At 41.8% G+C, this 144,179-nt stretch overlaps 3 protein-coding genes across 5 annotated transcripts; all 3 read left to right on the top strand.

Moving 5' to 3' along the window:
* Nucleotides 1–8,204: 8,204 nt before the first annotated feature.
* Nucleotides 8,205–37,234, top strand: akirin1 (akirin 1). Of its 2 annotated transcripts, none has more exons than XR_011883644.1 (5): nucleotides 8,205–8,749; nucleotides 22,371–22,514; nucleotides 23,829–23,960; nucleotides 26,042–26,419; nucleotides 31,950–32,021. XR_011883644.1 is itself a non-coding variant. In XM_072247294.1 (5 exons), exons 1-5 carry the CDS (start codon nucleotides 8,560–8,562, stop codon nucleotides 33,865–33,867), a joined length of 549 nt encoding a protein of 182 aa, XP_072103395.1. In that variant the 5' UTR covers nucleotides 8,206–8,559; the 3' UTR covers nucleotides 33,868–37,234. The 2 variants fall into 2 exon arrangements, 1 of the variants encoding a protein (XP_072103395.1); XM_072247294.1 differs by lacking the exon at nucleotides 26,042–26,419 and adding an exon at nucleotides 33,857–37,234 and having other exon boundaries at nucleotides 8,206–8,749.
* A 13,621-nt stretch (nucleotides 37,235–50,855) lies between these two features.
* rhbdl2 (rhomboid, veinlet-like 2 (Drosophila)) lies at nucleotides 50,856–109,432 on the top strand. Of its 2 annotated transcripts, none has more exons than XM_072247245.1 (8): nucleotides 50,856–51,102; nucleotides 74,044–74,282; nucleotides 76,395–76,543; nucleotides 77,336–77,448; nucleotides 85,337–85,437; nucleotides 94,352–94,412; nucleotides 100,368–100,429; nucleotides 105,141–109,432. In XM_072247245.1, exons 2-8 carry the CDS (start codon nucleotides 74,082–74,084, stop codon nucleotides 105,324–105,326), a joined length of 873 nt encoding a protein of 290 aa, XP_072103346.1. In that variant the 5' UTR covers nucleotides 50,856–51,102; nucleotides 74,044–74,081; the 3' UTR covers nucleotides 105,327–109,432. The 2 variants fall into 2 exon arrangements, with proteins under 2 accessions (XP_072103346.1, XP_072103347.1); XM_072247246.1 differs by having other exon boundaries at nucleotides 74,047–74,282.
* Nucleotides 109,433–127,901: 18,469 nt separating this feature from the next.
* Nucleotides 127,902–129,437, top strand: gja9a (gap junction protein alpha 9a). Its single transcript, XM_072247403.1, has one exon. The coding sequence runs from the start codon at nucleotides 127,902–127,904 to the stop codon at nucleotides 129,435–129,437; it is 1,536 nt and encodes a 511-aa protein (XP_072103504.1).
* Nucleotides 129,438–144,179: the final 14,742 nt, after the last annotated feature.

Consider the following 144,179-nt stretch of genomic DNA (forward strand, 5'->3'; position numbering starts at 1 on the left):
GTCTACCTGCTGAACCATGTCTACGCCCACCTGGACAAGCCAGCGAGCACTGTGAGGGTCATGTTTTTTGACTTCAGTGCATTCAACACCATCTGCCCTGCTTTGCTGGGGGAGAAGCTGACAGCGATGCAGGTGGATGCCTCCCTGGTATCATGGATTCTTGATTACCTGACTGGCGGACCACAGTACGTGTGCTTGCAACACTGTGTGTCCGACAGAGTGATCAGCAGCACTGGGGCTCCACAGGGAACTATCTTGTCTCCCTTTCTCTTCACCATTTACACCTCGGACTTCAACTACTGCACAGAGTCTTGTCATCTTCAGAAGTTTTGGGATGACTCTGCCATAGTTGGATGCATCAGAAAGGGAGATGAGGCTGAGTACAGGTCTATGGTAGGAAACTTTGTCACATGGTGCGAGCAGAATTATCTGCAGCTTAATGTGAAAAAGACTAAGGAACTGGTGGTAGACCTGAGGAGAGCTAAGGTACTGGTGACCCCTGCTTCCATCCAGGGGGTCAGTGTGGACATGGTGGAGGATTACAAATACCTGGTGATACGAATTGACAATAAACTGGACTGGTCAAAGAACACTGAGGCTGTCTACAAGAAGGGTCAGAGTCGTCTCTATTTCCTGAGGAGACTGAGGTCCTTTAACATCTGTCGGACGATGCTGAGGATGTTCTACAAGTCTGTGGTGGCCAGTGCTATCATGTTTGCTGTTGTGTGCTGGGGAAGCAGGCTGAGGGTAGCAGACACCAACAGGATCAACAAACTCATTCGTAAGGCCAGTGATGTTGTCGGGATGGAACTGGACTTTCTCACGGTGGTGTCTGAAAAGATGATGCTGTCTAAGTTGCATGCCATCTTGGACAATGTCTCCCATCCACCACATAATGTACTGGGTGGGTACAGAAGTACATTCAGCCAGAGACTCATTCCACCGAGATGCAGCACAGTGCGTCATAGGAAGTCATTCCTGCCTGTGGCCATCAAACTTTACAACTCCTCTGTTGGAGGGTCAGACACCCTGAGCCAATAGGCTGGTCCTGGGCTTATTTCATAATTTACTGGCATAATTTACATATTACTATTTAATTATTTATAGTTCTATTACTAGTTATTATTTATGGTGCAACTGTAACAAAAACCAATTTCCCCTGGGATCAATAAAGTATGACTATGACCATGACTATGTGAATAAATACAAAAACAAGTATTAATTTCTCTTTAGTTAGCTGAGTGTTGATTTTTTTTCTGCTTATGCTCTTGCAAAGTGCCTTATGATTACTTACTGTTTTAGAAGTGAGATGTATGCAGGGTTTTCTTGTTTGGATTGATCCTTGCAAGAGAGAGGTGAAGTCAGCATAGAAATTGCATATGTAGATTAGAAATGAAAAATGAGGACAAATATTTGTAATCTATTCATTTCATAGAAAAAAATCAATAGCTTGCATAACTGTTGAAAACAATTAAATATTATACTGTAAATTCACTGACAGTAGTTTAAAGATAATTGGAAGTTAATTTGTCTTTAGATGTACCTGTAAAATTATCAATAAAATTAGTGGTAATATATAGCAGATGTCTAATCCATTTATACATCCATAAAACTTAACTCATGGGCCACATTGCTGATCTGTGATAATATAATTTGTCCGGTTATAACGCACCAACAAAATTATGATTTTTCACAGACATAACTATCACTAGTGAAAAAAAAGAGAAAATCTCTTCAAGATTCCACTCCTTCATTAACTAAACGTAGTTCTATCCAAGCCACACAGACCATCAGCACAGGTGCGTGACAAGGCTGCATGCTCAGCTCCCTGCTCTAAGCAAAACTCCAACACCATATGGAAATTTGCTGATGACACCACTGTTGCTGAACAAATCATGGGTGGTGGTGAGTCACTGAACAGCAGTGAGATGGGACACATGGTTGAATGTGCAACAACACAACGTTTTGCTCAAAATCAGTAAAATTAAAGAACCGATTGTTGACTCTGGGGAAGGGAAGGTGGGTGAACATGTACCGGCCTACAATAGTGGACTGGTGGTGGAGTGGGTTAGCAGCTTTAAATTCCTGGGTGTTCATTTATCAGATTACCTATCCTAGATCTGGACAGGCTTTAAATTCCTGGGTGTTAAATTATCAGATTACCTGCCCTTGATCTTAGCAGGTTAAGAAGGTTCAACTAGTCACTGAATACTGTAACAAACTTCCACAGATGTATTGTTGAAAATACCCTGACTGGTTGCATCATGGTCAGATATAGCAATTCTAATGCATAGGAACATAAGCTACAAAGAATAGCAGACAGAGTGCAATACATCACAGGTCCACCCCTCACCACAATTGGTAGTACCTACAAAGTTCAAAGTAAATTTGTAATCAACCCTGAGATTCATTTTCCTGTGGGCATACACAGTAAATCCAAGAAACACAATAGAATCAATGAAAGATCGCACCAAACAGAACAACCCACCAATGTGCAAAAGACAACAAATAATGCAAATACAACAGGAAAAAAAATAAACAATAAATATCAAGAACATGTGATGAAGAGTCCTTGAAAGTGAGCCCATTGGTTGTGGTGGGACAAGTGAAGTTGAGTGAAGTTATCCCCTCTGGTTCAAGAGCCTGATGGTTGAGGGTTAATAGATATTCCTGAACTTGGTGGTGTGGGTGCTAAGGCTCCTAATGGTAGCGGTGAGAGGAGAGCATAGCCTGCATGGTGGGGGTCTTGGATGATAAATGCTGCTTTCCTGTGACAGTGCTCTGTGTAGAGGTGCTGAATGGTGGGGAGGGCTTTCCCCGTGATGGACTGGGCTGTATCCACTACTTCTTGTAGGATTTTCTGTTCAAAGGCATTGGTATTTCCATACTAGGCCATGATACAACCAGTCAATATGCTTTCCACCACACACCTATAAAAATAGATGGGCTGGTTGAGCGATGTCACTGATTAAGTTTAAGGGAATGGGGGATTCTCAGATTCCTGTAAACAATGGATTCAGTACTATGTCTGTGACTGCAGCGTGTTTGAATAATGTCTCACAGCTGCCTTCTTTGGAGCAAGATGATTAAAGTCCGCCCAGATCCACATAAGATGTCTCTGGACTTTTCACACCTTTTTATTTTGACAAAAAGCAGTACCTGATGGAAATTAGACAGAACATTACTTTCCTAATTAAAACATAAATTTGACGGATGTTCTTATCTTTGTAATTAAGTTGTGGTTCCAGCAAACCAGGTAGGACATTCCTTTCTTTAATTAAGGTGGCTGGAGTGTCTAACAAATTGATTGTACTTTTGTATCAATAGTCCATTGACTTGGCTGGAATAATTATCAAACTGATCATTCTTTGTATCAATAGTCCATTGACTTGGCCGGAATGGTTATCAAATTGATTGTTCTTTTGTATTGGTGGCCTTATAACTTCTGACAATTCTGACATCAGGCAGTGAACTTGTAGAACCGCTGGGGAGATGAGAAAGGTTCTCTCCCTGATGTCCGGTCCAAGTTCACTCGCCGGCCGAGCTCGAAGAAATAAAAGGGTGAAAAGATAAGTAACTATCTTTTTGTGCTGTCGTTATTTGATCCAGCAAAGTTATGTTTACATCACAGCAACAAATTTGCACTCAACATCAGTTAGACCAAAGAATTGATTGTGGAATTCAGGAAGGGTAAGTCAAGGGAACACACATCAGTCTTCATCGAGGAATCAGAAGTGGAAAGGATGAGTTGTTTCAAGTTCCTGGGAGTCAACTTTTCTGAGAATCTATCCTGGGCCGACGTATTGCTGCAATTACACATAAAGCATGACAGTGGCTACATTGCATTAGGAGTTTGAGGAGAATTGGTATGTAACCAAAGGCATTCACAAATTTCTACCGATGTGTAAAACAGTAATTGGTTTGTTGTCATGGGGGATTTCAACTTCCCTAATATAAACTGGGACCTTCTTAATGCAAGAGGTTTAGATGGGGTAGAATTTGTTAAGTGTACAAAGGAAGGTTTCTTGAATCAGTATGTGAATGGTCCAATGAGAGGAGGGGCCGTACTACTTACAGCAAAGGTACTGTATGTTCCTGTAAGGTGGAAGGACAGGGATGGAAAGGTAAGCGACCCTGGGATGTCCAGAGAGGTGATGAATTTAGTCAAGAAGAAAAAGGCAAAGTATGTAAAGCTTGGCAAGTTAGGATCAAATGAAGCACATGAGGAGTATAAAGAGCCGGTAAAGAACAAAAGAAGGTAATTAGGAAAGCCGGGAGGGTTCATGCAAAGTCCTTGGCAAGTAGGATTAAATTGAATCCCAAGAGCAAGGATGGTAACTAGGGAGAGGGTGGGACCACTCAAAGATAAAGAGGGGAATGTGGAGAATGTAGGTACTTAATGAGTACTTTGCTTCAGCGTTTTCTTAAGAAGATGATATGGAGGAACAGAAGATCAGTGCTGACTGTACAAATATGTTAGGGCATTTAGAGGTCAAGGAGGAGGAAGTGTTTGGCCTCCTAATGAGTGTTAGGGTGGATAAGTCCCCAGGGCCCGATGGGGTTTACCTCAGGTTATTGAAGGAGGCAAGAGACGAGATTGCCGGGGTCTTGATCAACATCTTTGTGTCCTCTCTAGCTACAGGCGAGCTCCCAGAGGACTGGAGAGTGGCTAATGTTTTGCCTCTATTGAAGAAGGAAACAAGGGAAGATCCTGGGAACTATAGACCAGTGAATGTAACGTCAGTTGTAGGGAAATTGTCGGAGAAAATTCTTAGGGGTAGGATATATGAGCATTCAGAAACCCATGGCCTAAATAGGGAGAGCCAGCATGACTTTATTAGGGCAGGTCATGTCTTACCAACTTGACTGAGTTGTTTTGACAGGGTAATGAGAAAGATTGGTGAGGGTAGGGCAGTGGGTGTTGTCTACTTGGATTTTACTAAGGCATTTGACAAAGTCCCTCATGTGATGCTAATCCAGCAGTTTAAGATTTGGAGGCAAATTGGCTGTTTGGATTCAGAACTGGCTTGCCCATAGAAGACAGAGGGTGGTGGTTGAGGAATTTATTGGAGCTGGAGGACTGTAACTAATGGAGTTACACAGGGATCTGTGCTGGGACCTCTGCTGTATGTGATGTACATAAATGGCCTGGATGAAAATGTAAATGGGTACATTATTAAATTTGCAGATGATACCAAGACTGGAGGAGTTGTGGATAGCATAGAAGACTGGGGAAGAATACAGCATGATCTGGACCAGTTGCAGATATGTGCTGAGAAATGGCAGATGGAGTTTAATCCTGATGTGATGTGTTGCACCTCAGCAGGGCAAATGCAAGAGCAAGTTCCTTAACAGTGTTGCTCTGCAGAGAGGTCTTGGAATCCAACTTCTTAGCTTATTGAAAGTGGCTACACAGGTCGATAAGGTGGTTAAGAAAGCTTATGGAATGCTTGCTTTTATTGGTTGAGGCATTGAGTTCAAAAGTCAAGAGGTTATGTCGCAACTTTATAAAACTCTGGTTAGGTCACATCTGGAGTATCGCATACAGTGGGTTGCCCCACTATAGAAACATAGAAAAACATAGAAAATAGGTGCAGGAGTAGGCCATTCGGCCCTTCGAGCCTGCACCGCCATTCAGTATGATCATAGCTGATCATCCAACTCAGAACCCTGTACCAGCCTTCCCTCCATACCCCCTGATCCCTTTAGCCAGAAGGGCCACATCTAACTCCCTCTTAAATATAGCCAATGAACTGGCCTCAACTGTTTCCTGTGGCAGAGAATTCCACAGATTCACCACCCTCTGTGTGAAGAAGTTTTTCCTAATCTCGGTCCTAAAAGGCTTCCCCTTTATCCTCAAACTGTGACCCCTCGTTCTGGACTTCCCTAACATCGGGAACAATCTTCCTGCATCTAGCCTGTCCAATCCCTTTATGATTTTATACGTTTCAATAAGATCCCCCCTCAATCTTCTAAATTCCAACTATAGGAAGGATGTTGAGGCTTTGGAGTGGGTGCAGAAGAGGTTTACCAGGATGCTGCCTGTTTTAGAGAGCATGTACTATCACAAGAGGCTAGATAAACTTGGGTTGTTTCTCTGGAGCACCAGAGACTGAGGGGAGATCTGATAGACGTTTACAAGTTTGTGAGAGGCATCGATAGAGTGGATAGAGTGTATCTGTTTCTTGGAGGTGAAATTTCTGATACCAGAGAGCATGCACTGAAGACGAGAGGAGGTAGGTTCAAAGGGTAGGGAGGGGGGGAGGAAAGAGTATGTGAGGAGTAAGTTTTTTACCTAGAGAGTGGTGCATGCCTGGAATAGTGACAGAGGCAAATACATTAGAGGCTTTTAAAAGATGTTTGGATAGGCACATGGATGTAAGGAAGATGGAGGGATATGGATATTGTGTAGGTAGGAGGGATGAGTTTTTGGGAAGATTGTTTGATTTACTTTTTAGCTGGTTCGGCTCAACATTGTGGGCCAAAGGGTCTGTTTCTGTGCTGTACTGTTTTATATTCTATGTCCTAACCTCTTTGAATATTGAATAGTGGTGTCTGTTCCAAAACACACTCACAATATGCTCATTTTGTTACAGTATTGAAGGATAGGTCCATGAATATACAGCCAACCAAAAGGTTAAATGACAAAGCAGATCTGTCTTGCACTGAACCTTAAGTGACAGGGATATGCCCTTAACAATGTGCAAATACCAGGAACCTTTGCATAGTACTGTAGTAATTTTATGTATTGCACTGTACTGCTGCTGCTGCTGCTGCAAAAAAAAAAACAAATTTTGTAACATATGTGAGCGATGATAAACCTGATTCTGATGTGGGTCTCTATTGTAGACTGAGAATAGGAAAGGAGGCAGGGAGAGGGGAATCATGGTTGGGAAAGGGGGAAGAGGAGAGAGAGCGGGAAACACCAGAGTGACATTCTGTAATGATCAATTAGCCAATTGCTTGGAATCATATGACCTTACCAGGTGTCTCAGGGCTGAGTGTGTCGGCACCCGTGCCACCCCCCACCCCTGGCACTCCTTCTCTGCCACCTGTCCCACACCCCTCCTGAAGAGCTCTACTCTTACCATTCCCACCATCTTTTGCTCCTAGCCACATTGATAGTACAGTACTGTGCAAAAGTTTTAGGGTCCCCAGCTATATGTATATATAGTGTGTGTACTTTAGACTTTTGCATATTACTGTACCATCATATTTGAAAATAAGTAACTACAATTCCTATTGTTGGTTATCATTAAGAGACCTTGGCTGGCAATGTGGCAAGGTTAGTTGTGGTCAAGGGTAAATGCTCTCAGTCTTTTTCCTTCAGTTGTGGGTACAAGAACCAGAGGGTACAGGTTTAAAGTGAGAAGTGAAAACTTTAATAGGACTTTGAAGGGCGATGAGCTCATGACGGCAGTGTGTATGTGGAAGCAGCTGCCAGAGGAAGTGGTTGAAACAGGTGCAATAATTTTTGAAGGCAGTTGGAAAGGTACATGGATGGGAAAGACTTAGGAGGTTATGGCCCATCTTTCTCATTCATGTAACTTATGGGCTAAACGCTGGTCAGCATGGGCTAGTTGGGCCGAAAGGCCTGCCCCTGCCGTACCACTCTAGGACAGTCGTGATGGATAACATCATAAAGATGGATTTGAACAGCACCGTTTGGTAGAGTGTTGGAGTCTGCGGTTATATGGTTGCTTGCGTGACTGTTTTGGGAGAACAAGAACATTTAAAGAACATCTCGCCGTTGTTTTAGTAAAAGAAACCCATTCCATTAAAAGGCGATGTGTGCTTTGAAAACTCCTGCAAACTTACTTTGGCTGGGACGCTTTCACACGTTTACTACAAACTAATAGATTATTAGTTTTGGACTGATTGACGGAGCTGACAACTCTCACACCGAGCCCGGGCAGCGCAGGCCTTCCCCACAGCCTGTCTCTTTAATACGTCTCTGGAAATGATTGGGGGGGGGGCATCTGCATAAGTGCCTTCCGCGTAGCACTCATACCTTCATCGGAGCGAAACGAATATTGAAGAGGAAGATAAGGGGATGGGAAATAAATAGTAAGGTTTGTAAGGAATAACGGAGCAAGCGCTGTATTTTGACGGGTTCCCCTCACGACCGCACCCCCCCACCCGTACCCAGAGACAGGGCGGAGGGTGGCACAGTCCAGATTGTGACGTAGCACCGCCGCTGAAAGCGAGGCTGTTGCGGATAGTCAGGCCGGGCCGGAGACGCCATTGCTGCCTGAGGAGCCGAGCTGAGCTGAGCCGGGGCTGCCAGCGGCTGGGGCGAGGGGACGACGCGCCACACCGACAGGGCGACCCCTCTCTCTCCCCGCTACCCACTAACCACTAACCTTCCGTTTTCCAAAGAAACTCTTTTCGCCAAACAGCGCCCTGGGAGTAGATTTATATTTTGCCCCCTCTCTCTGTTGTTTGATATCGGGCGGGCCCCCGGAGCGGTCGGACCTTACAACCACCTCCCTCCGCCTTGTCTGGTCCGAGTCAGTCGCGGAGCTCCGGGCGTTCAAGGCGAGTTGGTGTCGGCGGATCATGGCGTGCGGGGCCACACTCAAGCGCAGCGTCGAGTTTGACGCGCTGCTCAGCCCTCAGTCGCCCAAGAGGAGGCGGTGCATGCCTTTGACGGGGCCGGGCGCCGGGACACCTTCACCGCAGAAGTACCTGAAAACAGAAGCGGCGGCCTTCGGCGGAGAGAGCTCCTCGGCGCACAAACTCACCCCAGGTAAGGGCGGCGGGGGACGGGGAGTCGGCGTAGCGGAGCTAGACAATGGTAGCACGGGGCCGGCGTTCGGGTTGATAGACGGCTTGGTGATGGAGGGGTGGGGGTGGTTGTGCAGCTCCTGGGCAAGACATCCAGCCTTGCTTTTTCAACTCCGCTTCTTGCTGTAGCCGGATTTCTAAATCGCCCATTTAAATAAAAAAAAAATAAATTGTGAGTGTGAATATAATCGATGCGGCTGATCGTTTCATTTTCACTGCCACCCACTCGGAAATGGCTGCCATTTTTTTGTTTAGTAAGGGGAGCCGTCTTTGATCGCTTCTGCATACACCTCACAGGCTTTTTACGAGAATAAACTCAGTATTCTAATATGCAACTTGCTAGTAATGTGAGAGCTTTGGGGCAGCTGCTGTTTGTATCGCCCGTTCTGGGTGTCGTCATGTTGTGCACAAAAACAGTTGCAGCTTTTTAAAATTATTGCAACGTACTGGCATAATATTTGTAAGGCAGGAAGAGCTCGCATGGAATTGTCTTGCAATGTTTATAATATGTGCTTTGAATTTTAAATTGAGCTTTTAGTTTTTTAACCTGGGGAGCAACCTGTCTTTCCGCGTAGTTAATCTGAAACGTGGATTTCAATCATCGAAAAAATTGTTTTTGTTTTGAGATGAGCTATTTGCTGATTACACAAAGCTAGATGGCAGTATGGACTCTGAAGAGGCTGCAGTAGGGCTTCTGGGGGAATACGATTAGTGTCTGAATGGGCAGGACCATACCAGACGGCATGTGTGGAAAATTGAGATGACCTACTTGTAGTTTAAAAATTAGAAATGCAGTTAAAGCAGAGATACTGAAAGGTATTGGGTGTTCACAGGGACCTGAGTTCATTGAATGGAAATCACTGAAATGGAACATGCAGATTTAGCAAGTAGTTAAGGCGTAAGTGATTATTTCAAAACTACTGGTGCAGTAGAAATGTCTTGCTTTCGATTTGTAGGACCTTGGTGAGACTTTATTTGCAGTGTTATGAATAGGTCTAATCTCCCGAACTGGATAATAGTACTTGCTAAAAGTCTACCAAAGGATTATTTTGATTACTGGATGTTTTGGGTTTTCTGTCAGGGGAATGGTTTAATCAGACTAGTTCTAAATTTCTGGTGTTTATAAGATGAATTCATTGACCCTTTCAGGTTTTCAGCAGAGATTGGGAGAGTGGAAAGTTGTTTCTTCAGGCATGCATGTCCAGACTGGGGGTCAGTCTCAAAATGGGTCAGTCATTCAGGGGGAAAAAAATTACATGGAGTGGTGAACCTCAGGCAATCTGTGCTCAAGGAATCTGAACATTCAGTTGCTGAGTATTGGAGACTGATTTTTAGGCATTAAAGGGAATCTAACTATATGGAGTTAGTGCAGAAATTGGTTCTGATGCAAATGACTAGCTATGTTATTGAAAGGCAGAATAGGTGTTAAAAAGTTTATCTACATTTATTTGCTGGTACATTGAGTGAAACCTGTTTCTTAAAGCATTATAGACGTTTCTGCAGATGCATGTGTTTGGTGAATTTGCATAGCAAGCATGCTTGGATCCAAATGGATATTGGCTTAATTGGTGTGCTTTGATTAACAAACACTTTAATAAATGCAATGCAACTTTTACATTTAAACTCAGCAGGGTTTCATGATTGATCTCTCCTTTTTTAATGCTATAGGGGTATTGGAAACAGATTTGAGGTGAATAACAGTAAACTTTGTGGGAATGGCCAAATGCTGTATGCTCACATGATTGGCATTGGCTGAGCAGTCAGTTTAGTCACCATACTTAAGAAATTAGAGGTATTACCAGCCTGAGAAGTAGTTGATGGGAGGTGCCTAAAACTAGCATTCCTTCTTGAGCATTCTTTTATTTTTAAATGACATTGGTTGGTCTACTGCCGTGGAAGCTTGGTTTATTGGTATTGTTCTGGGTGTTCTTTCCTGATTAATGTAATCTGAGTGCTTGTCATAATTTGACATTGGTTTATTATACATTTTAGCCCTGCAGTTTTGGTGTCCACTTTAGTTTGTTTCTTGTATTTTGTTCTGTAATGTCAGACTTCTGATCTATGTTTGCTTTGCTTTGAAGCTGATCTCTCACAACTCATTACAGCTAACAAAAGACAGTGCTTTCTGTTAATCTAGTTGTCTCAGAATTGACAGTTTAAGTGCTTATTCTTTTCATTATTAACATAAACTGTTTTGTGGTATGTTCTGTTTCTTATGTGCCCTGTGACTTGTTTCAACTTTGTAATTGATTGTGTTATGAATTTATGCTGGGCTTAAATGTTCCTGTATCTTAGATTAATTTTCCTGGATGGAATATTCTCTAAGCTATATTTTAGTGGTGTCCAGTAAATCACTTCAAGCATTTATAGCTTTAAATGCAAATTATTACCATTGCTTAAGATCTTAGTCTCAAACTCAGTAAGCTGTCTTACCAACTTGTAGGCTTTTGATAGGAGGAGGAAGGTGGGACTGAATGGTTTTGGTTTTTCTGTTTAGAGTAAAGTCTCATAATTATGTACTTATTCCATTGTGATGGCATGTCTCAAACATTGTTTTTTGGCCTGTCACTGAGTTCAGTTATGTAGCCTTGCTTCAAGATATCTACACTACTTCCTCAATGGACTAAGGAAATTTTGCATGTACACTTATATGCACCACAGAAGGCATCCTGTCTGGATGCATCATGGCTTGATATGGTGAATGCAGCTTAAACATCATGGAAACCAGCCTCCATTCTAGTCTATCTATACTGGTAAAGATAACAGTATAGTCAAAGTTCCCACCCACCTGATCATTTTTTTTTCTTCCCCTTCCCAAAAATGGGCAGAAGATGCAGAAGCCTGAAAGCACGTGCCACCAGGCTTAAGGGCAGCTTCTATCCTGCTGGTAAACTATTGAATGCTTCCTAGAATGAAAAGATGGACTCTTGACCTTACAATCTATTTTGATGCAACACTCATCAAAGTTGCTGGTGAACGCAGCAGGCCAGGCAGCATCTCTAGGAAGAGGTACAGTCGACGTTTCAGGCCGAGACTCTGTCCTGACGAAGGGTCTCGGCCTGAAACGTCGACTGTACCTCTTCCTAGAGATGCTGCCTGGCCTGCTGCGTTCACCAGCAACTTTGATGTGTGTTGCTTGAATTTTCAGCATCTGCAGAATTCCTGTTGTTTGCGAATCTATTTTGATATGACCTTCCACTGTATTGTATGCCTGCACTGTACTTTGGCTGTAATACTAGCCTGCACTCTTATTGTTTTCCTTTGTACCTCGATGCATTATGGTAATTGATATGTGTGGGTGGTATGCAAGACAGTTTTTTTCAATGTAACTTGGTACTTAATGACAATGATAAACCAATTTATATTCATAATTTCTGAATAATTCTGAACACTTGAAATGATCAAATAGTGGATTCTGGTTAATTGGGTCATCGATTAATCAGGGCAGCTACTTATTTGGTCCAACTTTTAAAGGACAAAAACTAATTGAGAGAAAAGCTAGATTTCCCTTCATTAATTGGGACACCATGCCATTTAATTTGGACAGGAGATTGTTGCTGAAAGGTTTCTAAATAGTGTTGTGTTAAGTAAACAGTTTTTTAAAATAGTTGTGTGTTCAAAAAGCAATGATTTTTGTTGCTGTTAGTTGGCAAGATATAGGACAGCTTAGTACTGTCTTTCTCAATGCGATTTCAAGCATTCAGGCTTGGAGATGCCAGAAGTGAAAGTGAAACTATTTTACTACAAGTTAAGAACTACAAAGAAGGTATTGACAATAGTCTTGAATATTACAAAGAAACTGAAGATTTGCAGGATGCAATTGTCAAAAGTTGTATGAAGGCACTATCTGCACTAGGTGTCTGCTGATTTTGTTCATTTTCAATCAACAGACCATGGCAGCATTCACTGGAGGAATTCCTTCGATAGCTATTAGGATCTAATAGTCTTATATTGCAGTAGTATTGGTGGTGTTCTAATTTGTTCTGTATTTCATTTAAATACTTAATTTGCTAGCAACACACAAAATGCTGGAGGAACTCAGCAAGCCAGGCAGCATCTATGAAAGGGTAAGCAGCTGAGACCCTTCATCAAACATGGGGAAACATGTACTGCTGCCGATGTGCCCCAATTAACCAGAATCCACTATATTTGCTAAAGCTGGATCTTCATTGCTTTAGAGATCTGAGTAAATGTAGGGTTTTCATCCATATGTTGCTTAATCGACACTAATATGCCAACTTTTAAGTTTAAAACATGTTCAGATTCTATCAGTATGTTAAACAGTTAATTTGTAATGAAAATGAAGAACTATCTTCAAGAAAAATGAAGGCAGTCTGGTCTTGTGTACTGAATTGATGTCTGAAGTTCTGGTAGATTTAAAACTAAAACCATCAACATAATGGCCTTGTAACAAACTAGAAACACTCCAGATTTCACCTTAATGAATACTTTTTTTTTCCCTGAAGATTCCAATGTATTTGAGAAATCGGTTGGAAAATACAAAGTTGCTTGTGGAAGTTCTTCATAATTGCTATACTTTGTATGAAATATTTTCTTGTACCACTACTTCTTTTGCATTCATTGAGTTTGAGTATTGTCTTAAAGAGAAACTACAGTGGCATCAAAAGTTTGGGCACCCCTGGTCAAAATTTCTATTACTGTGAATAGCGAAGCGAGTAAAAGATGACCTGATTTCCAAAAGGCATAAAATTAAAGATGACACATTTCTTTAATATTTTAAGCAAGATTACTTTTTTATTTCCATCTTTTACAGTTTCAAAATAACAAAAAGGGCAAAGGGCCTGAAGCAAATGTTTGGGCACCCTGCATGCACAGTAGGACAGTGCACCACCACTCCAAAGTCTGCTAAATCTTCCTGAAGATCCTTTGCAGTCAAGCAGGAGTTTTGATTTGCCTTTCTAGCAATCCTATGAGCAGTTTTCTCCGAAAGTTTTCTTGGTCTTCCAGACCTCAACTTGACCTCCACCATTCCTGTTAACTGCCATTTCTTAATTACATTACGAACTGAGGAAATGGCTACGTGAAAACGCTTTGCTATCTTATAGCCTTCTCCTGCTTTCTGGGCATCATTTATTTTAATTTTCAGAGTGCTCGGCAGCTGCTAAGAGGAGCCAATGGCTGCTGGTTGTTGGGACAAGGTTTGAGGGGTGAGGGTATTTATAAAGCTTTGAAATTTTGTATCACCTGGCCTTTCCTAACGATGATTGTGAACAAGCCATAGCCCTAACAAGCTAAGGTCTGAGAGCTTGGTGAAAGTTATCTGACAGCTCAAATCTCTTGGGGTGCCCAAACTTTTGCATGGTGCTCCTTTCCTTTTTTTTTCCACTCTAAAATTGTACAAAACAAAAATAATACACTAATCTTGCTTAAAATGTTGAAAAGAATGTGTCATCTTTAATTTTATGACTTTTGGAGATCAGTTCATCTTCTACTCAACTATTCACAGTAACAGAAATTTTGACGGAGGTGCCCGAATTTTTGCATGCCACTGTATGTAATCGGCCCTTTTTAAAAAGTATTAGGTAAGTCCTGCAGTGCTTTTTTAAAAAGTTTGTTACAAGACCATATGTTACCAGTTGTTTTGGTTATTTCAGTCAATTTTGTCTGCCTTTTCATGGAGCTCCTCCTTTTCTCATATCAGTAATTTATCAGTGCTGTTATGAAATGAGATTGTTTATATATCCAATTATCATGAAGTGTTGCAAGGAAAATTCACCGAGGTTTTTGGGTGTCTCCCTCAGAAAAGGATAAATTGGGAATAAAGAAGTAAGGGACCTAAATATCATGCCTGCTTTCAGTATTGAACATAGTACTGTAACTACGGTAGCTGCAGTATATACCATTCTGCAAAATGTAGACTTGCCCACATCCTGTAAATGAGAGAAGTGCATTCTTCATGCTGAATGTCAAAAATCAGAGCACAGTAGCAGGCCCTTTGGCCCATAATGTCTGTAACAACCAGTGAAACTCATCCCATCTGTCTGTATATACAGTAAATTCCAGTTAATTGGGAACAGTACATTTTGGCCCAATCAAGTGGCTACCCCAATTTGCTGAAATTTCATGGAAATAGAGTATTTTTAAAAAAAGACTGAGTAGTGAAGTATTTAAATGAAGTAGAGAACAAGTGCTATAAAACTGTAGCTCCTAATAGTTTTCAATGGAGGAATGCATATAGTGAATGCAATCAACTAAATCAGTGCAGACAATGGACTGCTTTAATACAATGCTATCGATGATTGCATCCTCCAAACCTTTTTCATTGTAACATTCAAGATTGTTGAAACCTTAATTCTTTGCTGTTCCCAACTTGTTGAAGTAGTGAAATTGTTTCATTTTCACTCCTGGCATTTCTAAGCCTCAGTGCTTGAAACCACATTGAGCAAAACAGTTTGGAATTGTCTTGCTTGCTGATTGAACACAACCAGCATAATTTTAAACTGTTCTCTCTAAGCGCCATTTAGTGTTTTAAATGCCACTCAAGTGCACATGACTGACACTAGTTATAACCTGTTCAGCAACAGTTGTCTGCCCCAATTAAATGGCATGGGGATTAGCAAAGGGGATTCTGACAATTTTCTTAGTTTTTTTTCTATAGGAATTGTTCCACTAAGCTGCTGCCTTGATCAACCAGTGGACCAATAAAACTAGAATCCACTCATCTATGTCCCTCCATTCTTTCATGTATTCCTCTTAAATGCCACTATCATATCTATAACAGTTAAGGATTGCAGGCACCTACCACTCCTGTGTAAAGATGAGACAAACTAGATTTACACTTAATGTTGAGTCTTTAGTTTCATCAAACCACAAGACCACCTTCCATATCTTTACAATATTTTCTAAATGACGCTTTGAAAAGTCTTTATGGGCAAAGATATGCTTTTACTGGTACATGTGGAAAAATCTAAAACTGCATCAGCCAGGTAATGGCATCCCTAGTATGGTGGAGGTAGCATCATGCTATGGGGATATTTTTCAGCAGTAGGGACTGCAAATCTGGTCAGGACCAGTGGGAGGATGAATGCTGCTAAATAGAGATCCTGGGTAAAAACCTGCTAGTCTTTGCTGGAAAGCTTAAACTGAGAATGATAGTCTTTCAGCAGGACAATTACCTAAAGCAAGCTGGAGCAACCATGGAGTGGCTTCCAATGGAGAAAATTGATGTCCTTGAGTGATGCAGTCATTCCTGACCTTAATCTGATCGACCATCTCTGGCAAAACCTCAAGATTACTATTCACTGCCTGTCCCCAACTAACCTGGTAAAGCTTGAGCAATTTAGCAAGGCTCTCCATCACATGCAACGCTAATAGAGGCTTGCCCAAAAAATTCTGGCTGAATAACTGGAACAGGTGGTTCAACTAAGTACCAAGCAAGGGGGGTTGAATACTTTTGAGCTGCTGACATTTTAGTATTAGATTAGATTATGAGGACACGCAGTCCTCATTTATTGTCACTTAGTAACGCATGCATTAAAAAATGATACAGTTTTTGAGGTTTTTCAATTTTCCTTGTTTTGGACTCTGCTGTGGGGGAGCAGCATGTGAGTCCCAAATTAAATTCTCAGTTAAATTGATCAGAATCCCTGGTTGTAACACATTTATATGAACAAAGGATTAGAGGCTGAATACATTTTCAAGGCACTGTTAGTATGACTATCAGTGATAATCTAATGCAAACGTTTTGTTTAATTAAACCAAATTCAGGAACATTTGCTGACAGCTAAAAATGCGGAAGCAAATTTGGTGGTGCAAAGCAGTTTAAGTTCTATTCAATCACATCAAACATGAAAAAAAAATGAGCTAAGAAGAAGAGATGCTTTCTAGATGTCTAGTAGGAAGATGTGACATGAGTTAATAAGTCCCTGCCTTTGCATGTAGTTGAGTATTGTTCTGATACCAACAAGAGTAAAACTGAGGATGGCCAAATTTCTATTAATGTTAAATTAGGACATTGGGTTTTAAATCTTTGTTTAAAAAGTGTATGTAAACACTCTACATAGAAATTAATGTAGTGTTTCCCCAGGAACCCGAAATGTTGATTGGGTTGCCTGAACAAGTTTGACCTGGTCTGTTTGCTGGTGTTGAGTTAGTGAGGAAACAACATAAGTTTTAATTACAAGCTGAAGCAGAGGCTGTTGAAAAGGGCAGAGCTGATAGAAATTGGGAATAAAAGTTCAAAATCAAGAACGGCATGCTTAGTAGCAGAGTGAAATATTTGTAAGTCCTTAATGGCAGGGACTAATGTTTGATAACTTGTGCAAAGTGTTAAAATTCATGATTGGGATGTTGAAGAATGGACAGGCCTCAATGAACAATATTTGGGAAATGCATGCCTTTCAAGAGTGCTTCCACGTAGTTGGTTAGAGTCTGAAGATTTAACTCCAAGTTAGTGGTATATGGATTGGGCTAGTGATGTACCTGTATATTTATTGCCTTTGTCCTTGATAGATGTCATGGATTTTGTGTGCTGGTCACATGGCAATCAATCTGATGATGGAGTGCCATTTCAGCAAACTCCTTGTCCTGGATATTAAGTGTTTTTTTTGTTAGAGCTATACTGACAAAATATCTATTTATGGAAAGGTTATTGATAGGTACTGACAATGGTCGGGTACAAGGCTGCCTGCCATTCATATTTTTCTGTGATGCTTAATGATTTCCAATACTTAGACCTGAGTAGTTGTGGAAAAACAGACGCATTAAACACAAACCACAGAACAGATTATTGGTATGCATTGCTCCACATAATGGAATTGGGGGGAAAGCAGCCCCATTAAATTTGTCTCTTTTGGTAACAAGATTATGGAATCTGGAGTACAAGTAATTAGTATTACAGCTGTAATGTGGGCAAGTGCCATGCCTTTAAATTTATCAGTGCTCTGAACTGTTTCAGTCCAGATGGAATCAAATTGGCTGAAGATAGGAGTTCTGTTATGGGGATTCCAAGAGTGGATTATCTTGTACATGTGGCTAAATGTGGTTGCTTCTGCATTTTTTCTGTATTTCTCTAGTCATTGTTGAGGATGGGATGTTCTTGGAGCTGCCTGCCATGGCAAGAAATGCTGAGTTGATGTGTTGGTATGGGCTTGTTTCACTTGTCATACCTGGTGTTACCCCGGCATGCCCTTTTGCACTCGTTGAACTGGGTTTGGCCTTCTCCCCCACACTCACCCCTTCAGAGTGATTAATTTCTCATAAATTGGCATATGCTACATGATACAGTTTGGGATTGTCACACTTCTGAAGGCCCATGGGATCTTGAGGATGCACAGTTTTGAGCTGCCCATCTTTCAGGTTTTAAAGCAACACTGAAGATGCTGGACAACTGAACTATTCTTTGAATTGGTTCTCCTGGTTTAGATAACAGCCTTCAAATGTTTGCAGGAACTTTTATCCATAGGGTGGACAGGTTATTCAGACTTGGTACCAAGGTCAATGCTGGTGATCCACCTGGTTTTATTTAGTTTTAACTTATTTGCTAGTGCAACTATTTCTGGTCAAGGTGGTGCCTGTGTGCAGCACTCCTTTGGTCGATATCTTCTGAATAGATCATCAACCATATTTCACTTAGATTTTGTTTTTTTTTGTCATGAATGTGATTCTGGAGTTGTTGGAACCTGTTATTTGCAGTTTGGAGATGGTTTGGGTGTTTCAGTACTCTGTAGTTTCCGGGTTGCAGAGGCAGCATGCAGGAATCTCGTGAGCAGGCTGTGTGCCGATGTTTGACTCCATTTCACCGATTAAAGCTTCCAATTTATGCTGATTCAAGTGACAAGGGAGATTGAAATACTGGCTGCTTGCCTTTTAATCACTGGGGGTTGCTCTGCTATTGAGAGGGGGGTACTGAGATTGCTCTGCTATGGAGGAGAATGTTGCCCAGGTTTTTTGCATTTTTGAATGTGGACTTGGACTGTAGACTTGTAAGTGTATTATGTTTCTCGCCCTATCTTTCTCGTTTTTAATGTGCGGTGGGGGGGGAGGAATTTGGGGGTTGATGATTGGGCTGCTGTTCTTTCTTGGTTTCATAACTATCTGGGGAAAAATTTCACAGTTGAATAGTTTGATAACGAACCTTTGAACTAAACCCTATTATTAAGGCCAGATATGGGAAGGGCATTGATGCATTTCCATGACAATCCAGTGTTCCATGACAACACTAAAGGCTTGGTGTCCCTATCCCAGACCCTTCCACACCTTCCGGACACTTTCTTTGCCGTCTGTAATGGTCCTACCCGTTATTTCATCCTCCGTCGGATTCACGCCTGCAATCACCGTTTTTTTGACTCTGTCATGTTAGGCAAAGATCGCAAGATCCTACATCTACGGACTCCAGAGCCTGCTGGCCCTGAAACTAGCAGGCATGAACTTCAGATTGCAGCCCCTGCCATTGATCTCGCCGGCTCCAACACCTCAGGGCATATTCAAAACCCGGACTCCAGCAACGACCATGGACACCTTCAAAGCGATTGCGCAACCACCAACTGCGACTCCAGCCTTGAACTCCAGGCCGGGTCTTTATGTGCTGCTGTTGTGACTCCCGTCTCCCCTTCCCCCTTCCCCCACCACCACTGCAGCTCCGTCTCCCTCAGATCCCACCGTCAGCTCCTGGGTACTCAGAGGCTCCATCTTCCTCTCACTGCAACCCTCCCCTCTCCACTGACACCCCCAGCCTCCCTCCTCTTTCCCCCCCCCCCGATCCCAGCTCTCATCCGTGCCGGGTCTTTACCATTCCCTCCGACCTTCAACTGTCGGAGGCAGAACGCTCTGTTCTCAGTAAGGGCCTCACGTTTGTCCCCCTTCGCCCACACCTCAGCGAGTTCCGTGTTCGCCATGATGCGGAACTTTTCTTCCGCCGTCTCCGAGCCTACTTCTTCGGCAAGAACTCTTCCACCCCCACCGATGACCCCTTCTCCTGTCTTCAACCCTCTTCTTCTTCATGGACACACGGCTCTGGTCTTCTGCCTGCTCTGGATCTCTTTATCGCTAATTGCCGACGGGACATCAACCGTCTTGACTTCACCGCACCTTGTCCCCATTCCAACCTCACTCCTTCGGAACGCTCTGCTCTCCACTCCCTCCGCACTAATCCTAACCTTATTATTAAACCCGCCGATAAGGGGGGTGCTGTTGTAGTCTGGCGTACTGACCTCTACCTTGCCGAGGCATAGCGACAACTCGCGGATACCTCCTCTTATTTACCCCTCGATCGTGACCCCACTAAGGAGCACCAGTCCATTGTCTCCCATACCATCACCGACTTTATCTGCTCTGGGGATCTCCCATCCACTGCTACCAACCTTATAGTTTCCACACCCCACACTTCCCGTTTCTACCTCCTACCCAAGATCCACAAACCTGCCTGTCCTGGCCGACCTATTGTCTCAGCTTGCTCCTGCCCCACCGAACTCGTTTCTGCATACCTCGACACGGTTTTATCACCCTTTGTTCAATCCCTTCTGACCTATGTTCGTGACACTTCTCACGTTCTTAAACTTTTCGATGATTTTAAGTTCCTGGCCCCCACCGCTTTATTTTCACCATGGATGTCCAGTCCCTATATACTTCCATCCCCCATCAGGAATGTCTCAAAGCTCTACGCTTCTTTTTGGATTCCAGACCTAATCAGTTCCCCTCTACCACCACTCTGCTCCGTCTAGCGGAATTAGTCCTTACTCTTAATAATTTCTCCTTTGGCTCCTCCCACTTCCTCCAAACTAAAGGTGTAGCTATGGGCACCCGTATGGGTCCTAGCTATGTCTGCCTTTTTGTTGGGTTTGTGGAACAATCTATGTTCCGTGCCTATTCTGGTATCTGTCCCCCACTTTTCCTTCGCTACATCGACGACTGCATTGGCGCTGCTTCCTGCACGCATGCAGAACTCGTTGACTTTATTAACTTTGCCTCCAACTTTCACCCTGCCCTCAAGTTTACCTGGTCCATTTCCGACACCTCCCTCCCCTTTCTAGATCTTTCTGTCTCTGTCTCTGGAGACAGCTTATCCACTGATGTCTACTATAAGCCTACTGACTCTCACAGCTATCTGGACTATTCCTCTTCTCACCCTGTCTCTTGCAAAAACACCATCCCCTTCTCGCAATTCCTCCGTCTCCACCGCATCTGCTCTCAGGATGAGGCTTTTCATTCTAGGACGAGGGAGATGTCTTCCTTTTTTAAAGAAAGGGGCTTCCCTTCCTCCACTATCAACTCTGCTCTTAAACGCATCTCCCCCATTTCACGTACATCTGCTCTCACTCCATCCTTCTGCCACCCCACTAGGAATAGGGTTCCCCTGGTCCTCACCTACCACCCCACCAGCCTCCGGGTCCAACATATTATTCTCCGTAACTTCTGCCACCTCTAACGGGATCCCACCACTAAGCACATCTTTCCCTCCCTCCCCCCCCCCCCCCGCATTCCGCAGGGATCGCTCCCTACGCAACTCCCTTGTCCATTCGTCCCCTCCATCCCTCCCCACTGATCTCCCTCCTGGCACTTATCCGTGTAAGCGGAACAAGTGCTACACATGCCCTTACACTTCCTCCCTTACCACCATTCAGGGCCCCAAACAGTCCTTCCAGGTGAGGCAACACTTCACCTGTGAGTCGACTGGGGTGATATACTGCGTCCGGTGCCTCTTATATATTGGCGAGACCCGACGCAGACTGGGAGACCGCTTTGCTGAACATCTACGCTCTGTCCGCCAGAGAAAGCAGGATCTCCCAGTGGCCACGCATTTTAATTCCACATCCCATTCCCATTCTGACATGTCCATCCACGGCCTCCTCCACTGTATAGATGAAGCCACACTCAGGTTGGAGGAACAACACCTTATATTCCCTCTGGGTAGCCTCCAACCTGATGGCATGAACATCAACTTCTCTAACTTCCACTAAGGCCCCACCTCCCCCTCGTACCCCACCTGTTACTTATTTTTATGCACACATTCTTTCTCCCACTCTCCTTTTTCTCCCTCTGAATATACCTCTTGTCCATCCTCTGGGTCCCCCCCCCCCTTGTCTTTCTTCTTGGACCTCCTGTCCCATGATCCTCTCGTATCCCCTTTTGCCAATCACCTGTCCAGCTCTTGGCTCCATCCCTCCCCCTCCTGTCTTCTCCTTTCATTTTGGATCTCCCCCTCCCCCTCCAACTTTCAAATCCCTTACTCACTCTTCCTTCAGTTAGTCCTGACGAAGGGTCTCGGCCTGAAACGTCGACTGCCCCTCTTCCTACAGATGCTGCCTGGCCTGCTGCGTTCACCAGCAACTTTGATGTGTGTTACTAAAGGCTTATTTATATTTTTAAAAAAAATCTCAACTGCTGTGAGTCAATTTGAGCCCTCATTTCACAATTCAAACTGAATGTCTAGGACACTTGTTTAGGGTTTGTCATTGTTATGTTTTAATATACTACTGAAAGGACGTGGTTGTTTACCTTTTGAAATGCACAGTCTACATTCCGTAAAGATGTGGCGTTTATTATTAGATTTTTAAAAAACTTGACCTTGTGACATGTTATATTGCTAATTTTTACTTATTTTCACTTTCCTATTAAAATTACAGAACAAATATTTCAGAACATCAAACAAGAATATAGCCGTTTCCAATGGAGGCGACAGTTGGAAGGAAGTTTTAATCAAAGTGAGACGAGCTGTTCTGCTGAGGGATCATCTAACAGTTTATTACTAAATGCCCCGACTTCACCGGGTAAGTGAGATTTCCAAAATATTTTAATCTTCAGTATATTTTTAGTCCACTTTAGTCAAAGAATCACTTGATCTGCTTCCCACTAAGCCTCTGGTTTATGACAAAATAGAACAGTGCAGAATTATATGGGCTGACCTATTATAAACCTTTTCCACAGTCAATCTAACTCTTTACTCCTACATAGCCCATAATCTTCCATTTTACTTGCATCCATAAGTGTTTCTTAAATGCCCCCTATTGTTTTAGCCTCTCCCACCACCCTCAGTGTGTTCCAGGCACATACCATGCTCTGTGATGGGTTGGGGGGAGGGGGAAGAGAAAATAACCTGACTGCCTTCACTTCCCTGTACTCTTGAAATGGAAGACTTCCAGTATTGGCCATTGTCACTATGGGGGAAAAGTTGCTGGCTGTCCACTCATTTCCCCTCAATCATACCTCTTATCAAGTCACCTCCTTAGACAGCATCTTTGCAGCAAATCCAGACACCATGTTGTTAAATCTCTTCTGCACCCCTTAAAGCTTCCAAAACTGAACATGATACTTTTCAAGTGTGCTACGGCCAGAGTTGTGTAGAGCTACAGCACAACCACATGGCATTTGAACTCAATCCCCTAACTAAAGCACACCAAGCACCCTGTAAACTTGTGTGGCAACCTTGAGGAATCTATGGACTTGGGCCCTGATATCCCTCTGTTCCTCCACACTGTTAAGAATCCTACAATTAACCTTGTATGTCACCCTCAAGTTCCATTCTTCCAAACTTGCACTTCCTTACACTCTATTATTGAACTTCATCCACCATTTCTCTGCTTGAGTCTGTATCCCATTGTAACCTGTGACAACCTTCCATACTATTCTGAACATGTTATCTATAAACTTAGTAACACACCTTTTCACTCCCTGAAAGTCATTTATACAAATCACAAAGAGCAAAGGGGTCCCAGCACAGGTCCCTGCAGAACACCACCTGCAGGCAGAGTATGCTCCATCTTCTACGACTACTACTACTGCTGTCTTCTGTGGCAAGCCAATTCCGATTCTGTGCAGCTAGTTTCCATGGATACCGTGCCTTAGTTTGTGAATGAGGCTACCTATCTTGTGTTTTGATAAGATTCCCCATGGAAATAAGTAAGCGGTTCCTGGTGTTTCAGATTAATGAGTACGTGTTCAGTGAATGATAGACCTAAAGCTGTTAAGCTACTGGGTGGATGTACCAAGTGGAGTCGTGTGATAGGTTTTGTGTTTAATAGAGTCGTGGCTATTAAATGACTTTTGGCTCCATACCTATTGTCTGACCATTGTTTCTTTCATAGGTACATTATCAAAGAAAGATCAGCCTTTATTCACATTACGGCAGGTTGGGATAATCTGTGAGCGTCTCCTTAAAGACCATGAAAGCAAGATCCGGGAAGAATATGAACAAGTTCTAAATACAAAACTTGCAGGCAAGAGCATCACAAAAATAATTAATTACCTGGAGAACTTAAAGTTGTATCCAAAAGAGAAAGGGAAATGTAACCATGAAAATAGACTTGAGTTGCAGTGACCATGTTTATTGGTAACCTGTATTTACAACCTAAGTTGTCTGTCAATGGGGGGAGGGGGAAGGAGGAGAAAAATTTTGTAAAACATGCTACAATATTTTTGACTGACCCTTCTAATTCCTATTATCAGTCATCAGATTATACACTTACCTATAATTCTGGAAATCTTTTACAATTAAATATTATAGGAAACTGCTTCATTTCCTCCCTCTTTCCTGCCAATTGTGCTTGCTATTCTTCACATTCATCTTAAGAATTTTTAAAACCAGATATTTTGACTAGGTATTTGAATGTTTATGGTTAAGAATTTTTATACTACCAAGGTAAATTGTTTGTAGAAATCAAAGTACATAAGCTTTTTGTAAGAAATTATTCTTGCTTTCTTAATCTTGATTTAATCGTATTAATTTTAATGAGAAACTCTTAGTTCTGTTAAAAGACTTATTCACTTAATTCCACTCCCTTGTCATTTTAGTTCTTCAAATTTAATATAAAGTCAATTGAGAGAAGTAAAGATTTCCTTTCAGTTAAATTTATTCAGGGCCTTTTCTCTAACTTTCGCACCTCTTGGTGTTAATGTACCTCTGTTGGGATGCTCCTCTGCCTCGAGGCTTCAGGGAAAGTGGCTAGTATTCTCTAATCCAGGCAAAGCCAAGTGAATCACTTGAGCAACCTCTCCAAACCTTCCACATCTTTCCTGTAATGATCAGAACTGCACAATTCTCCAAATGAGACCAATTCAAAATTTTATGCAGACGCAACATGACTTCCCTGTTTTTTTTTACTCAATGCCACAACCAGTCAAAGGCAGGCATGTCTTGTGTGTTCTTTACTATCCTGTTTACTTGTATGGCCACTATTAAGGGAGCAGTGAATTTGCATCCCTAGACCCTCTGTCATTAGTACTCCCCAGGGTCCTTGTGCCATTTGCAGTATAAATTCCTCATGCTTTTTGCAGCAATTTGTCTGTTTTAAACTCAAGAATCTGCTTCTAAGCTCTAGTTTCTACTGCTCTGTATCCTGTTGAATCCTTAGAAACATAGAAAACCTACAGTGCAATACAGGCCCTTTGGCCCACAAAGCTGTGCCAAACTTGTCCTTACCTTAGAATTACCGAGGCTTTCCGATAGCCCTCTATTTTTCATTCAGGAGTCTCTTAAAAGACCCTATCATTTCTGCCTTCACTGCTGCCGGCAGCTCATTCCACGCACTCACCACTCTCTGCATAGTTAACATTCCTCGCTATCCACAACTCCCAATTTTTGGCTCATCTGCAAATTTGCTAATCAGCCACCCACCTTTTCATTCAAATCATTTGTATAAATCACAAACAAAAAATCCCTGGGATTCAATCTAAGAAGTCTTCATGATTCTTGTGTGCTTCTGTATTTGTTTTTCGCAAGGGATCTTATTGAAAGCTTCCCTAAAGTCAATGTATAAAGCATCCCTTGCCCTTCTCAAAAAAAGTCTTGGGTTTAAGATACTCAATTCTCTTCTTTCAACCCCCCCCCCCCCCACCAATCCATGAATTGATCTTCATTGATGGAGGACTTACCAGCCTATATTTTTCTGATTTGTCTCTATTGTACTTTCAAGCTGGAACATAATTGGTTATTCTGCCATTCTCGAGGACTTTGCTTGTGGCTAAAGAGGATAGAGATTTTTGCAAGCCCCGATCAATCTCTGGCTTTCCTATAAACTATAGATCCTACCAGAACCTCGGGGCTTGGTCCATAATACCAAAAGATATAGGAGCCATTTGGCCCATTGGGTTTGCTCCATTTCATCATGGCTAATCCAATTTTCCCCTCAGCCCCATCTCCTACCTTTTTCCTCCTCTTTCTTCCCCCCCCTCTTCTCCCCCCCCCCCCCCCCCCGGCCACCAAAATGCCCTGATCCAGTGGTCCCCAACCACTGGGCCACAAGGAAATGATATGATTTGACGATATGAGTCAGCTGCACCTTTCTTCATTCCCTGTCAGGCCCACTGTTGAACTTGAATGCACGCGAGGTCATTACGCACGCGTTATCCATGTCAGCGTGGGAAGAAGATCAACTCCTCTAGCTTGCAAATGATGGGCTGAAAAGTATGTTTGACATAACATCTCTGCTGACATTCTGGATCAAAGTCAAGGCTAAATATCCTGAGATAGCCACGAAAGCACTGAAAACGTTGCTTCCATTTCCAACATCTCTCTGCGAAGCGGGGTTTTCTGCAATGAATGCAACGAAAACTAAATTGCAGAATAGACTGGACATAAGGACACCCCTTCGAGTATTGCTGTCTCCCATCACCCCTCGATGGGACCGTCTTGTTGCAGGGAAACAAGCCCAGAGCTCCCACTGATTCAGCAATATTGGTGTGTTGCAATGATTTCATATGTTCATACGAGGAAAATATGCGCTGTTTAATATCCAAATGTTACTTAAAATATTATGATGCTATTGACTTAAAAGTGACTTATAATTGACTTATCCCTATATTCATGCGAGGAAAATATGCGGTGTGTTTAATATTAAATTCGTTAGATAAATCCTTTTAGAAATGAAATTGTGTATTAGCCACTTATAATTGACTTATCACCTATATTCCGGTCGTGATCTCCACCCCGCCCCCCCCCAAGGTTGCCAACCATCCCATATTAGCCGGGACATCCAGTATATTGGGCTAAATTGGTTTGTCCCATACGGGACCGCCCTTGTTCTGTATTTCCTCCACTAAGGTAGAGCGTTCCTATGAAACCTTCCATGCCGAAATGGCATAAAGCGAAGAAGCAATTACCATTAATTTATATGGGAAAAATTTTTGAGCGTTCCCAGACCTTAAAAGAAAAACTACCAAATCATACCAAATAACACACAAAACCTAAAATAACACTAACATATAGTAAAAGCAGGAATGATATGATAAATACAGTCTATATAAAGTAGAAATAATGTATGTACAGTGTAGTTTCACTGAACAGAATCACCAAAAACAATTTGTAGAAAAAAATCGGCACATACACACATGCACAAGTCATGCGTGTGCACACAGGTGCCCGCGCAAGGCTTCATGGTCATGGTAGTCTTTCTTGGGGTAAACACAAGTGTCCCGTATTTGACTGCTACTCTTGTCCCTTGGGAGTGAGAAAGTTGGCAACCCTATTCTACCCCCCCCCCCCCCCACCCCAGTCGGCCAGTCGGCAAGGTTGGGGACCCCTGCCCTGACCAGTCAAGAAACTATCAACCTCTGCCTTAAATATGCACAAAAAAAGAAAACTTGGCCCCCACAGATTCACCATTCTCTGGCTAAAGAGATTGGTGCTCTTTCTGTTCTAAAAGGACGCCGCCCTCTATTCTGAGGCTGTGTCCTCTAGTCTTAGACTCTCCTACCATAGAAAACATCACATCCACTCTATCAAGGCCTTTCACCATTCAATAGGTTTCAATGAGGTCACCCCTTATTCACTGGAATTCAGAAGAATATAGGGCCAGAGTCATCAGATGCTCTTTATATGATAAGCCATTCAATCCTGGAATCATTTTCGTGAACCTCCTTTGAACCCTCTCCAGTTTCAGCACATCCCTTCTAAGATGTGGGGCCCAAACCTGCTCACAGTACTCCAAGTGAGGCCTCACCAGAGCTTTTAAGTGTTAATATTACATCCTTATTGTTGTCCTCTTGAAATGAACGCTAACTTTGCATTTGCCTTCCTCACCACAAACTCAACCTGGAAATTAACGTTTAGGGGATACTGCACAATGACTCCCGAATCTCTGCGCCTCAGTTTCTTGTATTTTCTCTCCATTTAAAAAATGGTCAACCCTTCATTTCTTTGCCCGTTCTCCTAATCTAAGTCCTTCTGTAGCCTGTCTACTTCCTCAAAGCTATGTGCCCCTCCACTTATCAATTCCATCATCTAAAGTATTAAGCTACAACCTAAAAAGAATCTGTCCCAACACAGACCGCTGTGGAACACTGCTAGTCACCGGCAGCCAGTCAGAAAAGGCTCCCTTTATTCCCACTCTTTACCTGTTGCCTATCAGCCACGGCTTTACCTATGCTAGAATCTTTCCTGTATTACCATGGGCTGATAGCTTGTTAAGTAGCCTTGTCTGGCACCTTGTCAAAGACATTCTGAAGATCCAAGTATACAACATCAACCCATTCTCCTTTGTCTAGCTTGCTTGATACTACTTCAAATAATTCGAACAGATTTGTCAGGCAAGATTTTCCCTTGAAGAAACCATGCTGACTACAGCCTGTTTTATCATGTGCCTCCAAGTACCCTGAGACCTCATCCTTAATAATCGACTTCAACTTCTTCCAAACCAGAGGTCAGAGTAATTGGCCTATAATTTCCTTTCTTCCTTTCTACCTTGAAAAATGGAGTGACGTTTGCAATTTTCCAGTCTTCCTGAACCATTTTAGAATCTGGTGATTCTTGAAAGATCATTACTAATGCCACGTCTTTCAGAACTCCGGGGTGCTTACCATCTGGTCCAGGTGACTTATCTACCTTCAGACCTTGCAGTTTCCTAAAAACCTTCTCTAGTTACGGTAATTACGCACACTTCGTGCCCCTGATTCCTGGAACTCCTATGCTGCTGGTGTCTTCCACAGTGAAGACTGAAGCAAAATATTAGTTCTTCTGCTATTTCATTTTCCCCCATTTCTACCTCTCCAGTATCCTTTTTTCCAGTGGTCTGGTATCCACTCTCTCCTCTCTTTTGCACTTTATGTATCTGAAGAGATTTCTGGTATCCTCTTTAATGTTATTGGCTACTTACTTTTGTATTCCATCTTTACCTTAATGACTTTAGTTTGCCTTCTGTTAGTTCGTAAAAGCTTCTTAATGCCCTAACTTCCCGCTAATCTTTGCTCTATTATATGCCCTCTCTTTAGCTTTTATGTTGGCTTTGACTTGGTTGTGTCATCTTTCCTTTAGAATACTTCCTCTTTGGGATGTATATATCCTGTGCCTTCTGAATTGCTTCCAGCAATTCCAGCCATTGCTGCTCTGCTGTCATCCCTACCAGTGTTCATTTTGAATCAATTTTGGACAATTCTTCTCTCATGCCTCTAATTCCCTTTACTCCACTGTAATACTGATGCATCTGACTTTAGCTTCCCAAGTTTCAGTGTGAATTTGATCATATTATCATCACTTGCCCCTAAAGGTTCTTTTACCTTAAGCTCTCTAATCAATTCTGGTTCATTGCACAATATTCAATCCAGAATAGCTAATCCCCTAGTGGGCTCAACCATGAGTTGCTCTAAAAAGCCATCTCGTAGTCATTCTAGAAATTCCCTCTCCTGAAATCCAGCATCAACCTGATTTCTCCCCCCCCCCCCAGTCTACCTGTGTATTGAAATCCTCTCTGACTATTGTAATATTGCCCTTATGCCATGCATTTTCTACCTCCTGTTTGTAGGCTGCATTTTTGCTAATGTTTGGGCGTCTGTATCCAACACCCGATCAGGGTCCTTTTACCCTTGCAGTTCCTTGGCTCTAATCACAATGATTCAACACCTTCCGGCCCTATGTCACCACCTTGTAATGATTTGATTTCATTTTTGTTTTACCAACAGAGCAACGCTGCCCTCTCTGCCTTCCTGCCTATCCTTGGGCATTCAACTCCCAGTTATAATCTTTAAGCCATGATTTCATGATGCCTACAATATCACACCTGCCAATCTGCAACTGTGTTGCAGGTTCATCTACCTTATTCCATATACTGCACTCATTCAGATTCAACACCTTCAGTCCTGTATTCACCCTTTTAATTTTTGTCTGTTTTGTATCACAACTCAACTCTAGTTTAAACTCCACCATGAAGCATTAACAAGCCTTCTTGCTAGGATATTAGTCCCCCTCCAGTTCATGTGCAACCAGTTCCTTCTCTATGGGTCCCACCTTCCCTGGAGGAGAGCCCAATGATCCAAAAATCTTTTGCCCTCCCTCCCACCAACTCTTTGGCCACAAATTAAACTGGCCTCCCTAGGATGTGTCAAAAATAGGAACCCTGGAGTTTCAGCCCTTTAACTTGCACCTAACTCCCTAAACACTATGCAGAACCTTGTCACTTGTCCTACCCGTGTCATTGGTACCTACGTGGATCATGACTTCTGGCTGTTCATCCTCCCACTTAAGAATGCTGAGGACTCAATCCAAGATTTTCTGGACCCTGGCACCCAGGAGGTGACATACCATCTGGGAATCTCGTTCTCGCCTACAGAACATGTCCGTTCTCCTAACTAATTAATCCCCAATCACCACTGTGTGCCACTTCTTCCCCCTTTCCCTTCTGAGTCACAGAGGCAGACTCAGTGCCAGAGACCTAACCACTGACTTTCCTCTGTTAGGTCATCTCCCCCCGACCCCCCGACCCCCAACAGTATCCTAAGTGGTATACCTGTTGTTGCGGGGATGGCCACAGGGGTACGCTGTACTGGTTCTTTAACCCTTTCCCCTTCTTGACTGTTACTCAATTTCCTATTTCCTGCACCTTGGATGTAACTACCTCTCTATATGTCCTATCTATCACCCTTCAGCCTCTCAAATGATCTGGAGTTCATCTGGTTCCAGCTCCGAACTCCTTAATGTGGTTGTAGTCATCAGGGGCATTGGAGTTCTCCCTCCCCCGCCACATCCTGGGAGAGGAGCATTTCACTATCCTGCCTGTCATCCCTACTGTCCTAGCTAAGCAGGTATAAAGAAAAGAAGGAAAAAACTTGAGCTTTCCTTTGCTTTGCTTTCTGGGCGAAGCCTCTCTTCGCTAAAGCCTAAGATCACCACTCTGTCTCTGTCCACTCTGCTTTTCCCTGCCTGCCTTAAATTTGCTCTTGCTAATCAATCCCAAACGCCGATTAGGCGCTGGTCTAAGGTCTATTATGCTGCCGTGATACACTCCTGCCTTCTATCCTTGGACAGTGGACCTGATTGACGGCCCCTCTCCAAACCTGCAATGTCCAGATGGCCACTGGTCAAAGCTCTATCCACCTTCATGTTCTTTGAGAGCCCCATTACCACCACCCCCTTCAAATGAACATTCCCTGGAATATCAGTATTCCCCTCTGTAATTTGCTATCCTCCATGTCCTACTCCTTGGTAACTTGTAAGCTACTCATTCAGCGCCTTACTTGCTCCAGGCATAAGTGGTCCTACCATGTACATGGTTAACCTCTTGTTTGTAAAGTATATATTAAATGCATTGAATTATTTAATCCTTCTCACCTTGGGCATTTCATGGCCCCTTTTAGCTTCTATTTCATTGTATTTCAAATGGCATTTGTTTCTTTCTTATTCTTTGATCAAATTTGCAATATCCAAAGTCATTCAAGATTTGTGAACCTTTGTTACCTACCGCAACACATTCACCCTGAATTCTGACTTGCTGACCTTTGCCCAATTCCAGTCGCAGTTGTGGACTTGCCCAATAACAGCTATTCCCGTCTACATTCTCTTGCTCCTATTTAATACTGTTGTAATGAGTCTTCTCAATTTGATATTTTCCCTTGAGGTCCAGTGTTCTCCTGGCGATATCCTTTCCCAACATGGTCATTCTTTATCCATTACCATTTTTGAGAGGGAGTGAAATGACTGAATATTGATTGATGTGTAAAATAAAGTGAAATAATGAATGTTAAAATTTTTTAGTGAAAGATTTAAATTACTTTTTGTAGTGAAAAACGTGTAATGAAAAGTTCTTGTAACAAAAGAATCCAAGCAATTTTAAAACAAATATATTCTTTAAGGCGCAAACAACTCGGCCTGAAACGTCGACTGTACCTTTTCCTAGAGATGCTGCCTGGCTTGCTGTGTTCACCAGCAACTTTGATGTGTGTTGCTTGATATTCTTTAAGATTTCAGAATTGAGTTGATTATTTTTTCTTATTTGTTTTAGAACAATATGATGCTTTCGTGAAATTCACACATGACCAGATTATGAGACGATATGGAGAACGACCTGCCAGCTGTAAGTGGAGACTTCTAGACTTTGGAATTCTGTTTAATTGATTTTTGTTTTGGAATGAAATGGAAGTAGAGTAATTCCATTTGATCATACTCCTAGGCATAGTTAAAATCACATTATTTGACTCATTTTTTTGGTGTTCAATATTTCCTAAATAAAGTGTCAAGGCAATGTTAAACCTTTTGTTTTGAACAGCAGTATTCCAGCTAGGTGTAAACAATTTTGCACCACAGATGTGCTATTTTATGCAGTTTTGCAAAAGTTAATTTGGACTTTATTGAGATGTGGAGGTACTGTACTAGGAGGCAATGAACTTTCAACTCTAGTTAAACATCACCTAAAGTAAGGTTTCTGTTAATAGTCTATCATTGTTTGGGATGTGGGTATTTGATAATGTTGTAATTTATTGAATTGCTTCTTGGACACTCAGCCCTTGCGATCAACATGCTATCCAATGGTTACATGCTGATAATAAAGAACTGAACTAGGCTATTTAAAGCCACACTCAGGTTGGAGGAACAACACCTTATATTCCCTCTGGGTAGCCTCCAACCTGATGGCATGAACATTGACTTCTCTAACTTCCACTAATGCCCCACCTCCCCCTCGTACCCCATCCGTTATTTATATACACACATTCTTTCTCTCTCTCCCCTTTTTCTCCCTCTGTCCCTCTGACTATACCCGTTGCCCATCCTCTGGGCTTTCTACCCCCCCCCCCCTTTTCCTTCTCCTTGGGCCTCCTGTCCCATGATCCTCTCATACCCCTTTTGCCAATCACTTGTCCAGCTCTTGGCTTTATCCCTCCCCCTCCTGTCTTCTATCATTTTGGATCTCCCCCTTCTCCTCCCACTTTTAAATCTCTTACTAGCTGTTTCTTCAGTTAGTCCTGACAAAGGGTCTCGGCCTAAAATGTTGACTGTACCTCTTCCTAGAGATGCTGCCTGGCCTGCTGCGTTCACCAGCAACTTTGATGTGTGTTGCTATTTGGCCCTTTGACCCCCTGCTGTACTTTCATCAGGATTGGTTGATTTCCATCTCCATTCCATTTTCCTGTAGTATCGCCATGACCCTTGATCATCCTTGGCAAACAAAATTCTGTCGGTCTTCGTTTTGAGTGAATACCATGAGAGAACAGTCCTCTGCCTTGGGTAGAAAATTCCAAAGATTCATCGCCCTCTCCATTAACTTTTTCTGTCATGAATGGCCAACTTATTCTGTCTGTTACCATTGCTGGTTTTCTTTTCTCCATAAGATGGTGTGTTTCTTGGTAATTGAGTTATTCACCTGCACATAGTCACGACATTTGTTGGGAGCTGCTGAGAACATGCTATCAATGCATGTATTTATTAGAGATGGGTGTTCAAGCTGGATGGTGAATTGATGGTCAATGAACTTTTCCTGGATGACAAAAGTTAAGGTTTCTTGCTGCTTTACTAAAAGTGGAGGGAATTCCTTTATACTTATTAGCATATACTTCATAAGCCACCTTGGCTTCTTGTGTTTTCCCAATGTGCTATGGCATTCAGATGGTTACTGGAGTTGAGTTTCTGCATGATGATCACCTGAATGTTGATGCTAAAGGCAGTTAACTGATTTATTTTTGATCATCAATTGGCACGTTATTGAATGAGTGAAGTACAACATTGCAATTGTTAGCAAACCATTGCAATTGAGCTTTTATCTATAGAATTAGTAACTGTAATAGTTCATCCTTGGATGCAACTGTTCTCCATTTACTGGAGTAATGATTAAGTATATTGAACTTTGATCATAGAAACATTTCTAAATATAGGAATTGTTTTCCTTTATAATGGTATTTTTTTCTTCTCTTGCAGATGTGTCCTGAAGCATTTTGTGCTTGAACGGGTGTTGGCTTTCACCTCAAGTCAGCTGCTGTACTTAATGAGAACTAATTTTGGTGCCATGTTTTACCCACGTTCAACTTGAGGGATTTTAACTTTACATCGCTGGCCCACCCTACCTCTTGTAAAAATGAAACAAAAAAAAAACAAAAATCTGACTTTACTGGTCAATGTGCTGTCAGTACAGAGATTTGTCTACTTTCCACTCCTAATTCTGCTACTGTGAGAATAACCTGCCATTTATTTCCAGTTCAAGAAGCTGGATACCAAGCAACAGTTGTTAAATCTGCCTTTTTAAGAAGTGGCACTGAAAATGAGAATGTTACCTTCAAATCTTTTTGAAAGGATAAAGTTCTGTCATAAGTGATTAGTCCGAATTTTGAATGTCATTAAAGTAGAAATTTGTTTCTGATTTGAAAAAATAGTGCACTACAATATTACTGCAGATATCTCCCTTGTAGAATAGACTTTATTTTTTTATTAAGTGGTGTATTGTGTTGTCAGCTGCGAACATTTATAATGTCATTACCTGGTGGCAAGTGGTATGTGTGTATCCAGTCCATTTGGGTTCAGAGTTTGAGATGGGATACTGCAGTGGGACTTGAATTTTAGACAGATGTAGGCTGGGTCTGAAATATTGCCCTTTCGTGATTAATTGGTTATCATACAATTGTACGCATGGTTATTGCCAAACAGACTGGTTTCAAATTGGGTATGGGTTGGTATTGATTTCATGGAACCAACTTTAGCTTGTGTAAATGAAGAAAAAAAATTGTAAATTGGTTGTAAAGCTGTTTTTCATTGTATTTTGGTCAAAATTGTCTAAATGGCCTTAAATACTCTCATGCTCTTCCTTTAAAGCCAACTTAGTAGACATGGTCTGCACCAGTGGTTTTAAATTTGCTTTGAAACTTGTGCCAACATTTAAACATTGGATAGGTCGGTAGCATATGAGCTGCTTTTTTTTTAAAGTTTAAGACACTTTTGATTCCTGCTGTTGGCAATTGTTTTGGGCTTTAGCTTGGCTTGTGCTTTTTTTTTCTTATGCTGTATTTCAAATACATTTGTATTTGAGATCACAATGTGTTGGAGAACTAGGCTAAAATTCAGCAACTGGCCTGCTTGGTGTGGTTATGGAGTCCTTATTGAATGCTTAATCTGGGAGAAATCCAAATGCAGCAATTGGTCATTCATATCCATACCATGGAACTAAAGGATTGACAGTATCCTGTTAACAGATTACAAGGATGAATAGTGGTGTTGCAGTTACAGTTGTCTCCACAATATTTTGAAATAAGGAGGTTAGTTCAGTTGGAATGAATTCCAATTTTTTTTTAAAAGGCATACCTTAACCAAAAATCGCAACTTTTACCTTGTGTACATTTTTTGCCCTGTATAGTACTAACAGGCTTAGTTTAAAATAATTTGACATCAAACATCTCCTTTAACCTATTTTGATGTAAACATTTAGTATAAATTGGGGATGTGAAAATGTTTCAAAATTGGTTTGCAACTTGTAATGGTGTTGAATGTGCTTGTTTGCCTGAGTTTTTAATCTACGTATGGTTTAGCTGACTTCTGTTAATAAATCTAGAGTGGCCTTATGAAAACAGCCAGATGGTAAATCTGTTTGTGGCCTCAGTTGTCAGGACATAAATCCATTATCAGTTGTAGTGTTTTTGGAAAAGAACATTGGTTGCTTTGTAGAATGAGGGTTCTTATAAGCAGTTACATACCTCCTTTGCATGACTACCCACATTCACATTTGCAGTGTTTATTATACAAGGAAGCACACTGTTAGGTTTGGAGCTTGCACTTTCCTGAAACCTTGCAATGTAGTTGCATATATGATAGGAAGTTTAAGGTAACTTTGTGTTCCTTTGTTCTATTTTTCCTTTGGTATTTTTAATGGAAATTGATTTACATGATTTGACTACTTGACAGTTGAAATTGAATAGATAAGGTTAAAAATTAAAACTTCCAGTGGTTTACTATTGTAAATGCTTAGTTACATCTGACTGCTAAGACCACTATTATAGTTTTCAGTTGGGTAACTTGATAAATCTGGAAGCAGTAACAGTACTTTGACTTTAGTGGTATTGGTTGGTGAGTACAGTGACCACACTCTGGGGCTACTTTAATGTGGTGAGGGTAAGTAGGTAGGGAGGGACATTGATCAGGTTGGTTAGTGTATCCACATTTGTTTATAAATACTTGTCCTGCCTGTATCCTTTGGTATCCGATTCAATTTCCCTTCTGTTGGTTGGTACCCAGGACATTGTATGGGATTAATGCTAGTCACTTTTCATCTGAATAGTTATTTTATTTCAAGGCTGTGGTTAGGTTCTCTTAATCCTTTCCCATTGATCTTGAGCCCTGTTTTCGGATATTTTTTTTTAAAAAATCACTGCTGGAGTTTTCTTAAATGATGGTTTGGAACACTGGATTCCATTTAATTATTTTACTCTTTATTTTAAACTTTCATGGAAGGTTTGAAGTTCTGTGAGCTACATGGGTCAAGAAGAGCCAAGATCAGTTAGTTTGTGGCGAGGCACACATCTCCCCTCATCTTCGTTCCTTTTAAGCTAGTTTGCCATGGAAGTTAATGAGAATGTTGGAGGTATACTAAGATTTGTTGCAAAAATTACTGATACAATGAGCTTTTTCTTGCCAAAAGTGATTCTGATCTTATTGGGGGAGATAACAAAGAGAAAATAACATTGGTTTGGCTAATAGTAAAGCACGTGTCTATTTAAAACCTTTTCCTGTGCTTTTGTACTTTGTCCCTTCTGATTCTTCTATATTTCTGCCTTTTGCTTCCCCCTGGGGTATTCCACAATGCGGTCACAAGATTTTAAAAAAATGGTGGTATAAAAAGGGCTGATTCCTGTTGCATTAGGATATCTAGCAAATAAACTTCCGGATATAAATGATAGAATAAAGGTCAAGATTGAGATTATATGTAGTTTCATTTTTATTTTTGGAGGTTTAAAAATTGTCAGTGCTTAGAACTGGTTTTTCCTTGAGTATGTTTGGAATACAAATTGGAAACTGAAATCTAGGTTTTTAATGTAGCAGATGGGGCACAAACTTGTTCTAATCACTCAAACACTTTCATGGAATGTCATATGATTTTAGAATGTGTGCTTACCTAACATAGAGAACAGACAGTGGCAGGGCTGTTGCCTCTTTATAAAGCAAATAATAGCCTTTCTGTTGAGGTAATATTTGCTACTTGTGTCCCATGTAATAGATGTATTGTTTGTGGAGACCATGCCTTTGTCTAGAAAGTTACTTTTTCATTCAGTGCCATTTGTTTCATTGAAACTCATTAAACAAATACAATACCAACTGTGATTCTCAATTTTGTATATTTGAAAGGGTTTGAAAACTTTCTGCATTAAGCTTTGCTTTTAGGTTTATCTAGTGACTAGTTTTTAAAAAAAACCTCAATTAAAAGGAAATTGGAAGAACAGCTTGGTGGAATTGAAGTCTTTTTTTAGCTTATTGAAATTAATGACACTCAAATATTCGGCATTTATGATGACCATTTAGGGTGGATTTAATTTGTTTCTGTTGTGATCAAGGGCAATGGTGGCCATATTTATCTTTGCAAACATTAGAATTCTATTTGGTAAACCGTACACCTATATTTGAGCATTATCTATAGCCATGCTTAATGGCTATATTAAGCATAGAACAGTACAGCACAGGAACAGGCCATTTTACCCATGATATTGTGTCGAACCAGCTAAAAAGCAAATCAAAAACACCAAAGACTAATCCCTCCTACCTCCACAGTGTCCATATCCCTCCATCTTTCTTACAGCCATGTGCTTATCCAAACTTCCCTTAAAAGCCTCTAATGTATTTGCTTCCACCACCATACCAGACGGTGCATTCCAGGCATCTACCATTCTGAGTTTTTTAAAAAAAACACATGTCCCTTGAATCTGTCCTCTGGTATTAGATGTTTCAACACTGGGAAACTGATAGACTCTGTCCACTCTATGCCTCTAATCTTGTAAACCTCTATCAGATCTCCCCTCTGCCTCTGCTGCTCCAGAAAAAAGTAATCCAAGTTTATCCAGCTTCTCGTGACAGCACATGCCCTCTAAACCAGGCAGCCATCTTCTGCACCTTCTCCAAAACCTCAACATCCTTCCTGTAGTGGGGCAGCCAGAACTGTAATTGTTTAGGCCACATTTGCAGTATTGCCTACATGTCATCTGGAATACTGAAGATCTAGTTATTGCCCTATTAGCCTGCTTGGGTTCCAGTAAGTGACAGTTTACAAAAGTTTTGAAGCAGCACAATTGCAATTTTGCTGGCTGGAGAAATCTCCATGATCTTAATAGAAAATGTGCAAATTGGGCTAGTGTCCTCTTAAGTTTGCTTAGCAGATTGTAGTGATAGTACTGTTTAAATTATCTCAAATCCTCTTCTGCAGTAATGTCAAGATGCTTTTTTTTGGATCTTGGACATCTCACCTGTGGCTCCTGCCAATTGATGTCTTTTGTAACCAACCTTCTAACAGGGCAGTTGCTGATAATGGGGGTGTAATGGCAACGAGGGTGAGGGAACAGGGGAGGTTGAAAGTCTTCGCAGGAAGAACCTGGCTCAAGAAAATCAGTTGTTAATAATCTTAACATTTTTAAATGTGCATTTCTAAAAGGTCATGATTATTGTGCTAATTGTCAGGAGAACAGTGAAATTAGAGATCAAATTTTAATGGACAAGAGGTGAAACATTGTGGAAGAAGGTAGCAATTTTATATCAGTGGTACTGTTCTAAGCATGTGAAGAAACAAGGGAGTGGGATTGTAGGCAGTGGAGCATGCCAGTTGTATTTGCACACCACTGAGGGTTATCTCCCTGTATTATACTTGTGGTCCAAGCATTGGAAACTGCAAATCATGTTAAGGTCTTTGGTATTAACAAAATGGAGTTTATGATGATGAGAATGTGTTGAGATGCGGAATCAAATACAAGGCAGGAAAAGATCCAGAATGTTGATATCTGAACTAGAAAAGGTTGAAATGATCCACTAGAGGATTTTGAATATTTTACAAAAGTTTCACTGGGGGGAGGGTGTAGATCTGTGAAGTATCTGGAGTCTTGCAATACATCACATTCCCAATAAAGATTGAAAATATGGAATAAAAGATGGTGCTGACAATTTTATCTGAGACTTTGGGAATGCCCAGTGGGGACTGTTTCCACTTGCTCAAATGAAGTCTGACATTGCAATCTAGTTTATTAAATGGTCTATGTGCCACCTTGTAGGTGATATTAAACTGAAGCAGCAGCTGAAAGTTTTTCTGGAGCAATCTTCAGAAAGCGATTTCTCCCATATCTTAGTCAGTATTCTGTCAACTTCAACATGGTTATGACCATAGCTTTTGTTTAAAAGCTTGCTGTGAACAAAGTATCTAGCATGGTTGTGTAAACTTACTGCAATTGGAGGCAATTTGTCATTTGACTGCAAGGTATTTTGAGACATTCTGTAGTGTTGAGCCTCAGTGCAAATCACTTTTTAACTTAAAGATTAGCAATAAGATTAACCAGGAAAAACTTCGAGCCCAAAATTGACTATCAAATTGGTACGAAGTCTTCCTCCATTATGAGGGTATAGGTTGGGGAGGAAAATACAGTAGTGGGCTGCTGCTATTTAATCAGTACTGTCATTTTAAACTTTTACATAAATTATTGAATGCTCTCTTCAAATGGACTTGTGATGTTTTGAGATTGATGTTTAACAGTTTGTTTCAGTTTAAGAGGTTGTAAATAGAATTTACATTGAAGTAAGAACTTCAACTTGAATAATACAAATGAAGCAAATATATGGTTTCTAATGGGGAGGGTATGAAAACAGGAAATGAAGTTAAAAGTTGCAGATGTTTTAAAAACTAAGTGTGCATAATAGTGACATTTTTAAAATAGTTAATTTGAACCTTGCCAACTTAAATCAAGTTTGTTCTGGGAAATATTTCCTTGTAGAGGCGTGCTACTAATTTGAAATGAGACCTGAAATGTTATTTTTTCTGGGTCTATTTGTGCGTGTGTGTGTGTAAAATTGCAGCAGTTAGATGTTTTTTTCCACTTTCTAACACACTGTGGCAGTCTTGAGCTTGGCCTGGTAGAATACTTCGACTGCAGGGTGAAAATCTGAGAGAAGTGCCAGCTGAAAGTGCTGACTTTGCACAAATGAGATTGAGCTATTCTTTTCTCCCGACTACAATAGTTCTACAAAGATTCCGGGAGCTTCTTGAGGGTGGGCAGGTTATCCCAAATATTGTACGGTCACTGCAGTATTTCATCTCTTGATCAGAAGATGCTAGTCTTCATGTCTGTCCCTGAAATGCTACCAATCAATGTAAAACTTTGGGGACTTTGTTCCATGAGATCACTATCATCTACAATTAAGGATTGTAGTTATGCCAGGTGGTCTTTAGTTACATATGCCAGACAAACTATTTAATTTTATAATTTACTTTTCTAGTTATGGTGGTCATTGACCTGAAACTATTGATCACCCCAGCTGACTGAGTTCTTCCATTTATTTTTGTTTTGGACTTGATAAGTACCCGTAGTTCCTCTTCTCCTCCCGCCTCTTCTCTCCCCCCCCCTTAGTCGTTAAATATGATCGCCTTGCAAGTTTTTTCAATGGATAAAGAGCTAATTTGGTCTCTTAAATAATTCATACCCCCCCCCCCAGTCACCCCAGTAGCTCACCAATTGTCTACACTGCACACATGCCTTTTATGGTGAGGCCCAATCACAGCCCCCATTTTTCTGGAATGTGATACACTGATTATCGGTGAGATTAATTCACTAGTTTTGGCTGATGCAGTTTCAGTATATACCCGCGTCTGGTTAATTTTATCCAGACCCATAGATTGTTATTACGACAGCCTCACTTTACTCTTACTGTGAAACATGAACGTGTTTGTTTTACCAGCAAAACTGTCTGACGAACGCCGCATACGTATCAGTTGGGCGATAGTTTAGGTCTCCCATGTAAACCGATGAGAGTTGGATTGCTGTATGTGTACAGAACTTCCTGTTATGTTGTTTACTCCACCCAATGGGGGAAGGAAGTAAACGGCATGAAGGCTAGCAATGAATCATCTGCACTTTCCTAATGTTTGCGTGAACATGACCAGTGACTTTATTTAATGTAATCTATTTAATGCTTTGGAGTCTTCAAATTTATTTTTAACTGAGGCACCCTTCAGCACTCCCAAGGTTCGTGACGTTTCCAGTGCCAGTATGGCATCACTAACCCCAACCCCATACATTTTAGGAATGTGTGAGAACGCTGGAGTATCTGGAGGAAAGCCAGTCTGCCAAGAGGAGAACGAACAAGCTCCTTACCATCAATTCCCGATAGAAGATCTGGCCCTGCGTAGCTACTCCAACTCTACTTGTTGCTGTTACTGCCTTTGAGGTGTGGGTAATGAATAGACTTTCTGAGACTGACATAATGCGGATAATTGAAAATGGGGTTTTATGTTTTATAACAACCTCACCTGAAATGACCTTATTTAATTCGTCTTCAATTTGCTAGAACCATGTGTTATTACAACTAATCCTCTGCTTGAGCTTTACAAGACGCCACAAACAAGGGTGCGGGAAGCAATGAGGGAAAATGTAAAACTTGGCGGAAGTCCGGTGTAGTTGAACTACTTGTGCACCATCACGAGATGAAAACAAAAATATCGAAAGAGCACGTGGAAGGAATAAATTGTATTTAGACTTAACAGTGGAGAAATTCGTATCTACCAGCACTAGCCGTAAACTTAAATAATTTTAACGTGAGTTGAGTAGTGGAGCCCATAGCTATTAGTCCAGCAACTGGATGCTTCAGGACCATACAATTAGCTATGACAAACAAGAGAAAAGCTGTAGATGCTGGAAATCCATAGCAGTCCGGGGCCCATCTGTGTAAAAGAGCTCCACCTGTACGTTTTTTGAATGCATGTTTCCAAAAGGTCATAATTGTTGTCCAAACTGTTAAGGGAACAGTGTCACAATTAAATATTAAATTTTAATAGTCGAGGTGAAGCATTGTGGAAGCAAGTAGCAATTTTGTGTCAGTGATATTATTCTAAGTGTGCGCAGGAAGAAGGGAGGCAGTTCCATGAGGGGGACTGATGGCGGGAAGGGAGCCGGCCATGTGCGCTCGCGGGAGTGCGGGGCAGCGCGCGAGCAGTTCAGTTGAAGGCGCGAGGAGGAGACAGACGTTTGAAACAAATGGCGGTTGGAGGCGTTGGGCGACGCGAGGTGTCGACGATGGAGGTCGAGCGGGAGAAATGGGGCCGGGGCCGGAGCTGGAGAATCCGGACGAAGAGGAGCCGAGAGAAGGGCTGCGGGGTCCGCCGAAGGAAGAGGTACTTCACCAGCCGGCGGGACAAAGAGCAACAGCGCCAGGGCGGCCTGTCCAGGGGGAAGAAGATGGAGGCCGCCGAGGAGCCGGCGGGAGAGCTGCAGCCCGAGGATGAGAAGGAGAGGGCGGGGACGGACGAGCAAGGAGAGGGGGAACGTAGGGAGCCCGAACCGCAGAGCCTAGAGAGTCAGGGTGGGCCGAAGCAGAGAGAACCGGGGGCCGGCGACCTGCCGGGGCCAGAGGGCGAGGGGCTCCGGGCAGCGACCCCGGAGAAAGAAAAGCGAGAGGAGGCCGAGCAGAAAGAAGGGGAGGGGGAGCAGCCGAGAGGAAGCGAAGGAGCGGCCGAGCAGCAGGAGGACGAGGCGGTGGCCAGGCCAGACGGGCAGGAGGAAGACCGGGTCGCGGCCGAGCTCAGCGGCGCGAAGGCCGGGCAAACCGCGTCAGCAAAGTCGGGGAGTCCGTTGGATGGACAAGGCGAGCGGGGAAACGAACTGGGCGTACCGGAGGGCCAGCAGGAGCAGCGAAGGGCAGAAGGGCTGGGGCCGCTGGAGGAAGTGAAACCAGGAGAAGCGGTACAGAGTTTGAAGAAGGAAGAAGTCGAGGAGGAAAGAGCTGGAGGAGGATTTTCAGAATGCCAGGAAGGTGCCGGAGACATTGATGAGAGAACAACGGGAGATCCCAGAGAAATAGAAATGCGCCAAAGTGGATCTGGAAAGTTTAACAGCAAGATTCTGATGAACCACGACGGAGGAATTGTTCAGGAACAAGTGATTCCAGATATAAAAGGGGCCGGGGTAGATTAAATTAATATCTTATTTCTTCCAAATATCAGTCGTTCTTGAAGGGGTTTCTTACAACATCTAGCACACGTTCTAAAAGTACTTGTTATTATTCATCCCCTTCTGTAAGCAATCGCTTAGAGTATTTAGTGTGAGTTATTCGATGTGTTAATAAAATTCATTGAAATGTTTTACATGGTTTGCAGTGGATTCTAGAGCAACCTTGGTTATGGTGGAAGGCGAATGTTGGGCATTTGACAGTTACCAACAATCCATGTATGTCACCTGGAATTCTATCTGACTGCTAACAGCAATTTTCAAACATCATAATCTTCACAACATCAGGATTTTCTAAAGAAGATGATCTAAACCAGGGAACCATCCTTGCTTAATGGTATTGGTTCATGGCATAAAAAAGATTGGGAACTCCTTATCTAAATGGAGGAAACAAGCTCAGTGTTTAGAATAAATGCACAGTGTATTTGAGGAATTGGATATTATGCCTGTTTTTAATTGTCTTTTAAATTCATTGGCAGGACATCCCTTCTCATTTATGCCCAGAATGCTGATGATGCCCACAAAGGGTCAACAGTGACATAAATACTTAGTAGAAAATTAAAACCTTCTGGACCTGAGTGACTACAGAGAAGTGGAGACACAAAGAAAATGCCAGATTGTGTAATCTGGCAAAGAAAAAACAAACTGCTGGAAGATCTCAGCTATTCATGCGGAAGCAAAGGGATGTTTGATGTTTTGAGTCAAGACCCTGACATTTTTTGACCAGAGAACAATGGGTAGATTGCACTGAGGTAACAATAATCAGGGCAGCAATTTAAAGTGTAAGAAGGTCCTTCAAGGTTGTTCCACCATTCAAGAATATTTTACATTGTCTGAAGTTACACCCCTGAAGAGAGAACAGTGAGATAGAACAAGTGACAGCTATCCACCAAGGAGAAGGGTAATCATAAATCTGCACTATTCCATTTTGGATTTTAGAGGAATTAAGAATTTACATTATTGCAGGGAAATTGCACTAAGTAAAAGATCATAATTGTATTGAGTGCAAAATGGGTACATGCAGCCAAAGGACAAGATTGCCACTGTGCCATCTGTTACTTTCAGTCTTTACCTCCCCATACAATCTGTTAAAGCCAGATATTCTATCTTTTCCACCTAGAATAGTTTCAGTGCATGTAAGTGTACTTAATTTCATCCTATCTATTTTCTCTACTATTGTGACATTGGCAGAACCCTTTACTGTAGAAACTGCAAAATGGTTCAATTTAAAATCAGAGAATGAATATACAACCTGAAATTTTTGCTCTTCGCTCTCTTAATTATTTTATGGCTCCCTATCTGTGTTTTAACATTTATGTTTCCGTAGTTTTGTTTTGCCTTCATGTTACTTATTGATGAATTCTGTTAAACTCTGTCATCCCTAACTTTATAGGCTTGAAAACACTGCACTATAGTTATTTAACCCCAAAACTATACGCCAAACATTGGTGGTGGGGAATCTAAAACATTGCTCCTGTACAAAATAATTGGCTGTACCTGTTTTTGCTCACCCACTCTTTGGAGTACATCCAGTCTGGTCTTTGAAGCTTTTACTTTGCTCAACTTTAATCACAATTTGTGGATTTTTAAATAATCTTTACAGAACAAGCTATGATTTACTACTTACAAATCACATTTCTTCCTATGTCTTCAAATGAGAGAACATCACTGGTATCAAAAATTCCCAAGGTCTAATTTGAGCTCTAATTTGTAGAAGCAAAAAAAATGGTTCTTCTTCTTGCATAAATCACCAAGCCAAGGGCATTCATTTCTGTCCACAATACCAAAAAAGTGCAAGTTTGAGTGACTATTAACTTGGTATGTACACATGATGTTAGCTGGACTGCAAGCAAATTCTCATTTTCAAAAAAATCGTAATATCCTTGCCAACTGCTGTAAATCAATGGTGATGGAGAAGCAATGTCCAAGTAAGCACAGGGCACCTTGGCTCAATGACAGAAATATACAAGAGGCCTTGTACAAAGAGTGGAAAAATGCACATCAATCTAAAATACAGCTTTCAAAAATGCCCCAAACACTCTACCGCCCTTCCCTGTCCAAGCAGCACCTGTTATTAACCATAATCCCCTTGCAGGATTCCTCAGATATCTCAGAAACTAAAGAAGTGGACTAAAAGCAAGACATCTTCATTTTAAGGGAATGATTAAGAAGGCACCCATTGTAATAAACGAAACTACATTTCCCCATCTCGTTTTTCATTTGAATGTTGTACTTTATTTTAAAATAATTATTTTGCATGCATCAGAATGAGCTTAAATATTTAAAAATATTAATCACAAAAAATTAAGTTTTAAAATGACATTGGGGTGGATCAGATTGCCCAGCACCATCATGAAGCAGAGAACAAAGGATAGAGAAAATCAATCACAGCTAAATTTAGGCAGGGAAAACATCAACATAAAGTTGTCAGTAGCAGGAAGTGGGTTGACAATATCAGAATTAAATGGAGATTAGTTAGGCATTAGGGAAAAGTGCTTGAACATGGAGTTTAAGTAATAGGACAAAACCACCTTGAAGACAGAGAATTAAAGAATTATCATGTCTTCTGAAAGTGAAGGCTAAAGCGAAAGAAACCAGAATGAAAGGAAGAAAGTCTTGACTTTGACTGGAAAGGTGAGAAAAGATGGGACAGCAACAAGAAAAGCCTGAAATCACCTCGAGCATATTTTCAGTGATGCTAGTACAAGAACAACTTTGACTGAGGTTACTTGTTTCATATTCAGCAGACAGAAATAATTAGACAAAATTGATAACGATTCAAAGAAACATCCGAAAATGTGGTCAAAGAGATGGATTTTAAAGCGTCATGGTTAGAATAGCTTAAGCAGGCATTTTTATACAGCCCATGTACTTCATGCTACAGTAGTGAATGGATAATGAAAAGAGGGAAGTAATTACTCCATTGGCCAGCGAAACTGCGTGTATGGAGTCGAGTAAATCCAATGATCTATAGCTTCTCGTGTGTTTTACACTGATAACCAGAGGTGGGCTTTCCAAATAACTTTGGAAATGACAATACAGTATAGAGAAAGTTGAATCAGAGCATTACAACCAATCCCTCCTACACTAAAGAGTTCAGCATAGTTTCAAAGGCATATCGGGATTAGCCTTGTTTTACATTCTGCATTTATTTACTCAAACATGGAGGAATTTTGAGAAATAAAAACACACTGATGTAAACAAAAATAACTTATTATAAACATGAGAAACTTTGCAGATGCTGGAAATCCAAGGAATCACACACTCAGGTCAAGAAATGAATAAACAGTCAACATTTTGGGCCAAGGCTTCTTCAGGACTGAAGACTGAATAATTCAGGACTAAATTATCATCAGTTGCTGCTTATGGTACAGCATAAGCACTTAACGGTTTTAAAATAGAAAACAAAAAAAAAATCAGTGCCACACAAATCTCAAGATTGGGGACAATGTGACTTGGCAAACTTGAAACCGACATTCTTTGTCACATTTTATTTATGTTGAATTTGATGCTTAGGATATGACTGTAATGGAATACTGTAAGCAGAAGTGATTAATGAATGCTTAAAGGTAAAACCTTGCAAAGAATTGTGCAATTGAGCTAGTATCAGTACCTGAACTTCCATTGGTTACTTACATTATTGAAATTCAAAAGCTTCATAACTCATCCTGAGAATAGCAGCATTTTAAATTAAGTAAAAACTGCTATGGAAATGCAGAGGGAACAAAATTCAATAATTTAATTCCATATAATGTACTGAATTAAATGTGGAATGAAATATCAGGCAGTTCTAAGAGTAAAACTGTCACCATATTTGACATCCTGCATTGTGTTTTGTATTGACATGTTTCAGAAATGACTTTCACCATGGGTGAATGAGACTTTAAAAAAAATCTATTTTTTAACTGTTGGAACACTTTGTTTGCACTCCTGTGGAGAAACGGAGGGTTACAAGTGACTTAGTCCAGCATGTCTGTTAAAACTTTCCAATAACCTTTGTTGGAAGTGCATATTTGTAGATGAAATTGAAGAGTATACTATTGATAAATGTCCAAATTATATCCAGAAATGGTTGTAAAATGAAGCACCCAAGGAGCACCAGCAGGTATGAAATTTTAGATAAAAAAAGAGAAAAAAAATTTGAAACTACAAAAAATGTAAAATTCTTAATGAGTTTTCTTATCAGTGGAACATAAAACTCAATATGAATAAAAGTGTAACTTGCATTTACTTAACATCATCCTTTTGATTATGTAAAAGGTAATGAATGCCTTCACATCTATTTTGGGTACCTCTTTGATAATTTAATGATAATATTCGGTGCTCCTCGAAGATATTACCTTTGATTTCTGATTCTGCCCTTGAACAAGTCAGCAGAAAAGCGGTCCACTTCTGTCTGGGAACCCAGACCAACCTTATTAACATCCATCTCTATTTTTCTCCAGTTAGATATCTGGAGTCAGTCACAAAACCATTATCATTATTCTGTTCCCTTTCCATTCCCCGGCCACTGAGTACACAACTCACACAAGTAACTGAATATTGTCATACTTAACCTAAAGGTGAGCTTTGAACTTACATACCTGGAGTGTTCATTTCCATTGCTGTATCATTGCCCTGCTTTACCTTCGTTTAGCTTATCTAAAGCCATAAACCTCCTCTATATCTTGTTAATTTAAAACTGAAAATTCCAACATATTCCTGGTGAATTCTCCTCATCATCTTCCATAGACCTGTAGCATTTGAAACCAACTGAACTTGTTCTAAACACAAGTAGCCCTTTACAGGCATCGTCTGAGGCGAGCAGCTAAACAATGCCTCAATTTTTAAACTTACCTGGTTGATTTAAAAATTTTCCAATGTCTCAGCCCTTACCCTCTTTCCATATTTCCCAGCAATGTAAATACATTTTGTTGGAAGCTTCTTCCTCCAAGTAGCACGAAGGACAATGTTCGGATCATTAAGTCTATGGCAGTTCACAGAGTGATTCTATTCCCTACTAATTTTTCCTGAATTATTATATACTCCCACCGTTAATTGATCCTCCCTCAGATTCTACCACTCACCTACACGCTTGAGACAATTTACAGCGATCATTTAACTTACCAACCTGCAGGTCTTTGGGACGTGGGTGGAAAATGGATCTCCAAGAGAAATTCTCTGAGATATCTGTATTCTGCAGTTCTGGGCCTCTTTTTCGTTCCAGAATTCTGCTATCAACGACGATTATGTCTTCCATCACTAAGGCCATGAACGCCAACATTCCCTCCTTTAAAGTCTCTACCTTTCTTTCCTCCTACTAGTTCTTTGACTACGCTTTCACTCATTTGCCCTAAAACAGCTCACTGCCAATTCTGCTTGATAACTATTCTGTGAAGGGTATCAGGATTTTTAGCTAGGTCGTAGGCACTATATAAATGCGGATTGTTATTGTCATTCATATGGAGTTTAAAGAAAAGTTCTGGACGTCCCAAAGCTCTATACAACCAATGGAGTACTTTGAATGTTACTGTTGTAAGAAATTATTCTTATTTTCAATAAAACACATTTTAAAAGATAACCTTTTAAATAGTATTAAAATAATCAATGTGATATTTTAAAATGTGATTCTAGAAGTCCATCACCATAAGTTGCTTCTCGATGCCTAAACTTTACCACTTCTCCAGGCAACTATTTCCTTTAACGCGTTACTATCCATCCAACCTGCCTGGCAATTGCTGTGAAACTGGTTTTAAATTACACAACTGAATAGTGACAGCATCAACGCGGTATAGCTATAAAACGATTTTGCCTATTTTTCTTTTGTGTTTCTTTTCTTTAAATTCAATTTTTTAAATAAATTATTATTTTGCAAAGCAGCACAGCATATCACAGAGAAGATAGAGTGCAGCATATTTACACAGCCATCCCATGACAGGAAAACAAATAAAACTTGCAGACAGAAAGAAGTTCTAATTTAAGTTTAAATTAACGTACAACCAAAATTGATCCCACGTGTCTTGCACTTTTCTCTCACTGTTAATTCTTCCCAACATGTGTTCATATGATGAAATCTTAATAATTTCCTCAGTCCATTCCTTCACAGTGGGACATCTGGGTTTTTTCCAGTTTTGCAATATAATTCTTGCAACTGTGATGAGACCCACCTTTAAAATTGTAAATTTGTCATTGTTTACATGAGGTATCATTGTCCTATCACCCAAGAGATAAAGCCATGGGCACGAGGGCAGTGTGGGACCCGACCAACTCCGCAACAGATCAAGAACTTTACAACAAAATGGGCGAACCATGGAACACTCCCAAATCAAATGAAAATATGTGCCCACCTCATTTTTACATTTCCAGCATAAATTATTATCAACAATCCCCATTTTGTACAGCCTAGTTGGTGTTCAATAATAACTGTGTACTATCTTATACTGAATAAATTTCCCTCTCGCTTCCCTAATATGTCTACCCACATTTGATAAAATATTTGACCACTCATTATCTTCAATATCACTTCCAAGATCCTTCTGCCATACTGCTTTGAGATTGTCCCACGATTCACCCACGGAGTGCTTGAACATTTTATAAAACACTGATGCTTTATAAACTTCCTGTGGTAATGTAAAGTATTCAGTTAAAGAGTTACTTTGTGGGTCAGCATTCTTAAATATGCTGCTAATGCAATGACTTATTTGTAAATACTTCCAAAAATTCTCTTTATCTACAAAGTTATATTTCCTCTGCAAATCCACATATGACATAAAAATCCCATTCTCATAGAGATCACCTACTGTATTTACACCTTTAATCTTCCATTCTTTCCAGTACACCATTCTTTTCCCAATGCATATCTCAGGGTTATTCTAGAGCGAGGAGTATAACTGGTTTAAATGTGACATTCTACAGGCTTTATGAATTGTACTCCACACACTCCTTGAGTGAGATAGTATAGGATTTAGATTAGTCTTGTTTGCCACATGTTGTGAGAGGATGTTAAGGGGAGAATGTGGTGCAGCCAGGCTCCGTTCTATAATTACCCAATCTAAATCAACATCAGCCCTGTCCCAATGTTTAGCTAATTTGGTCATTTCAAAGGATAATTTATATGCCCGGACGTCTGGTAGACTGAGCCCACCCATGTCCCTGGACATACACAACTTACTTATTTTAATTCTGGGCTTCTTCTTATCCCATAGAAAATCCCTGATAATTTTGTTGTATTGCTTGTAGATCAAATCTGATATATTTAAAGGAAGCATCATAGAAAGATAGTTAAACTGAGGTGCTATGACCATTTTAACTACATTGACTTTACCCCAGAGTGACAGTCTCAGTGCCCCCCACTTATCCAGATTATTTCTTACCCTACTCAATAATTATTGTAAGAAATTATTCTTATTTTCAATAAAATACATTTTAAAAGACAACCTTTTAAATAGCATTAAAATAATCAATGTGATACTTTAAACTGTGATTCTAGAACTCCATCACCATAAGTTGCTTCTCGATGCCTAAACTTTACCACTTCTCCAGGCAACTACTTGCTTTAATGCGTTACAATCTGCCTGGCAATTACTGTGAAACTGGTTTTAAATTACACAATTGAATGGTGACAGCATCACGTGGTATAGCTATAAAACGATTTTGGCTATTTGTCGTTTGTGTTTCTTACATTTTTAAGAAAGCTTCTCCCTCCCAGCAGCACAATGGGTATTGTTGGGACACTCAGGATAATTGACAGCTTGTTCAGCCTCTGCAGATTCTTCCGGCTTTCTGTACACCAATCAGCACATTCCCGGGATTCGGGAAAATTGATGAAAACTTTTACGGGCAAAAGCGAGGTTTGGAAACATTGCGGAGAACCTGCAAAACGAACGGACGTGGGCTTCGGATTGAAATAACCACCTCGTTTGCAAACATCTGAAGTCTAGCGAGCTGACAGACGTAGTACGAAGAAGAGCTGCTCCAGGTTAACACATTCTTCTTCGTGCCCCGGGGCTATTTATGGTGAGTACCCAGCGAGAATATTTTGAGTCGTGATATCCTTGTGTTCAATTGAAATATTTGCTTTCTAAACTGTAGATCGGGAGTCAACAGTGAAACGACTTGGTCGTTCTTGCTCTTACAATTAGTCCGGCAGTTTCCCGCAAATTCTCATCAATATGAGGCTGTTCTTCGATGTTGATGGCAGGAAACTGGCAGTTAATGTGTCCACCCGGGATATGCCTTTGGAGGGAGGGATAATCCGTTACCACATTAGACTAAACAAGGTTGCTTTCTTCTTTCAGAGGCGCCTGGGATAGATTGGAATGCACAGTCGCTTGTTTACAAATTAAAAGCTGCAGTTCTCTACCTAAAATATAAGTGATTATATTTTATTCAAAAAGCCAATTTAAGGGAAGCATTGATAGCGTGAACGTGGAACAGGTCATGAGATATTTACACCATTGAAAGTTGGGATTATCAGAAAAAGAGTTGACATTTTTAAAAAATTCCTCTCTGGTCAATGTCGCCCCCCCCCCCCCAGTTCTCTCTGAGAGCTGCTGACCACTCCATCGCCTTTATTCAGTTTAGTTTGATAGCTGGCGGGAGAGTGAACTATTTAACATCAGGTTTCCAGGAACTCCATAAAACAGCTGAAGGCAGCATCTCTAATGGAGAATATGGAAGATACACAGAGAGCCTGGGTCAGAGAGACACTGTTTGAGAAGATAAGCCGGCTCAGACACCTCTGGCGTTTATACAAAAGCTGACGTTTCCAACGGAGTCCCTTCATTGAAACCCTTCATTATGAGGGGGTCTCTTTATTCCTTTCCATCGATGGTGCCCGACCTGTTGCGTTCCTCCAGCATTTTGTGTGTGACTGGATTGTCCCGAGTTCTGGATAATAAGCAATTATTTTGAGTAGCGTGTGGAAGAAGGAGGGATTTGATTATAGTTAAGCAGAACACTATGAAACAGGATGCATATGGCAAAATTTTCGACAAGTTCAAGTTTATAGAGGATAGGAACTCTACAGAGGCTATTAATATTCAGAAAAGGGAGACACCCCTTCCGGTTCTATTTCAGGGATGTTTCATTGGGGGTAGAAATAAAAACGGCTCTCGGTGAAAAGGCAAGAAGACTCATTTTGGTTTTTAGCTATGTATTCTATCAGCTTTAAGTCTCAAATACTAGAGGAAAATTGAAAATGGGCTGGCTCTGTGTGAAAGTGATCTGTGGTAAAAGTGTAAAGAGTCAGAGAGACGCGTCTTTTAGTCCATCTAGCCCCTGCAAACATCAATCAACCCATCACACTAATTCTACATCAATTCCATATTTTAAAATTCTCCTCACATTCTCATCACCCACACATATACACACCAGGAACAGTTTACAGTGCCCAGTTAACCCACTGGCATGCACATTTTTTGGGGACGTTGGAAGAAACCAGAACACCCAGAGGAATTCCCTGCCCCAGGACAATGCCCCATGCAGTCCGTAGCTAACTTCAGGATTAAATCAGGTCTCTGGCACCGTGAAGCAGTGGCCCGACCGGCTGCGTCACCAAGAATGAGAAGGTTGGAGATTTGGTCTTCTTGATGCGTGTAGAAAGAGTTAACTCGTTAAAGGACGAGGTTATATGTAAATAGTTAATCAGTTGAAAGAAGAAGGCAAAGTAAGGAATCGTCGGTAGACAAATCAGAACTCTTAAAGTCTGAAGAATTGTAAATGTGACGATACAAGCTAAAATTTGTATTCGTCTTGCATTTGTAATTTAGGAAAATCATCCTAAAATGCTGGTGCAAATTCACCCCATTTACTGTTGAGCATTTAAAAAATGTGGCACACTTGAAAACAGCAGCAAAGTGAAATACATAATGGGACACAGTATGTGATCTGTGTGTAGTTGTACCTCGACAAAGGCACTTTCATGTGATTAGCCATTGAGCAAGCGGGAAATAATATCCAATTCATTTACCACAAATAGCCTCTGACATTTCCTATTGTGTCCCATGGAACACAGCTTGATTTTTCCAGCTAATGGTTTTTGGCATTGATGTTAGGTAGATATTAGGTAGCTTGTAATCGATGATATTTTGCTATATTTCAACCACACAAACAATCCTGACACTTGACGTCCCAACCGTGTATTATTCAGATGATCACACAGGGCAAATAATATTGTTTTTACTTATATACTGTACATAAATTATATTTCCAGCAGTTTTTATTTATGTGGCTTTTTGGATGCCTGTCCAGTGCCAAAATCTGAAACCAATGATCATCGTACTCTCCGCCTGTTATGTCACAGGAGTTTAGGGCAGCAATGAAGGTCCTCCATCTCAGCAAATGATCTAACTACTGAGAATACCGGTTGTGTGGCACTGACACAGGATGAGTTGCTGGGGTAGCGATTACAGCACTAATGAAAATACAATTTGATCTATGAGTAGGAATTGTTGAAAAGCAATAATTATGCAGATAAGTGGAGATTCATCAGTAACGATGGGAATTTATATCAAGTTTTCATTTGGGATAAAATCTCTCACAACTGTCTTATAGCAGTGCTGATAATCCCAAACTAGGGAGATGTATTGGTGTTTCAGTTCAAATGTTGATATCAGCATCCCAGCTGGATTTTAAATTGTGTAGCCCAGCGGATGGCTTTGTACTCTTTAAGTGTGTGCTCAGTACCTTTAGAAGTCTTAGCAAATTTCGCCTGGCTGCGTTTTGATAGACAAGGAAACTGTCTGTAAAAGAGTTTGAACTGTATTGAAACTACAGTAAGAATTTTAATTTTCCACAGTTGTGAAATAACTGGTGTTAGGTTGGCCAATCACGATCCAGTTTCCCCTTCGGTGGAAGTCTAAATTGCTGTTTTTGTCTGTTCAATGCTTCCATACAAAAACCAACAATTCCATCACTTGATTTAACTAAAATGACGACGATTTAACACATTCTCCCTCTTCAAGTCCCGAAATAAAGCTCTTAATCGTAAAAAATTCACATGCCTAAATAATATCACAGCTTATCAAACATTATGCACATTGTTGATTTGAAGATTGTAAAGATTTGCATGTAAAGTCTTAAACGTCATGCAAAAAAAAACAGGTTATATTACGTCCACTTTCACCTTCGATACTTCCCAAACATTCCAAATATTTTAAAATGATAACCAAAAAGACTGCAGAAGCTGGAGAATATTAAAAAAACAGAAAATGCTGGGGGTGGGGTGGGTATGGTAGTACGGCGGTTAGCGTAACACTATTACAGCTCGGGGCGTCGGAGTTTGAAGTTCAGTTCCGGTGTTCCCTGTTAGAAAGTTTGTATGTTCTCCCCGTGACCACGTGGGTTTCCTCCGGGTGCTCCTGTCTCCTCCCAAAGTCCAAAGACATGCCGGTTAGTTGGTTAGTTGGTCATTATAAAATGTCCCGTGATTAGGCTAGGGTTAAATAGGTGGGCTGCTGGGTGGTGAGGCTCTTTGTGCCGGAAGGACCAGTTCTGTGCTGTATCTCTAAACTTTAATGTCCAAACTATCCATCACACTTAAGAAAATAATGGGTTTTAAAAATGTAACAAGACAACTATATTATAAATGAGTAAAAACATAAATTATATATATTTTAACTTAATTAAAGGGAGGCCTTTTACTCTGGTGGATATTTAAGTCTCCAGTAGGGTAAGCTCAATGACAACATGTGTATTGAATAAGGTTAGTGGGAAGTATGAGGCTCTTCAAATTCAGTGATTTCAAGCCATGGGTTGTGTCTCCATGGCACCAAACGTCTGTCCTCTTGATGCACGCAGAAGCATACGAGTATATGGTAGAGGATGCCATCCAGCACCAAAGGGCTTGTTGCTGATATCACGATCTTGTATTTGTTGTATTTGGTTGTGAGGCCAGTTGGTGAGTGCCTTGAGATCATGAGAATTCATGCCTGTTCTGTTGACCGTGCATGTGTGTGGCAGGGATTGTGGAGAAGGGAGGGATCACTATTAGCAGCTTTCGGATTTCCTTATTATGTGTTTGCAGAAATCTGTCAGTGTGAGTTTCTAGAATTTGAAGGGATGAGCTTTGGGAGAAAATCTATGAGGATAATTGGAAAGTAAGGAGCTGTAAATAAAATTGAATAAAAGCATTTGGACGGTCCTGGTAACATTGAGGTTCCTACTCTGTGCAGTGTCTCTAAATAAATAAATGTTCCATTATTGCTCTCTCAGAAGGAAAGTAAGAAGATTTCTTTGCATGAATCTTTTTTGGCTTTCGCTGCTAGTCCGGCTACTGTCAGTCTGTGGCTTCCCTATTTAGGAGTGGGTTAACATTGCAGAGGAAATTCATGATATGATCTGAAACTTAAGAGAAGGGCCACTAACTTTACACCTATCTGAAAGAGGAAGTTACAATAGAAAGCAGAGGGGTCATTGCAGGATGATGTAGACCAATTCCCCTTTATCTGAAAATTGGTGTGATTTCTGCTGGGTAGTTGGGTTAAAATTAATCCTATTGAAAGTGAAATAATATAAGTATTAATATTACCAAATCCAGAAGGACACCCTATCTGCAATTATTGAGCTTTCTCTATAGTGACCTAAGTCAATCCTGAGCCTGCTATACCATTTATCCTTACATTATCATTATCATATTAGAGTAGCTACATTCCATCTCTATTACAGGCCCAATGCTTTCTGCAGCTGCACAATTTGGCTACAAACATGCAAGTTCTGAACTGGTTCACCAATGGCTTCACCCAATATCTGAAATAAGAGCAGAATTAGGCCATTTGGCCCATCAAGTCTGCACTACTATTTCATCATGGCTGATCCATTTTCCCTCTCAGCCACAGTCTCCTGCCCTCCCTCTGTATCCCTCCATGCCCTGACTAATCAAGAGCCTATCAGCCCCTGCCTTAAATATACCCAATGATTTGGCCTCCACAGCCTCCTGTGGCAATGAATTCCCCACTCTCTGGCTAAAGAAATGTGGAATACAAATTGAAGGGAAGATCGAGGATGTCCTCTATTCACTGTGTCAGAATCAGAATCAGGTTTCATATCACCGGCATATGTCGTGAAATTTGTTGTCCTTGTGGCAGCAGTACATTGCAATACATAATAATAGAAAAAAATTGCGAATTGCAGTGTATATATGTATTAAACAGTAAAATTAAATAAGTAGTGCAAAAATTAGAAATTAAAAAAAGTGACAAGGCAGTGTTCATGGGTTCAGGGCCCATTCAGAAATCAGGTGGCAGAGAGGAAGAAGCTGTTCCTGAATCATTGAGTGTGTGCCTTCAGGCTCCTGTACCTCTTTCCTGATGGCAGCAATGAGAGGAGAACATAACATATCCTGGGTGGCAGGGTCCTTAATGATGGACGCTGCCTTTCTGAGGCTTCATTCCTTAAAGAAGCCTTGGGTACTATGGAGGCCAGTGCCCATGATGGAGCTGACTAAGTTTACAACTCTCTGTGGGTTACTTCGATCTTGTGCAATAACCCCACCCCCCGAAACCAGACGGTGAATGCTCTCCACAGTACATCTGTAGAAGTTGGCGAGTGTTTTGGTGACAAATATCCTCAAACTACCAGGAAATGCGGAAGCGACACAGGAAGGCTGATATGTTTGTACAGATTCATCCAGACAGATTTCCCCTTGCATTGTGTGGAAAATATATGGCTCTCAGAGACAATTTTGAAAATATCTTAGCTGGATCTTATCCAGAATCATTGACTCAACACTTGCCTCCCCTGCTAGTGGAGATGACTAATAAGAATCTAAAGAAATGTATGCAGCTGGTAAAATGAAATGGCAGGTCAGTGGTGTAGTGGCATCAGCAACGGACTTCGGGGCGAGTGGTCCTGAGTTCGAATCCAGCTGGCTCTTTGCGCGCTTTCTGTCCGTGTTGGGTTGAGTGTCGAGCTAGCAACTTGGCCTCATAAAAAAACAGTCAAATGCTATGGGTAGGGCAAAAAAAATGCCAGCCAACGCGCATCAAGGCTCAAAAAGGAACCACACAAAGTAAAATGGGACAGTTGTACAGTTCTTCCTTATCATAGTTAGTTAGCATCTGGGTTGTCCGCTATCTCGGATGCTTTTTACAACAGCAAGGGTTAAGGATGAGTATTGTTTAAAGCATTGAAAACAAGAGATATTGTACCAGAGTGGACGGCACTGCTAACACGGGATCTGGAATGGAAGACAGGTGGTCAGTGATTTAGTGGGATTGGATTTTTGCTGGAGAAGGAAGTGTGACATCGTTAAGTCAAGCGCCAGTCCTGACGAAGGGTCTTGGCCCGAAACGTTTGACTGCTTCCATAGATGCTGCCTGACCTGCTGAGCTCCTCCAGCTCATTGTGTGTATTGCTCTAGATTTCCAGCATCTGCAGTATAAATAGTTTGTATATACTGCAGATGCTGTATATAGTTAAGGTACGTTCAGCGAGTGAATGAAGTCATAGTCATAGTCATACTTTATTAATTCTGGGGGGAAATTGGTTTTCGTTACAGTTGCTCCATAAATAATAAATAGTAATAGAACCATAAATAGTTAAATAGTAATATGTAAATTACGCCAGTAAATTATGAAATATGTCCAGGACTATTGGCTCAGGATGTCTGACCCTCCAAGGGAGGAGTTGTAAGGTTTGATGGCCACAGGCAGGAATGACTTCCTATGACGCTCAGTGCTGCATCTCGGTGGAATGAGTCTCTGGCTGAATGTACTCCTGTGCCCAACCAGTACATTGTGTAGTGGATGGGAAACATTGGCCAAGATGGCATGCAACTTAGACAGCATCCTCTTTTCAGACACCACCGCGAGAGAGTCCAGTTCCATCCCCACAACATCACTGGCCTTAGGAATGAGTTTGTTGATTCTGTTGGTGTCTGCTACCCTCAGCCTGCTGCCCCAGCACACAACAGCAAACATGATGGCACTGGCCACCACAGACTCGTAGAACATCCTCAGCGTCGTCCGGCAGATGTTAAAGGACCTCAGTCTCCTCAGGAAATAGAGACGGCTCTGACCCTTCTTGTAGACAGCCTCAGTGTTCTTTGACCAGTTCAGTTTATTGTCAATTCGTATCCCCAGGTATTTGTAATCGTCCACCATGTCCACACTGACCCCCGGATGGAAACAGGGGTCACCAGTACCTTAGCTCTCCTCAGGTCTACCACCAGCTCCTTAGTCTTTTTCACATTAAGCTGCAGGTAATTCTGCTCACACCATGTGACAAAGTTTCCTACCGTAACCCTGTACTCAACCTCATCTTCCTTGCTGATGCATCCAACTATGGCAGAGTCATCAGAAAACTTCTGAAGATGACAAGACTCTGTGCAGTAGTTGAAGTCCGAGGTGTAAATGGTGAAGAGAAAGGGAGACAAGACAGTCCCCTGTGGAGCCCCAGTGCTGCTGAAGGAGAGTAAAGAGAAATGAGAAGAGATATCTCTAAATCCCTCTCTCTAAGTCAGGGTTCCTGAGCTTTTTAATCCCATAGACCCTTACCATTAACTGAGGGATCTGTGGATCCCAGGCTGAGAACCCCTGCAGGAGGATGCACATTGATGATCATGTCAACAGGAATATTAGAGGAAGTTTGACTTTAACGGGCCAGGGGAAAGAGGAAAATAACATAGGCAGCTGATCTGAAGCAATCGTTTACAGTAACAATGAAGTCCATGGAACTAGTGGACCTATGCTGCCTATCTGGTTTAGCCAAAGTTATAAAAGCTAAGAATCATTTCCGTAGCCCTGCTCTGGAGCTTTTCCAAGATGAGGCAAAAAGAATAACAGTGGCACTGTACGATGTGCAAAACACTGAAAGCTATTGTTGACTCACTTGGTGTAATCATCCTCGGGAACGACTTTCTGTTCAGCATGGTGAGGCCTCAAATTGTTTGCTCTGATATTATGACTGAGATCACAGTTTAGAGTAAACTGTGCTGGTACTGCTTAACATAGATATAATGGATTCTTGCTTCAAATTTATATTTTTGCTTTCAGTAACAACAGAATTAAAATAAAAGGGTAGATTGTAAGACCATAAGATATAGGAGCAGAATTTGGCCATTTGGCCCATCGAGTCTGCTCCATCGTTTCATCATGGCTGACCCATTTTTCCTCTCAGTCCCAATCTCCTGCCTTCTCCCTGTATCCCTTCATGCCCTGAGCAATCAAGAATCTGTCAACCTCTGCCTTAAATATACACACAGATTTGGCCTCTACAGATGCCTGTGGCAATGAATTCCACAGATTCTTCTCTCTGGCTAAAGAAATTCCTCTTCATCTCCGTTCTTAAAAGGATACTCCTCTATTCTGAGACTGTGCCCTCTGGTCTTAGACCTTCCCACCATAGGAAACATCCTCTGCCCATCCACTCTATCAAGACCTTTCACCATTCAATAGGTTTCAATGAGGTCGCCCCTCATTCATCTGAATTCCAGTGAATACAGGCACAGAGCCATCAAACGCTCTTCATATGACAAGCTGTTCAAATATGGAATAATTTTTGTGAACCTCCTTTGAACCCTCTCTAGTTTCAGCACATCCTTTCTAAGATAAGAGGCCCAAAACTACTCACAATACTCCAAGTGAGGCCTCACCAATGAATTAAACCTGTAAATTAACCTTTAGGGAATCCTGCACAAGCACTCCCAAGTCCCTTTGCGCCTCAGTTTTTGTACTTTCTCTCCATTTAGAAAATAGTCAACCCTTTCATTTCTTCTACCAAAGTGTATGACCATACACTTCCCAACACAGTATTCCATCTTCCACTTCTTTGCCCATTCTCGTAATCTGACTAAGTCCTTCTGTAGCCTCCCTATTTCCTCAAAACTACCTGCCTCTCCACCTACCTTTGTATTGTCTGCAAACTCTGCAACAAAGCCATCGATTCCGTCATCCAAATCATTGACATATAATGTAAAAAGAATCGGACCAAATACAGACTCCTGTGGAACACCACTATTTACCTCCTGCCAGTCAGCCAATACTTTATCCATGTTAGAATCTTCCCTGTAATACCATAGGCTCGTAGCTTGTTAAGCAGCCTCATGTGTGGCACTTTGTCAAAGGCCTTCTGAAAATCCAAGTACACAAATACAAACACGCACAGCGTGTTTCATTTAAACAATTTTCTTTTCTTTATGTAATTTGTGAAGGTGGCTTAGACTGTAATTTATTCACTCAGGAACAAGAGCGCCTTCATTTCATGGAAATTTGATTCCCATCTCTATGGCAATTGTTTAGTATCTCAGAAACCTAGTGCCAAACGTTTTTTCTCTCCAATACAAATTAATTGTCACTGTAATTACCGTAGTGATTATTAAAACACTTAATTAGTTGTGCCATTAAGTATTTTCCCAGGGAATCTCAGCAGTGCAAGATCCAACTGAGATTTGGTAAATTACAAGTCACAGGGAAATAGGAAATAAGAAAGAACAACAAAACAGTTATGTCTAGCGTGTAAGGTCTGCAGGTCTTGCGCACACACACACACACACACACACACACAGACACACACACACGCACACGCACGCGTACGCACACACACACACAGACACAGACACACACACACTCACACAGACACGCACACAGACACGCACACAGACACGCACACAGACACACACACACACACACACACACGCGTACGCACACACACACAAATACACACACACTCATCACACACACACTCACATTCCAAGTACAGTCCAACTAGTGTTGTAAAGTTGCAAACTAGTGTCCTAAATTTTATATTCTATACATTAACCCATGAAGGTTAAGTATGCCATATACCTTCTTCAGCACCTGTGTTACTACTTCCAGGAAACTATGGACTTGAACCTCAAGTCCTTAGCACTCTGTAATTTATTGCCTATGTCCTACCACTATTTAACTTACCAAAATACATCATCTCACACTGTTTCTATCTTCCAGTGCTCCACCCAACTTTCCATCTGATCTCCATCCTGCTGTGGTCTTAGAAGACCTTCCTTACTATCCACAAGGCCACCAACTTCCTTGTCATCTGCAATCTTACTAACTGTACCTCCTACATCCACGCTCGACCCATTAGCACACATCACAAACAACATAGGACCACAGGGGGCCCAGGTTAAAGGGAGAGGTTGGCCACTTTGGACCTTTATTCCCTAGAGCACAGGATGGTTTAGTTGGCAGCAGGGCTTTACCAGGATGATAAAATGGGGCAGTAAGAGAAGCTGCAATAGAGATTAAAATGATCTTGGGTGAAATTTGGCACAGTGTAGTGACTGAGAGTGCAAAGTTGAGAGGATTACTGAGGAAAATTTAGATTGGGCCTTTTTAATGGGCATTTGACTAAAAAAAAAGGTGCCAGTAGACAAATGGAATGAACAAAGTGAGGTGAGTAGAGGTGTATTTGGTAAAGGTGCAGGAGAAGGGGTTAAGATTGGAACACACTGCCTGAAGTGGTGTTGGAAGCAAGTATCATAACAACATTTAAGGATATCTAAAGCCCTTGAATTACCAAGGTCTTGCGAGACCATGGATCTGCGCCTGGAAAGTCTTCACTCTCCAGGGCACAGGCCTGGGCAAGGTTGTATGGAAGTTGCCCATGCTGCAAGTCTCCCCTCTCCATGACACCGATGTTGTCCAAGGGAAGGACATTAGGACCCATACAGCTTGGCACCAGTGTCGTCGCAGAGCAATGTGTGATTAAGTGCCTTGCTCAAGGACACAACACGTTTCCTCGGCTGGGGCTCGAACTCACGACCTTCAGGTCGCTAGTCCAATGCTTTAACCACTTGGCCATGTGCCCACTGAATTGTCAAGGTATAGAAGGCTATAAATGGGATTAGTGTTGATGGTCAGCATGAGGATGATGGGCGAAAGACCTTGTCTCGGCACTGTATGAATCAATGATTCTAAAGTGTGATTTGGACCTGACCGGATTTGAGCAAGCCCTCCTGTACCTAGCAAAGTGGCCGCTGTGTGTATGTTCATAGTCTTCTGCTGCTGTGGCCACCCACTTCAAGATCTGACATGTTGTGTGTGTTCTTCTGCACACCACTGTTGTAGTGTGTTGTTATTTGAGTTTCTGTCGTCGTCCTGTCAGCTTGAACCTCTGAGCTCTCTCTTTAACAAGTTGATTTTTTTCTACAGAACTGCTGCTCACTGGATTTTTTTTTTGTTTTTTGCACCATTCTCTGTAAACTCTAGAGACGGTTGTGTGTGAAAATTGCAGGAGATCGGTAGTTGCCGAGATACTCAAATCACCCTGTCTGGCACCAACAATCATTCCATGGTCAAAGTCACTTAGTAATTTCTTCCCCATTTTGACATTTGTTTGAACAACTGATCCTCTTGACCATGTCTGCATGCCATTATGCAATGAGTTGCTGCCAAATGATTGGCAGATTTAGATATTTACTCTAACAAGCAGATGTGCAGGTGTACTGACTAGAGTGTCTGTTGGAGGATATAGCCAAGCAAGGCGGCTTCAGTCTGGGGGAAGGTGCCATCGTCCCTGAGCCATGTTTCTGTTCACCAGGATGTTGATGCAATCATCCAGTCTAAAGTCAGGGATGGCGACAGCTTCGTTCATCAGACATTGCATACTGGGTAACACAAAAGGGGGAAGGAGGTTCTGGAAGATTCTTAGTGGGCTAGAGGACTGCTTGGACAAAGCAGGACGGTGATTGATAATGAGTCAGAATGGCAACTATGTATGCTAATGGATGTTAAGGGATGATTGCATTGGTCCAGTAGCACCCCTTGCCTCTTTCCTTCTTATCCACTTCACCCTCTGTGCTGAGCATCCTCGGTCTTTCCATTTCCTCCCCCTGTGTTTTGCAGTGGGTGGTAGAGGAATACAGTATCTAAAGTTCAAAGTAAATTGATTGTCAAAGTACAGATATGTCACCATATACGACCCTGAGATTCATTTTCTTGTGGGCATACTCAATAAATTCATAATCGAATAATAACCGTAATAGAATCAATGAAAGACCACACCAACTTGAGCGTTTGACCAGCATGCAAAAGACAATAAACAGTGCAAATATAAAAAGAAAAAAAAAAGTAATAATAAATAAATAAACAATAAATATCAAGTATATGAGATGAAGTGAAGCCATAGTTTGTGGGAACATTTCAATGATGGAGTGAGTGAAGTTGTTCCCTTTGGTTCAAAAGCCTGATGGTTGAGGGGTAATAACTGTCCCTGAACCTGGTGGTGTGAGTCCTGAGGCTCCTGTACCTTCTTCCTGATTGGCAGCAGCGAGAAGAGAGCATGGCCTGGGTGGTGGGGGTCCCTGCTGATGGATGCTGCTTTCCTTCGACAACACCCCTTGTCGATGTGCTTAATGGTGGTACCCATGATCGACTGGGCCATATCCACCACTATCCAGGGGCTTCAACTGTGAATTCAAAAAACCATAATAATAGTTTGGACAAAAGAAGCAAGGGTTTACTATACATCTGAGGAGCGTTTCCTTAGATTAACATGTGTTTTCCAGATTAACTCTTTGGTAGTTTAATTAGAACCTGTGACTGAGTGAAAAAATTAAGATCCTAAAAATGCATACACGAGAGTCTGTGGCGTAATTCATACAAATAACTTAAGCTCAAATTAAATGGCTTTGTCTGAAGGACTTTTTCCCTTTTCATTAAGCCAGTAACCGTACACTCAGATAATCAGGTGTCCAGGGTTCAGAATAAGTCACTTCTGGACTTGATGTTAATCTTTCCAATGCTCCACATTATTATATTGTTGTGTGTAATTTCCTGTCTAAATATGCACTGGCATGTAAACAAACATTTAATTTGGGAATAGGCCAACCAATCAGCAGTCAGCTTCCTGTCTTTTTTTTGTGTATTTTTCAAGTAGAGTAGCAGATCTGATGTGCTTTTGCAGTTTCCAAGTATGTTTTGGAGGCTTCCTGTATTTTATTCTATGTCTGGCATGACTAAGGGTCCCAAAAGAAGTGGTTAAAATCTCTGGGATGGGAGAAGTGAAAAGCTTGTAAGGACCCACAGTGCATGCAAGACTGGATTCTGAGGAGAGAAGATGTTTTTTATTAGAACAGGTTCCTACATGAAAGAAAAAAAGTATTTTAAGTATCAACTCTACTCCCAGTGATCACTGTTTAATCTAGTTGACTTCCTCCCATTCTGCTATCTGACTAACACCAGCCAGTTTCACCAGTCAATTTCCAATAGGTCACCATTTCCCCTCAGCCCCTACCATAGCAACTGTACCTTTAAAAAAAGAGCAATTATAATTTTATTTTAGGTAATTATAAGGACAAGTTGAGAGGACAAATGAAAGGTTCTTGAACAATGACCATTTTATGTCCGCTCCTCAATGTCTGGGTACATCATAGGTTCCATGCAAACATTTGGAACAATGGACTCTTTCTCAGATCTTCCCTTTTTTTCTGAAATCTCCCCCTTTTCTCTTCAGAATCATCTGAGGTAATACTTTGTGTGAGCATCTCATACAATTTCTTTCCTCCGTCATGGTTTCCCCTTAAAATCCTTGAGGTTTTTCTTTCTGCTTTCCACCAGTCTCCTTACCAAGGCACCCCTTTAACCTGCTTCATCCTCAATACTGAGCATCCTTAGTCACTTCTACCTTCGCCTCAAATCTTCTCCTTTCACCCTCTGCTTTAGCTGTACTGCCCTCCTTACCAAACTTTACTTTTAAGAAACTTCTCAGTCTTGTTATTTCTCACCGCTTCTCCTCCACAGGATCTGAGGCAACTTCTGACCACTTCAATGCATCTATTTTTGGCATCAACCTGCTACTGAGTTTTCCTACGTTCTACCAGTTGGAAACCTGATTGCTCCAGTTTCCCCACGTACCCAACGGAGTAGACAAGACCTCTTCAATAATATAAAATATCAAAGTAAAAGGTATTTCATGGGAGCATAATCAGGGTGGTGGGGTGAAGATGCATCTCTACCAAAGGAAGTGTAAGGTGCTCCTTCCCTCCATAGGCTCACAGGCCACCCTTGCACAAGGTGTAGCACCTACTTAGCCCCCAACCCCGACCAGGTTCACATAAAGCCATTGGGAACATGTGATGGATGGTCATATGAGCAGCTGGTGCACATCACAAGTCCTGGTTATGCGACCACTGATGCCCGTCAGACAGTCTCTGAAGAGTATTGATAATGGCTGGGGTCACCAGTCTTGTAAAGATACAGCCCTGAAGAAAGCAATGGCAAACCACTTCTCTAGAAAAATTTGCCAAGAACAATCAGTGCTGGGTCCCTTGTTATTTGTTATCTATATCAATGATCTGGATGATAATGTGGTAAAATGGATCAGCAAATTTGCTGATGATACAAAGATTGGAGGTGTAGTGGACAGTGAGGAAGGTTTTCAAAACTTGCAGAGGGATTTGGACCAGCTGGAAAAATGGGCTGAAAAATGGCAGATGGAGTTTAATACAGACAAGTGTGAGGTATTCCACTTTGGAAAGACAAACCAAGGTAGAACATACAGGGTAAATGGTAAGGCACTGAGGAGTGCAGTAGAACAGAGGGATCTGGGAATACAGATACAAAATTCCCTAAAAGTGGCATCACAGGTAGATAGGGTCGTAAAGAGAGCTTTTGGTACATTGGCCTTTATTAATAAAAGTATTGAGTATAAGCGTTGGAATGTTATGATGAGGTTGTATAAGGCATTGGTAAGGCCGAATCTGGAGTATTGTGTTCAGTTTTGGTCACCAAATTACAGGAAGGATATTAATAAGGTTGAAAGAGTGCAGAGAAGGTTTACAAGGATGTTGCCGGGACTTGAGAAACTCAGTTACAGAGAAAGGTTGAATAGGTTAGGACTTCATTCTCTGGAGCTTAGAAGAATGAGGGGAGATTTGATAGAGGTATATAAAATTATGATGGGTATAGATAGAGTGAATGCAAGCAGGCTTTTTCCACTGAGGCAAGTGGAGGAAAAAACCAGAGGACATGGGTTAGGGGTGAGGGGGGAAAAGTTTAAAGGGAACATTAGTGGGGGCTTCTTCACACAGAGAGTGGTGGGAGTGTGGAATGAGCTGCCAGACAAGGTGGTAAATGCAGGTTCTTTTTTAACATTTAAGAATAAATTAGACAGATACATAGATGGGAGGTGTATGGAGGGATATGGACTGTGTGCAGGTCAGTGGGACTAGGCAGAAAATGGTGGCACAGCCAGGAAGGGCCAAAAGGCCTGTTTCTGTGCTGTCATTTTTCTATGGTTTCTAATCATGGTCAGGGCCATATGGCATGGCACATGATGATGATAGTCAGATGGGAACTGAGACAGTTAAAGAAGGAAATATTAGGAGGCATAATCGAAAGGTAGGTTCAAGAAAATATAACACAGAGGAAGAGCTGCAAAGTGGTGTTAGACAGGAATCAGAAGCTTCATGTAACAAATGTTAATTCACTAGAGAGGCCATAGAAATCAGGTGTTAACAAGAGTCCTGAGTTGGACAAGTTCTGTATGTTCAAAGACATGGAGAGGGCGAAGGCCAGAAACAGGGGTGAGAATTTTAAATCTGGGGCAGTGGTACGCTGGGCTATGATCACAAAAGAAATTAATGGGAGTTAGGATGTGATTTTTGGATGAGTTGAAATCTATGAGGGATCAACGATAAAAGGCATAGTTTAAGAGTAAGTGGACAATGAATCTGTAGGTAAAAGAGACTTGGATAAGAATTGTAGGAGATGGATTCAGATGGGATGAAGATAGGCAAAATAACTGTGGTGAAAGTAAATGTTTTTATGGTGAGGCAGAGTCATAGTCATAGAGTTATATTAGCCTGACTCGTCTGTGCTGACCAAGCTAGTCCTGTTTGTCAGCATTTGGCTCATATCCCTCTTGTCAAAAGCTTTGTTACCCGTGCCTTTTAATCATTGTAATAATACCACTTCTCCAGGCAGCTTGCTGTGTGTACTGACCACCCTCCGTGTGACAAACTTGCTACTTGTGTCCCTTTTTAAATCTTCCCATTCTCACCTTGAACCTGTGCCTAGTTTGGATGTCCTGCTCTCAGGAAAAGACTTTGCCTATTTACTTTATCCATGCCTGTCCTGATTTTATAAACCTCTATTAGGTCACCCTCACCCTCCAGTGCCCTGGGGGAAAAGAAGTTCCTAGCCTATCCAATCGCTTATAACCAAAGCCCTCCAGCTATTGGCTATGTACAGGAGTTAGTGGTGTTATCTCTTACAACATTTGAATGAATGGAAATATTATATGCATGTCAGCATATAAATTAAGGCCAGGAGAAAGTCACTTGCTCCTTTGTGCTTCTGGTTGATCCCAAAGCCTAATAGGATAAACTTCTTGATAAACTTGGGAACTTGGCTCCCCTATTTATGCTCTATTCTTGGTTGCTGCGGCTGTAATGAAACCAAATTTCCCTTGGGATTAATAAAGTATATCTATCTATCTATCTATCTATCTATCTATCTTTCTTGTAAAATCAGAAGTAACAAGTTTGAGTGTTAACCTTGATTCAGATTTGTATTTTAAATCCCACACAAAGAAAGTGACCAGAGTAGCATTTTATACTTTATTGTCGCCAAACAATTGATACTAGAATGTACAATCATCACAGTGATATTTGATTCTGCGCTTCCCACTCCCTGGATTACAAATCAATAGTAAATATTAAAAATTTAAATTATAAATCATAAATAGAAAATAGAAAAATGGAAAGTAAGGTAGTGCAAAAAAAACCGAGAGGCAGGTCCGGATATTTGGAGGGTACGGCCCAGATCCGGGTCAGGATCCATTCAGCAATCTTATCACAGTTGGAAAGAAGCTGTTCCCAAATCTGGCCGTACGAATCTTCAAGCTCCTGAGCCTTCTCCTGGAGGGAAGAGGGACGAAAAATGTGTTGGCTGGGTGGGTCGTGTCCTTGATTATCCTGACAGCACTGCTCCGACAGCATGCAGTGTAAAGTGAGTCCAAGGACGGAAGATTGGTTTGTGTGATGGGCTGCACCGTCTTCACGATCTTCTGCAGCTTCTTCCGGTCTTGGACAGGACAACTTCCATACCAGGTTGTGATGCACCCTAGAAGAATGCTTTCTACGGAGCATCTATAAAAATTAGTGAGGACTTTTGAGGACAGGCCAAATTTCTTTACTTTTCTCAGGAAGTAAAGGTGCTGGTGGGCCTTCTTGGCAGTGGACTCTGCCAAGAAGGCCCACCAGCCTTTTTACATTTAAGAAACATTGAAAAGGTGTTTCAGTTTCTGTCAGGTAATGATGCTGACAAACTAACTCATGCTTTTATATTGAATAGACTAGATTACTGCAATGCACTTTTTACTGCCTTCCAAAGCAATCGATCGACAAACTTCAACTCATTCAGAACGCCGCTGCTAGACTTTTAACCAAAACCAGGATGAGGCAGCACATCACTCTCATCCTAACTACTCTGCATTGGCTTCCTGGATCTTTTAGAATTGATTTTGGTAGGTCAAATATGATGGCAGAATATAGAATTAATGGTAAGACTCTTGGCAGTGTGGAGGATCAGAGAGATCTTGGGGTCCGAGTCCACAGGACACTCAAAACTGCTACGCAGGTTGACTGTGTGGTTAAGAAGGCATACGGTGCATTGGCCTTTGTCATCAATCATGGGATTGAGTTTAAGAACCAAGAGATAATGTTGCAGCTATATAGGACCCTGGTCAAACCTCACTTGGAATACTGTGCCCGATTCTGGTTGCCTCACTATAGGAAGAATGTGGAAACCATAGAAAGGGTGCAGAAGAGATTTACAAGGATGTTGCCTGGATTGGGGAGCATGCCTTATGAGAATAGATTGAGTGAACTCGGCCTTTCCTCCTTGGAGCGATGGAGGATGAGAGGTGACTTGATAGAGGTGTACAAGATAATGAGAGGCATTGATCATGTGGATAGTCAGAGGCTTTTCCCTAGGGCTGAAATGGCTAGCACGAGAGGGCATAGTTTTAAGGTGCTTGGAAGTAGGTACAGAGGAGATGTCAAAGGTAAGTTTTTACGCAGAGAGTGGTGAGTGCGTGGAATGGGCTGCCGGCAGTGGCACAAGAGGGTCTTTTAAGAGATTCCTGGATGGGTACATGGAGCTTAGCAAAATAGAGGGCTATGGGTAAAGCCTAGTCAATTCTAAGGTAGGGACATGTTCGGCACAGCTTTGTATTGTGCTGTATGTTTTCTATGTTTTTATGTTTCTATTTTAAAGCTCTTAATGGTCTGGGACTGAAGTAGATCACAGTATCACTTTCGTTTTATAATCCTGCTTGAGCTCCCAAATCTTCTTGTGCTGGTGTGGTCTCTTAAATTTAAACAGTCTCCCTCAAAAGTCATTGGCAGGCCAGCTTTTTTTAACTAATCTCCTAAACTGTCTAAACTGTGGAATTCAATAGCTAAAACTATAAGGCATGCAGGGTCAATTGACATTATTAAATGCCAGCTCAAAACCTATTTATTTAGCCTTGCTTTTAACTAACATCTGTTGGTCTTTTAATTTCATGTTTGCATTTTGTCCCATTGTAAGCACTTTGAACTACATCATCTGTAGGGGGAGTGTTCTATAAATAAGATTACTCTCCCATTTAAGAAATGATGGGTGATTTGATTGCAAACTTCTGCATTCCAGTCAATCCACAGGAAACAATCAGTCGTTACTTATCAAGAATCTACCTACCTTTCCCTTACGAAATATTCAAAGACTCTGCCTCCCCTGCCTTCTGGAAGAGAGTATGAAAGAGTCACAACCTCTTGAGAGAAAATGTTTTGCCTCAACTGATGACCCCTTATCTTTATCCAGTAACGTTTAGTTCGAGAAGAGACATCCCAATCACAACCTTCCTATCAAGACCACTCAGGATCTTATATGTTTCAGTCAAGTCCCCTTTCACTCTTGTAAGCTGGCAGATAGAAGCTTTCCTTGTCCAGGCTCCCTATTAGGCAATCTGTCACGGCAGATGTTGGTCTATAAAACCTTCCTGGAACTGCTCCAGTGCATGAAAGTACAAAGTTCAAAATAAATTTATTATCTTTCTTTCTTTTTCAATCTTTTTATTAGTTTCATAAAGATATAAACGTGACATGGTCATAGTACAAAGTTATTGGGAATACATTGTTATAATTAACATGAGTGATTATAAAGCCAAATAACACTCCCCAAAACTCCCAATCATATAGGATACCAATGAATAATATAAAACAAAGAAAAATATCCAAACAAAAATCATGAAAAAGGAAAAAAAAATAATAACCCCCCCCCAAAAAAACCTAATCTAAACAGAATTAACAACTAAACTAAAAAGATGACCTGGGCTGTTTTAACATCGTAAAAAATGGGAGAAAAAAAAACCCTTAGTGCCGACGACTCCGTTTCTCTCAACCAACATTACAGAGAAGTAAAATAAGTTTGGAAATGGTCAAATTACATCATATGAAAATGCTGAATAAATGGCCTCCAAGTCTTTTCGAATTTAATGGAAGGGTCATAAACAACACTTCTAATTTTTTCCAAATTTAAACACAGCATAGTTTGTGAAAACCAATGAAATATGGTAGGAGAATTAATCTCTTTCCAATTCAGCAAAATGGATCTTCTAGCCATTAAAGTAAGAAATGCAATCATCCGACGAGCTGAAGAGGTTAAATGATTTGATTCTATCATTGGTAACCCAAAAATAGCAGTAATTGGGTGACGTTGTAAGTCTATATTCAAAACCATTGAAATAATATCAAAAATACCTTTCCAATATTTTTTCAACAAAAGACATGACCAAAACATATGAGTTAAAGAAGCTATCTCGGAATGACATCTATCACATATAGAATTTATATAAGAGTAATAACGAGATAATTTATCTTGGACATATGAGCCCTGTGCACTACTTTAAACTGTATCAACACATGTTTAGCACATACAGAAGATAAATTAACTAATTGAAGATTTTTTTCCCATTTTTCAATTGGTACAGTAATCTTAAGTTCCCTTTCCCAATCAGTTTAAATTTAAATTTAATTTAATTTAATTTAAAATCAGTTTTAAATTTTTTATCAAAGTACTTATATGTCACCATATACAACCCTGAGATTTATTTTCCTGTGGGCATGCCCAGCAAGTTTATAGAATAGTAACTATAACAAGATCAATGAAAGATCAACCAGAGTGCAGAAGGCAAAAAGAAACTGTGCAAATGCAAATATAAATAAATGGCAATAAATAACCAGAGCATGAGATAATGAGTCCTTAAAGTGAGATCATTGGCTGTGGGAGACATCTCAATGATGGGGCAAGTGAGTGTAGTTATCCCCTTTTACTTGAGAGCCTGAGGAGTAGAAGCTGTTTCTGAACCTGGTGGTGCGAGTCCTGGGGCACTTGTACCTCCTACCTGCTGGCAGCAGCGAGAAGAGGGCATGACCTGGGTGGTGAGGATCTCTGATGATGGATTATGGATGGTGTTTCAAGTAGATATGATGGCTGAGCATCCTCCTTTAAATAAGGAGACCACAACTCTACACCATACTCTAGATGTGGCCTTGCTAATGGCTTTTACGACTGGAGTATCATGTCCCTGGATTTGCATTCCATTCCCCGAGCAATAAACAATAATATTATATTTGCTTTTGTAATTATGTAGAGATTCTTGCACTAGGCACCCAGATACTCTTTATCTAAGAATTTTGTAATCACCCACTATTTAGATAATATACTTTTAAAAATAAAAGTCCTGACAAAATGTCCTGAATATTACGCTCCAGATCTTGATCCTTCCATGTGACCTCTCTGCATCCTTTGATAGTCTGCTATATTATCTTTATTACTTACCCAACCGTTTTTCAGCGGATTTAGTAACCATCTCTAGATGCCTTCATCTGTCACTTATATATACTGAGACCCTGGATCTATTCCTGCAGCACAGGAGCCATTTATGCCTACTTTCTGTCCAAGCCTGTATGTTACCTTCTCCTCCATATGGCCTTATATGAAGCTCAACCAAGACCGAGTTTCTTTTAAAGTTGAGCAGTGAGAATTTTGGGGGAGATGGTACTAATGAGGTGAAGTAGCACCACATCATTCCAAACACGAATCTGATGTTTTGCATCAAAACGATGTCACCAAAGAGAAAAGTAACAGTAAAGGGTCTTTTTAGGTCTTTGGAGAAAATGTGGGGAAGATAGACCATTGCAGAATGTGCTTGAAGTGGGACATTAATTAATCATTGGATCTGACTTGATAGATTCGCTGTTCTTAGTCAGCTAGCCTCAAATTCAAGTTCAGTTTATTGTCCTTCAACTGCACACATGTACACCACCAAACAAAACAACGTTCCTCCGGACCAAGGTGCAGAGCACAATACGTATAACTTACACACATACAAAACACATGAAGTAACATCACCATAAGTAAATGAACAAATGATAAGGTGCGTTTACGACACACATTAGAAAGTAAACCGCATAATGCTCCTGGAGCTTCATACGTGGTGGGACCTGGGTGGTGGAAGGGGGTTCCGTAGTCTCACAGCCTGGGGGGAAAATCTGTTTCTATCCTAACAATTCTTGTCCTAATGCTATAACATTGTGCATTTAATATTTCAATCATATTTGAGATTTTATATATACGAGGGGTGATTGATAATTTCGTGCCCTAAGGTAGGAGGAGTCAGTTTTAGAAAACCTAGCACATTTATTTTTCCTACATTCCCTTCTTTGTAGAAGTTGGCGTCTTGGACCTCCAGAAAGTGGTCCACACCAGGAGTGATTGATAAGTTCGTGGCCTAAGGTAGAAGGAGATGAGTTATTAACTCCAAACTTTCTGCATTTTCACTCAAAGAGTTTAACTGCACGTGCATGTAACAAGAGCTGTATGACTCATATCCTTCTACCTTAAGCCACAAACTTATCAATCACCCCTGCCGTGGACCACTTCTACAAAGAAGGGATCCGTATGCTCCGCGACCGCTGGACTAAGTGTGTAAATGTAGGAGGGGCTATGTTGAAAAATAAATGTGCTAGGTTTTCTAAAATTGACTCCTTCTACCTTAGGCCACAAACTTATCAATCACTCCATGTGTGTGTGTGTGTGTGTGTGTGTGTGTGTATTAGATTAGATTAGATTCAACTTTATTGTCATTGTGCTGAGTACAGATACAAAGCCAATGAAGTGCAGTTAGCATCTGACCAGAAGTGCAAAGAATGGTGTTATTTACAAAATAACTGCAAATAAAAAGTAAGTGTTACAGCACACAAATATAAAAGTACTGAGACAGTACAGTATGGGTGTAATGCTGCTTAGTGCTGTGATGTGAGGTTCAGCAGGGTCACAGCCTCAGGGAAGAAGCTCTTCCTGTGCCTGCTGGTGCAGGAGCGGAGGCTCCTGTAATGCCTACCGGATGGGAGGAGAGTAAAAACACATATACAAACATATATATATATATTAATTATTTAAATGAGAATTATGTGTAAAAGTACGTGAATAGTATACATCATCACGCTAGCGCATGATGCGTGCGCACCTCCTTAAAGTAAACACAAAGTTAGACCCACATTTCAGACTCCCGTATCTCCCTTTGAATTAGTTTAATGTTTTGAAGTTACAAAGCCAGCGTACGATACCTCCTGCCTCCTGGAAGAGGGTCAAAGAGATTGTTGGACAGACAGGAGGCATCATTAACAATGCTAATTCCAAATGCCTGGACAGATGCTTTTAGCTAGAAAGAAAAGGAAAGGTTCCTGAAATTGTGTGGTAAAGTTCTTAAAGTGAAAATTTTCAGATTTGCTAACTGCTCAAAAGTGTTTGGTGTTTTTAGTATTTTTAGGTTTAGTGGTACATTGGGACATTGCACTACATCAAGTAATGCCTCAGTTTTCTGTTTCTACCGTCAGCTGAGCATAATATGCCTGATCTTGAGAACGCGGTTTGAAACGGTTGGCAATTGATGTCGTTTGTAATTGTCTGCTGTGACTTTCTTTTTAAGCAGGTAACATTGAATTAGGATTTACTCAGGTGGTCACGATGGAGATGAAGCCCAGGCACGCGGAAAATGAAAATCCTGAAGAGGCAAACGGGGAATCATCTCAGTGTTGCGCACGGTGTCAAAATGTTCACACGTATGTGTCTAATTGGATGCTTCCTGAAGGCGCCAGGAGTCGCTACTTGGAAAGAGCAAATTGCCTCCCTCCACCACTCTTCATAATCTTCATAACACTGGCCGAGGTAGCGTGTGCAATAATGATGTGTTATTGTCTTGAGCTCATAAATGTAACGGAGCAGAACAGATCATTGTTTCTCGATGGTAAATGATCTTATTTCCTAAGAGTTGATACCTCAGCCCCAAGTTGGGCATGGCTAGATAGACTAACCTTTTTCAGAACATGCCATTGTTCATATATTCCGAGATGAAATTTCATGGTTGTGAGTTCATCAGTAATTAGGAGTATTAATAGAAGCAAAGGGCATAAACAGAACTCTCTATCAGATGTCAGTGCCTCAGTCTCAGTATTTACCTGATCAATAATGTTTGTTTGTACTTTGGAACATAAGCTGAAAGCTCTGCTCTGAATTGCCTCCTCTATAGTGGGCATTGAGTTTTTTGAATGATTTTTTTTCACTAATAAGGGAGACTGATGATAAAATGTGTTATAAAGTTAGGTTGACAGAGTTGTAGACAAAATGGGATTGATATAGAATTAATGTAAATCGGTGATTCATAGTCAGCTCAAACTCGGTGGGCTTGACACTACTGTCCATTGCACGTTCTTTCTATATTGAAGAACTATGATACCCATTGCGTTATGACAATGAAGCTTCCCATCTTCCTGGAATCTTTTATAATTGCAGTGGAACCTTTTCATGGGGTCACTAGGAGGATCTTATATAGATAGATAGATTATGAAGACACGCAGTCCTCTTTTATTGTCATTTAGTAATGCATGCATTAAGAAATGATACAATATTTCCTCCGGTGTGATATCACAAAACACAGGACAGACCAAGACTGAGAAAAACTAACAAAACCACATAATTATAACATATAGTTACAACAGTGCAACAATACCATAACTTGATGAAGAAGTCCATGAGCACAGTAAAAGTTCAAGGTCTCTCAAATGTCCCACATCTCACGCAGACGGGAGAAGGAAGAAAAACTCTCCCTGCCATACCCGACCACGGTCCGACTCTGAGTCATCCGAAAACTTCGAGCTCTGATCAGCTCTCCGACACCGAGTCCTGAGCGCCATGTCTATCCGAACGATTCGACCTCCTTCTCGGTCGCCAAAAGCAGGCAAGGCCGGGGATTTTGAGGCCTTCCCTCCGAAAGATTCCCGACCACACAGTAACGACAGCAGCGAACGGGCGTTTCAGAAATTTCTCCAGATGTTCCTTTGTGCTTTCATGTCTGTCTCCATCAAATCAGAATTGTCCACAGCCCCTATTTAACAGATACAATATCATTTTTCATCGGAGGGCTGCGTGCTGCTCTCTCTCCTCCCACCTCCTATTATATTAACCTCGCAATAAGATCCTTTTGTACCCAATTCAGTGATTAAGGTATTTGAACTTCTTCTAAATATCTCTGGTGATCAGTCTGAAAAGTCAACTGTTTATTTCCTTCCACAGATGCTGAGTTTCTGCACGATACCTTGTGCAAAGATAGTCCAATAGGTTTAAATAGTTTAAGAAAATACAAAGTGTTGCAGGGCTGTGCTATATGGTGGAGCATTTTGTTGGAAGACCTTCTCTCTCAGAGTGTTTAGTATGAGGCCTATCCTCCTGCACGGTGAAGGGATTAAGAAGGTTTGGAGCTTGGCCTGTGAGAGGATGTGTGCACCACACACACACATGAGCAGTCTATGTACTGAGGTTGAAATTTTCCTGTATCCGGAGCTGATCTGATAAAGATCAGACAATCTCACGCCCATCCGGTAGAAGAACTCCATTCCAGCAGAAATTTTATTGGAAATATTGGAGGACTTGAGAGGCTCATTAGTGCACTGATAGATTTGCTTGTTGCTATCTGCACTAAGATTGCAATTATCACCAAGAATTTATTTGTGTCCCTTTGGAGCTCAGGTCTCTGACTGCTCAAGATCACAGGTCATCCGCCAATTCTAATCACACTGAAAACTGAAATTCAATTGCAGAGGAAATAACCTGTATCATAGGGAGGACTTGCTATAAAACACACGTTGCAAAAGGCCAAGTGTACATTTTCTGGGATTTTGTCAATGCCAAAGAGCACAATAATTATAATCTGTGGTGGATTAAGTTAGTTATCTTGTTAAAAAAAAAACTGTTTCTATTTTGAAATTCTCATTTTATTTTCAGCTGGCTGTTTTTATTTATTATGCTGTTTGGATGCCTCAGACACAGTGGATTACCCTTGAAAAAGGAATGCTCGAAAGCCCCTTCACGTATATGCCTGAAAAGAGGCAAGAGGCCTGGAGATTTGTTTCATACATGCTGGTGCATGCTGGGTAAGAGTTTACTCGATGGATCTTGTTTATTGTAGGGATATTAATGTGCGTAAAATGTCTGAAATCACTTGGTGGTTGTTGTTCCTCTCCATGCCTTGTGGCGCATTAGGCAGCAACCTTACCATTTCTTTAGCATTTGTCTGTTTTTTTATGATGTTGAGTTGCAAGCCCAACGTTCAACTCAGCACAGGTGGAAAGCTTGCAAAGAGCTGGCCAGGTTCGAACCTGGGACCACTTGCGTCAAAGTCCACTGCACCACTGGCTGGCACTACTTGGTTGTAATGTTGACTTAAAGCACCTCTTGCCTCAATGATTATGATTGAAGGTTATACGTGGGAAGAAATAAACAAGGTGTGACTAGAGTCTCTTAAATATATGCATACCCTGTCTGTACTTCCACACAAAACCAGTAAAGCTGTGACTTGGGCAAGAAGTTCAATCACTTTTTAAACGGCTGGCTAATTATCAGTTTTAATACTAAATTTCTACAAAAAGAAAACTACCAAATCTTCTGTGTCAAACAGAACCCCTCTGTCTGTCCTGTGAGGAGATTCCATTTTGCTCCTTTGTTGCACTCATGGGTATTGTGTATAAAAGACAAAAGTCTGGTAAGAGGATTTGACATTGATTTGAAGCTATAAAATAGTGAACAATGCTACAGCTTCAAAAGTTGAACAGTTTCATTTGTACTTCTGGGATTAGATGTGCAGACAGGCCAGTGTAAGACAGAAGATGGCCTGGGGGTATTATCACTAGAAATAACCTGTTGGATTTTTTTTTATATATTGGCAGTGTTCAGCACTTACTAGGGAATCTCATCATGCAGCTTATTCTGGGAATTCCTTTGGAGCTGGTGCACAAAGGCCACCGGGTTGGCCTAGTCTATATTGCAGGTGTGATTGGAGGTGAGTTATAATGCCTGTTTCAGAATTATCTTTTTTTTAACGTCACAGAGGACGCCTACTTTGCCCTGTTGAGAGCAATCCTGGTAGTCCTACACCCCTGCACTTATTTCCCAGTGGCCCTGTTCTTGCTCATTTGCTCACCAATTCTCCCACATTTCTCTTGACACCCATCCACAATAAAGTGCAAATTAGTGGGAGGAAACAGGTAGCATTAGAGGCAAGGACTGAACGTGGGCCTCTGGAGCGGTTCAGCAGTCCTGCCTGCAGTACCATTTTGTAGACTGCGGCACATTCTACATTTGGAATTGAGGAATGAGTTACATCGAAAAGAGAAAAGGAAACCAGCCAGCCTGGAAAGTCTGGCTGAAAGCTTGTCACTAAGTGCATCTGTGCTCACGTGCTAGCTCTCATTGTGAGCAACCTTTTGCACCAGTTTTTTTTCGTAACACAGTTCCTTCTTCAACTTCACCTTCCACATTTTACACACAAAAATCCTTTTGTTAAGGATTGCAAAATCCAGAAGAACTGTATTTGCAGAGTAATTGCCCTGAATTCCCCAAGTTGCACATGTTATGACCTCAAAGGCCACCCCTTCACTGATATTTTGAAGAAAAATCCAGGCGCCCAAAATTCAGTTCCCTATTACCTCCCTTTTGTGACTGTGATGCAGTGTTTGATGTACACACAGGTACGCATTTGTAGCAAGGGTCACACTGCTTAATATTACTAGGTCAAGCACCAACATGGATGGTTGTTTATCTCTCTATCCACCTATTTAGCAATACAGTGCGGAATCGGCCCTTCAAGTGCTGCTACCCCAGTAACCTCCTGACAACCCCGGTTTAATCCTAGCCTAATCAAGGGAAAATTTACGATGACTAATTAACCTACCCGGTATGCCTTTGGACTGTGGGGGGAACACAGAGCACATGGAGAACCGGTACATTCCGCGGGCAGGACATACAGGGTCTCGTCGCGAACGGCGCCGGAACTGAACTCTGGATTCCGGTGCCCCGAGCTGTAATAGCGCCGCGCTAATGGGAAGCCAACTGGGTAGGCAGATCACAACATCAGGCAGGACTGACTGTATGCGTGTCTGTTACGCAGTTGTGACTCTGTCGCTGGAGAGGTACTGAAGCTGGTGATGAACTTACTGCCCGTTGTGCTGCCAATACTTAGGGCAGCATTGAAGGTCCTCCATCTTTCCTATCCTTTGCCCTCTTCTCCATTGCGCCTCAGGTGTGGTTCAGGGTCCTCACTTCTGCCTCTACAGTACGGCGACAAGTTATAGGTTGTAACGATGCATTTCTGCAGTTATTTGTGCTAGCTTGCCAGTTCTGTACCTGGTTCATACATTCCAAAAACACAGTTGTGGTCTTGGTCTTGGTGCTCTTCAGGGCTTCTCTCATCGTGCCGGTCGCTTTCTCTTGGTTTTCACTACTGTCAGCCATGCAGAGACTCAGGTATACCATCACACTCAGATTTGGAAGGATTCTTCATTGCCATTTCCGTAACAATTCTTTTTAACCAGTCAGCATTGTTAGCCCTGAACTGAACCCCCGAACCTAGATGACTGGTGAACCACTCTAAGTCTGGCCTCTGCCCTTTTACCTGTTTGGCATGGGTGACCCTACCAAGAATCATAGCACAAAGCCCTGACCCAAGTCAACATAGCTCTCTGGGTCATTGAGGCATGCAAGCCTCCAAACCCTGCAACAAGGTTGTGGTCCTCTTGGAGGTGAATCTGGTGACAGAGAGTCTATAGTCACCATAACAAGCAGGTTGTCACCTGGAGATCCTCTCAGTAGAGTCCCCCAAACTCAAAGTACATAACTGTTTTTATATCCTTAAGATCAAAGGTATCATGACCTCTCACTCAATGAAAGCAGAGCGAAAGAGCTGATCATTGACTACAGCAGGATGAAACCCGTCCTGTAGCCAGTCCTCATTAGGGGAATAGGGGTGGAGAGGGTCGGTTACTGTAAATTCCTTAGACTTACCATTTCAGAGGATCTTTCCCGGGACCAGCATGTAAGTGCCAAAACAAAGAAGGCAAGGCAGCCCTCCACTTTCTAAGAAGTTTTGCTGTGATTTGACACAACATGTCTTCTAAAACTTTGACAAACTTCTATAGATTGTTACATACCTCAAGGAGATCTTGTGACTTTCTTGTGAGAATGATGTAATGGTCTTTTGGAGGTCACCTGATGTAACTTTCCCGCCGATGTGAGGTCACGTGATGACATGTTCACCACGGGTATAAAAGGGAAGACCTCTGGTGATGCAGTTAGTTTTCCAGCTAGAACATTCGTCAGTGTCTCCGTTCCATTGCATATTTGCTTTATGATGCAGTTTCATTTTTAAAACGGAGTGTTACGTTCTGTTGCAAGGTACAATAGTGCTGGACTGGCAATTTCTGCTAGATTTGTTGATGTACCTTTTCAGTAGTATTGGAGAGTGAAGACTTTATCGAAGTACAGGACCTGAAGGATTAAGAGAAGTTGGTATTGTTCGGTAGTTTAATAAAGGATCGACCTTATTGAGTCTTCGTTGAAGAAGTAGCGACCTGCATCGAAGATTACCCTTGCCAAAAGAGAAGGTAGTTCATGCAGGATTTGCTCTCTAGAAATTAAGGTCAGTTGCTTTAAGCCGTTTATTTCCTTCCTCATGAATCCTTTGGACAGAACCAGCAGGGAAGTCGCGTCTATAAAGAAATCCTTCTCCAGAGAAGTCTCTCCCAAATGAGTGTATAAATCTGTTGGACTTTCGAATTTACTATTTTAAGAACTGTATTTGACTTTACCGCTTTAAGAACTGTTTTCACATTTATCGCTTTAAGAACCAATACCGAGTGGCGATTTGTTGAACGGCCGCATAGTGGTTAACTTCCAGTTAAGGTTTTCGTTTGTTTTTTATTGTTTATCCATGTTTACTAAATGTTTGGTTGTTTTTATATAACCTGACTTGATTGATATTCATTGTTGCCGGTTATGTAACAAGATACACACTTGAAAGTATCCTAACTGGTTGCATCATGGCCAGGTATGAAAACACCAATGACCAAGAATGGAAAAGCCACAAAAGGTTGTGGATACAGCCCAGTATGTCGCGGGAAAACCTTTCCCCATTCACTGAGCATGTCTCCAAGGAGTGTTGCCACAAGAAAGCAGCATCCATCGTCAAAGACCCCCACCATCCAGGCAATCTTCTTTTTACTGCTGTGATTGGGAAGGAGATACAGGAACCTAAGGTCCCACACCACTGCTTTCAAGAACATCAGACTCCTGAACCAGTGTGGATTACTTCACTTGCCTCATCACTGAAGTGATTCCATAAACTATGGACTCACTTTCAAAGACTCTTCAAATCACATTCTCAGCATTATGTACTTACAATTTATTTATTTTTATTATTATTACTATTTGTTTTAATTTTTTTATTTGCATAGTTTGCCTTCTTTTGTACATAAGTTGTCAATCTTTGCTTGACTGGTTTTTCATTGATTCTATTGTATCTCTTTTTTCTACTGTGAATGCTGGCAAGAAAATGAATCTTATGTGGTGATATATGTGTAGAATTTTACTTTGAACTTTGAGGTGATTCAATACAATTTTAATAGCTACAACGACATGATTTGTTTCAAAAGTTTGAATCTGATAATATGTACACTGAGTTCACATCTATAATCGAAAAGCCTGAGGTCAGCGATCCCAGACACAAAGGGTTAATGCTTTGAAGGTTGACTCCCTGAATACACAAGTATCCCAACTGTTGATAGATCAAATATGTGACTGTATTTCATGTGCTAGCTGACAATAACACAATATCAAGACCTTATGCTATTAGGCAAGAACTTGGGAGTGTAAATTGGGAACAGATGTTCTCGGGGAAGTGTCCAACAGAAATGTGGACAACAGGAATTCTGCAGATGCTGGAAATTCAAGTGCTACACATGCCCTTACACTTCCTCCCTTACCACCATTCAGGGCCCCAAACAGTCCTTCCAGGTGAGGCAACACTTCACCTGTGAGTCGACTGGGGTGATGTACTGCGTCCGGTGCTCCCGATGTGGCCTTTTATATATTGGCGAGACCTGACGCAGACTGGGAGACCGCTTTGCTGAACACCTACGCTCTGTCCGCCAGAGAAAGCAGGATCTCCCAGTGGCCACACATTTTAATTCCACATCCCATTCCCATTCTGACATGTCTATCCACGGCCTCCTCTACTGTAAAGATGAAGCCACACTCAGGTTGGAGGAACAACACCTTATATTCCGTCTGGGTAGCCTCCAACCTGATGGCATGAACATCGACTTCTCTAACTTCCGCTAATGCCCCACCTCCCCCTCGTACCCCATCTGTTACTCATTTTTATGCACAGATTCTTTCTCTCACTCTCCTTTTTCTCCCTCTGTCCCTCTGAATATACCTCTTGCCCATCCTCTGGGTCCCCCCCCTTGTCTTTCTTCCCTCTGTCCCATGATCCTCTCGTATCCCCTTTTGCCTATCACCTGTCCAGCTCTTGGCTCTATCCCTCCCCCTCCTGTCTTCTATCATTTTGGATCTCCCCCTCCCCCTCCAACTTTCAAATCCCTTACTCACTCTTCCTTCAGTTAGTCCTGACGAAGGGTCTCGGCCTGAAACGTCGACTGCACCTCTTCCTACAGATGCTGCTTGGCCTGCTGTGTTCACCAGCAACTTTGATGTGTGTTAACAGAAATGTGGAGATTGTTTAGGGAACACTGCATGTTCTGAATAGGTTTGTCCAACTGGGGCAGGGAAAGGATGGTAGGATGAAGGAACCGTGGCTGACAAGAGAAGTGGAACGTCTAGTCAAGTGGAAGAAGCAAACAAGGATCAGAGAGGGCTCTTGCGAGTTACAATGTAGCCAGCAAGGAGCTTAAGAGTGGACTTAAGAGAGCTAGAAGCGGACATGAGAAGGCTTTGGTGGGTAGGATCAAAGAAAATGCCAAGACATTCTACATGTACGTGAAGAACAGAGGATGCCTAGAGTGACGGTGGGACTGATCTTGGATAAAAGAGGAATCATGTGCCTGGAGTCAGACGAGGTAGGGGAGGGTCTTAATGAATACTTTACTTCCGTATTCACAAGTGAGAAGGACCTTGACAAATATTGGCAGAAAAGAGGCTAATATGCTGGCAGGGTGGAGCACCTCACACTTTTTTTTTCCAAAGAAAGTGTAAGGTGCTCCTTCCCTCTTCGAGCCTGCAGGTCACCCTAGGGAAAGGGGTAGCACCTGCTTAACCCCCCCCCCCCCGATCAGGGACAAGTGAAATCATGGGAGCAGGTGGTGGATGGTCGTATGAGCAGCTGGTGCACATCACAAGTCCTGGTGATGTGACCACTGACGCCAGGCAGGCAACCTCTGAAGAGTATTGATAATGGCTGGGGGGTCACCCGTCCTGTAAGGACACTGCCCAGAATAAGGCAATGGCAAACCACTTCTGTAGAACAATTTTCCAGGGCTAATAATGGTCATGGATAAGACCATAATCAACCATACCATTCGACACGGCATATAATGATGATGATGAAGAATATGCTGGGATATGTCAAGGTTAAGAAAGAGGATATACCCAGGTTACTATGGAAACTAAAGGAAGAGATTACTGCACCTTTTGTGATTATCTTTGCATCCCCACGACCACAGGGGTAGTACCAGAAGACTGAAGGATAGCAACTGTTAACCTTTTGTTCAAGAAAGGTAGTGGTGATAACCCTGGGAATTATAGACCGTGAGTCTTACACCAATGGTGGGCAAACTACTGGAGAGGATTCTTAGAAACGGGACTTATGAGCATTCGGAGAAACATAGCCTGATTAGGAATAGTTAGCATGGCTTTGTGAGGGACAGGCTGTGCCTCGTGAGCCTGGTTGACTTTTTTGAGGAAGTGACAAAACAAATTGCTGAAGGTAGAAGAGTGGATGTGACGTATTTCGCTCTTAGTAAGGCATTCAACAAAGTTCCTCAGGATAGTCTTATTCGGAAAATCAGAAGCTTGGGATACAAGGTAATTTGGCTACATGGATTTGGACTTGCCCCGAGAAGGCAGAGGGTAGTAGTAGCTGGGCTGTGCTCTGCTCTGGAGGTCTATATCTATTGGTGTTCCACTGGGATTTGTTTTGGGACTTTTGATCATAGTGATTTTTATAAATGCCTGGAATGAGGAAGTTGAAGGGTGAATTAGTAAGTTTGGAGATGACATGAAGGTTGGTGGTGTTGTGGATAGTGTGGAAGGTTGTCGTAGGTTACAAGACACTGATAAGATGCAGAACGGGGCTGGGAAGCAGCAGATAGAGTTCAGTCTGAAAAAAATGTGAGGTGTGAAGTGTAAAGTAGAAGTTTGAACATGAAGGCAGATATATTGTTAATTGCAGGACTCTTATCAATCTGGAGGAACAGAAAAGTCCTCAACCATAGATCCCTCAAAGCTGCCATGCAAGTTGATTGGGTGGTCAAGAAGGCATATTAGACCATAAGATATAGGAGCAGAATTAGGCCATTTGGCCCATCGAGCCTGCTCCGCCATTTCATCATGTCTGATCCAATTTTCCTCTCAGCCCCAATCACGTGCTTCTCCCTGTATCCCTTCATGTCCTGACCAACCAAGAATCTATCAATGTCTGCCTTCAATATGCATAAAGACCTGTCGTCCACAGCTGCTTGTGGCAAATAATTCCACAGATTCACCACTCTCTGGCTAAAGAAATTCCTCCTCATCTATGTTCTAAAAAGATACCCCTCTATTTTGAGGCTGTGTCCTCTGGTCTTAGACTCTCCCACCATAGGAAACAACCTCTACACATCCACTCTATCAAGGCCTTTCACCATTTGATAGGTTTCAATGAGATCACCCCTCATTCTTCTGAACTCCAGTGAATACAGGTCCAGACCATCAAATGCTCTTCACGTGACAAGCCATTCAATCGTGGAATCACTTTCATGAACCTTCTTTCAACCCTCTCCAGTTTCAGGACATCCTTTCTAAGATAAGGGACCAAAAATTGCTCACAATGCTCCAAGTGAGGCCTCACCAGTACTTTATAAAGTCTCAACATTGCATCCTTGCTTTTATATCCTAATCCTCTTGAAATGAATGGTAATATTGCATTTGCCTTCCTCACCACAGACTCAACCTGCAAATTAACCTTTAGGGAATCCTGCACAAGGACTCCCAAGTCTTTTTGCACCTCAGTCTTTTGTATTTTCTCTCCATTTAGAAAATAGTCAATCCTTTCATTTCTTCTACCAAAGGTCATGACCATACACTCCCCAACACTGTATTCCATCCGCCCTTTCTTTACCCACTCTCCTAATCTGTCTAATCCTTCTGTAGCCACTCTACTTCCTGAAAACCACCTGCCCCTTCACTTATCTTCATATAATCTGCAAACTTTGCAACAAAGCCATCAATTCCATCATCCAATTCATTAACATATAACATAAAAAGAATCGGTCCCAACAGAGTGGAAATAAAGGGAGCCTTTTCTGGTTGGCTACTGGTGACTAGTGGTGTTCCACAGGGGTCTGTGTTGGGACCAATTCTTTTTAGGTTATATGTTAATGAATTGGATGATGGAATTGATGGCTTTGTTGCAAAGTTTGCAGATGATATGGCATAGATAGAGTTGACAGCTAGCGCCTTTTTCCCAATTAACATAATCCCATTGTTTTACATTTAGCTGATGTAGCTCACCAGTCCAAAGATGTATCAGTTAGTAGGTTAACTGGTGATTATAAATTGTCTTGGATTAAGTTGGGGGTTTGCTGGCGGCACAGCTCAAAGAGCCAGATGGGCCTATTGCGCGCTGTATCTCAATAAACAAAATAAACAAATAAAGCCATCCTTTGTTTATTTTTCAGGCTCGTTGGCTAGCTCAATATTTGATCCCTTGCTCAGTTTGGTTGGGGCTTCAGGTGGAGTCTATGCCCTAATGGGAGGCTACTTTATGAATGTAATAGTGGTAAGTAGTCTAAATTAACTAATATTTGCTTTGTAATGTATTGTGGTTTGGAAACATGTTGAGCATGATAGAACAAGTGGTTTGATTTCTTTTTTAATAATACTTAAATGACCTTTCTAAAGCTTTTCCAGTATTATTTCTCTCCTGCCCATCCCATGTCGAGGTTTTCATAGTGAATGAAATAATAATTTTATATAAGTAACAACAAACTGCATTGCTTTTTACCATTTTTTGAAGTACATCTCTGCTTGTAATTGAGGACTTGTGATTTTATATATCATTGTCTGTTAGGGCTGATAGATTCTCTTGATTTTTTTAAAAATCTATTTATATTTGTGAAGTATGTTTCAGTGTATCTCAGTATCTTAACACTTCCATTAAATTTTCTCCTTTTGCATTTCATTTCTTGTTCCTTTGTGAAATTTCCCCCATTGAATTAGGACAACCTGCAACCTGGACTGTTTCACTCTGTTGTATTGGACGGTCTGGCAAGATGGTGGCCTCAATCAAAATATTGTAAATGTAGCCCCCCTGGCCACCCTCAGGGTTGCTCGGCTCACTGTCGTCTAGGCAAACAGCCCTCAGCCCTGCCAAACTGGGTAATAGTTTGTGTGGATGCTGTGTGAGGTACCCCATCCCACCCAAATAACAGACAATACACCAGATGCAATTAAATGATTTACAGATTATAGATATTACTGGAACTATATAATTAATAGAGAATAAATATAAAAGGAAAATAAAAGGCACCACACTTATCAAAGTTCAATCTCTTCGTGCACAAAACCGTTGGAGCTCAAGGACCTTCTTCTTCACCCTGTGACCCCTCGGACAACCTCGACCGGCCACCTGGGACCACCAACGGTGGTCGACCAGACGCTCCACCCGAGTCCGTCTCCATCTCCTTGCCGAACGCCCTCCTCGGGGTCCAACCCCATTAGCGGACTCACAGCACCTGGTCCATCCTCTGTCTCGCTCTCCCGCCTTCTGCCCCAAAACCCCGCACATACAGTATCTTCAAATACACCAAAACCATAACAACTATCCCAATTGGTTAATAGCATTCTCTTATCACACTCTAAAGCAAAACAAACTGCTAGCGCAAACTTTCTCAGCGTTTAACACAACAAAGCCGCATTCCTCAGATTAACATAACAAAGATGCCATTTTAATTAGCCTCCGCAGTAACATAAAAGTTGAATCCCCCTTGCATAAATATCCTGTTTTTTTTACTAACTCACCCAATTACCCTGAAATCCAGGTCCCCTTAACATTGACTTATCCTGTCCACACACCTAACGTGTTAGGCACCACGATTAAATCTCCAATCAACCTCCTTTGTTCCAACAAGTGGTTTTCTAACTCTCTAAAACCCTGTCTTGCCTTGAACCAGAAAAGATTAGGAATTTATGGTTAGAGTCTACACTATCCTCTCCCTAAGGGTGAAGATCTTTAGCAGTGTTGATGAGCAGAGGGATCTTGAGCATCAACTTCATCGTTCCCTAAAAGTGGCTACGCAGGTTGATCGGGTGTTTAGAAGGCACATGGCACGCTTCTCTTTATTAGTTGAGGCACTGAGTTCAAAAGTCAGGAAGTTATGTTGCAGCTTTATGAAACTCTAGGTAGGCTGCCTTGGGAGTTTTGTATACAGTTCTGGTTATCCCACTGTAGGAAAGATGTTGAGGCTTTAGAGAGGGTGCAGAAGAGGTTTACCAGAACACTGCTTCGATTAGAGGGCATGTGCTATAATGAGAGGTTACAGCAAACTTGGATTGTTTCCTCTGGAGCAGCAGATGCTGAGGGGAGATCTGATAGAAGTTTATAAGGTTATGACAGGCTTAGATAGATTAGGCAGACAGTATATTTTGCCAGTGGTTGCAATGTCTCATACCAGAGGGCATGTATTTAACGTGAGAGGGGGTAATTTCAAAGGAGATATGAGGGACAAGTTTTTTTTTTACAGAGGTAGAGGTGGGTGACTTGGGTGGTGGTAGAGGCAGAAACATTAGGGACTGCTAAGAGACGTTCAGAGAGGCAAATGAACGTGAGGAAAACAGTACAATATGGACATTATGTAAGTAGAAGAGCTGAGTTTAGTTAGGCATTTGATTATTAATTTAACTGGATCAGCACAACATTGTGGGCCGAAGTGCCTGTTTCTGTGCTGTATTGTTCCATATTCTATGCAATAACCTTAAGAGTTGAGGGGTATTTTAACTTGGCCTGATAATCAATCCATTTTTCAGCTTTTAGATCCACCCATATTTCTTTTACACTCTCTTTTCCCATATTTCACACTCTTTTCCTTCACTTTGGTGTCTTTTTGTTGTTTTCTTTTATAAATACAGACATTCAGGACCAGGCCTAATCAGAAAATTATTAATAGAAGGCAGTGGATATTCCTGGCTGGGATTTCATACACACAACAAAAAAATAGCTCCTGAACACTCAGAGGATGTTTGAACCTCAGAGTCTATGGTCGTTGAGTCTCATTCTCTACTTTGACGATTTTTTAAAATATATAACTAGGATTCAGCTGGTGCTGGGATTTCCAAAACCCATGACTCTAAAGAATGTCCATCTTTCATATGAATGAAAAGGCACTTTGTAAAACAGAGTGGATTCTCTAGCTGTTGTGACAATATAATTATTCTGCTGCATGCTCAAAGAGCCACAGTACTTATTTGTGGCAGGGCTGAAGAATCCTTGAATCCCTGCCTCCTTTCGGCCCGCTACAAGTGAGTACTCTGGATTTCTAAACGTGTAGCAGACTGATCATATTGCAACAGCGGTCGTGTTTCTCCCATAGAAAACAGCTAGGACATTAGTAAAATGGCTGGGGGCATGTGGGATATCAGATTTAGACCCTTCACTGCCTCGCTAGGTGTATTAGGGTCACACAAAAACTTGTGTATCAGTGGGATTCCTAACACAAAGTAGAGGAGTTTCCCAATATTCTCTCTTTTTTTTCTGACAAATTCTCATTCTAAATATTTAGTTCCTTTATAGTTCAAGTTTCACATCAGCTTTGTCTCTTGTTGTTTCAAATACGTTGCGTCAGAAGTCACTGCTTCCAAGTTGTACTTGTGAGTTCCGGTCTCTTTACCCTGGTGGAAAGCTGACATCAGGTTGGCCGGAGTTCCAGAAACCATCTCCAACTCAACTCAAAGTACAGGAGCCACCAGAAAAATGCTGGATACTGGCAAGCTGAGTTGACCTCAGAAGTGAAAGTCAGTAATTGCATTCCTGTTCATAAACTTCCTCATTGCTGATGTTTGTGAAACAGCTATGTTTTGTAGGTGCAAAGGATGACAATGACCCTGAGCATAAGTTAGATCTTCTTGATCAGCTCTCTTTCCCACTTTTTTGTCTTAATTCATGTAAATGGGGAGTGTGTGGACAGACACACTAATAGATTATACTGACACGCATTCTGCCCATCATACCAATGCTATCATATATCATTTTATATATCAAATTACCAGTATATAAGGCTAACAGAGTCTTATTTTTTTTATTTTTCATTTTATTTATTGAGATACAACACAGAACAGGCCATTCTGGCCCATCCAGCCATGCCATCCCCCAGTTTAATCCTAGCTTAATCCTGGGACAATGTACAATGACCAATTAACCTACTAACTGGTAGGTCTTTGGACTGTGGGAGGAAACCAGAGCACCCGGTGGGAACCCACGCGGTCACAGGGAGAGCATACAAACTCCTTACAGGCTGTGGCGGGAATTGAACCCGGGTCACCTGTACTGTAAAGTGTTGTGCTTATAATTATGGAAAATTATTTCTAAATATGGGAAACCTTCACAATAAGCAGACTCCCTGTCAGACCTTGTCCATTCTGGCATGACAGACTTATACTATCATTGAACAAAAATTAAGAAACCAAATTTCCTCCAGAGATCATGAATGTGACTACATGAATACTGAGATGATGAAAGGGTAAGATGAGGGAAAACACACCAGTCCGCATAAGAAGTGGAATGATTGAGCTATTTCAAGATTCTGGGTGTCAGTCTCTCTGAAGATCTAATGTGGACCCAACGTATGGATGCAGCTACAAAGAAGACACTACAGCAGCTGTATTTCATTAGTAATTTGAGAAGATTTGGTGTGTCACCTAAAATACTTGCTAATCTCTACGGAAATACTGTGGAGAACATTCCAACTGTCTGCACCACCGTCTGGTATGAAGGGCGACTATTCAGGATCAAACTAAGCTGCAGGCAGTTGTAAAGTTAGTCAGCTCCGTCATGAGGACTGGCCTCCGTAGAATCCAGGACATCTTCAAGGAGTGATGCCTCAAAAAGGTAGCATCCATCCATAAGGACCCCTATCACCCAGGACTGTTACCATCGGGAAGGAGGTACAGAAGCCTGAAGGCACACACTCAACGATTCAGGATCAGCTTCTTCCCCTCTGCCATCTGATTTCTGAATGGACATTGAACCCATAAACACGACCTCACTACTTTTCATTTCTATTTTGGCACTTATAGGCATCCGTTAGTCTCATGAGATCATGGATTTGCGTCTTGGAAGGTTTCCAGGCCTGGGCAAGATTGTATGGAAGACCAGCAGTTGCCCATGCTGCAAGTTTCCCCTCTCCACGCCACCGATGTTGCCCAAGGGAAGGGCATTAGGACCCATATGGCTTGGCACCAGTGTCATCGCAGAGCAATGTGTGGTTAAGTGCCTTGCTCAAGGACACACACACTACCTCAGCCAAGGCCCGAACTAGCGACCTTCAAATCACTAGATAAACGCCTTAACCACTTGGCCACACGCCAACTACTTACCTATATAACAATATATATATCTGCAAGAAAAAGTTTGTGAACCCTTTGCAATTCTCTGGTTTTTCCTGCATTAACTACTCTTAAAAATGTGGTCTGAACTTCAACTGAGTCACAATAATAAGCAAACCTAATCCGCCTAAACTAATAACACACAACTAATAACACACACAAACAATTGTACTTTTCATGTCTTCATTCAAACAAATTGTTTAATCATTCATGGTGCAGGCTGGAAATGGTATGTGAACCCTTATATTTAATAACTGGTAGAACCTCCTTCAGAAGCAATAACCTCCATCAACGGTTCCGTTAGCTGCTGATCAGACTTGCACAACAGTGAGGAGGAGTTCTAGACCATTCCTCCATACAAAATTGTTTCAGTTCATCAATATCTTTGGGATACCTTGCATGAACAGCCCTCTTCAGGTCATGCCATAGCATCTCAGTTGGGTTAAGGTCTAGACTCTGACTTGGCCATTCCAAAACACAAATTTTCTTCTTTTTAAACCATTTTGTTGTTGATGTACTCTTGTCTTTCAGATCATTGTCTTATTGCATCACCCAACTTCTATTAATCTTCAGGTGATGGGCCACGACCCTGACACTCTCCTGTAAAATGAATTGGTACAATTTTGAATTCATTGTTCCCTCAACAATTGCAAGCTGTCCAAGCCTTGAGGCAGCAAAGCATCCCCAAACTATGATGCTCCTTCCACCATGCTTCACAGTTGGGATGAGGTTTTGGTGTTGGTGTGCAGTGCCCTTTTTCCTTCAAACATAGTGGTGTGCATTTCTGCCAAAAAGTTGAAATTTTGTCTCATCTGTCTATAGAACATTGTCCCAGAAGCATTGTGGAACATCCAGGAGTTGCTTTGCAAACTTGAGACATGCAGCAATGTCTGTTTCTGGAGAGCAACGGTTTCCTCTGTGGTGTCCTTCCATGAACACCATTCTTGTTCTGTGTTTTTCTTATAGTGGACACATGAACAGAGACTTTAGCAAGTTCAAGAGATTTCTGCATCTCTTTTGCTGTTACCCTTGGGTTCTTTTTCACCTCTTTCAACACTGCACATTGTGCACTTGGTGCAATCATTGCAGGACACAACAGGACTGAATTTCCTCCATTTGTAGGCAATTTCACTTACTGTGGACTGATGAACAATCGGGACTTTAGAAATGCTGTTGTAGTCTTTTCCAGCTTCATGCATCTCTACAATTCTTCTTCTAAGGCCCTCTGAAAGTTGTTTTGACTGAGGCATGGTGCATATGAACAGATCTTTCTCAAGAAGTGCAGGCTCTGTCAGTAACCTGACTTTGTGTGTCTTTTTCACAGGGCAGGGCACCTCTATAACCCACACCTCCAATCTCATCTCACTGATTGGAACACCTGACTCCAAAAAGCTTTTGTAGAAGGCATTACCCCAGAGGTTCACCTACTTGTTTGAACCTAGACTATTGATTGTTTAAATGGTGTACTCAGTACTGACGAGGAGAAGTAGAATTGCTTGTGTGTTATTAGCTTAGGGAGATTGTGTTTGTCTGTTATTGTGACTTAGATGAAGATCAGACCACATTTGATGAGTAATTAATACAGAAAACCAAGAAATTGTAATTTTACAAACTTTTTCTTGGAACTCTGTGTGTGTGTGTATTAATTTAATTAATACACACACACACACACACACACACATAGAGTTCCAAGATACATATATATACTTTAATTCACAGGCTTTTTTCTATTATCAAGTATTGCATTATACTGCTGCCGCAAAGTTAACAAATTTCAAGATATATGCCGCTGATATTAAACCGGACCCTGATTCTGGTGTTCGGCCTTTTGCTTTGTAGTGCTGAAAATCAACAGGCATTTCCTGGAGTCATTGATTGACCCCACCTATAAGGAAAGCAAAGGTGACTGTAACAAAGCAGTGTACTGAGTGATTAATAGATTACTAACTACTGCAGACTTCCATTCAATAACATTAGTACAGAAAATGCCAGCAGCACACAGAAAGTTATTCAGCTTTGGTGAAGAGAGAAAAGGATATGTTAATATTTACAGCACAGTCCTCTTAATTAGAATTCAGCAATGAAAGTACATTTTAGTGGAATCAGGTGCTTTTACCCAGCCTCAGGTTGGTTTTGAAAGTTAATTAAGCCAAGCTCTCAAAAATCTTTAAATGAGAATCAGTAGAATCAGTCATTAGGCAGGTGTCATGTGATTAGGAATCATAAAAGTTCTCATTAAAGAGAACCTCAGCAAGATTTCCAAACAGTGGATATTTGATGTCATTGTGTTTGGATTTTGTGTTCTTTCTTGTCACTGTGCAATTTGTTTGATTTTTTTTGTGAGGAGGGCTTTGGGGTTTGATATTCTTATTGCCGTCTGTACTATTTGCTTTTTGCGCGGGGGTGTGGGATTTGATGTTCTTGTTGCCATTTGAGCAATTTGTTTTTTTTTCACGTGGGGGGTGGGGACATGATGTTTTTCTTTGAGCGGCTTCCATGGCTATCTGGAGAAGACGAATCTCAGAGTTGTATACTGCATACATACTTTAATACTAAATGTAACTTGGACCTTGCTCTGTAGACCTATTTGACTTAATGTAAACTATAGCTGTCCCACCATCGTGCAAAACTGAATTTCTTAGAGGACAGGAGTAAGTAATTTAACTCCTTGTGCCCGTTATGCTAATCAATTAGGTTATGATCGATTTGTACTTTAAGTGCATTTAACTGCTTTCATTCTGAATCCTCTATACTTCTACCTTTCTTGTGAGTTCCATTCATTGACTATCTTTGTGGACATAGAACCAGTAAACTTTACATTTTGGCTGTGGGTAATAAAAGCCAATTTGTAATCTACAATGCCCACCCAATATGCGACTCGCCGAATATCATTTAAGATATGATAAAGGTTTAACTCTATTGGATTACTTTAATGAAGTCATTTGATGACATTGCGGAGTTACAGTTTTATCTTAATCAGTGAAGTCAGCCAAAAGATCCACAGGATTCAATGGAAACAAAAGGAAAAAACATATTCAGAAATAATTTCCTTTCTACAGAGGATGAAAGAGCTTTGCCAGGAAATGCTGTATGGGAGCCATTTTGTATTCATCTGGTCAGTGACCCACATGTTTAATACCAGTTTTTCATTTAAAACATTCAGAGGAATTCCAACACCCTGTGGTAGTATAGGAATAGCATTTAATGAATGTAAAGAGAATCTATCATTTACTAAGCTATTCAATTAACCATCTGCAAGAAGCCAATGCTCTATGTGAGCTTGCTCCCAATAGATTATTTGGATCTTGCCGTGAAGGGCTGGGATTTTTTTTTTTGGCATGTGCCTGCGTGCGTGCGTCTGTGATGATGTCTTTTTCATGACTTGTACAAGGCGCGGAGCAGGAGAGAGAGAGAGACTGTGTGGCGCGCCACTCCTCACACAGACATTTTCGCAGTGTTTTTCCCTTTATTTTACGAAGTCGAGTTGCGATCTCGACACTCAACCCAGCACGGATGGAAAGCGTACTCGGGAGCGGACCCGACTGGTTTCAAACCCGGGAAACTCCGCTCCCAGGTCCAGCGCCGATGTCGTTGCACCACCAGCCGGCCCAGAAGGGCTGGCATTTTTAACCAAGATACCTGGCTGTTACTTATCAAATTCTCAGAGGCAGTTAATAAACGAGCTGTTCAGGATTTGTTAACGGAGATCGGCTTCTGTGGCTACATACATCGTGAAGCTAATGAACACTCCCAGAGATTTAATGAGATGCAAAGGGTCGTGATGTTCTCCAGTAGAGTGGGAGGGAAATTTGATGTAAAAGCAGCAAATCTACCCACATCAGCTGAATAACCAAACATTCTATACATTCCTCTCGTAGGAAATCTCTTAAAGCATTAGCATATTATAAAATGATACTTTTGAACTGCCTGACGTGACCTAACAAATGTGGTAATTGGTTAATGATTTTGTTACAACAATGGATAGAGCAATTCTGGTGCAAACTTCTAACGGTATAGTATTTAAACAAAGAAAGTCTTTCTCATGGTTAAACACAATCATAGTGTTATGATTGATCTGTTTCGTTTGATTTCAGAACTTTAAGCAAATGGTGCCACTATTTGGTGTTTTCAGACTGGCCTCTATTTTGTTAATAGGTAAGTGTTCTTAAATGTTGCATTATTGTGGCCTATGCTCCCAGCACGAGTCTCCCGGAGCCTCACCCACCCAGCATCACCAGTTTCCAGTGAGGTGTAGCTATCAGCTGCCGTACAGTTAGAGAAAATCAGTCAGCAATCCTTGGTAGCTTTAAGCAGAGGTACAGCACTGTTAGGAGGGGCTTAGTTAACGTAGAGTGAGGAGACCTAAATGCCTAAGTAACATGCATTACACGGTGTATTCAGAGCATGCTGGAGACTCCAAGTGAATCAGCCCCAAATCCTTTCCTCCTCCTCCGAGGCAAGAGAGCACTCTTTGTCCGGATAGTGCAGCGTCAGCAACTCGAGAGTTTGTCTCCGCTCGGGGTAAGTTGGAGCCTGGTTGGTTAGCAATTTAAGCAGTCACTCCTGCCAAACTAGTGCGCCATCGCTGTAGTATCTACCATCTAAGTTATGGAGAAACTTACAAAGCCTTCCATGACAGGTCCTTCCAAACCTGTGGTAGGCTGCTGCTCGTTACCATACAAACTGCAGCGATCCACTCAGGGGTGACTGTGTCATCAAAGTCCACACCCTAGAGGGTGGGAGTGGTGGACATAAGGTCACGTGCTGTGCCTCGTGACTGCTAATCTGAAACTCGACAGTGTGCAATGTGCACTTCTAAGCATTGTTGCAATTTTTCCAAACACACGGCATGCTCACAGACTGAGGCTGTCAGACATGTGCAGTGACGTCAGGCAGCATGTCTGGCACATCATGCGTAGAATGCATATGCAAGTTCAAAGTCAATTTATCATATATGTCACCATATACCACCCTGAGATTCATTTTCTTACAGGCATTCACAGTGGGTACAAAAAAACACAACAGAATCAATGAAAAGCTACAGTCAAACCAAAATGGACAGCTATAGGTTTTGTACATAAAACAGCAGCGGCATTTTAAATCACAAAGGGAAAATATAACAATTCCCTTATTGGCCTCCAGAAAGAGAACATAAAACATGGTAAAAAAAACTTCATGTAATTATGCTGTAGGGTACCATAACTGGGAGCGATTTACATAATTCACAATTAAGTTGGGGTTTCACTTTAAAAGGCTGGTCTGGTGTGATGACGTTATTACGTAAAGATTTTTAGTGTGATTTTGTGTTTAGATTTTGGAGTTCAATAAAATGTGCCACGGGTTTCATTGAACATTTGTTTGATTTGCACAAATCTACACTGGTGACCCCCGGTGCCCCAGGATGATTCCAGAGTTTATTGAACATGTCGGCCAACGCAGTCGCTTTGAAAATGCCATCGCTTGGTTTGTACAAACTGAGGCCTGATTCGCGCTGCGAGAAATCACCATTGACAACACCAAGTATTTCTACGTTGTAGCTTCGCTTAGCAACTCCACGGCTGTGAGAGTGGTACATCTGCTTGAACACCTGCCTAAACACAAAATTATCGGTCACTGAAAACTCACCTTTGACAGGTTTTAGACTATCGGAGTCTGAGCGCGCCAAATAGTTGCTCTGCATACCTGGTCTGGACAACGCTAGGCCTTCAGAGCTAACGGACCACAAGCTGTCTCTCCTGGGAAATCTCCACCCTTGTTTGATTTTTAAAGAACTCTTCATGCAGCGAATGCCTGATCAAGTTACATAGCCCTCACTAATGCACCTGTGATGGACGATAGGAAGCTTGCTAAAATGGATTATAGTCTACACTCAGCCAGGCAGCGGGGCATCATTCCTCCTCCTTTCTCCACCTCAATAAACCCGGTCAGCAAAGCCCCCAACATAAGGACATCTGCAGCTGCGATACAGGCAACGCTGGGCCTGTGCTTTTACCAGGCTTGCTTTGGTACGAAAGTTAGGAAGCGCTGACCGCCTTGCAGCTTCGACAGTGCCAGTGCATCAGGACATCAGAGGTCTGTGAACACCGTGGGTTCTAGCTGCCTGGATCGTCTACTGTTCATCATGGATACTCTTTCAGGGGGCATAGTTTTAAGGTGTTTGGAAGTAGGTACAAGGGGGACATCAGAGGTAAGAGTGGTGGATGTGTGGAATGCACTGCCAGCAACAGTGGTAGAGGCAGATACAGTAGGGTTTTTTAAGAGACACTCAGATGGGTACGTGGAGCTTAGAGAAATAGAGGGCTATGCGGTAGGGAAATTCTAGGCAGTTTCTAGAGTAGGTTACATGGTCAGCACAACATTGTGGGCCGAGGGCCTGTAGTGTGCTGTAGATTTCTGTGTTCTATGAATGCTTAAGACATGCGTGCTTAAGTGACTGTGCAGCCAGCGTTGCTTATTGATGAGAAGGCGAAGAGCGACGAAACATCGCTGGCAGCTGCCAACGGCAGCAGGATCCAGACTCACGGGACACGACAGGTGACGCGTTGCCTCTTAGTCGGTATTACACACGGGACTTCGTCCTGGCTGAAGTGGTGAGAACTTGCTCGGTGCAGATTTCCTGCGTGCACAATGACTGTTAGTTGACCTTATGAACTGCCGGCTTGCGGATGTCAAGGACTTTGGTGCATTACCCTGCTGCCCCAGTAAGTTCCCCACAATGACTCTGCCAAGCGCACTCACCTCCGCATTTGAGTTTTCTTGACTGCCGGGTGAATTCCCAGACCTCGCCAAGCCCACGTTATCCACTATCGTCGCAAAGCATGGGGTCGAGCACTACATTCCCACAACTGGCCGCGTGGGTAGACTTGACCCAGAAAAGCTGGCGAATGTAAAGGCTGGGTTTGCCCACATGGAAAGACTCAGAATTGTACCTGGGCTTCATCCTTCCATAATGTCCCCAAGTCTGATGGTGGTTGCTGCTCATGTGGCGATGATCAACACCCTAATGAGGCCACCACCCCCCGATTGTTACCTGGTCACACACATCGAGGACTTTGTGGCATGTTTAGCCAGAAAGTTAATTTTTTCCTAAAGTCGATCTAGTTAGGGGCTACCATCAGTTGCCTGTGTGCTCAGACATTCCCAAAACAGCTATGATAACCCTGTTTGGCCTTTTAGAGTTTCTACACTTGTCATTTGGACTGAAAACTGCAGCACAGGCTTTCCAATGTCTCATGGACTCTGTATTAAAAGACTGAGATGTTCTTTTTGTTTACCCCTCATGACATACTTGTGGGCATGTGGCCAAGTGGTTAAAGCATTGGACTAGCAACCTGAAGGTCGTGAGTTCGAGCTCCAGCCGAGGCAACGTGTCGTGTCCTTGAGCAAGGCACTTAATCACACATTGCTCTGCGGCGACACTGGTGCCAAGCTGTATGGGTCCTAATGTCCTTCCCTTGGACAACATTGGTGTCGTGGAGAGGGTAGACTTGCAGCATGGGCAACTGCTGGTCTTCCATACAACCTTGCCCAGGCCTGCGCCCTGGAGAGTGAAGACTTTCCAGGCACAGATCCATGGTCTTGCAAGACTAACAGATGTCTTTACTTTACAAGACATACTTGTTACAACTGCGTCTAAATCCGAAAACTTATCTCATCTCTGCACATTTTTCGAGTGTTTAAGCTAGCGGAAGTTGATCACTAACCCTGTTAAATGCCAGTTTAGGTTGTCAACCATTGACTTCCTTGGCCAACACATCTTTGCAGAAGGTGTGAAACCCCTCCCATCAGAAATAGAGGCTATTATGGATTTCCACCCCAACCCACCCCAAACTACAAATAAACAAACAACAGGAGTCTTTAGGCATGGTGAATTTCTATCATCGCTTCAATCTGCAAGCTGCTGAATTTATGCTACCCCTGTGTCGTGTGCTTAAAGGCAACGCCCCTAATCATGTGCTTGACTGGTCAGCAGACATAACCAGGGCATTTGATGATACCAAACAAGCTCTTTCCAACGTGACCCTACTGGCACACCCATTTCCCCAACACACCCATAGCCATTACTACTGATGCTTCAGACTAGGCGGTGGGTGCTGTGCACGAACAGTTGGTCGGAGATGAGTGGCAGCCGCTCGCCTTCTCCAGCCAGCAGCTCTGAGAGGAAGTACATCATTTCACCGTGAGCTTCTCCGTCTCTATCTGGCTGTCCGCCATTTTTGTTCTCTTCTAGAGGGTCGCCATTTCACAGCATTCATTGACCACAAACCCCTTGTACACGCGTGGCCAAAATATCAGACCCTTGGTCTGCACAGCAGCAACGCTACCTGGCCTACATATCAGCCATATAACATATCAAGAGGAAAAACAATGCCTTGGCTGATTGCCTCTTACAACCAGCCACTGAGACTGTACACATAGGGGTTGACTATGCTGGCATGGCAGCTGGCCAGGTTACTGACCCAGAGGTCCAGGCTTACTAAACAGTAGTCATGGGCCTGCAGTTGGTGGACATTTAGTTCGGGAAAGCTGGGGTTTCCTTTCTATACGATTTCTCAACCGGTTGCCCTCACCTCATCGTGCCTGCAAACTGGAGGTGGACTGTTTTCGACTCCATACATGGCCTCTCGCACCTGGGCCAGAAGGCCTCACAGAAACTGGTCGCACTAAAGTTTGGGTGGCACGGCCTCAGAAGGGGTGTGCGTGATTGGACTGCAGCCTGTGTGGAGAGCCAGCAGGCAATGTTCAGGTGCCGGTGGATCCTTTTGAAGTCCCTGAGCGACATTTTACCCATGTCAAAGTGGACCTTGTTTGTGGGCACAGAGGAGCACCCTCCAGTTTTTTTTAGATTATGAGGACCCGCAGTCCTCTTTTATTGTCATTTAGAAATGCATGCATCAAGAAATGATACTATGTTCCTCCAGTATGATATCACAGAAACACGAGACAGATGAAGACAGAAAAACTGATAAAAACCACATAATTATAACATATAGTTACAACAGTGCAAGCAATACCGTAATTTGATAGAAGAACAGTCCATGGGCACAGTAAAAAAGTCTCAAAGTCTCTCAAAAGTCCCAACATCTCACACAGATGGTAGAAGGAAGAAAACTCTTCCTGCCATGAGCTTCCAGCGCTGCAAACTTGCCAATGCAGCGTCCTGGAAGTACCCGACCACAGTCCGACTCTCAGTCTGTCCGAAAACTTCGAGCCTCCGACCAGCCCTCCGACACCGAGCACCACCTCTGCCGAGTGCTTTGACCCCAGCCCCGGCTGCTAGCAACAGGCAAAGCTGAGGATTTGGGGCCTTCCCCTCTGGAGATTCTCGATCGCACAGTAGCAGCGGCAGCGAACTGGGCATTTCAGAAGTTTCTCCAGATGTTCCTCCGTGCTTCTTATAGCTGTCTCCATCAAATCAGGATTGTGCATGGTCCCCTGTTTAATAAATATGATATCATTTTCACCGGAGAGGCCGCACGTGCTGCCTCACGCCGCCATCTTCTCCTCCCTCCATCTTCCGTTGCATCTCCGGCAGGTGTCCTGTTGTCTAATGTTACCTGTTCTGTAATGCTACTCTCTCCTCTAATGTGGCTTTCCCAGTGCTTTGTACCGACCCACCCTCACTCTGCACCCAGCACCCATAGCTCTCCATACTAAAGCTGTCAAGTACCCCAGTCAACTGTGGCCGGCCAGATGTATTACTGCTGCTGTGGAAGAGCATTGTACAGCGGAATTTGGCTGCTGGGTGGTCTTGCAAAAAACAAACTGACGTGTCTCTCACTCACCAATGCTTTAATGAACCACTTGAATGAGGATTGTACTTCCCTCCACATTGTATACTTATGTTCTATTTAAAATATCCAATTCTTGGTTCAACACAGTTGGTTTGTTTTAATGGTTCTTCCATGAATGAAATCAGTTTAAGTGTATTCACTCCAGAAAGAAGGTACTTCCTACAATATAGTCTTCATTCACTGCACTGAAGAACAAGGGTACATTGTATACACAGATTTTGGGGCCCTGGTTCTAAAATATTTAGTACCAGTCACTGTTGTTATTGGCCTATATATTGTTTATAGTATATTTATAAAACGGTTTTATTTATTTCAGTGGGCACTGATGCAGGCTTTGCCCTATACAGAAGATTCTTTGTTGAAGGGAATAGCTTCCGTGTAAGTATTATGGGTTTAATTACAACCTTTTAAAACTGATATATTCTTGTTTACTACATGTAATGGTTTATTCCAAGGATTAAACAGAATGTTTGTGTAACAGTGACAGTACTGTGCCTCAGCTACTCCCCATGCTAGCAAGTTACACATTCTGACCGCTATGTGGATAAAGAACTTTTTCCAGAATTCCCTGTTTAGTAATGTAGTATAATTATCATAAGTTAATGATTATATTTTTACAGCTGAATTTGGCGCTGGTTTAAATGCCACAATCTCAGTTTACGGGTTGTTATTCCCCTGGGGGTGTGGTGTGCAGAAAAGAACGCCAGCCTCCACATAAAGCATGCTGTCCTATCAGAGACAAGTTAGGAATGGCGTCCACCTGCTGATAATCAGAAGGGTTTTTCACATCATCACTCAGCCATAGTCATTAAAACACGTGAGCTGCCTATTGATCATTTCACCCTTGTGCACACTTTAAGTGTGTATTTAATCTGTCACGAGCCTTGTGGCCCATCAGGCCAGTGCTTATGCCAGCTTCTGTGGCGTGAAGCGACTGAGAGTACGAGACTCCCCCCCCCCCCCGCCCCCCGGATAGGACGCCAGTCTATCGCGAGGTTAACCCCCAGCATTTTTGCCGGTACCCATTCTCAGCTGGGTAGACTGGAGCATTGTGTGGTTAAGTGCCTTGCTCAAGGACACACACGCTGCCTCGGCCGGAGCTCGAACCCAGGACCTTCAGATCGCTAGTCCAACGCCCTAACCGCTTGGCCACGTGCCACACCTTGTGCATGCTTGCTGAGCGTATCTTGCCCAATGACAAAGCTTCTGTCATTCATCAGATTTTCCAGTGCAGGAAGAAACCCTGAAGCAGTATGTAGGTGTATTCTTCCACCTGCTTCTTATCTCATATCCAATATTTTCCTTTCTGTTTCTGTTCCCATTAAGAACTCTGGAAGCAAACATCTCATTTTCAGAGGAATGGCTTCCTTCTTCATTATACTGTAATGCTCTCCTGTCCTTGCTAATAAATGAAAATAAAGCATTTGCAGCAGAGAAATAAGCCACTTATTTCTGCACATCCATGCCAGTGTATCCATGATCGCCCCTGGTCCCCTCAACATTTAACAATAAAGGTCTTACAGTCCTTTCTTCTTCAGCTGTTCTTCCAGCTAGCCCCTAAATGCATCGTTATTATAGACAGTACTGTGCAAAAGTCTTGGGCACGCGTAAAAAAATTCTGTAAGGCGAAGGTGCTTCGAAAAATAATGAAATCAGAATTTTCTAAATATCAAAAAAATTACTATAAAGAGCAGTAAAATACTAAATCAAATGAATACCTGGTGTGACCATCCTTTGCCTTTAAAACTGCATCAATTCTCTTCGGTACACTGTCATGCAGTTTTATAAGAAAATCAGCTGGTAGGTTGTTCCAAGCACCTTGGAGAACTTACTACAGTTCTTCTGCCGACTTTGGCTGTCTCGCTTACTTCTGTCTCTCCAAGTAATCCCTGACAACCTCGATGATGTTGAGATCAGGGTTCTGTGGAGACCATACCAGCTGAAGCCATATTTTAAAAAATTAGGGTGTCTAAAACTTTTGCACAGTACTGAACCTCAGCTACTCCCAGTTCTAGCAAGTTCTGCATTCCCACCAGTCTGTGGATAAAGAACTTTCTCCAGAATTCCCTGTAATGTTTAAGGTCCCTGGTTTTGATTTCATTCCCAAGAGAAATTACCTTCTAGATATCTTCTCAGTCCTTTCTGATAGTCACTAGAAGATCACGTGTGTTGCTGTTTTTGTGTTGTAGAGATATAGCCAGCGAATTCTAACGCATGCGCTCAATGGATATAGTAGCAATGTCAGGACGCCAACAGTAATAGCTATAAGGATAAGGATAATGTCAAGGGAGATCTTGCTAGAGTGGTGGATGGTTGGGTAAGCATGGTGTAGAGAATGGGGAGATTTCACAGTGATTGATGTTTGAATGGTGAAGGGATAACATAAGGGGAGATTTCACTTAGTAATTGATGGTTGAATGGTGTAGAGGTGACAGGGGGGAGATTTCATAGCGATTGATGGTTGAACGGACTCAGGAGCAATCAGCGAGGGATCAGCGTTTTGGACTTGTTAGACCAGAGGGATCTACTTAAGAGTACTTTCCTTCTCCAGAGCAATGTGCAAACATTGGATCCACACATGTAACCACTAGGACCAGCTGCTAACCTCTAAAACAGTTACATGAAAAATACTCTCATCCATATGCTAAATGAGATCTTGTGGTGCAGCCTCTAACTGCTCGAAGTTCTGAGCATCGGTTTGCTGAATTGTATTGTGATCCAGTTCCTCTGCCGAATGCCACCTGGGTAACAGAGTCTTTATAAACTAACTTCTCCAAGTCTGCTCCCAGAAGCAACCTTCATCTGATTATTTTGAATTAAGTTGGTATTTACAGTGAGGAAACTCTTTGGGGTCATTGCGTCACTTGGATGACCTTTGTTTAGTTTGCGGTTTTTATTGGGTGATGTGGCCATCTGTTTTACATCATTATCCACTCAAAATTACCCTTGCAATGTCACTGTGAACTTACCAAGCATCCTAGTTTCAGAAGCACAGTCAGGACGAAGGCTCTCGGCCCGATACGTTGACTGTGCTTCTTCCTATGGATGCTGTCTGGCCTGCTGCCTTCCACCAGCATTTCGTGTGTGTCACTAGTCTTACATGTTCTATAGCGTTCCATGTGGAGCTTATAGACATTGTAATAAGCAGCAAAACCTTGGACAATGTCCACTCATCATTATCAGTTGCGTTGGTTGGGTTCACAATCCAGATTATTAAGAACAAATGTATATTAGTGGAATTATAATTGACTTCACTTGCTTGGAAACATCCCGAGGTGGAATATTTCTGAAGTTTAACAGTGGCTGTAACTGCATTCATTGCCCTGCTCTTTCAGCCTTGTAATGCCTTTGGTGAGTTAGATTAATACTCTTCTGGCTTTCCTTCCTTGCTGCCATGGCTTGCTGAGACTTCCTTTAACCCCTGCTTTGACAAACTGAACCCACAGATGCCTGTAGAAGGTAAGAACTAAAGTCTCCAAGCATAAACTGTGTAAAGGAAGTGAGTGTATCTGCACTGCGTGGTGCTTTACTAGAGCTGTAATTCTAATTAATAACAACCAGGACCTGTAATAACACTTTTTTAAAACTCCTCCTTCGGTGGCAGCAGCACACAATAACAGGCTTCAACCTATAAAAATACCAGCGTGTGTAGCATGCAAATGAAATACTCGGAACATTTTCACAAAGTGATATGGAGATTAGTTCCAAAAATGGAATGGTCTTGCCAGAGGTTATTGTCCCATGGAAACACATTTAAGGTGATACCAAATAATTGTTTAAGTTGAGAAGCAAGCAGATGAGGATCTAATTTTAATTAATTTAGAGACTGGAATAATTATAACAGCAATGGGAGTAATTCAGAATTCTGAAAGGGATTCCTGTTTCTAGCACTCCCTGCAATGCATCAAAGTTGAGAAGTATGTTTGTAATTATCTCAAAGATTTTGAAAGCGTTAGACCAGGGGTTCCCAACCTTTTTTATGCCATAGACCTCTACCCTTACCCAAGGGGTCTGTGGACCGCAGGTTGGGAACCCCTTCCTTTAGACAATATTCAAAGTTAAGTTCAAAATAAATTTTATTATCAATGTACATATATGTCACCAACTACAACTCTGAGATCAAGTTTTCTGCAGGCATACGCTACAAATCTATAGAATAGTAACTATAACAGGATCAGTGAAAGATCAACCAGAGTGCAGAAGACAACAAACTGTGCAAGTGCAAATATAAATAAATAGCAATAAATAACAAGAACATGAGATAAAGAGTCCTTAAAGTGAGATCATTGGTTGTGGGAACATCTCAATGATGGGGCAAGTGAGTGTAGTTATCTTCTTTTGTTCAAGAGCTTGATGGTTGAGGGGTAGTAACTGTTCTTGAACCTGGTAGTGCAAGTCCTGAGGCTCCTGTACCTTCTGCCTGATGGCAGCCGTGAGAAAAGAGCGTGGTGAGGATGCTGCTTCTCTACGACAGTGTTTCATGTGGATGTGCTCAATGGTTGGAAGGGCTTTACCCGTGATGTACTGGGCCAAATCTGCTGAAAGTTGATATTCACTGTGAAGTTAGGATAGAAGCATTAACTAAATTACATGCCGCATGGTAGCGTGCAGTATTGACAAGATTACTCTTGTGTCTCCAGGGTTAAATTTTGCCCCCTAAGCAACAGTGCAATAACATCACTGTGCAACAGTTTTGCGACAATTTTAATATACAAAATAATGTAAATTAATTTCTTGTGAGTGATATTCATGGGGGATGAGAAGAGCTGCTTTCACTTTAAGCATTATATTTTGCACCTGTGCAGAGCAAAAAAGGCCACTTCCTACATGAACACACAACCTTTTTAGTCAGCAAGCAGATGGTGGGAAACATAGCACAGTGTTTCTATGGCAATCGTTCTTCTTAAGCTCCAGTGACTGAAGGTAGATCAACAAATCAGGCCATCTTACTTCCGTATCTTGCCATGAAAACCCTATGGACCCTATGGTCCATGAGGTTGGGAAGAGTTGGACTCAACTTGACGGCTGAACAACAACAGAAGTGTACTTTAATTCCTTGTTCTAATATCGGGATTCTTACTCCCTACAGGTATCCTTTGTGGCTCACATTGCAGGCGGCTTAGCTGGAATGACAATTGGCTACGTGGTTTTCAGCTGCTATGACCAGAAACTGTTGAAGGACCCCAGATTCTGGGTTTCGATTTTAGCCTATGTCGCGTGTGTGTTGTTTGCTGTCATATTCAATATCTTTCTGTCTCCTGCTCCTCTTTCTTAAAAAGAAAAGGGAAAGAATAATGCATTGGTCTTATTGTTCTTTTAAAATGTACAGTAATATGGATGGTTTATTAACAACACCACGTGGACAAGACAGTTGGAACAATCATCTTGCACGACATCACACAATACTGGTGACTTACCATTAATCCTTGCCATGAGCGTAAGATTGTACTTTATTGATCACCTCGTCATGTCATGGAGAAGGAGAAAACTGAGTGAAAGACTGGTCTATTTTGTCGATCAGTTCTATGGTGCTGTATTTCTGATAGTCCTATAAGCTTCCTTCTTTCATAGACTCACAGAGCAAGGAAACAGGACATTTGTTCCATCTAGCCCTTGCTGACCATTAACCAACCGATTACACGATTCCTACATAAATTCTTACTTTTTATTCTCGCCGCATAAGCATTGACTCACCTATACCCTATGGACAATTTACAACGGCCAATTAATCTGTCCATCAGGAAGGACTACCATTACTGTTTTCTCTGCCTCTGGTTCCAAAGTTGCAGACCCTTGCACAACAAAATAGTCACCACCCTGAAGGGGTGAGCCAGAAGCTGAACTGTATACCCAATGGAATTATCTGCATTGATATCTAGAATTTGGCTACGTACGGATTTAGAAATTTAGAGAATTAGAATTTTCAAAACTGGATCCTTAAACTTCTGTTGCAGAATTCTCCAAAAATTCCAGCCACTTCCTCTGCTCCTCCGGAAGTCCGTTTTTAAATGATCTCTGTATCTAGATGATTCTGTAGGTATCTAAGGTCTTGTTCACCATTACTTTACTCTGATCAACAAATCTGTTGTGATACTTTTCTGAACTCTTCTGATACTCAGATGGCGTCCGTTGCTTCTATGACATTCTTATTGAGAGACCGTCATTTTCCAGGCCACTCCATTATTTCCATCTTCCTGCCTGAACCCCATGGCCATTGATTCCCTTCGGTTCAGTAGTTTTCTGTATAGTCCAAGGAAGCCTTACTCTTTTTCCCTCCAGTATATACTTGCAGTAATAGCTCCTCTTTTATCTATGATTATTAAAAGTCAATGGAATTCATATTTTGAGTCAATAAGTTTTTGAATCTATTTTCAAAGTTCAAAGTATCAAAGTGCATGTATGTCACCATATACAACCCTGAGATTCATTTACCTATGGACATACTCAGCAAATCTATAGAATAATAACTATAACAGGATGAATGAAAGATCAACCAGAGTGCAGAAGACAGCATTTCCCTTGACTTGACAAGTGACTAATTGGAAATTTAAAAATTGCAGTATCTGCCTGAAGATCATAATGGATACAAAATCATTGTAATCTTAAAAAAACTGTGCGCAATGGCGAGAAAATAGATGTGCAGTGAAGGCTGATATTATGTTTGAAATATAGCATTAAGTATGTGAGGACTTCGTTCCGGAACTGCCATATTACTAGAATTATTGTAGATTAAAATTGCTTTCTGCTTTTATATGTAAATGAAAAGAAATGTATATGTTATTGGATATTGTTCTTTTGACATTTGATAACAGAACATATATACATAGGTTTATTTACATTATACTTTACTGAATGGATATGTAACAGGTAATTTTGCTACTTCCTTTCTGTCATGTACCTGTGTCAGCTGAAGACATTTACCAGGAGTATGGCTGCTTTTGACTGTTAATTTCAATGGATGGAAAATGATGGAGTACCTCTCCATAATTCGGGAGGGGAGCTTGCACTGAGGAAAGCCGTATCATATATTAAGGTCATATCAACAAGGCCGAAATATTCATGGCAATATTATGGGGTGTGTATCAGTTGTCAGAGACAGAGGTTAGAAGCATATTTGATATTACATTGTAAATAGTATTTTGTGGTGCTGGTTGGCATCCATTTGTCTGGGAGGACAATGGGTGATGACGATCATCATCACAAGCCTGGGTGGAAGGTATGGAGATCCTGAGATGCCCAGTCGTCAAGATCCCCCTCTCGGTCTCACCTGCCTAGTCCAAAGGAAAGCTTATGAAGCCATACGTTTGACACCAGTTTGGCGGCAGGAGCTGCTGGAAGGATGTTCAATGACGTCCAGCTGCCTTAGGGTCTCCACTCTGGACTTGCTGCCTGGGTTTACTTACGTAGCCTTTGTCTCTCCCGAGGCTGCCCAGAAGGCAGTGGGGCTATTTGCCCAAAGCTGCGGACCTGGTTCACGAGCACCAGGGCATGTCCACATGTGCAGTGCTACATGTGCAGGGGCCAGGCCTCCTCCCCGTCCTCTGAGTTAAGCCTGAGTCCGAAAGGAATTCAGTTTCCGTGTGTCGCCAGCGAGGAGGGTCGACATGAGGTTTGCTGTTGGAGAGGCTCTGTACTGGCAGGGAGAGACTCACACATTCAGCTCTCCTTTCCGCAAGACTGCTATCCAGCGGTGGAAGCTGGAAGTGAGAGTGATAAGCACTACCCACTACACCACCACACCACCACACCAGACACATCACAGCCCTACAGTATTTTAGAAGTAACTTGAAAGGTTGTGTGAGGGTTCTCCCAAGTTCTCCAAAGTAGCATTTGATTAGACGAAGAGATCCTGGCTTCTGTAATTCAATGTTCCGAATCTGTAATTGTTCAAAACAAGGAGACTCCTGTTCTGAGAGTGGTGGGTGCAGTACTGTTTAAATTCCAGTAAATCCACCTGTCACATTGGATGTGCCTGAAATGTGGGAAATATCAGAACCATCATGTTCACTGATGGACTTGCTACTTAGAAGCTGATAACCCAGGTGTGCAGTTGCACATTTAACGAGAATCGTTGTCCTGCAAAGTAGTGAAGAAGTGAACTTTTTCTTTGTGGGAATGCAGGTACCTTTGATTTATTTTTATCAACAGGATGTTCCTGACACCTGTATAGGAGATTACATTAGTTTGGTGACCTGCCCTTTATGTACCAATCATGTTTAAATTATGACAGGAGCTCATCCATCTATGACATACCACACCCAAGTCTCATCACTCTTGACAAGTTTCACTACATCTTTACCACAGACGTTGATTCAAGTTTTGTAGATTAGAGGCATTATGAACCAATGACACTCAATCAAAGTCTGTGCTGGAATGGCTGATAGAAGACAAACTAAAACTGCTGTTCTGACAGGCTGACCTTGATTCACCCTTGGTAAGTTGCACTGTTTGGACAAATTTATTTTTGCCTTTATTGCACAGCCAGTATAGTCATGCTTCAATCTTCTGTCCTCAGTGATGCTGGAGAGAAAGTCAATGGCACCTGTTTGTTTGGGGAAATAAAGAAATTACAACATTTGAAAATTGATGAATGGGAACAATTTGCTGGCTCCTCCCACAATGGATGCACACACATTTTGCTTTTACAAAGGCTAATTTATAAATAGACCATCTTTATTCACTTTATTTCAGTGAAAGTTTTCAAAAAAATATCATTTAAAACATTTCAAATAACATACATTTGTAAATGGTAAACTCTATAATTTTTATATCTGTTGGCAAGTTTTAAATGTCTATTTACAGTTTTAATACCTTAATAAGTAAAATGTGTTTAACGAATTTTCATCATTGAAAATATTGTCTGCTGGTCAGTTAAGTAGCACATACTGTAGCCAATAGTAACATGTCTTTTAGAACCCCAAATGTACCTGTGTTCTCCTCTCAGTGAATCCAGGGTCGAATTTATGACACCATTTGACTCCATCTGTCATGTATCATTTTGTTTTAAATATAATAAAGAACAGAACCACTTTTGTAGTTTCTGACCAACAAGTATGCTGCAGTCCAGTCTCGATCCTTTTCTGAAAGCCAGGGCAGAACTGTGAACCTCTCATTTACATCTTTTCCTTGAATAATGGAAGGGATACAATCCTGGCAAAAGCTTTATTGAGCAAAATTTGGTAAGCTGGAAAGGCTGAGAATGTCTGCACAATTCCTGCACAACTTGTTATAGTGAAAAATATTTCCAGGTATCTAAGACAAGTATCCTAAGACGCTGTTGTAAATTAAGTGTTTGTAAGTGGAGAAATTGCTATATTTTAAAATAATCTTGATGCCAGTTTTGCCTATTAACATCTAAAGCACCTAAATAATTAATTTACCTGTACATGCTTTGATCGTGAAAAATAAACTGGATTTTAAAGTGAAACTATACTCCTTAAATGATGCACGGGTAGTGTATTTTATTGCACTCATACTTCACCCTGCTTTGGATTCATTTAGAAGTGTATGAGCATCCAGGTGAAAGTCTCCCAAAATTATAGGTTTGTTTTAAAAGTTTTATTATTGCTAAAAAAAAATAGAGAAATTCCAGGCAGTCTCTAGAGTAGGTTACATAGTCAGCACAACATTGTGGGCCGAAGGGCCTGTAATGTGCTGTAAATTTCTATGTTCTAAATTAAGTTCAGAACAATGTACAGTCAAGGTTCATAATTAGCTACATTAAATAATACGGAAGTTTTCTTTCCCATAAAAGCCGTATAAAGGCAAAATTAACTGGGATATAACTAAAGCGGTGAATTTCTCCAAATGTTTCCATTATTACAAAGAGTACCTGTATTTTTATATTTTCAACAGAATACATGCAGATTTACTGGGATCTGCATAATCCTGAACATCATCCCATCACTAGTGGTTCAGAGTCACGAATGTAGCTCCAGGTCTCTGATGTAGCTGAACAAGATTCCTTTTCAGTTCAGTGATACCAGAAGCAGATTATTCGTGTCAGCATTCCAGTTTTTAAAAATCACATTTATATAGTTTGGCACAGGCCACACTATCAATGCTGGAGTGTTTTGATAGATAAGCTATTCTAGCCATTGACTATTATAGTGAACACAAGGATCTATGAGGTATTTAATCTTCTTGATCGTTTATTTATCTATCTAGCTATCTATTTATTCATTGAGATACAGCATGAAATAGGCCCTTCCAGCCATTCAAGCCGTGCTACCCAGCAATCCCCTGATTTAATCCGAGCCTAATCATGGGACAATTTACAATGACAAATTAGCCTACCAGCTGGTGGGTCTTTGGACTGTGGGAGAAAATTGGAGCACCCAGGGGAAACCCACATGGTCAGGGGGAGAATGTATGAACTCCTCACAGACAGCAGTGGGCATTGAACCCGGGTTGCCTGTATTGTAAAACGTTGTGCTAACCACTACACTACCGCGTCATTTTGAATCTCTGGAGCATAGTTCACAAAGTTGTTGACCTCAGAGGTAAGGAATCATTTTGCAAAACACCATACCATAAGATATAAGAGGAGAACTAGGCCATTTGGCCCATCGGATCTGTTCCTCCGTTTCATCATGGTTGATCCATGTCCCTCTCAGCCCCAGTCTCCTGCTTTCTCCCCGTATCCCTTCATGCCCTGACTCATCAGGAACTTATCTACCTCTGACTTAAATATGTCCAATGACTTGGCCTCCGCAGCTGCCTGCGACAACAAATTCCACCAATTCACCATTCTCCAGCCAAAGAAGTTCCTCCTCACCTCCATTCTAAATGGACATCCCTCTAATCTGAGGCTATGCCCCTTGTTTACTTAAAGAGCAACAACAACAACAACGTCTTTCAGTTATTCATCCAACTACCCTCCCCTCACCAACTTCACCCAAAGCAGAATTCCTTACAGGGTAGCCCTCAACTCCTCAGCTAAACTGCAGGACTCTGAGCAGTTCATCTACAAGATCAGAGAGCGGACTAACAACACTTTGTCTAATCAAGGATCTGGGAAGATTATTTTCAGCCAGGTGTGAAATAATGTTAGAGTGCAACATAGGTGTAAAATATTATATTTTCGTCATCTTACACAAAATACCAAACAACTTTAGAATGTGGAATAAGGTTAATTTCTCTTTTAAACGCAAATAACGGTAACGATTGACCTCATTCAGTCAGTGATCATAACATCAGTGACATCTAGTTAAATATAGCAAGATTGATTTTTGTGCTTAGAATTTTCCATGACTTTGAGGACATTTAATGAGAATAACATGGGTTGTTTGTGTGGGTAGTGTGAGATTTTTCTCCTTTAGTCACAGCTCTTAATAAAAAGCTGATGCACAGAATTTGACGGTGAATGGCAACTGTGAACACTCATAAATATTTGAAATTATTTCCATTTTTAGATTCCAGGATCCTTTCAAGTTCAAAGTTATTGTCATAGGCATACTTACGCAGGGTATAAGTGCTATAAATATTGAATCTTTGCAGCAGCAGTACAATACATAACCAACATGAATCAGAAACAGATTTAATATCATAAGACCATAAGACATAGGGAAAGAATTAGGCCATTCAGCTCATCAGGTCTGATCCGCAATTTCATCATGGCTGATCCATTTCCCTTTCAACCCCATTCTCCTGCCTTCCCCCGTAACTTTCACACCCTGACTAGTTACGATCCTATCAACCTCCACCTTAAATACACCCAAAAACTTAGCCTCCATAGCCCCTTGAGCCAAAAACTCCACAGATTCACCGCCCTCCATTTAAAGAAATTCCTCCTCGTCTCCTTTCTAAATGGGCATCCCTTCTATTCTGAGGCTGTGCTACCTGGTCCTAGACACCCCCGACATAAGAAACATCCTCTCCACGTCCATTCTATCTAGGCCTTTCAATGTTCAATAGGTTTCAATGAGATTCACTCTCGTTCTTCAAAACTCCAATGAATAAGGCCCCAGAGCCATCAATCACTCCTCATACGATAAGCCTTTCGTTCCTGGAATCATTCTCGCAAACATCCTCCGAACTCTCTCCAATGTCAGCACATCTTTTCTTAGATAAGAGGCTCAAAGCTACTCACAATACTCCAAGGGAGGCCTCATCAGCACTTTATAAAGCCTCAGCCTTACTGACATCCCTATTTTTATATTCTAGTCCTTTTGAAATGAATGTTAACATTGCACTTGCCTTCCTCACCACCGACTCAACCTGCAAATTAACATTTAGGGAATCCTGCACAAGGACTCCCAAGTCCCTCTTTTGAAATTTTTGAATTTTCTCTCCATTTAGTAAATAGTCTATGCTTTTATTTCTTGTGTTCTTGACCATACACTTCCTGACACTGCCATTTCTTTACCCTTCTAACCTGTCTCAATCCTTCTGTGACTTCTATGCTTCTTCAACACTACCTACCCCTTCACCTATCTTCATATTGTCCACAGACTTGGCCATAAAGCCATCAATTACTTCATCCAAATCATTGACATATAATGTAAAAAGAAGCAGTCCCAACACAGACCCTTGTGGAATACTGCTAGTCACCAGCAGCCAACCAGAAAAGGCTCCCTTGATGCCCACTCTTTGCCTCCTGCCAGCCAGACAATCCTGTAATACCATGGACCCTTAACATGTTAAGCAGCCTCATGTGCGGCACCTTGTCAAAGGCCTTCTGAAAATCCAAGTACACAACATCCGCTGATTCTCCTTTATCCATCCTGCTTGTTATTTCTTCAAAGAATTCCGACAGATTTGTCAGGTAAGATTTTCCTTTTCGGAAACCATGCTGACTACAGCCTATTTTATCATGTGCCTCCAAGTACCCTGAAACCAGATCCTTAACAATTGACTCCAACATCTTCCCTACCACTGAAGTCAGACTAACTGGCCTGTTATTTCCTTTCTTCTGCCTCTCTCCCTTCTTGAAGAGTGGAATGACATCTTTACTACAGTTTGGGGTCTGTGCATAACTCCCATCATGAGATTTTCACCCTTGCATTTTCTTAATTCTACCAATAAGGATTCTACATCTTCTCACCCTATGTCACATCTTTCTAATAATTTGATTTCATTTTTTACCAACAGAGCCACCCCACCCCTTCTGCCTACCTGCCTGTCCTTTCAATACCATGTGTACGCTGAGATGTTAAGCTTCCAACTATGATCTCCTTTCAGCCATGACTCGGTGATTCCCACAATCTCAAATTGCACTGCAAGATAATTTATTCTATTCTGTATACGCGTGCATTCAAATATAACACCTTCAGTCCTGTACCCGTCACTCTTTTTGATTTTGTCCCCCTTTTTACACCGAAACTCATCCACCAACCACAATTTTGCCCTCTCATCTGCCTGTCCTTCCTGACAGTCTCACACACCGCCGCTACTTGTAAACCAACAGGCCAATCACTCTGGTTCCCGTACCCTTGCCAAGTTTGTTTAAATCCTCCCCAGCAGCTCTACCAATCCTGCCTGCAAGGATGTTGGTCCCCTTCGGGTTCAGGTGTAACCCATCCCCTTTTGTACGGGTCATACCCTCCCCAGAAGAGATCCCAGTTCTCCAGACACCTGAAGCTATGCCCCCTGCACCAGTTTCTCAGCCACAAATTCATCTGCCAAATCATCCTATTCTTACCCCCACTGGCCTTGTGGCAAAGGCAGCAATCTGGAGTTTGCTAACCTGCAGGTTCTGCTTTACAGCTTTCTACCTAGCTACCTAAATTCTCTGTTCGCTTTTCCTACCTATGTCTTTGGTGCTAATACGTATGTACCAAGTCCACTGCTCTCCCTCCACCCTTAAGAATGTCATGGATCCGATCCGAGAAATCCCTGACCCCAGCGCCTAGGAGGCAACATACTATCTGGGTGTCTCTATCATGTCCACAGAATCCCTTGTCTTCTCCTCTAACTATGGAATCCCCTGTCATTACTGCAGTCCTCTTCTTCCCCCTTCCCTTCTGAGCTACAGCACCAGACGCAGTGCCAGAGACCCGGTTGCTGTAGCTCCCCCTCTGGTAGGTTGCCCCCTCAACAGTATCTAAAACAGTATGTTTATTATTGCAGGGAATGGTCACGGAGGTACTCTGTACTGGCTGCCCATTTCCTTTACAATGAGATCTAGGTGTCCTCATTCACCAGTCACTGAAAGTAAGCATGCAGGTACAGCAGGCAGTGAAGAAAGCTAATGGTATGCTGGCCTTCATAACAAGAGGAGTTGAGTATAGGAGCAAAGAGGTCCTTCTGTAGTTGTGCAGAGCCCTGGTGAGACCACACCTGGAGTACTGTGTGCAGTTTTGGTCTCCAAATTTGAGGAAGGACACTCTAGCTATTGAGGGAGTACAGCGTAGGTTCACAAGGTTAATTCCCGGGATGGCGGGACTGTCATATGTTGAAAGATTGGAGCGACTGGACTTGTATACACTGGAATTTAGAAGGCTGAGAGGGGATCTTATTGAAACATATAAGATTATTAAGGGATTGGACACGCTACAGGCAGGAAACATAGTCATAGTCATAGTCATAGTCGTACTTTATTGATTCCGGGCGAAATTGCTTTTCGTTACAGTTGCACCATAAATAATAAATAGTAATAGAAATAGTAATAGTAATATTACTATTAGTAAATAGTAAATAGTAATAGTCATAGAAATAATAACTAGTAATAGAATAGTAATAGAAAATAGTAATAAGTAGTTAAATAGTAATATGTAAATTATGCCAGTAAATTATGACATAAGTCCAGGACCAGCCTATTGGCTCATGTTCCTGATGCTGGGTGAGTCCAGAACCAGAGGCCACAGTTTAAGAATAAGGAGTAGGCCATTTAGAACGGAGTTGAGAAAAAACTTTTTCACACAGAGAGTTGTAGATCTGTGGAATGCTCTGCCTCAGAAGGCAGTGGAGGCCAATTCTCTGGATGCTTTCAAGAAAGAGTTAGATAGAGCTCTTAAAGATAGTGGAGTCAAGGGATACGGGGAGGAGGCAGGAACGGGGTACTGATTGTGGTTGATCAGCCATGAATGGCGGTGCTGGCTCGAAGGGCCAAATGGCCTACTCCTGCACCTGTTGTCTATTGTCTATTGTCTTTTTCTCTCCTGACAGTTACCCAGGTACCTGTCCCTTGCAACTTGGGGGTGACTACCTCCCTGTAGCTCCAATCTATCATCTCCTCAGTTTCCCCTGTGAGCTGAAGGTCATCGAGCTGCAGCTCCAGTTCCTTAGCACGTTCCCTGTGCAGTCGCAGCTCGGTGCACCGGGTGCAGATGTGGTTATCCGGGAGGCTGGAGGTCTCCCAGAATTCCCACATCTCACACAATGAACGCATCCCCTGGAGTCATCCTCACTGCCCGTAACTATGCACTAACAGATGAAGAATAAAGAAGAGGAAACTTGCTGGATATGTACCTCGCACGAGCCTGTTCCCACCGAAGTCTGATGAGCCAAAGCCTCCCCATTCTGACACTGGTCCACTTCAACAATGACCGCTCTACTTGCCCCACCTTATTTTTATTTGCCATTCCTAATGGGGCCTCCTGCGCCGATTCGACTGTGACTGCACTGCTGAAAAACTCAGTGAAATTTGTTGTTTTGTAGCAGCAGTACAGTGCAATACACAAAATATATATATATTAAAATCAAAATTATCTTAAGATCAAAATTAGTAAGTTGGTGTTCATGTGTTCTTTCATTCTTCATTCAGAAATCTGATGGCAGGGAGAAGAAGTAGTTCTTAAAATATTGAGTGTGTGTCTTCAGGCTGTCCTACCTCCTCCTTGATGGTAGCAATGAGAAGAGGGAATGTCCTTCTTGATGGGGTCCTTAATGTTGGATGCAACCTTTTTGAGGCATTGCCTTTTGAAGATGTTCTCGAAGTTGGGGAGACGAGTGTCCATGGTGGGGCTGGCTGAGTAAGCAACTTTCTGCAGCTTTTTCTGATCCTGTGCCGTGGCCTGTCCATACCCGATGGTGATGTATCCAGTTAGAATGTGCCCCATGATACATCCGTAGAAAGTTGCAAGAGTCAGACCAAATCTCCTCAAACTCCTAATGAAATTGAATGCTGTAATACCTTTGTAATTGCATCAATATGTTGAGCCCAGGCTAGATCTTCAGACATGTTGACACCCTTGGCGGTAATGCACCAAGAGAGCTGGATGCCAACAAGCTGGATGCCAACCGCCGTAAAACAAGATACAGGCAGACATGTTGACACCCAGGAACTGGAAACTTGCTTCCGGTCAAGATGGCGCCTGCGTACAATGCACTCACAGTCAACACCTTCTGGATAGACCAGAACATAATTTATTTCACTTCTTTTATGTCCTTTATGTCTGCTTTTCGATTTGAATGTGTTTCTGGAGCTGTGGATGCCTGGGATTTTCAGTTTGGAGACTGTTTGGGTGATCCAGTGCTTTGCTGTCTCCGAGAGGAACCTGGGAGGCAGCGAGCGTGAACCTCGTGGTGAGAAGGCTGTGGGCGCGAGCCGATGTTCGACTCCATCTTGCTGATTAAAGCTTCCATTGTTCGCTGATTAAAGCAACGGGGGAGATTGAAACATCGAGGCGAATGTGGAAGGTGAGGGCCGGCTGCCTGTCTTTTGATCGCTGGTGGGATCGCTCTGCTGCTGGAGAGTGCCCGGAGAGTGCTTTTGAGGTTTTCTGCGTCTTGGATATGGATCCGGACTATAGACTCTGGACTTTAGTCTTGTAGTTTTCTATATTCTGTGTTTTTTGCCTGATCTTTCTCAGTTTTTTTCTGTGGGGAGGGGGATTTGGGAACTGGTGATCACGTACTCATTCTTTTTTTTTCTTGGTTTCGTGGCTATCTGGAGAAGAAGAATTTCAGAGTTGTATACTTTGATAATAAAAGAACCTTTGAATCCTTGCCACTGCTGATCCCTCGAGGAGGACTGGTGTGTGTTCCCTCGAACTCCCCTTCTTGAAGTCCACAGTCAATTCCTTGGCCTAACTGACGTTGAGTGCAAGGTTGTTGTTGTGACGTCATTCAACCAGCTGATCAATTTCACTCCTGTACACCTCTCCATCACCATCTGAAGCTCTCTCAACAATAGTTGCGTCATTGGCAAATTTATAGATGGCATTGGAGCTGTCACCAACCACACAGTCGTGGGCATAGGGAGAGTAGAGCCGCGGGCTAAGCACCAGCCTTGAGGTGCACCAGTGTTGATTGTCAGCGAGGAGGTGATGTTATTTCCGATCGGCACTGTGATGAAGTCCAGTTTCAGAGGGGGGTACAGAGGCCCAGGTTTTGGAGCTTGCTGATTAGTACTGAGGGTATGATAGTGTTGAATGCTGAGCTGTCATCAATAAAAAGCAGCCTGACGTAGGCAGTGCTATTGTCCCAGTGAACCAAGACTGACTGGAGAGCCAGAGAGGTTGCATCCATTGTAGACTTATTATGGCAATAGTCACATTGCAGAGGGTTCACATCCTTGCTTAGGCAGGAGTTGATTCTGGCCATGACCAACCTCTCAGAGCATTTCAGAGAGTGTAACTGGGCGACCGCCATTGAAGGGCAGCCCATCCTGTTCTTCGTGGGCACTGGTATGATTGTCGCCCTTTTGAATTACTTGGAAACCTCCAGCTGCAGCAGTGAGAGATTGAAGATGCCCTTGAACATTCCCTCCAGTTGGTTGGCACTCTGCCAGGTATACTATGAGGGCCTGACGCCTTGCGAGGGTTCACCCTTTGGAAAGACATTCTGACGTCGGCCTCCGAGACAGAGGCTACGGGGTCAACAGATGCCGCAGGGGTTCGTATAGGGGTAGTTTTATTTCCCCTTTAAAAGTGGGTATAAAAGGCATTGAGCTCATCTGGGAGTGAAGCATCACAGGAAACTCATGATATTAGGTTTCGCCTTGTAGGAGGTAATGGCCTGCAAACCTTGCCAGAGCTGACGTGCATCCAATTCCATCTCTATCTTCAATCAAAATTGTTGTTTTCCTCTTAAAATAGCCGTCCGTAGCTCATACCTGGACTTCTTGAACAGTTCTGGATCACCAGTCTTAAATGCTACAGATCTAGCCCACAGCAGACTACAGATCTCTTGGTTCATCCATAGCTTTTGGTTTGGGTATGTCCAGTATGACCTCAAAGGTACACACTCATCCACACAGGCCTTAATGACAACTGTGGTATATTCATTCTGATTCTAAGATGAAGCCTAGAATATTGGTAGAGGCAATAATTCCCTGTTAATATTCAGGCTACAGTGCATCTGTGACTTACAATACATATTGATTTTCCATGTGGCACCCTTACACCTAGAATCTTTGAAATCATTGTGGCTCCTATTGAATTACAACCAGTTTTTCCACTCAGCTGCTAACTGCACGTCAGCAATATTTGATATCCTGCAGTTTGGTGGCAACAGGATGTGGTGGGGCATGGCATAGCACTGATAGGGGTATCCATGCTGAAGTTTATCATATTAATTTCACTAAAGTATCATGAAAGATATAAAAATAGCATTTGGCTCAAAGATTCCTGAAAGGGATTAGAAAATACACACAGTTATAGCTATATGCACAACTTATCTCAATTTATATTTGCTTTTGTTTGTCAGCAGAAGGTTTCATGCGGGTTAGTAGGTTCATTGATCACATGGTTGTCATTGTGCAGTGTGAGTTTGTGAGCTGGAAGAACTTGTTACCATAGTGTATCTCCAGATATGACAAATAACTTCAGCCAATAGTTTCTCATGAGAAACAACATTGAATGCCTTCTGACAATCTATTTAACTTGAGTCGATCGGTGAATCCCTGTCTATTAGTAGGTTATTTTTGAAAATCTTGAAGTAATAATTATCTTTCGACACAAAGTATCAAGGTGCATGAGGGAAACAGTCAGGGCAGACGATCAGATGTGCTTGGTTGAACAATGGCAGAGGCTATGTGGACCACTACTCATCAAGTCATAGAGAAGTACAGGCCCTTTGGCCTACCTACTCTGTGCTGAAGCATTTAAACTGCCTACTCCCATTGACCTGCACTGGAACCACAGCCCTCCATACCCTTACCATCCACTTATCTATCCAAACTTCTCTTAAATGTTGAAATTGAGCTTGCATGCACCACTTGCGCTGGCACTCTCACGACCCTCTGAGTGAAGAAATTTCCCCTCACGTTCCCCTTAAACTTTTCACCTTTCACCCTTAACCCCTGACCTCCAGTTATAGTCCCACCCAACCTCAGTGGAAAAAAGCCTGCTTGCATTTACCCTGTCTATACCCCTTATAATTTTTTATACCTGTATCAAATCTCCTCTCAATCTTCTACATTCAAAGGAATAAAGTCCTAGCCTATTCAATCTTTGCTTGTCACCCAGGTCTTCTAGACCTGGCAACATCCTTGTAAATTTTCTCTCAACCTTATTTACATCTTACTGCATTTTACTCCTATTACTGCCATAGTTTGCTTTCAACTCATATACTCAGTGAGCACTTTATCGGGGACACATACTCGTTAATAGAAATACCTAATCAATCAATCTTATGGCAGTAACTCAAAGCATAAAAGCTTGCAGACACGGTCAAGGCATTCAGTTATTCAGACCAAACATCAGAATTTGGAAGGAATATGATCTAAGTGACTTTGACCATGGAATGATTGTTGGTGCCAGATGGGGTGGTTTGAGTATCTCAAAAACAGCTGATCTCCTGGGATTTTTACACACAACAATCTCCAGAGTTTGCAGAGAATGGTGCAAAAAACAAAAAAAATCCAGTGAACAGTGGTTCTGTGGGCGAAAACACTTCCTTAATCAGCGAGGTCAGAGGAGAATGGTCATACTGGTTCACGCTGACAGGCATAAAAGAACCATGCATTACAACATCAGTGTACAGAAGAGCATCTCTGAATGCGCAACATGTCGAACCTTGAATTGGATGTTCTGCAGCAGCAGAAGGCTACATCAGGTTCCACCCCTGTACCTGATCAAGTGGCCACAGAGTGCATTTCTTAACTTGTTGTAAGTTTTAATGTTAAGCATTAATCCTTTCCACATTTAACTGATAGTTTAATTACATAGTTACTCTTTGGTGCACAGTACTTTCTGCTCTAAGAGGAAAAACAAGGCAAATTTAATTACCCATCCGACTCTCAGTCTAAGCTGCCTGTCTGAGGCCAGGACCCTCACAAGCTTGAGGCAAAGCAACTCATCGATGTGAGGCAGTCTTCTGGACTCAATAACAAATTCTTCAGTTTTACTCTTCCCTTCCCTTCTATCTGTATCAGAACTGGCCTGTTCTGACTGACATCATTCCGGCTGATATATTTTGCTTTTCACTTAACATTCAAAGTTCAAGGTAAATTTATGATCAAAGTACATATATGTTTCTATATACTACCTTGAGGTTCATTTTCTTGTGGGCATTTGCAGGGAAAAAAAATGAAATACAACAGAATTTTACAGAAAAAAAACTATATGTAAACAGATAAAGATTGTCAAACTCCAACATGTGAAAGAAGACAAACTACGAATAAAATAATACTTGGAACATTAGTTAAAAAGAGGTAATTTGCACTGTGGTTGAATGCCCAAGTAGATATACTTTATATTTTATACTTTATTGTCGCCAAACAATTGATACTAGAACATACAATCATCACAGCGATATTTGATTCTGCGCTTCATGCTCCCTGGAGTACAAATCGATAGTAAATATTAAAAATTGAAATTATAAATCATAAATAGAAAATAGAAAATGGAAAGTAAGGTAGTGTGAAAAAACCGAGAGGCAGGTCCAGATATTTGGAGGGTATGGCCCAGATTCGGTTCAGGATACATTCAGCAGTCTTTTATTGATTCGTTTATGGTTATTATATAACTTTTACTGTTCAGTGGAGGGGGTAGATGCTTTTTTGCTGGTGGGGGAGGGGGGTCATCGCTTTGCTGCTGCTTATTGCGTGGGAGAGGGGAGTTGAGGGGTCTTTGCGGTTCTAGCATTTAATTGTCATTCCTGCTATGGGGTACCACTCCATTTTTGTGGATGTTTGCGAAGAAAAAGAATTTCAGGATGTATATTGTATTCATTTCTCTGACATTAAATGCACCTATTGAACCCATTTCTGTTTTTGCACTGTTTTTAATCTATTTATTATACATATCCATACTTTGCACAATCTATCTATGTATGTATGTATTAATTTACTTATCTATTCTGTATTATTATGCATTGCATTGTACTGCTGCTGCTAAGTTAACAAATTTCATGACACATACTGGTGATAATAAACCTGATTCAGCTTCTGATTTTCTGATTCTTTAGATTGATTTGAGTATGACCACAGGAAAATGAATCTGAGGGTTGTATATGTACTTGGATAATAAAATTTACTTTGAACTTTGGAAGTGAGTCTGGAGGTTGTAGAACCAGTTCCAGGAGGTGGTGAGTGATGTTACACACGCCAGTTCAGGAACCTGATGGTTTTAGGGTAACAACTGTCGCTGAACTTGGAAGTAAGAGAAGTAACACACACAAAGTGCTGGAGGAACTCAGCAGATCCAGCAGGATCTATGGGAAAGAGTAAACAGTCGATGTTTCAGGACTGAGAAGGAAGCGGGGAAGATGCCTGAATAAAAGAGGTGGAGGCAGGGGAAAGAGGCTTGGCTGGAAGGTGATGGGTGAAGACAGGTGGGAGGGAAAGGTGAAAGGCTGGAGAAGAAAGAATCTAATAGGAGAGGAGAGTGGACCATAGGAGAACGGGAAGGAGGAGGGGACACAGGGGTAAGTAATAGGCAGGTGAGAAGAAGTGGAAGGTTAGAGTTTTTATTCAGGGATCTTACCCCTTCTTTCTGGGAAGGGTCTTGGCCCAAAGCGTCAGCTATTTTCTCATTTCCATAGATGTTGCCTGACTTGCTGAGTTCCTCCAGCATTTTGTGGGTGTTGCTTTGGATTTCCAGCATCTGCAGGCTTCCTCGTTTTGGTAGTATAAAATTGAAGGCTTCTGCACCCCCTACCCTATGGTAGTGACGAGAAGAGTGCAAGGCCTGGATTCCGATTCAGGTTCATTTATTTATCACATGTACATTAAAACATACAGTGAAATGTGTTGTTTGTGTTAACGACCTCCCTAAAGATGTGCTGGGGACAGCCGGTAAGTGTTGCTACACATTCAGGCGCCAACATATCATGCCTAAAATGCTTGGCAGAACAATATGGAGCGCGACAGATCAGAACACAACAAGCAACAAAACAACAACTATGAAACAAGGCCCCTTCCTCCCTCTCACCCACCCGTCTGCACAAACCCAGGGCAGGCCTCCAGGCCTCCAGTGGAATCATGCAGACATCGGACCTCTGACTTACCCAGTAAACTTCAGATGCGTAAACCCAGGGCTTTATCCATCGGGCCTCAAAGTCCGGACTTCCAATCAATCTTCAGGCTCTGAACTTTGGATCTGAACCCAGGACTAGCCAGTGAAGAGACCCTGAGTTCCAGGCCTCAGGCTCTGGACTCACTCATGATGGGGCCCTGAAATCCAGGCTACGAACTCCAGGCTCACTGATCTGCGTGCCTAGAGGAGGCACGTCCCTCATCCTGGGGCAATGAACCAATAATATCCACATAAAAGGGTAAATAGCATTTGGGTTGCTTCTGCGGAAGGGGCTACAAGGCACCTGCTGCTTGGAGCAGGGGCTCTTTGATGATGGATGCTGTTTTGTTATGGCAATGCTCCATCTAGTATTTAATTTAGCATAGTCTGGTCAGCTGGGCACATGCTATAGCATTGCTATTAATAACACATTACAAAGACCATGAAGAATAATATGCTTCTAATTGCTACTCCACTACTGTACTGTGCAAAAGTCTTTGGCACATATATATAGCTAGGGTGCCTAAGACTATTGCACAGTCCTGTATTTGTCAATGTGGAGTGGACCGCGAGTTTGTAAATCTGGCGGGAGCAAAGGATGTTGGGAATATTGAGGGTGCAGCATCGCGGGAGGGCTGTGGGACAGGTGGCAGGGAAGGAGTGCCAGGGGTGGGGGGTGGTGTGGGTGCAGACACACCCAGCCCTGAGACACCAAGCAAGGTCATTTGAATCCAAACAATTGGTTTATTGATCATTATGGAAAGTTCCTCTGGTGCTTTCTGCTCCCTCCCCTCTTCCTTCCCCTATTCCCAACCATGATTCCCCTCTCCCTGCCCCCTTCCCACTCTCAGTCTACAATAGAGACCCAGATCAGAATCAGGTTACTACAGTACTGTGCAAAAGTCTTAGGCACCCTCGTTATATACATGATCCTAAAACTCTAGCACAGTACTGTACATTGACTCATGTGGTGTCACGAATTCTGAGATATTCCCTTTGTTCTCCCAATCCCTCCCCCATCTTCTCTGCTCCTGAAAATTAAATTACTTTCTCTTTTCCAGTGCTAGCCTGAAATGTTAAACATTTCTCTTCCCATAGATGCTGCCTGATCTGGTTCCAGCATTGTCTATTTTTAAAACAAAGTTAGGATTTCTTCATCACATTCAGTCAAAGTCATGCCTATTGTCATTTGCGCAAGTATGTGTAATGAAAACTTACCTGAAGCAGCATCGCGGGCACATAGCATCATCTACATAGACTTCACGAGAAAAACATATGTTAGACATAAATTACACACAACTTTTGCAAGAAGGAACACTATTAGAATACAAAAAGATCAATCTTAGTGCAGTGCTCGAAGTTGTGTATAGTGCTGCTAAACTGTTGCGAAGGCCTAAAATACTGTATATGTTTGGTGAGGCAAATGAGAACAAGTGCTAATTTGTATAAATTATTGGGAGGGGAGAGATGGGAATAGAGTAAATGGAGCAGTGCTTGAGGGTAGAAAGGAGTTGGTTCAATATTGTATTTGAGGATCTGTTTACTGACCTTGCCTGCTCTCATAAGGTCATTACATTTCTCTTCGTCCTTCACAAAGGCCGACTCTGTATTACTCCTGGTGTCAGGGGGTTCATTGCCTCCTCCAGGTGTGTTCCAAGATATCTCTGCTATTGTCATTCCATTGGTGCTGGGCACCATTAAGAAACCCAGGAGAACATCATGAACTGAATATGAATCAAATGCTGGTCCACCGAAACTGCTGCTTGCATCAATAATTCCTGCTTGTCCGAGTCACATTGACCAAAAGAGATCACCTCGCACTATTGTAACTTGCTAACTCACAGTCAGGTAGAAACGCGTGTGTTTGAATTACACACTCAAAATCCTGGAGGAACTCAGCAGGGCCAGGCAGCATCTACGGAAAGAAGTGCAGTCGACGTTTCAGGCCGAGGCCCTTCATGAGGACGTTTCTGGGTATTACACCTGTGTTACTCTGGATTTCCAGCATCTCTCGTGTTTATGCGTTTTTGAATTAAAATGGGAGACTATTCAGTTAAGTGTGAAACTGGATGTGACCGATTGATTTGTTCCTGATTTTAAATATAACATTATTGATCAGCTAATCCAACTCATACAATAAGGACCTCACAAAACCCACTTTATCTGCACCTTTACTTAGAAATGCATAAATTGCTTCAGAAAATTTCAGAGGAGCTTGATTCTCTATGAATGCAAACTCTTTCTTCTTTTTGTTGCAGTGTTTTAGTTTAATTGTTTTGTAGGCAGTGTAGAATATCCTCCAGGCATCATGGGGGTGTTGATTTAGATCATTCTTCCTGCAGCCTCAATGCAATCCAATGCAAATTGATTTATCTTTTTGTATAAATGCTGCAGTGACAGAGATCAGAACACTCACTTTAGCACAGACTTCTACTGCAAAAGTACCTTTTGGTTTCTTCCCCTTTTGTCAGTGGATTACTGATCCTATATCATGGGTAGATAACCTGAATGAGTTTACTTTCTGCAGCCAGCACCTTCTCTGGATTTAACAAAGGTCAGTGCCTGTTATACTCAGAAAACTGCATTCGGGTAAATCTGAGCAGCATTCACTATAATGATGCCGCCATGTAGAATTTTATTTAAATCATAGATTCTTTTAGGTGCCGAATCACTAAAATGACAGAAAAGGTATTTTAAAACAGATAATAAATACATTGAAAAACGTAAGGTATAGCTTAATACAGTGCCTGTTATGCTTTAGTGTTTTAATTTGACAACAGTGTTTTGGTATATTAACAATTAATAACTGTGTGTACCTGACATGAAAGAAAATGTTTTCAGGTCAGATTTTCCAGTCTTCCAATATGCTTAAATAGTAGGATTGTCTAAGAAGTCATACATCTCTGATGCGATATTCCAAAGCTACGTAAGAGTGCAATCAAGAAGGTCTTTTACCTCTGTTTATTTTCTGATTTTCTGGTTTTTCCAGGTGTCAAAAATGGCAAGCAGTTTTAATTCTAACAATAGTGTATTTTAGAGTACAATCAAACATACAAATACTAAATAAGGAGTTTGGAAATGATGCTGAGAGGTGAATGTGATGACAAAAGAATAAAGAAGCAAAAGATGGTGCCTCTGAAGAATCTGTTACCTTTTTTAACCCAGAAATTTCTTAGATATGAATAAACTAGTTAATAGGCTACATAATTAAAACAATTACATCACATGGGTAATGTGCTAATACTTAGCCAGTGAAAAATGAGAAAGATGATACACCGTTAGTTTAGCTGCTATACCGATTTCTGCCAGTGAGTGGGGATGAACCACCACATACCGTGAGAAATACATGAGTTTGTTAAAAAGTACAAATTTTATATAAAAAATGTGGTTTACAACAAAGGCCTCTCCAAACTTTAGACATTTGATGCTGATGAGGCAGTTATGTGGTTGAGTGTGGAACAAGGGTTCTGCATTGATTCTCCCCCCAGTTTAATATCCCTAGTCCAGAGGAGATCCATGTCCCAATTTTCCACCTACTGTCAACTACTGATTCACTCTTTGCCCCGTTTGATCTCCCCAACTTTGTTCAAGTTGAAATAAAGTGACTTAGAGCAGGTTTTCTTGGCACTGCAATGTTAAGATGCAGAGTGCTTTGGCAATGTGCTGTTATTCCATCTGTCTTTTGACCTTTAAAAACTGTTATGACATATGGTAATCTGTGTGTCGGTATTTTAAGATATTGTAGAATCTTGTTGCAGCATATGTGACAAGGCGGGACTCACACCTTTAGTATTCAAATCAGGCACAATTAATCATAAATGCACTTCCACGTGCACAGAGAAAGTCATACTTCTCTGTCTTAGCGAGCTCCACATGCATAAATCTTTGTTGGGAACTTTTCCCTCATTGCTACGATCCTATGAATCTGTCTATTTATATACAGCTTCGTATGATTCCTTCCCTCACCCTTCTAACTTTAGTATACACCTGAGCTCTGAATTTCTGCTGTGAAGGTATTCAATTCCAAGATGAGTTAAACTTTACAAAAGCTGATACAATCGGGATACTTAAAAGACTCTTAGATGGGCATATGTTGTAAGAGAAGGGGAGGTAATGGGCTGTGTAGGAGAGAAGAGTTGGATTAATCATGGAGTGGGTCTATACAAGCCAGGACATCAGGATGGTTTGAAGGGCTCATACTGTATTCTGCTGTGTTCTATGTTTTAAAGCACCTCAGAATTATTTTTCTATTCAATGTGCATTAAAGGAATTGTGATGAAAAGCAAGGCTGAAAATATGCACACTTATAGATGGAATGTATTGAAGATCATTGTAGGGACAAAGAAGATTATATTTGATTTCCAAACGATTCATAATCCTCCCTCATTTGTAACAACGATTATTAAAATGAATTTAATTATTGGTTTGTGAGGTTATGATTTAACTCTATCTATGTGACAGGTTTCAAATATTATCTTCTGTCATTTAGCTGAATATATATTCACATATATTCCACATATATTCTAGGGCCTTCTAGTCCCCGACCTGTCGGTTAATAGTAAAGCTTCATGACATGAAAAAGGTTGTGAACCTTTGTTCTAGGGTATTTATTGGTAACAGGTACTTTAAATAGGTACTCCCTAGTATAATTTTGTCAAATAGTTCGCAGAAAATTAACTTGTCAATCTCTTTTGGTGCAATGGAGTGTTCTTAATGTATAAAATATGGGACCATCAAAGAATCATTTGTCCCACCCAGACTGTTCCATAATACCACGAATGATCTGTAATTTAATTCCAACTATGGATATTATGTTGAAATTGTATAAGACGTTGGTGAGGCCTAATTTCGAGTATTGTGTTCAGTTTTGGTCACCTACCCTCAGGAAAAATGCTACTAAATTGAAGGAGTACAGAGAAAATTTACAAGGATGTTGCCGGAACTGGAAGACTTGCATTATGAGGAAAGATTGAATAGGTTAGGACTTTATTCCTTGGAACGTAGAGGATTGAGAGGAGATTTGATAGAGCTATATAAAGCTATGAGGGGTATAGACAGGATAAATGAAAACAGGCTTTTTCCACTGAGGTTGGGTGGGACTACAACTAGAGGTCATAGGTTAAGGGTGAAAAGTGAAAAGATTAGGGGGAACATGAGGGGAAACTTCTTCCCTCAGAGGATCATGACGATGTGGAATGAGCTGCCAGAGCAAGTGGGAGCATGCAAACTCAATTTCAAAGTTTCAGTGAAGTTTGGACAGGTACATTGCTGGTAGGGGTATGGGCCCGGTGCAGATCGATGGAAGTAGGGCAGTTTGAATGACTCAGCATGGACTAGATGGGCCAAAGAGCCTGTTTCTCTGCTGTACTTTTCTATGACTCTAAATACCTCACTTAACAAACCTGTCAACTTAAATGCATCGAATTATTATCTGTTGATCAAATTGCGTTTCTGACATTACAATCATCTCTGTTATCAGGATGCCATACTGAAATAAAGCCGTGAGGATGGGCGACTGGAATTTCCTTGGGGGGATTTTGGAGGAAGTGCACGTCCACTCCACCATTGTTGGGAAAATATGGCTGACCATCCTTTTCATATTCCGCATGCTGGTCCTTGGAGTGGCCGCTGAAGATGTGTGGAATGACGAGCAGGCTGAATTCATCTGCAACACAGAGCAGCCTGGCTGCCGGAACGTGTGCTACGACAAAGCTTTCCCGATCTCCCTCATTCGCTATTGGGTCCTGCAGGTCATCTTTGTGTCCTCACCATCGTTGGTGTACATGGGCCATGCGCTGTATAGACTCAGGGCACTGGAAAAAGAGAGGCAGAAGAAGAAGGTTGAGTTGAAGGGCGAACTCGAAGAGACGTACGCAATGGATGAGGACAGGCGGAGGTTGGAGCGCGAGTTGAGGCAATTAGAGCACAGGAAGTTGAACAAAGCACCGCTGAGGGGGTCTCTTCTGCGCACCTATGTGTTTCACATCCTCACCAGGTCCGTGGTCGAGGTCGGGTTTATGATGGGCCAAATTCTGCTCTACGGACTTGAACTGGATCCCCTGTACAAGTGTGAGCGGCTTCCCTGCCCCAATATCGTTGATTGCTTTGTCTCAAGACCCACCGAGAAGACAGTGTTCATGGTATTCGTGCTGGGCATTGCCGCGGTTTCCCTGTTCCTAAACATCCTGGAAATCATTCACTTAGGCTGCAAGAAGATTGAGCTGGGGCTTTTTGGATACTACCCCAAACTGAAAGAAGACGTGAGGGATCTCTACATAAATAAACCGCAGAAAAACTCGAGCGTTCAGCAAATCTGCGTCTCCACCTCAAGACCTTCGCAGACAATGATCCCCACTGCCCCCAGCGGTTATAACCTGTTGCTTGAGAAACCGGTGGAGTCCACCATGTACCCAATATTTACGCCGCCGCCTGGATTCAAGGCCCTTCAAGATGATCAGAAACCGTTTCAGAAAGTTGAGGAGCAGGAGCCAGGAGCCAATCAGTTTAATACAAACTGTTATTCCAGCGCCGGTGAGAGGCAGAAGAAGTCCAGTGGATCAGAGAACCCAAGCCAGCGTGGCGAAGAGCTGGAGCAGCCAACCACTGCCTCCCTTCCCGTCGGCGGCTGCCATCCAGCCAGTCAGATGGAACCAGCGACCGCGACCGCCGGGGTGCTGTACCCGCCCCTTCCCGCAGGTATGCCTTCATTCCCTGTCATTTCAGCCAGCTCCAGTCGCAAGCCACGTCGAGTCAGTGCCACCCTGAACTGCGCCACGGTGGCAGAGCACAGCGGCTCTGCCACGGAATCCGAACCGAGTGACGGGGGAAGATGTGGCTTCGCTGCCACCCGGTCCAGGGCGGCTTCGGAAACAGACCTCAAGCGGCCCAGCAGATCCGACACCCCTGATTCCATCTGCGAATCCAGCTCAGAGTCGAAGCATAGCGGAAATGGCGGCAGCCCCCAGGCTCTCTCTCCCTCACGGAGAATGTCATTGGCAAGTAACGCCAGCGGCAGGCGTGCTCCCACCGATCTTCAGATATGAGCGTTAGTTTAATTAATACCTTATCTCTGTTGAATACAATTTGGTTTTTTAGCAACCTAAGGTTCTGTTGTCTCAAATTCTTAGTTTACCTTCGGATTAGGGTTGTTTGATTCCATATGAAAATCTGGTCAAGATATAATGAATAGTCTCTACAGCCCAAACCTCTCGTTGACATATATTCTATACATATTAAGACAACTTGAACATCAAACGTTTATTTTTCCCTTGAGAAAGAAGTGAAAGGGTTAAACCCCATTGTGTCAGGCACAGTCAACAGTTCACACAGGTAGCACACACAAAATGCTGGAGGAACGCAGCGGGTCAGACAGCATCTATGGAAATGAATAAACGGTTCACATTTTCCAACTCAGATCTGAAGAAAGGTTTAGGCCCCAGATGTCAACTGTTTATCCATTTCCATAGATGCTGCCTGGCCTGCTGAGTTCCTCCAGCAATTTGTGTGTGTTGCTTTGCAGTCGTTCTCCAGTTTATAATTTAAACAGGTAATTTAGGGATTGAAAGTTAAAGAAAACTGTAGATGATGGAAATCTGAAATAAAAGTTAAAAACAAGCTGGAAAAACACAGCAGATCAGTTAGCAGCTGAGAGAAATATTTAGGAACTAGTGGTTAGCTGAAGCCTCTTGATTAACGCATGGAAAGAGGGACTAAGGGAACTCAGTTCTGAAGTGTTGAAAGCACAGATTAAAATAGACATGGGCACAATCTTGTGCCTTGCTTGACACAGTCCTCAGTGCTGCAAATACATTTTAACAGACCAATAACTGAAGTGTGAAACTGGTGTCAGCCGCAGTGCAGGCTTGTCAAAATGGTTATTGGATATCAGCTTTGATTATTGACTTCAGGCAGTCTTTCAAGACCCTTGGTACACATTGTGTACGGTTTGGTCTGTGCAGTACAAGCAACTGATTGAAGATTATCCAAGGATGCTCCAAAGAGATAAAGTAACATAATGGTTATTCAGATAATATCATGAAAGGGATTTTCAAAAAAAAGTTTTTCTTTGCTTACTGATGGGGAAAGTTATTTGGATCAACTGAATTCATCAGTGAGATTCATTATTTCTTTTGTAGAAAGCCGCAGATCATTAAGGGAGTCGTTTCAGAAATAATTCACAATGGTAAACCAGTTATTGAAAATTTGCAGATGTTCTCTTGTTTTTAAAAATTTCAACACCATTTGTTCTGTCAGAGGAGGTTTTAAACAATCCTTACACTACTTATAGGGAGCAACCAATATGATGAATGAAATTGTGGATATTAATTGAATTTTCTGCAGAGCCAACAGGCTAACTTTATATGTGCCTATCATTGACACCATGAACACTAATTTAACAACTGGCTCAACATATTACATGTTCTACTAAGAAATGTAAGAGCAAGTTATGAAATGTAGAAGTCTGATTCCGAACCTTTTTTCTCAATTTTATGTTATTTGTGTAATGTTGATAAAATGTTTCATAATCAGCTTAGTACATTTCATTAATTCTTAACGAACAAATGTTCTAATCATTTCATTCTTTTTCTCTTTGAGACAATAGTTTCATTTAATAAGATTGTCTGAATGTTGCATGCTGCAATTAAGTAAAAGCTTTCATCTCGTTTAAAGGTAGGATTTTAGTAGATCGGGCATCAGATAAGACCATATAGATATAGGAGCAGAATTAAGCCATTTGGCCCATCGAGTCTGCTCCTCCATTTCATCATGGCTGATCCAATTTTCCCTCTCCTGCCTTCTCCCCATATCCCTTCATGCCCTGACTAATCAAGAATCTACTAACCTCAGCCTTACAAAGACATGTAGACTGCATCCAGATGCTGCAGAGGAATAAACAGTCAAAAGAGTCCTGATGAAAGGTCTCAGCCCAAAACATTGATTGTTTATTCCCCTACATAGGCTGAGGGTAGCAGACACCAACTGAATCAACAAACTCATTCGTAAGGCCAGTGATGTTGTGGGGATGGAACTGGACTCTCTGACGGTGATGTCTGAAAAGAGGATGCTGTCTAAGTTGCATGCCATCTTGGACAATGTCTCCCATCCACTACATAATGGACTGGTTGGGCACAGGAGTACACTCAGCCAGAGACTCATTCCACCGAGATGCAACACTGAGCATCATAGGAAGTCATTCCTGCCTGTGGCTATCAAACTTTACAACTCCTCCCTTGGAGGGTCGGACACCGTGAGCCAAAAGGCTGGTCCTGGACTTATTTCCATCTGGCATAATTTACATATTACTATTTAATTATTTATGTTGCTATATTTATACTCTATTCTTGGTTGGTGCAACTGTAACGAAACCCAATTTCCCTCGGGATCAATAAAGTATGTCTATCTATCTATCTATCTATAGATGCTGCCTGACTTGCTGAGCTCCTCCAGCATGTTATGTGTGTTGCTCAAGACTTCCAGCGTCTGCAGAATCTTGTGTTTAAAGGAAAGGTTTTAATCCTTTCAAGGACTCACCATCCCATGCAATATTGTGATTTTAGGCGAAGGCAGGAGCTGGTTCTCTTTCATTAAGTGCATTTGAGATAAAGTCATAAGCACCTCCTTGCTGCTGAGCATATTATTAATCTAAATAGGTGATTATGGTTACTGATCTGCTCATCAGCAAGATGCTTATGAACCACGCCATCTACTGGAATAAAGTGAGAGTGCAAGTTAGTGGACTGATAGAAACATAGAAACACAGAAAATAGGTGCAGGATTAGGCCTTTCGGCCCTTCGAGCCTGCACCACCATTCAGTATGATCACGGCTGATCATCCAACTCAGAACCCTGTACCTGCCTTCTCTCCATACCCCCTGATCCCTTTAGCCACAAGGGCCTTATCTAACTCCCTCTTAAATATAGCCAATGAACTGGCCTCAACTGTTTCTTGTGGCACAGAATTCCACAGATTCATCACTCTCTGTGTGAAGAAGTTTTTCCTAATCTTGGTCCTAAAAGGTTTCCCCTTTATCCTTAAACGGTGACCCCTCGTTCTGGACTTCCTCAACATTGGGAACAATCTTCCTGCACCTAGCTTGTCCAATCCCTTTAGGATTTTCTACGTTTCAATAAGATCCCCCCTCAATCTTCTAATTTCCAGTGAGTATAAGGCTAGTCGATCCAGTCTTTCATCATATGAAAGTCCTGCCGTCCCAGGAATCAATCTGGTGAACCTTCCTTGTACTCCCTCTATGGCAAGAATGTCTTTCCTCAGATTAGGGGACCAAAACTTTTAACAAATTTGCTAATTAGTCCTAATTGGAAATACTATATAGTGGAACACAACAAGAAATCAAACTTGTTTATTGTAGAAATTATTTTTAGAAATATGTGTTGAATTTGCAAATAATGTATCAAAGGTTTTCCTTAAATGGTTGATCATGCTGTTTGATGGGCCACATCTGATATTGCAATAAAAATACAGGTTTTTTTGACAGTTTGTGTTACTATGAAAGAAAGTTTGCATATTGGAAGCACAGTGCATCTGTTTTAGTTTTATTATTATCAATACATCTTAGTGGTACTTATATGTCATTGAAAAATGTCCAGTAATAATGTTCTGACATCTGTTGAAATGTAGTCTGTTTCTCAGCACGACCAGAGAGCTTTAATGAAATGGATCATGTTTTGGAATGGGAATACTGGCAAATGTTCTCCAGGTGCTTATGAGCAAGTGCTCCATCTGCGTGTGATCAAACATCCAAGAAGGGTCTCGGTCCAAAATGGCGGCTGTTTATTCCTCTCCATACATGCTGCCTGACCTGCTGAGTCCTTCCGGCATTTTCTGTGCCTTACTTCTACTATCATCAGTTTTCATGTCAGAATGAAGCAATAAAGTGGACGTTCTAGAATAATTTTTTCAGATTCAACTTTGAATATGAGAAACAATGATGGAATGTGCCATGAGCAGAGAATGGGAGCTGGTTCGATGTCAAGTAAACAGACTTGCGGTCTACAGGAATGAGAAAACAAAGCTTCATTCTAATGGAGATGTGTATTATATTTTATATATTTCTTAGTAGTATGGGAAAGGGTATTAAGATATTTGGAAACCTCAATGGAAATCCTAGCTTTTGACTTTCCCATTTCTTCCCACTGCCAAAAATTCCTTAATAAATTCTTCCTGAAGTATGCATTTTTCTGATCTTTCTTTCCTAATTATTTTCACTCAATGGCATCTCTTTATATTTTACTTAATATAAACATGAACAGATATGTAATTGAGATCAGGGAATTTAAGCCCTTTCCACTGACAAGCCATATACTTTGGGCTCTTTACGTAGCTCGGACATATAGAACAGCACAGCAAAGGAACAAGCCCATCTGGGTAGTCTTTAACCTGATGGCATGAACATCGATTTCTCAAACTTCCGGTAGTTGCCCCCCACCCAACCATTCCCATTCCCATTTCACTCTCTTACCTCATGTCCTTATCTGCCTATTGCCTCCCTCTGGTGCTCCCCCCCCCCACCCCACTTCCCTTTCTTCCATGGTCTTCTGTCCTCTCCTATCAGATTCCCCCTTCTCCAGCCTTTTATCTCTTTCAATTGACTTCCCAGCTCTTTGCTTCACCCCCTTCCCCTTTCCCGGTTCCCCCTACCACCTACCATCTTGTACTTCTCCCTCCCCTCCTCCCACCTTCTTGCTCTAACTTCTCATCTGTTTTTCCTGTCCCGACGAAGCATCTCGGCCTGAAGCGTTGACTGTTTCTTTCCGCAGATGCTGCCTAACCTGCTGAGTCCCGCCAGCATTCTGTGTGCACTGCACGTATTAGCATCGGCCGTTCCAGAAATAGTGACCCCCTCCCCCCCCACAAAGTTTGTCCAACTTCCGACTTCTCCTGGTAGGACACGCATATAATCCAGGCAATATCCTGATAAAACTCTTTTGCATTCTCTCCAAATCCCCCACATCCTTCCTATAATCAGAACTGAATGCAGTTCTCCAGGCCAGAGTTTTATAAAGCTGGAAGATAACTTCCTGAACCTTGAACTGAATTCCTTGATTAATAAAGGCAGGCGTGCCACCTGCCTTCCTTACCAGCCTATCAACCCATGTAGTCACTTTCAGGCAGCTATCCATTTCAACCCCAAGATCCCTCTGCTCATCAGCACTTAAGGATCTTGCCTTTAGCAGCGTACTGTCTCTTCAAATGTGATCTCCCAAAATTCAACACTTCACATTTGGCTTGATTAAACACCACCTGCCGTTTCTCCGCCCAGCTCTTCAACTGATCGAGGTCCTCTTGTATCCTTTTCCAGTCTCTGTATCATCTGCAAAGTTGCTTTGTGTCTTCATATTAAAGCCAAAGTAAAGGCATCTGGTAGTCTTGCGAGACCATGGATCTGCGCCTGGAAAGTCTTCACTCTCCAGGGCGCAGGCCTGGGCAAAGTTGTATGGAAGACCAGCAGTTGCCCATGCTGCAAGTCTACCCTCTCCACGACACCAATGTTGTCCAAGGGAAGGGCATTAGGACCCATACAGCTTGGCACCAGTGTCGTCGCAGAGCAATGTGTGATTAAGTACCTTGCTCAAGGACACAACACATTGCCTCGGCCGGGGCTCGAACTCACGACTTTCAGGTTGCTAGTCCAATGCCTTAACCACTTGGCCACGTGGCCCACACATCTTCATATTACCGGCAAAGTTACTAACCCACCCTGCTACATTATCATCCAGATTATCCATCTGTAATCAGGGGTTTGAATATAGAACGCAGAAATCTACAGCACATTACAATGTTGTGTGGACCATGTAACCTACACTAGAATTACCCTACCGGATACCCCTCTGTTTTCCTAATCTCCATGTCCCACCTTTTTTTATGCCTTGGACTCCTACCATTAACCAGGCTGGGAACCTCTGATCTATCTATACCAAGCCATAACCTAGATGGATGGGTTAGTCGCTTTGCAGATTATATGAAGATTTGTGGTGTTGTGGATAGCATAGAAGACTGGCAAAATACACAGAGGTCCCCGTACAGATCCCTGCACAATACCACAAATCACAGACCTCCAGCCATAGTAAGTCATATCAACCACTGCCCTCTAAGGGCAAGCCAGGTCTGAATCAAAGAAGTCAATTCACTGTGGATCTCCTGCTACTTAATAGAGATGATCTGCTTTACTTTCAGCTATACATCTGGGAATACTTAGGCAAACCGTACAGTGCAGCATTCTGAAGAATCTTCTTAAAGACAGTAACCAGTAAATATCTAAATATGATACTGAAAGCTTGTTCCAGCTTAGATGTGGTGTGTAGGAGGGAGGAAGAATAAAGGCGGAGGTGGGGTGAGGGAAAAACTGATTCATAATGCATCAGTAAGGAAGTCTTGTGATCTTGTGTGGTTTGTTGACTTAGAGTTTTGGAATCAAAGAATGAGATGTCTTGTTTAAGGTTCACAATATGCTGAATTTTAAGCTCGGTGGGTTGTGCTACTCTTGATTCTTTTTATCCTTCATGATTTCATCAATCATCTTCATCGATGTGCAACTCTAAACCAAAAGTGAAAGTGAATCAAATAGTAGGGTTGTTGTGATGGGAGATTTTAACTTTCCTAACATTGACTGGCATCTCCTGAGAGCGAGGGGTGTGTTCAGGAAAGTTTCTTGACGCAATACATAGATAAGCCAACTAGAGGAGAGGCTGTACTTGATCTGGTATTGGGAAATGAACCTGGTCAGGAGTCAGATCTCTCGGTGGGAGAGCATTTTGGGGGTAGTGACCACAACTCTATCTCCTTTACCATGGTGCTGGAGAGCGATTAGAGTCGACAATTTGGGAAAACGTTTAATTGGGGTAAGGGAAAATATGATGCTAATAGGCAGGAACTTGGAAGCGGATGTTCTCAGGGAAATGCACGGCAGATATGTGTCAATTGTTCAGGGAACATTTGCATGGCATTCAGCATAGGTATGTTCCTTTGAGGCAGGGTTAGGATGGTCGGGTAAAAGAACCATGGTGTACAAAGAATGTGGAATATTGAGTTAAGAAGAAAATAAAAGCTTACGAAAGGTTCAGGAAACTAGGCGCTGATAGAGTTCTAGAAAATTACAAGGTTGCCAAGAAGGAGCTTAAGAATGAAATTAGGAGAGCTAGAAGGGGCCATGAGAAGGCTTTAGCAAGCAGGATTAAGGAAAACCCCAAGGCATTCTACAAGTATGTGAAGAGCAAGAGGATGAGCCGTGTGAGAATAGGACCAATCAGGAGCGAGAGTGCATGGAGTCGGAGGAGGTAGCGGAGGTACTTAATACTTTGGTTCAGTATTCACTAGAGAAAAGGACCTTGGCAATTGTGAGGATGACCTACAGTGGACTGAAACACTTAAGCATATAGACATTATGAAAGAGGATGCGGTGGAGCTTTTGAAAATCATTAAATTAGATAAGTCGCCAGGACCGGACGAGATGTACCCCAGGCTACTGTGGGAAGTGAGGGTGGAGATTGCTGAGCCTCTAGCAATGATCAATAGGGACGGGAGAAGTACTGGAGGATTGGAGGGTTGCAAATGTTGTTCCCTTGTTCAAGAAAATGAGTAGAGATAACCCAGGAAATTATAGACCAGTGAGTCTTCCTTCAGTAGTGGGCAAGTTGCTGGAGAAGACCCTGAGAGGCAGGATTTATGAGCATTCGGAGAGACATAATCTGATAAGAGATAGTCAACATGGCTTTGTCAAGGGCGGACCGTGCCTTACAAGTTTGATTGAATTCTTTGGGGATGTAAGAAAACACATTGATGAATATAGAGCAGTTGATGTAGTGTATATGGATTTCAGTAAGGCATTTGATAAGGTCCCCCATGCAAGTCTCATTCAGAAAGTTAGGAGGCATGAGATCCAAGGAGACCTTGCTTTGTGGATCCAGAATTGGCTTGCCCACAGAAGGCAAAGGGTGGTTGTAGATGGTTTGTATTCTGCACTGAGGTTGGTGACCAGTGGTTCCGCAGGGATCTGTTCTGGGACACCTCCTCTTTGTGATTTTTATAAATGACCTGGTTGAAGAAGTAGAAAGGTGGGTTAGTAAGTTTACTGATGACACAAAGGTTGGGCACGTTGTGGATGGTCTGGAGGGTTGTCAGAGGTTACAGCGGGACATCAATAGGATGCAGAACTGGGCTGAGAAGTGGCAGATGGACTTCAACCCAGATAAGTGTGAAATGGTTCATTTTGGTAGGTCAAATATGATGGCAGAATATATTGTTAATGGTAAGACTCTTGGCGATGTGGAGGATCAGAGGACACTCAAAGCTGCAGCGCAGGTTGACGGTGTTGTTAAGAAGGCATGTGTTAGCATTCATCAACTGTGGGATTGAGTTCAAGAGCTGTGATGTAATGTTACAGCTATACGAAAACTTGGTCAGACCCTGTTTGGAGTACTGTGTTCGGGTCTGGTCACCTCACTACAGGAAGAATGTAGATACTATAGAGAGAGTGCAGAGGAAATTTACAAGGATGTTGCCTGGATTAGAAAGTGTGCCTTATGAGAATTGGTGAACTCAGCCTTTTCTCCATGCAGCGACGGAGGATGAGAGGTGACCTGACAGAGGTGTATAAGATGATGAAAGGCATTGATCGTGTGGATAGGCAGAGGCTTTTTCCCAGGGCTGAAATGGCTAACACGGGAGGGCACAGTTTTAAGATGCTTAGAAGTAGGTATGGAGGGGGTGTCAGGGGTAAGTTTTTCACACAGAGTGGTGGGTGGGGGGAATACACTGCCGGCAATGGTGGTGGAGTTGGATACAATAGGGATTATTAGATAGGTACATGGAGTTTAGAAAAATAGAGGGCTATTGGGAGGGTAATTCTCGGTAGTTGCTAGAGTAAGTTACATGGTTGGCATAGCATTGTGGGCTGAACAGGCTGTAGATTTCTATGTTCTATATTCTACTTTGGGAGATCCTGGTTTTATCCTCTGCATAAATAGGAGGATGTCTTCCTTTAGGAAGGAAGTACTCATTCTTTATTCTGGCCAGTGGTGTAGTGGCATCAGCACTGGACTGCCGGGCGAGTGGTCCTGGGATCAAATCCGGCCGGCTCCTTGCACGCTTTCCATCTATAAAAAACAGACGAATGCTAAAGAAAAGCTTGCCGGCTGATGCACCACAAAGTGCAGAGAGGATTAACAATAATAATTCACTCATTATCTGGCAAACTGAAATTTTACAGATGCCCTCATACCTTTGAACTGGCTGGTCCAGAGAATGAAATGAACACTTTTCATCATTGATCCAACAACATGGTAAGGAAAGGGTTATTTTTAGAGCTTAGTATTTTTAGTGTTATCTGTCTGAATATAATAACACTGATTACTCAAAGACAAGACTTTCTAAGCATCTAATTAATCAATAATGGAATATCTCATCTGAAGTTTGATGGTGACCAATAGATTCAGCATTAAGTATTTTTAACACGACAGGATCTGCAGATGCTGGAAATCGAAAATAACACACGGAAAATGCTGGAGGAACTCAGCAGGTCAGGCAGCATCTATGGAAGAGTAAACAGTCGATGTTCCAGACCGAGACCCTTCATCAGGACTACATATTTAAAATCTTTTTAATGGACAAAAATCATGGAAACAAATAACTCTGTGCATATTGTATGTTTATGAACTGTCTTTAAAATGGAAAAATGTCCCAAGGAACCAAGAATGAATGTAATTAAATGATGTAATAACTTATTTAAATCTACAAGTTTGTCTGTAATTAGTATGATCTTACTTGGGAAAACACTAAAATTGACTACAATTAGTCTACAGCTGCAACAAGTTGGAAAAATATGGCAATTTATTCCTCCTCATCTTTCAGCAGTAAGATAATTGCTAAGATTGCATAGTTCCTGTGGCGTGTTCATTCATTTCTCCTTTTCTTCCCTTTCAGATCACAGTACTTCAGCTCTTAACCATTATGAAAAAACAGAGTCAGTGACTGATGGCTTTAGGAGCTGCTGAAATTTTGCATTTGAACTGGAATGAATTATTGTATGTTCTCCACTCACTGGGAACGCAGTAAGTCCCATGCTTAATGGGCTAAGAGCAGACAGCTCTCTCATTTCACTGCGCTGAGGGGCTGTGGAGATACTCCTTTTACCTGACATTTGTAAGGAAGGAAAGTGCTGCAATCAGTGTTTTAATGCAACTTCTGTCAACTGTGCTCCAATTGTCCATCTGGATTTTGGAAAGACCTGATACTCATGCCATACTATTGCTGTAGGATTGATATAATATTGATAATACAGCAGATATGGCCTCAGAGGCTGGTGCAGTGAACTATAGTGCTGAGAGCAGTGGATAGTCAGTTTTACTTTACAATATGCCAGGTGGTGGATTTCAATGCTCACCTCACATCCAGGGATTTCTGATCTTCTGAGGAGCACCTTCCCCCACAGAGACAGCCAGAGACGATTAAAATTAATGAACTACCACACTGCTGCTACCTTTGTAAGTCATATAAGGATAGCCATATGGAAACACTTGGCAGTATGTTGTTTAACTGATAAACGCTTATCAGCGTTTATTTAACACTGAGTAAAAATGTTATGATAATGTTTTAACATTTTAATTATGACAATTTCTTTAGGTTCTAGCATTACCAGTGAACATTAGTAATGAACAAGTATTGATAAGCACGTCTGCTTGTTTATCACCATACTCAATGACAATTCACAGCAATGCAATGATAAAATGAAGTTTTGTTTTATCTACATTGCCCTAACATTGAATTCATATCTTTAGTTGTGCTCCTGTTTCTTCTCATGCCTTTTGTAAGACCATCTTTTTTTCAGGAAATATCCCGAGTATTGATTTTTCACTCTCCAAATTCCCTTGCACTGAATCTCCCCCATGACAGTCCTTGAGTTAGCTGATACTTTGAATGTCCTGCTCCCTTTCAAAGCTCTGCTCACCTATTCTCTTTTCAGAAACAAAACATGTTTGATCTCTCTAACTCAGTAAGCTATTGCTTTGTCCCTAACTTAACAACAATGCCAAAAGTTCTTGGAAGTTATGGGAATTCCAATTCCATGCCCATCTCTCCCATACTTCTATCTTCGGTTTCTTCCAATCATGTTTCTGTTCCTGCAACAAAACTGAAATAGTCCTGATGAGACTCACAAGTAACACCCAACATGGTTCTGGGTATGGCAGATTATCTTTTATATTCTTCCTAACCAGTTTGCAACATCTGCCATGGTTGGTAATACCATCTTCCTCCAGTTGTCCGGGTATCAGGGACATCCTTGTGCTTTCAATCATTGGTTGTCCCGATCTATCTCCAGGATCATCTGCAATGACGTTCCTTCATGTTCTCATTTCTCAGAAGTCCCGGAAATATCTACTCCTATCTCCTCCTAGTTTTTACCTACTTGCCTTCTTGCAGTGACAACAACTGAACAAACATTTCTAAACATTAACAGTGGTGTCAGCACCACCACTTTTGAACTCTGATGTTTGTCAGACATCCGGTTCATGATTAGCATAAATTTTCTCCAAGTAGATTTTGGTAAAGACTATTGCCCTTGATCTTCACCATAAATTCTATTCCCAAGTACTGTAACTTTCCCTTATCTATCTGAAGTAGTCATGATGTTTGTACCTTGGCGTCATATTCAACCTGAAGATAAACTTCCAACTCCATATCTATGTCAATAGCAAGATCACCTGCCTTCAATTCCATAACATTGTCTAACTTTGCCCCTTCCCTAGCTCACCTGTTGATGAAAGTGCTACCTTCAGATTACACTATTTCATTCTTCTTTCTTCTGGCCTCCCATCTTACACATTTTCTATCCAGAACCTTGCCACCCACATCTTAACTCACACTAAAATGCGCTCCTAGCAATCCAGTGTTATTTGCTCTGTTTTGCCAGTGCACCAGTTTTATAATCAGAAGATTTAATTTAAAATTCATTCACAGCCTCACCTCTCCTTACTGCCTCCACTATCCATTAAGTATTTCTTTCTAATCTGCTGTTCATCTTTGATTTTAATCACTCCATTGTTGGTAGCCACAACTTCAACGGTCCAAGTCTGTCAGAAAATGACTAACAAATATCTCTGTTTTCCTATCACAATGTCCTTTAAAACATTACTTAAAATACAACTCTTTAAGACCAGATCGGTAAACTGCCCTAATAGGCCCTTTTGAGACTATGTGTCAGGGTTGTTTTGCTAGCTCTTTTGGGATGTATCAGAGGGTTTTTTATTCCATGAAAGATGCTATAAATGCAAGCTGTGTTGCTACCAAGCAAACACTTCTCAGGAGTAACACACACAAAATCAGGACCTGATGAACGGTCTTGGCCCAAAATGTTGACTGTTTACTCTTTTCCATAGATGCTGCCTGGTCTACTGAGTTCCTCCTGCATTTTGCTTTGGATTTCCAGCATCCGCAGATTTTCTCGTCCTTGTGATACTTCTGAGGAGTAGTCTGATTAAAAGTGCATGTTCTCCTTCTCAACATATTCACTCTGAACCACTTTTCCCAAATGCTTAATACATTGGGCTCTCCCTGTCCCTCTTGATATCTCCCAATACATCTGATCTCTGTTGACTCTGAGGATTATTGCATGCAGATTTACTCTATCTCATAAATCTGATGGACTCTTTACAATGACCATGTGTGCATTTTTTAAAGTAACATTTAAGCTGTTATCAGCACTTAGAAAAATAATGTTGATAAACTTATTTCTGCCGTTTTCCCTATTTTACTGCAACAGTATCATTATAATAGGTTAGGCTGTACTAATACATAATAATAATGGATTTTCACCACCCAACAAAATAGCTTTATAAAGGGAGCATTGGTATAGGTCACTAATAAAGTTTATTGCATATGTAACCCTCAGGTTCGACTAGCGGCTTACTTAAGGGATAGACAGCCCTCGACCCGGCCAGACTTGAGAAATCTTGTTTGGGTGGATGCTGCTTGATGCGTCCCCTGTTACAAATCAGTACCACGAAATAACAAACAGTACACAATATACAATTAAACGATTGAGTTTTATAATTCTAAATTTGACTATAGGGTTAGTAAAGAAACAACAAAAAAAAGGGCCCATTCTCATGAAACAGTCAACTTCGCAATGTTGGAGCTCATGATTTTCCTGTCTGTTCGTTTTCCATCGATTTTCTCCCGGGCGTTGACTCCTGACCCCATTCTAAGTCCACTTCGTCCTGCAGTCTACAACTTCCCCATTCTGGCATCTTCTCTCTCCAACTTCCGTCAAACCAAAGACCGCGAAACCCCTTCTCTCAGACTCACAAGAAAGAATAACCTGCCTCTCACATTCCAAAGCCCTCATTATCTCTAGTCATAACCCAAACATTGCTGCTACAGAGAAACCATTACATTAGCAGTGAAACCTTACAGCGTGTTACTCATAGTTATTATATTAATATAATCAGCTAAAAGAATGAAATTTACAATACCTAATAATATCATTGCCAAGAACAATCATAGTCATAAAAAGACCAAGATCACCCATGTCATACGATACGGCACATAACGAACGAAAGAATAACATCATTCTGAAAATCTAGATTTAGCTTACTAACTTTCAGTGATTACAAATCTGTGAAACAATTTCCAATTTAAAACCAGACTGATGCTCTTTTTAAAATCAAAAAAAATCCTTTTTAGTTTCTACAAGATAGGATGTATATCAGAAATGGGTATATTTCCCTGTGCTACCCTTCTGCCAAATCTGCCTCCCTCAAAACTGGAAATGTTTCGCAGGAGTAGTAGGCTTGGCTGCAACATTTTCATTTTTTTCTCTCCCTTACAATGTCTGCCGCCCCTCTCCTGCCCATCCTGTTGTAATGAGATGGTGGTGATTCAAGAAATGCCCAAAAATGATTCAACTACGAAGTTGCATTCTCAAGTTTATTTAGGTTCCTAAACTCTGGAGCAAGCCTTCAGAGAGAAACTGGGGAGCATAATAAAGAAAAAGTTCTGCTTCAACAATGAGGAACCACTGGAAGTTTGAAGAATTGTTTGTCCAATAAGTTGCCTCCAACAGGGAGAAACATGTGATCTGATAAACAAAAGGATTCGTGTTACTATTTTCCTTTGTACTTGGGTTGTTGTTCTTAAAACTGTTGACTGCAACCTCAGCATTCTGATACAGTGCATTCACTATTTCATAAATTCTTAAAATTACAAAAATAGCATGTTTGTTTCTCATTTAGTAATACAATATTTCTCATTTAATGAGTCATTTAAATAACAGAAAAGTCCAGCATGAACGTTTTATAACATTATAAGTAACAGATTATACGAAGGGTGATTGATAAGTTCGTGGCCTAAGGTAGAAGGGGTCAATTTTAGAAAACTTAGCACATTTATTTTTTGCTACATTTACACACAGTCCAGCAGCTGTGGAGCATACGGATCCCTTCTTTGTAGAAGTCGGCGTCTTGGACCTCCAGCAAGTGGTCCACAGCTGGGGTGATTGATAAGGTAGAAGGAGATGAATTATTAACCTCAAAGTTTCTGCATTTTCACTCAAACAGTTGAGCTGCACATGCATGTAACGAGAGCTGTATAATTCATCTCCTTCTACTGTAGGCCACCAACTTATCAATCACCCCTGCTGTGGACCACCTGGAGGTCCAAGACGCTCTCGTTACATGCACGTGCAGTTCAGCTCTTTGAGTGATAATGCAGAAAGTTTGAAGTTAATAACTCATCTCCTTCCACCTTAGGCCAAGAACTTATCAATCACCCC

Source organism: Mobula birostris, chromosome 30 (genome assembly GCF_030028105.1).
Source record: "Mobula birostris isolate sMobBir1 chromosome 30, sMobBir1.hap1, whole genome shotgun sequence".
NCBI lineage: Eukaryota > Metazoa > Chordata > Chondrichthyes > Myliobatiformes > Myliobatidae > Mobula > Mobula birostris.

What these genes read in the sequence shown, in the direction of transcription:
- akirin1 (XM_072247294.1), top strand. Translation starts at nt 8,560, where the DNA reads ATGGCGTGCGGGGCCACACTCAAGCGCAGCGTCGAGTTTGACGCGCTG. An exon ending in GGCGCACAAACTCACCCCAG is followed by an intron (nt 8,750 to 22,370) that starts GTAAGGGCGGCG and finishes TTAAAATTACAG; the next exon opens with AACAAATATTTCAGAACATC. An exon ending in AAATGCCCCGACTTCACCGG is followed by an intron (nt 22,515 to 23,828) that starts GTAAGTGAGATT and finishes TTTCTTTCATAG; the next exon opens with GTACATTATCAAAGAAAGAT.
- gja9a (XM_072247403.1), top strand. Translation starts at nt 127,902, where the DNA reads ATGGGCGACTGGAATTTCCTTGGGGGGATTTTGGAGGAAGTGCACGTC.
- rhbdl2 (XM_072247245.1), top strand. Translation starts at nt 74,082, where the DNA reads ATGGAGATGAAGCCCAGGCACGCGGAAAATGAAAATCCTGAAGAGGCA. An exon ending in TCTTCATAACACTGGCCGAG is followed by an intron (nt 74,283 to 76,394) that starts GTAGCGTGTGCA and finishes TTTTATTTTCAG; the next exon opens with CTGGCTGTTTTTATTTATTA. An exon ending in TACATGCTGGTGCATGCTGG is followed by an intron (nt 76,544 to 77,335) that starts GTAAGAGTTTAC and finishes ATATATTGGCAG; the next exon opens with TGTTCAGCACTTACTAGGGA.